Here is a 144,179-nt window from a genome sequence, read left to right as displayed (position 1 = left end):
CTATTCATTCTACTGACAGTCATCGTATAGCATCTTCATGGAATTGAATCGTCAAACTATAAATAGCTTCAGATGGCTGTTAACAACAAATAATAATTTTAAGTGTAAGTATCTAATCAAGTTATTTGATCTCTAGGATCAACGAAAATATACAGTATTGGGACAAGTAACAACCAAACTTCGGAAGTTTCAGCTATCAGTGCTTTGCTTTGATGTTAGTCGTTTAAACAGGATGAATCTCACCACCATGTCCGCTGTCCAAATCCGTCACACAGCAGATACTTCTGCAGATCGTTCATGCATGAAGATGTCTATTTTAACTGATTGTATCTAGATGTTTGGACTCTATCAAACATACAGGTAAAATCTTCTTGATACAGACTTTAAAGGCAATGCTTAGAGAAATAAGTAACAATTAATTTTGAATAATCTACATCAGTAAGAAGGCGTTACAACGTTATATACGCACACCATAATATATATATATAAATGTATGGGTCAAAGAAGTAATATAAACAATATAATCCAGATAACACTGGATCCTCACATAAATGTATGGAGGATACGAATTACTTGTAATGATCATATGGGGTAATTCAAACAGTGTGCATTGTTTGAATTACTTCTTTGTCCCATATATATAAATGTAGATATATTTGCACAATGTATATGTTACGCAGACGATTAAACAAATTATCAATAAATCTAATATGAAATCTACATTTGCAATAATTATTAGAACCCACTACAAAACTAATGCATTGCAAAAACGCCTTTTACCATTTGAAATATGTGAGAGCAATATTTGTCTCAAACCTTAAACATTGAACAGAAAGAATCTTTAAAAAATTTGATATGAGAACGGAAATGAAGTTTGTAAGGCTTTTTGTTATTATTATCATTTTAAATCATGAAAAAATAAGCCTTATCAAGATAAGAATGTAGATGACATTATTTTAGACAACTTATCAAAGACCAAGTTATGAAATATCAGCATTAGGAAGGAAAAGAAAAGAAAAGGGGGGGGGGGGGGGGGGGGGGGGGTGCAAAACATCCAGCACATATGTCGAGTTTCCATTCTTGTTTCAGTTTCTTATAGCTTTTGAAATGTTAATACTAAATTACAAAATGTTAACAGCTACATACATTTCCTTATATCATAGTCGTCATGTTACACCAACTGGTCGTGTGGTTGTTTTAATACTTCATTATAAAATAAAATGAATCAATAATATACAAAAAAAATATGTACAAGTATTACAGTAGACGTGAAAATAATTTAGAATATATCATCATATTCTCACAATATTTGGTTTCTTTGCTAAATTATTCAAGTTTATAAGATACCTCATGGCGTTTTCAGTTTATATTAAAATAAACTTTGGGTATAAATTAAAAAAGGGTATAGCAGAAAGGAAAAATATATTACCAGGGATAGAGGAGTCGCAGCAGTCTCAAGCAGTTTAAGAAATGCGTTAAAATTAGATATTCAATATACCATTCAAAATGCATGTTCCGTATAATTCTGACATTTTCTCATTCATGATACTTTTCGTATTCCTCTAAATAAAATAAACCACCAACCTTTACTTTGTAATCCTGATACAGACAGTGATTTGAACAACTGTGATGGGAGGATCCCAACCTGTTATCACGTCCTCCCACTAGGTCACCAGCTTCCGGACTTGGTCCTCGTGTATATACTCTCTGATGAGTAATATAAAGATAGAATGTCTTAGTTGTGTGATGTTTGATTTATTTGATGGAAATCTGTATATTTTACATTAAGGTGTAAGGTAGCTCAAACGTCAACAGCGGTAACGTGTATTAATAGAGAATTATTGACATCGGCCACGTATCTTAAAACAGATTTTTTTTTTTTTTTAGAGAAACAGAAAATATATGTTTTATTTTATAAAGGATATTAATGAGATTGCCATATCTAAACGAAGGAGAATGGTTAGTTCATATTTATCAATTATAAACTGATGAAGAAGCTAGCATTTAACACGTGACCTTTGGGAACATCTTGGTCATTCACTGTGCTATTGACCTTATGACCTCAGTTATTAAGGGTAGATGAAACTTGAGTCACAAGACTTTTCTTCCAAGTGGTCGACATTTTTAATATAAATACAACCTGCCGACGTTGAACATACAAATATGTACATACAAAATGTATAATCATATCTCTATATGTTAATGCAGATAATGAACTTTTTTTTATTTCACACGGACTGAAATTCATTACAAAATATTGATCGTCCGATGTGTGATGATGTGTGATTTGATCACGATGTCTGCGATTCGAACGATATTTGTAGGATGTTTTGATGCTGTCTTTGATCCCGTAACTGTATCACCACAAGCGGTCATACAAGAATACTTTGTCATCAATTCAGGATTTTGTCAAATCAACAATTTCTTTTTATTTAACTAGACCAAAATCAAACAGATCATTTCATGCATTTTTGCCAGCGAAATATAAAAAATTATCAAACTGATTTGAAAGGACTAAATTGCTAAATTTCGCTGAAATAATATATAAAAAAGGGTATACGATTTAAAATGATGTAAAAAGTTATGCACTTTATGTTAATTAAAAAATTCCAAAGTGTCAATAACAATATGTTTAAAAATATTTTTAAAAAAGGTTAACGTCCTAGCAACAATATTTCATAAACTTATAAACTTGTATTTTTACTGCAGCAATGAGCAGTGAAACTATAGGATTTCGCTGTCAAAATATCAGTTTTTCGTTTATTACCAATCAGAGCGAACCTTTGTTTTCACCATATTGAAAAATGATGGGTTTTTTTTGCTGTATTTCTGCAGTTTAGACTAGTTTTTGACAAAAGATTTGACGTTAGCTTTTTATGTACAGATTCTCCGATAATTGCAAAAAACGTAAAACGTCACAAAGAGATGATGTCATGAATTATGTTACTGATAACCACACTTTTTGACATAAAAATGAAGATTGAATGGTTTCCTTTTGAATATAACGTTCATTTCACTCGTATAACAGAAAATTTTGATATTTTTTCTGGTGCTTCGGACTAGTGAAAATATCGATATTCTGACATACTTGTGAAATATATGTTATATTCAATGGAAAACCATTCATTTCCTGTATGTATTTTGCACGACTTTTTATATAGTATCGTGAATGTTCGTGTTTGAACCTTATTTTCAATTATGATTAAATGTTCTTGTCATATCAACTTTGAAATAACAAACCAAACGTGTTCATGAAGTAAAACATTTAATTCTCGTTTTCTTATATATCATGTTATACTTGTAAAACTAACATACATAGAACTAGCAAAGATTATATTCATTATTTTCAGCAACACAATGTACATGTAGATTTCAATCAATATATAACCATTAGTAATACTCCAATAAAATTAAAAAAGAATTTAATGATACTAACATATATTTATGTAATAATCAGAATAATTGTGAAACTCACTAATGTAAATGAAAAATATATATACATGATATGTTTTCGATAGCTATTTAATTACTCAAGTTCTTTTCATTAAGTTTCCATCTTACGAAACCGCACAGGGAAGAGATCCAATCACACATCGAACAATTGTGCGCACGATGTGCGACGATATATGCACGCTGTTTCTGTTGCGTTGGCGATCCCACAAATGTCTCATCACAAGTGATGATGCAAAATTTCTTTGATTTTCTATATATAAGCATATAAGCACATATGTGTTTGTTAACTATCTAATTACTTTAGTTCTTCTCTATTAAGGTGTGTAGTTCAGTATTTTCTGAATCCGTCAATCGTCCTCTTCTCGGGCTAAAAGAACAATCAGAATAACAGCAAAGGCTGCCATCGACACTATTTGTATTCCTAGCATGACTTTCGCAAACGGTCCTCTCTCCTGAAATATAGACCATATGTAGTTTGAATAGTGCAGCGATGTAGCAAATCTACAAACCCACAAGATTGAATTAAGTATAAAAAAAGTTAAGATATATCGGTCTTGATGAAATCAAGATGCTACTTAGATTTTTTCATTTATTTTGTCATTGTCTTATTGCAAGTGAAATAAAAAAAAATGACATAATCAGAAAAAATGTACAGCCATCTCAATCAATTATTATGGATCTACTACATCAAATTCTAAATTTGTATTGAACGGTGCTAGTATCTTGTGTGTTGTTTGTACAGTCGTGGTATCATGCATTAAAACATATGATTTTTGTCCGATATCAATGGAAATAAAATTCTATATAAAAGACTGCGGGTGCAGAGGGTTCGGACTGACCTGATTGTCGGTTGATGGAGATGTGTCGGGTAACGTGTCATCTCCCTGACGTTTGAGCTCCAAGTCAAATGTTTGACCTGAATTATAACATTATACCATGACATTGACTCTTTCTAACATAGATATATCAAATTGTTATAGTTGACTTTTTAATACTTTACTCTCCATTGGATAATATATCAGACGACCTGTACAGCTGTATGCCATTTCCTAATTGTCAACATTATGTTAACGTTTACCTTCTCCTTAATTCTAACGTCTTAATTATCAACATAATATTAACTTCTACCCTATCTGTTATTCCTATTTCAATAATTTGACTTATGTTTTTTTATGAATTCTAAAGCTATAAAACCATAACAGTCACCTGACTTTTTCTTCTTGATGAGTAGATATATTTCCAGGACCAAATCAAGGAAGACAAACACACATGGGTAAGATATTGCTATATATTTAGCACTTGGTGGCACATTAGACTTGTCCAAGTACATAGCAAACACAATAGTCACGGCTGAAAGATAAACAATACGTTTCGTTTTTTAATCTTCACGCATGGAAACACAGAAAATTATCACTGTATTTACTCATTAATGTTCTGGTAATATCAATTCATCCATGAAATGAATAAAGTCATACATTCTATACACACTGTATTTGACTCTAATTTGACTTCAATCACTATTATTCATATCAATGTCATAAAGTAGAAACAAACTGGAAAACAATATACAATTTAGAAATATTAGATAGAAAAAATTATATATTATTCCACTTGTGTGAATGTTTTATTTTTGTTTTTCATTTGTACGAGTGGGGAAATTATATAAGGCAAAATCGTTACTGATAATTAGATAGTTCCTTATAGTTTAATGATAGGACAAACGAACCTGCTATTACATGTGCGCTAGTTCCAAAAAACCAATGATAAAAATTAAAGATAGGTCGCCGCTTGTGGCCCGGTGCACATCTGAACAGAGTTATAAATGGCTGCAAAAGAAACAATATAATCTAATTATATAACCAACGCTCGTTTGCCTAAGCAGTGGAATCACTTATCGATTTTATAAAGAAGTACCTTAGTTTTGCTTAAAGCGATAATAACTGTATAATCTATACTCATCATACACTGAATTCTTCTTATTAATTGTGAAATTAGTTTAAGACACGTGATGCACGAGCCTATGCCGTAAAACTATTCTATAAATATATGGTTTTTAGTAAAACAATATTTATAAGGGTTGATTTTTGTAAAGAATGCTACATTGAGAATGCCGAATGTGGTTTCGTGGGTAGAAGAGAAAATGAGTCCGCGCACCATTCTGTGGTAATATATGCATTCGTGTAGGAACTACTGAACTGTAATGTTATTATTTTGAATTGATTTATGTATTTACAAAACACGATTGTAGATACTGAATTTTCGTTATGAAAAAGAAATTATGACATATTCTTAGAAATGTTAACGCCTGATAAAATGTTACAATACTTAATATTAGTTATAATCGTTATAAACATATATAGGTAACTGTTGATGTTAAATTGCTGGTGATTTATACGTTTAGAAATTTTGCCTGATAGATGATTGAAGCAACTGGGCAGAGGAATTGGATGTGTGGATAAAATAGAAGTTTTATCTTCAAGTTTTGTCAATGTATGGTATACTTACATTTATAACTGTTAGTGCCATGACAACTATACCAAAAAAAGGGTGATATGTGGCAAATTTGTGGCTGTCATCAGAAATTCCCACCTGTCAGGTAAAACATCAAGCTGTAGAGTCCCTAAGGACGAAAATGCTGTACCGTGTAGTCTTATCTATCATTCGGTATATGTTGTGCTCAATTCTAATTCATGTCTAAATGTATCATTTATGTCTATGTATTTAATAAATTCCTGCTATCTCAGAGCCAATCATTTATACAAAGTGTCCGGTACAAATATACCCATTCCCTCTTAACACTTGGAATATACCTCGGTAAAATCAAAATGATCTATTGCAGAGGAGATTTGAGAGATGACTACCTCATAACGCCGTGTCAAACGTACAAATATACAATAAATAAACACCATTTAACAAGACACTTCGAATATGCCTTGGAAGAAAACAACATGACATATTGTAGAGGAGATAAAAACATCAATTAATACGATTTTGCTTTATTGAAAGTTAAGCTCTTTTGCAACTTTCAGTAATGATCATATTTCAATTCGATTGATTACACGTATTCTGAAACCACTAAGCCAACCGTGACAGAGACATAAAGGAGGTAACGTTGTAAATATTAAAAAACTATTTTCGCAGGGTTGCTTTTACATCAGACTTTACATATATACATATATTGATACATGTTATTTTACTTATTATTAGTAACTTGCTCATTTATCTAATGAAAATCAATTTCACTTTACATGGTAATTGAAACTTCCATTCACACATACACGAAAGTAGGATCATTGTTTTGTTGTTGTTGTTGTTGTTGTTGTTGTTTAAACTTTTACCTAATTCCTAGAATAACATTATTCTTTTTACAATAGAATTGTCAGAAAATGAAGAATTTGCTTTCTGATCGGTCATTAATAGTAATATTTTAGAAGATTACTTACGTCGTCGGAAAATCCACCCACTTCAATAAATATTATAACAAATGATGCAGCGGTGAGAACAAATACAGTCACCATGCAAGTTCTGTGAATCTACAAAAAAATACAAATTGTAATGACAGAGACCCCCATATCTATATTCATGACAAACAACAGGCAGGTACCGTAAACACTTTATTCAATAATCTTTGTTATTAAAATAATTAAATGTGTGTGACTTATTAAATAATGATTCTTATATTTAAAAAAAACCCAATGATCTCAATTTAAAGCCGTTATGTAGTTTAACATTGCCTACCTGGAACCAGACTTTCTGTCCTAGAATTGTAGAATTTGGCCACATCGGCTTGAGGTATCGAGCGACGAAGATGCCGATACTTGAAAACAAAACCCATGCCACCACCATAAGAGAACCTGTAACAAGCATTTTTTCGCAAATAGCAACACCAAGTAAATCTTCATCAAAGTAGCGGCACTATAATGCAAGGATGAAACCCAAAGAAAAGAAATATAAAAAAAAAAAAAAAATGAAATTTCAAATCCACTTCACCTCTGGCTTACTTCCGCTTCACATTTGGTAAGACCTTTCTTGAAATTGACAGATAAAATATAATGAGGGTCATATATAGATTTAAAACACTTACCCTTCCTGGGGTCTGTGCTATCTTTTTGGTTTTGCTAATAAGGTCGAATTTGTTTGATTTCTAATATGTAACACAGATCGGGCTGTAATTATTGGTACCATTATCAATTTTGACAATCAATCTCATAGCGTGTCAGAAAGTAAGTCAAAGACATTGCCGACATTAGCATTAACAATTGCCAGACGGTAAGTGTTTTGATGCACTAAGTGAAAATTGTACTACACACCATATATATCTGAGAGATAAGTATAGACGGTTGACCAGGAAGGATTATCTAGAAACATGACACGAAACAAGAGATATTGAGCATACCGTGAACCTTGACAAGGATATATGAGAGCTTTGCTGCATTCTGTAGATCAGTAGATAGGAAATCAACGGTCCCCTCGCTCACAATCGGTGTCTGTGTGTGCTTTCGTAAATTACCTAAAACAAGATATTAATACAAAAATACATAATATTCGTTAAAGTCTTGTTCTAAACAAGTGACACATATACACATATATAAGGATGAACTAATATGGGGCAAAGGAGTTATTTCAACAGTGTGGAAAATGATTTTTTTCGAAGCAATCCGCACTTTTATCAAGACGCAATGAATAATAATAAAATCACATAATACATAAACAGTACTAGACATACAATAAGATATAGTAAGAGTAATATATATAGCAGCAAAAAACCGGCTAGCGTTGGCCGAAGGCTGATGCTAGTGTGACATGTACATAACTATGTTCTGTGATGGAACGCTAGTTGGGATTTCAAGCAGTTCGTTTCCTGTAGGCATACGTTTGCAAGGATCCAGTGTCATTTGGGAAATTACCGTTAATATAACAGAGTATGCCAAATTATAAATATCAAACTACATAATATAGAGCTCTGTATTTTTCCTACAGTAATGCTGTCCGTTATGTGCTTTTGGTTTGGTAGTATTTGTCTATTGTCTATGCTTTGGATTTTTTTCTCAAATACGTGTATGTTATCATTTCTCTTATTTAACAGGTCAATGTACAAAAAAGAAATGTGGTTACTTATGAAACTTGACATACCAGGCACTACTGGTCCGCGAGCGAAGAAGAGATGCCAGTTTTCTCGGATGTCGAAGAAAGAGGGCTCTCCAGTTATATTAGTCTTTCGTGTAAACTTGCAGTTTAGAACGGAGTTCACCACACTTCCGGACGCGGAGGTTAGTCCAAGGTTATCCTACAATTTTAAACAGTCCAACTTTCGTATCAAATAGAATACACTTTATTGTTTGGGGTATATAAACATACCGAGGACAGAATCCACGGAAATACAAATTTAAAATGCGAAATACTCAATAATCAATTGTTTAAAACTTTAATAAGGTTATATTTTTGAAATACGTGATCAATTGAGATTTTAATGATAATTCATCATAATGATGTTTGTTAAGATTAATGCTATGGCGTGGAAGTTTAACTTGAATTATTCGTAGCGTGCAAATACAATTGACTGAAATGTTTCCATAATAGCAACTAAAATATCACTTGATAGATTAAAAATGCGTATTGTATACACACTGGAGTGAGTGATCCATAACTTGTCCCCGTGTTGTATCCTGTTTGGACCGATACAACACCGGAAGTGACGCAGGCGACGACGCTGTCTGATCCCTGGGAAAATATTGTATCATTTATTCGAGCATGCCAACTCATTCAATTTACTACAAATAATGTTATCAAAGATAACATATAAAGCTTCATGTCATATATAAATGAAAGGTGTAACTTCTCCTGCAGAGAGCAAGTATGACAGATCGAAAACTAGAATAGTCTGCAGCATATTTCATACGATATCAAAAGTTACATACTTTATGCTGCTCCCAACCTCCCAAAGTTTGAGCCTCTGAATTTATATTTAAGACATTCCGGCGTTCTCTTCGTTGAATGTAACTTTTGGTCTCATAAAGAAGCTATCATCGCTATTTTTCACGTGTTAGTGTTAATTCAAAAATTGTTCTATACAGAATGTCATTTTATATCTGAGAAGCAATATCTAGGATGTCGGTGATGTTATATCTTGTTGTTAAGATCCCAATTCAATGAAGTTTACTTGAATATCTTAAATTTTGGATACCATGGATTTGTCGTCTGAAAATCCAATGGCAACCCAGCTGTCCGATCCTGCAGGGACATCGGCCGATATCTCGAAATCGATATTCTGGTCGTCAACATTCATCCATGTGACCAGAACAGAACAACTGGGGCCCTGGCAGTCTGAGAAGCAGCCCTTAGTCACCCCACAAGCAGGATCTAATGTAACGGACCCTCCCGGCTGTTGGTGGACAAACAACCAGAAAAAGTTATCAAATAGACTCAAACTGCACGATGCAATCTCATTACGTCTACAAAAAACAGGCGTTTTTCAAAACGTATTTGATATATATTATTACTTGTACGTGTATTTACCTTCTGAACGGAAACGCTTTAAAGTGCTAAAAATGATATCTTTCAGTAAAAATGTTTATTTTCATATCAATAAAAATATTCATCAAACATACTTCTACAAATATCAACAAAATAAAAATGTATACACCGGAATGAAATAAGAATCATTTGTCAACAAAGAATTAGTATGTGAAAACTTGGTAATTGTGATCTATTGATTAACTAGTTTGTATATCAATTGATAAATGATGGCATCATCGTAACACAAGAAAGCTTACCTGTACAGTTGTGGGTGAATTGGTAGTCCCTTCAGAAGGCTGTGTTACATTGAGTAAGTCAAACGTGTTTGAAGTTACAAATCGGCTACTGTGGTATTGCGGATTGCCTGAGGATTGTAAAAATTGCGAGTTATATACAGAAGTGCCAAGCTTGAAAGAAACTGTAATATGACATTCTAGAAAACGTCAGTGATGCCAAGGGCCTGAAATACTGATACAAAGATGTAACAGAGCGCATGATAAATTAAATTCAAATCACTGCCTCCGCTAGGGATCGAACCCGGGATCTCTGGCTTACTAGTCTTACGCTCAACCGATCGAGCTAAAGAGAAGATCTCTCTAGCCGAGCGGTATATTGCGGCTAGTATTTACCAAGGTTACATATTCCCCCTAGAGGAAAGAACTCGTTCTCGAGTTTCCAGGGGTAACAGCGATGCTTGTGGGGCAAGGCTGAGTAATTTTCGCGGGTCCCTACATGGGCGCCAATGTAACAGAGCGCCTGATAAATTAAATTTAAATCACTTCCTCCGCTAGGGATCGAACCCGGGATCTCTGGCTTACTAGTCTTATGCTCAACCGATCGAGCTAAAGAGAAGATCTCTCTAGCCGAGCGGTATATTGCGGCTAGTATTTACCAGGGTTACATAGAAAACGACGGATGATACTCAAACTTAGTCGAAAGAAATGTCAAAGTCTGGATCGGGACGTTTACCAGCACCGCAACTCAACAAGTTTCTTTCTTTCTTTCGAACGTTTAGTACATGTGTATTCTGAACAGTTTCACTATCAAAGGGAATTAAAACGTTGTACTCAGGTTACGGCAAACCTTGGGCACTTAAAGTCAACTAGCAGTGTCTGCCACTTGCAAAAAAAGGATTGTTCAAAAGACAGACAAGATATTTACAACTTTCAGATAAAATACAGCCAAAATTATTTAAACTGCATCATTACAGATGTTCCGTCCCTCTATGACTGGTCAGTGATGCTTGTGACTTTATCATTTTATGCAAACTTTTGATGTCACTGTCATTTAGCGAAAGTGACCAGTATGCTGATAAGCAGACAAGTCCAAATCACACTACGGGGGCGATATCTCAGTACTGAATTTAGTTTCCGACTTTGAGGATTAAAAGGCATAAATATAAATGTTTAATAATACTTTAATGATACTTGTTTCATGTCAACCTTAAATGGCTTCATCAAGCTTATTTCGTACAGTTTAAACTGATTTGAACATTAAAATTCCAAAAAAGAAATGAAACACATGCCGGTTAAGATTTTTTGTATTTGCAGACACAATATTTGAGTAATGGACTATTTTAGTCCTGTTAAATGTCATTTTATTCGTTATTTATTTTTGTAAATACGCACCACTAGCGATATCACCTTGTCCATGCATGAGATGCAAAGGTTGGTCAAGGTCAAATATTTGAGCCTCAGTTTGGGTTGCGTTTTTTATCCTGTCGAATGAGCAGACAACCAGAGTTCCATTGCGACTAACAGCCGTGTTCTGTAGACCATAATTACTCTGTAAAAAAGTTGTAAACTAGTCACTATATAAAACAGCGTTGGAAGGTCATGATACTACAGGTTAGTGGTGAGCATGGGCTAAATTTATGGTGGACATCATTATCACATCGATAAGTATTCTATTTTGTTTGTGTGATATGTCGCCTTATCTATGCAACAAGCTTCATCAATAATGATTGGGTTTTTTTTTTCTTTTGACAAAAAACTTTACTCATTAAATATCCTATCTGACATATTTTGTCCTCGCGCAGCAGGGCTTTCACTCTTCATGCATAGCTTTCACTCTTCATACATAGCTTTCGCTCTCCACACATAGCTTTCACTCTTCATACATATTTTAAAGTAGCAATCCACATTCCGGGCAATGATAAAACTTTATCTTTTTGCAGTAGCATTATAAATGAACATTTTGAAAAAGAAGCCACAGGTTCCAGATGATAATACGTCAGCATATTGACCGTAATGCATCTTATCTTCGTTTGTTATTAGCACCTACAGTGTTATATATAGCGATCTGAAAATCGTATTGCAATATATTATCACAGAAAAGTATTGCAATATATTGGCTATCGCAATACAGTTGCCCTTACCTAAATCTTAGCGTGTGAAAATTTTGCGCTTGTGACGGATACTACAATGTTTGTTTGTTTTGTTTAACGATCTATTAACAGCCAGGAACATTTAAGGACGTGCCTGGTTTTGGAGGTGTAGGAAAGTCGGAGTACCCGGAGAAAAACCTTACGACCTACGGTAAGTACCAGGCGACTGCCCTACTTGGATTTCAAACTCACCACCCAGGTGGAGAGATAGTGATAAAGTGTCCGGATACCTTAACCACTTGGCCACCGCGACCCCCTACAATGTTAAACACCATAGTCATAGCCCCTCCCCTCCCCCTTCCCCTCCAAAGTTTGAGATAGGATAGAACTTATCTTTGCATGAATGTAGATTTATTTTTATATTAGTTCGTACCGATAAGGATGCGTAACTGAAGCCCATCGCATTTGTATGTCCCATCTCTATCGATGTGGCACCACCTTCCAGTCTGCACATCACAACACTGGAATCTGGCTGGAAGAAATTACACGACAACTGAACGTCATGTATTTGATAATATCTAAAATATTGTCTATAATACACAGATGATCAGATATAAAAAAAACTTCAGAGGAACATGTTAACGCATACAGATAATAGAATAGAAAGGCAGAACAATCATAACTGCATTTATTATGTAAAAAGTTTATGGTATTGACATTTCAGTCAATGTAAAAAAAACCAACACTATGTCCTTCTTACCATAGATACATCCTTTGAGAAGGCTAAAGCAACCCATGTGTTGTCACCAGCAGATATCTCAAATGTCATCACAAAGCGGAGGTAATCCCCAGCGTCCTCCCAGCTGACGAAGAAATCCGAGCATCCGTTGACGGGACATGACTCCGGGTAACATCCTTTAGTTGCCCCGCATCCTGAGTCGGGAAGAATGACTCCATCAGTCACCTGTTATGAAATAAATAATATGGAATAATAAGAACAATATCCTTCAAAAATCATCAATTTGGTTACGTTACGGGGTTAATGCAGTCTTTTCTTTATTTGACATTTGTTTTAGCCTTTTTATATCTTCCCTTCTAAAGTTGCCCACCATATGTGGCACCTAACGTCCTTAGAATGACGATATGGTTGCATTATATAATATGTTAAAGATACTTTCTATTAACTCGTTTCTTTTGCACAATATTAGTTTATCGCTATTTCAATTTGTTTTTGATTTTGATCTAGAAGCGATAAGATGCATATATAGAAAACAAAATCAATAATGTATGAAGCATGGACTGTAAGCAGAAAAACTAAAGTACCCTTTCTTAGTATCTGACAAAGTCAAGGTATCCGCTACACTCAATTAGATGAGTAAGGAAAAATAGTTTTGGAACAGATCGGCACATTTTACTATATGCGGTTAATACATAAAATAGAAACTGTATTATATTGATAACTTCAATGAAAGTAAAGGGGTACTAAAATACTTTGAAGAATGAATATATACATGATGTAAAACATATGATTCAGTATAAGTCAGAGCCCAATATCTTCCATGAGACAAATTACTTTTTTGTAATTCGTATTTTTTGTAAAAAAAAAAAAAAAATCTTTTTTTTACGTAAAGTTGACAGCCAATTTATTATATTAACAATGTATTTTCATATCGTCGCATGCAATCCAGATCAATAAAGGCAAAGTGTCTTGCCGCAGGATATAACCACGACAGCTCGGTCCGTTTCGAGGATTTCCGAGAATCACAAATCCAAACGAGTTTGGAACATCGAACCACCTCGGGTGTTCACGTGAGGTTAGACGACCGGTGCTCTAACCGACTAGGCTATTGTGGCCTCTCTATAAGAACACAGATATCATATAAGAAGACAAGGATAATTAAACAAGATGTTAAGTGATGTGATAATCATAGGCAGATGAGGAGCATCTGTCTGAATGTAGGTTGGGAACCCTTTCCCCTCCGTATTAAAAGAAAGACAGGAACTTTTTTTATTTTATTTTATTAAAATGTTCCTCTGTATAATACTGATTCTTGGATATAGAATATGTTCATGTTTACGATGCTGATTCTGAGCACAAGTTCTCAATGGTTTCGAAGACACTTGTGCATGACATAAAAAATAGAAATAAAAAATAATGATAAATAAATAAACAAATAAACAGGCGTTCTAACATAGTGTTGTCCTGAATTTTATTGATATCACGAATTTGGACACAAGAAACTGTTAATGATTATCACAAGTAATTTTGTTTGCAAAGTGAATAAAGCGATAGTGTGTAGTAATTACTAACAGTTATATACACGCATACTTCCAGGATGATCACACTCTAAGATACATTTACTCATACATATATACACGTACTTCATGGCAATTTATCTGTATACATTTCCAAAATACTTACAGGAAATATCTATACTGAGATTGTAAAGTCATGTCAAAACAAATTATAATTATCATGATTTGACCCTGAACATAGCTGTTCACTTCAAGTACATATGTATCTCATGCATCGTGTATAATGACCATCCACTTGGGCATCGGATCAACCTCCAAACAGGATACAACTTTATATATGATCGGGGCATGAGTCCGTTGTGGTTTCATTACTCATTATGAGTTAACAGTATCAACAGGAACTTATTAATTAATACTGGAGGTCATAACGGTCAATTCGTCATACCGGAAGAATCTTTCAAATGCAGTTTAAAGTGTTATTTACTTGTATGAATTTTAACACCATCATTTAAACCTATTTGATTGATTGACTAATATGTTTCTCTATGTTTTGATAGGTTAAGGAAACAAAATATCAGACAAAACAAGAGAAAAATGTACATGTCCGAATGGTTGCACAACATAGATAATGTAAAGTTAAGTATCGCCCTCTGTTGCTGGGTCTTCTTGTTACTATTGGTGATTCATAAAAGTTTTAACAATCAGGAATGCATGTCCCGCACACCAGAATTACTAAATATACACTTCTGAGCTGAAGGTCCGTTTCCTGTTGTTAAATTGTATCTTATATCCTGTTATTAAACGTCACCATTGTTCGTGTTCTTCAACTTACAAATTATTTAACGTGAATATATCTATAGCATTACATGAATTTATCTAGGTTCCCACAACACGTGTCGTCAAAAAGTCACTAGACCCTCTACAATTTCCTATAAGTATCCCACGGAATGTATTTAATAGTGTTTCAATTTCAACCAAACTATACGGGCTTTCAATATGTCAAATGGATAGGACATCAGACTTAGCCTATTTAAGACCTTTCCTAATTATTACAATAAAAATTTATATTGACATGTAATATTCTACATTCGTAACAACAATAACACGTTAAGGGAGAGAACTTCAATTTATTTAAGAATGTTAAAGAAATTCATTTTATCCATTCCCATCATACCATTGATGATATTTACTGTTGAGCTGCCACTCACAGATTATGTAAGAAACAGGTGTAAAATAATGTTAATATAAATCTTTCCTCTGTATTTTGCCTCAGTTAGAGTTGAATAGTGTTTGTTTATTTTATTAAAAATGACATTTCGGATTAGGTTAACGTATGATGACGGAAGACTTTAACACAAGCACAAATATCATATTATTTTATAAACGGTATTTTATTTGTACTGAAGTGTTAACGAAGGCATAGTTCTACAATCATAATCATGGTATATTATAAAAAAAAAAAAAAAAGGAAAGATTGGTACTGACAGACTTGAAACTTCATTCGAACCATTGCTTAGGAAATTACGTTTATTCCTAATATACAATTACTGTTCCGTTAGCCTTGTCATATTCCACAAAAAGATTAATATTGCACTGAACATATTGCCCACATTAAATAATGATTTGGTAAAAATATTATATTATTATCATCTCACACATTGTCAACGACGTTCTGATTATCTCGCTTTATTCTCCATCACAAAATTGATTTTCGACTAATTACAACCGAAAGCTATTTACAAAACCATTACCTGAAATAAAAGTGGGAACAGTGTAAATTGATGTCAGATTTATAAGATGTTTGTATATGATAATAGAAAAAAAAGGCCATACCTGTGATTGGGCAATTGTCAGGATCACAATTCGTACCGCCGTCCACATCGTCTGTGAAGTAGAAATAAGACAGAGGTTCTATAAAGCAACCCTTATATCAGTGTTCTGTACAGGTAAAACTTCAATGTCATGTTTCCGGCAGATATCTTGTGGATAAGTCAGTCCGATGTGACATTTCACATCATAATAATTTACTACAAAAAATCAATGTTTTCACAACGTACGAACAGCTGTTCGCGGATTTAAGCACCACGTATGGGTAAAAGAGTTGAAATCGTGTCTTCAGAGCTTTTTTATTTTATTTAAATGAAGTAAAAATGTAGTGTATTTGGTTACCTTTTCAGCTAGAAATCCTTCACAATTGAGTATATCTATGACCAAAACTGATGAGCTAATACTTTATACTATCATCAGTAAACAAATACGTCATCCGACCTAAAAAGTTCAATCTGGCTATGAGCAATCCCAAGTCATATACAAAAATTCCCAGAACATACCTAAGCTTTATCAAATGATGAAAATCGCCCAGTCATATAGAAATACATAATGGGTTTAAAATGCGCCCAGCGATCAATATCAAATATAAAGATACACAAGGAAATTAAAAGCTCCCTTATAAGATCTATGATCTACTGTGTACTAGGAAAAACACATAGTGTACGGGATCAACTTGTAAGCAGAAGTAATATATCGCCCACAAGATGTCCAGCTATCCCGAACATAAAACATCAAAGGGCCTTCAAATCTTGTATGAACATCTAGAAGAGCCGTAAGATCTCTTTCAGAGACCTAAAATGTACAGTGATATGAGTAAGCATGTAGTGAGTTGTCTTAGTTTTGCTTTAATAGTAAATAATTTTCTTTGTTACTAATGGACGGATGGACATACAGTAGGCACAAAATAGCAATACAGAATCTAAAAAAGGGAACAATTCCATAAAAAGTCTATCATTCTATTTTAGTCAGTATCTGTCTATTTTGTTTACAAATCTTGTATAAAAAAAATGAAAACAAAATCTCAAAACATATCCGGAAATGTTTTTTTTTACACTCTCCAATGCGTTCATTTCCTCTCTCTAGACATCTTTTTTATTTCTTTATCTTAAATAAAATTACCATGACGTCAAGTGAAATCATTATGCCGGTAAATGATATCATATGAAGTGATATGAAAAAACGCAATCAGATCAATAAATACATAGTTAGGAATGTAATAAGTTTGTACGTGAATAACAAAACAGCGAATAAGATCGATTTAATAACCTGTTCTCCATTATATTATAACACAGAATAAGTCGATATGATACTCTCTAAACCATAACATACAACAGAATCTGTCTCCAAACCATAATAACATGCCACAGAATGTGGTCATATAAGCCTATAAATCACATAACCAAAATTTGGAATGCGGTCTTATAACCTCCATAATGACATACCAAAGAAGGCGGTCTGATAGCCTCTAAACCATGATAACATATCACTGAATGCAGTATAAAAGCCTCTAAACCATGATAGCATACCACAAAATGCGGTCGAATAGCTTTTAAACCATATTATCATCATTTGCAATGCGGTCTTATAGCTGCTATGCCATAATGACATACCAAAGAAGGCGGTCTGATAGCCTCTAAACCATAATTATATAGCAAAGGATACGGTCTGATAACCTCTAAACAACAATTACATATCACATAATGCCGTCTGATAGCCTCTAAACCTTAATTGCATATCACAGAATGCGGTATGATAGCCTCTAAACAATATTACCATAATATAGAATACGGTCGATTCGACCGTGACATACACAACCACTAGAACTTTACACAGAATACTCTCGATTTGATAGTAAATTGTATTTATACCATCAGAACGTAACACAGAATACTCTCGATTTGATAGTATATATACCATCAGAACGTAACACAGAATACTCTCGATTTGATAGTATCTATACCATCAGAACTTTACATAGAATATTCCCGATTTGATAGTATCTATACCATCAGAACATAACACAGAATACTCTCGATTTGATAGTATATATACCATCAGAACGTAACACAGAATACTCTCGATTTGATAGTATATATTCTCGATTTGATAGTATATATACCATCAGAACATACCAAAAATAGGTCGGTGTATTTGGTTTCAGGTTCTGCACGGTGTATCGATTGACATGGTCAGTAATTAGAATATATATATATATAAGATATAGAGAATGCGTGTAGTCATACAGAATAGGGAGGGGAGATATATCACATACCACAGCTGGTCAACAGCCTATAAATCCATCATCAATTTATCACAATGCATCGTGTCTGTTTTATTGCCAGTAGTTAACAACAATCTTGGCTCTATCACAAATTTCATGGCTTATATTTGAATAACTTGACATGAAGATTATAAATGCAATAAACAAGGAATTATGAACTATTGACCCTACGTACACATATTACAATTCAGTTTATTACATAATGCGTTTGATCTTCCGTAACTATACGCATCAGCTATATTTTGAACTATTGCACAGCTAAATTGACTATTACACGGTCACGTGCGAAAACTATTGAACTCCTGTGACGCCTTGAAATTTGGTCACGTGCGAACTATTGATCACCTGTTGCGTTTCTGAATCTACACTTTCAAGCGTCTAAGTCACTCTGATTTCAATACTGCAAGACGACAGTCATGGCGAATTCTAGGCCATCTAAGTATGTTTTAGTGATTATGTAATAAAACAAGTATATCATCAGTGTCTGTGCAATAGTCCAGAATATTTGACCCTCGACTGGTAATCGACCGATGTATAATATGAACCACACTACTTAAAGGAGTCATATGAATACTGAAAATGAAATTCAGCCACGTCTTAAAATATCTATACAGCAATGAAATAAATGTTTTAAACAGTAATTACATCATTGAAAATATATCCCAGGAAGGAATTGTATTATATCGCATAGACATTACTCTATTTGTCTATGCTCATGTTGTATTAGTGGTTCATTTTTTATGTAAATATTTATCTTCATCATCAATATTTAGGTTCAATAAGCAGTTTGTTAAATTCGTTTTAACTATATTTATTTCTTAATCCATACACTTCTGTACAGTTACGTCAATCAGTTATCATTCCAGCTGTATATTGCAAAGTTGAGTTTTGTTATTGGATATATTTGTAAGTAAATATTACATATGGTAAGATTTTCCACAATTCTCAATGAGTAATAAACCAAGTGTTTCTATTTTCAGAAACACCCCGGCCTAGTATTGCGTGACGTCACAATGCCCCAATGTAAATTGCCGTTATCAAGATAAATGTAATGCAATTGCGACCTATTGTAAGCAAATTGCATATCCAATATGAAAATTAATGAGCATAGCCCCGATTAATATTTTTTTCCACTAGGTAGGTATGACACCATACTGACCTAGCCAAATGTTCCTATTTGACAAATACGGGAGGGGATTGCAGCAACATGTAACAACATAGGACATAAATCTAGTTAGTGTGCAAGTATATCGGATATCGTAATACAGAGTACAGGTAGATATGTACCAGCCGGTCAAAATAGAGAATACAAGTGATATATCCGTCCCACAGGGTCAAAATATAGAATACAAGTCATATATTCGTCCCACAGGGTCAACATAGAGAATACAAGTGATATATCCGTCCCACAGGGTCAAAATAGAGAATAAAGATGATATGTACGTCCCACAGGGTCAAAATAGAGAATGCAATCGTAATACAGATAACTGAGATGTAAATGTAACAATGGGTCAAAATAGAGAATGAAAGTACAGATCGTATAGGGAAATATCACAGCCAATAAAAACCAGCAAAGAACACCAACATCACACGAAGCCACAATAAAAATTCAAAATCGATAAAGAGGAAAAATCAATTAAAAAGATACAAATTTGCATGGAGACTCATGAAAAAGTACAACGAGAATAAGACCAGGGACTCCGACATGGTCAGCGTCTTCTTCTTCATCGACGTCAACCGACATACAAATCTAGGTCAAATCTAGGGTTAAGTCAAAATCACAAATGAGAGCTAGGGAGGTGAAAACAAACCACTAAGAATATCAACAAGTATCAAACATGTCTGACTTCATATCGCACAAGGAAATACAATACTTCAAAATGAGATCATGATGTCGGCCATTTCTCCGTCGGTATTCGACATCTGTCACGGAAATCGTAATAATAGGAACGAGCCAATGAATATCGAATCAACTTGGACATAGTAGGATGCAGTGATGTCGTTGTGGTGTTGAAGGAAAAGTTAACAAATGTGAAATTGAAATCATCAATCGTATTACACAGCTTCGCTTTAAGCTGTCGCTGTTGGTTAAAAAAAGATGGGGGTAATCGGCTGTTATTGCAGAGTCTTCTGTGTCCTTGATTTCAAGTCCTGCACGTTGTATCGATCGACATGGTCAGTAAAGAATATATATAAAGATAAGAGAATGCATGTAGTCAAATACAGAATAGGGAGGGGAGATATAGCGCATACCAAAGCTGGTAAAAATCGGGAATGCATGTTTACATGCCGTGTGGATCATGGAGCGAGTGGTGAGAGTGTCAAAATAGAGACTTCACGTAATACAGAGTTAGGGGATATCACAGCCGGTCGAAATAGATAATCTATAATTATGTCTAACTCAATGCGCCAGAATGAGGTACTTATTTACAATGTATTGTCGATAACAGACTTTAACCTCAGCGTACCAGGTAATTGTATGTGATAGGTTTTCAGATGATGCTATGTATCAGGGTGACAGTATTATAGAACACGTCCCAAGTACACATCTGCATACACAGTTATGGCAGATATCCAGGTTGGATGCAATTGGAACTGAATCGTTAATTTATTTTGTAAAACTTTGAGAAAGCAAATAAATACTATCCATGAACCTCATTTACATTTTATAATCTGCTATAGTATTTTCACATCGAAAAAATAAAATGTAAAATATATGTTTGGTTGCCTTTCATTAAGGGGACTATATGGTTAGAAAATACTAGTGATAAAAAACGTTATTTTTTCTATGAGTATGTTACAAAACTAACACTTTCTGTTAATTACAAAAATTAAAAGTCACTGCAACCATGATTTCATATTTTGTGCAGGACTACAATTCACTGAATTCTCTAGTTGGTATACTTTGCAGTTGTTAGAAAAAATGATCTTTTACTTGTGGTATGTTGTGTACTAATCCTTTGTACTTTCAAGAATGAAGATTAATATTTGTTTCTCTTTTTTGTCAGCTTAACCATGTCAGTGGAAATGTGGATGAGGATGACCTCAACTGTGATGATGAGAATTATGATCCTCAGAAAAAGACCTGAGGTGATCATATTTTGACAAAGCATCATCATCATCAACCCAAACTAAATAAGAATGTCATTATATACATACTTATCGCAAAGACTGAGACAAACGTTTTTGTCATACATTTGTTAAACATACAAGAGTAATATCAGTTAATCAATCATGGTTGCCTTGAAACTGATGGAATGTCCAAAGTCTTCAGGGAGGACCTGTCTCTAATTTTCTACATAGCACAGCTTGGGAAATTGCTGTAAAACCAGGAGAGCAACAGTATGTTTGGATATGTTAATCCTCTATCACATACTGTGCATGGTATACCATGTCTCTCAGACTACTACATGCTCTACCTTGTCCCCTTCCCCGAGCTCTGAGAAGCTGGCGGTGGTGTCTATTGTATAATATATGATAAGCGAACAATTTGGTGATGATCTGCATTAAAACCGAAGCTATTAAAATTGTCTTGGATCACTGGAAAAGAAAACTTGATACATGACAGAAAAGGCGAAAGGTACTGGACCAGCTCATTACGTTTGGCGTTCATTCTTTTTAACAGGTTCTATAAGTACCTGGGAGGTATAGAGTTAGTCTAACTCTTGTGTGAGTCACACTGTTTATTAATTGCATGTGTCTATATCAAATATATTGATGCCAGCTGAATGGAAGCCGATATCTATTTAAACAGAGAAGGTATCAATTCCTGTGCATATCGGCAAAGAATACAGTAACATTCCAGTTAAACATCTGAAAGAGACAGAGAAACAGTAAGTTGATGTTTAGATTGAAATTACCCCCTTAGGGCCCTACTAGTTTAGCGTCAGCGATAAACAAAGTTGATTATCACACGACAAAGCCACAACAAAACGAATTACTAAGTTAAGTTGTTAAACCTTATATATCATAACACTAAAGAATCATTTACTGCAAACAAAATTAACAGAAAGACGCAAAAGTAAGTGCCATGTCTTAGACGTGTGTTTATTTACACTTGCCTCGTGATCCATTTTTTCTTTGCGACAGAAGTTAATGACTTCGTCACGTGACGGACCATGTGACCTATTCGGCTTTCCTCGTAATGAATCGAGCGTGCTACTGTTTACAAATAAACAATGTTCCGACCCCGAAAATATGTAAAAAAAAAAAATCAAAGTTGACGGTGTAGGTGCGTGTATTGCTTAATTATTAATATATCTTATTATTCATAGGCCGAATTCTACAAATCCTGAGGTTGAACTCTAAGGTAATAGTCCCTTTAATGTAAACATAAAGATTTCCCGAGGGGAATGTTGTATGTCCTTGAACAAATATGATCTGAAGTGAAGGCAGACGTTTTTGATAAATGCAAGTAAGCCTAAAGATAGCAAACGTATTTCTAGAAACGTGTTACTGACTTTAAAGGATTAAATCAAAATTATGTAATAAAGGTAACATACTAGAGACACTGTCCTTTACGGCTGACTTTGTATGGTAGCTTTAATGAAATATATTTATTCCTGATGGCCAGACAAATGAGATTTAAATGATTCAATGTAGCTGCTATTGGTGAAGTGATCTGAAGAACCATGATCATCACTAAATGACGTCGTTTTGTCTGAGGTATCTACATTCAGTGTATATTTGGCGTCTCTAATCCTCGTGCTACTGAATTGAAAATAGCACAGCTGATCAATGTAACTAGCAACAATGTATGTAGTTTTGTTGTATACAAGGTGAATATCATAACGGTAGAATATTTCAATCTGTTGAAAATAAATTGATGATTTCGTGTTTGATTCCAGGAACGATATTTATGCCGGGAACTTTTGCTTGTACTAGTAACACTAGAAAACAGGTCACAGTGATAGCGCGAAATTTGACTTTGGAATGTGATAACACTGTTAAATGATGAATAAAAGAAAAACGGACATATATGTATTAAACTGCCTTGTTTGGAAAGGTATTGTTATACAATTCTCACAGGAGTACAGATAAGTGTCTTATAAAACTGTGAGAGTTATTTTTGTTGTACAATTCTCACAGGAGTACAGATAAGTGTCTTATAAAACTGTGAGAGTTTTTGTTATACAATTCTTACAGGAGTACAGATAAGTGTCTTATAAAACTGTGAGAGTTTTTGTTATACAATTCTTACAGGAGTACAGATAAGTGTCTTATAAAACTGTGAGAGTTATTTTTGTTATACAATTCTCACAGGAGTACAGATAAGTGTCTTATAAAACTGTGAGAGTTTTTGTTATACAATTCTCACAGGAGTACAGATAAGTGTCTTATAAAACTGTGAGAGTTTTTGTTATACAATTCTTACAGGAGTACAGATAAGTGTCTTATAAAACTGTGAGAGTTTTTGTTATACAATTCTTACAGGAGTACAGATAAGTGTCTTATAAAACTGTGAGAGTTATTTTTGTTATACAATTCTCACAGGAGTACAGATAAGTGTCTTATAAAACTGTGAGAGTTTTTGTTATACAATTCTTACAGGAGTACAGATAAGTGTCTTATAAAACTGTGAGAGTTATTTTTGTTATACAATTCTCACAGGAGTACAGATAAGTGTCTTATAAAACTGTGAGAGTTATTTTTGTTATACAATTCTCACAGGAGTACAGATAAGTGTCTTATACAACTGTGAGAGTTATTTTTGTTGTACAATTCTCACAGGAGTACAGATAAGTGTCTTATAAAACTGTGAGAGTTTTTGTTATACAATTCTTACAGGAGTACAGATAAGTGTCTTATAAAACTGTGAGAGTTATTTTTGTTGTACAATTCTCACAGGAGTACAGATAAGTGTCTTATACAACTGTGAGAGTTATTTTTGTTGTACAATTCTCACAGGAGTACAGATAAGTGTCTTATAAAACTGTGAGAGTTATTTTTGTTGTACAATTCTCACAGGAGTACAGATAAGTGTCTTATACAACTGTGAGAGTTATTTTTGTTATACAATTCTCACAGGAGTACAGATAAGTGTCTTATAAAACTGTGAGAGTTATTTTTGTTATACAATTCTCACAGGAGTACAGATAAGTGTCTTATAAAACTGTGAGAGTTATTTTTGTTATACAATTCTTACAGGAGTACAGATAAGTGTCTTATAAAACTGTGAGAGTTATTTTTGTTGTACAATTCTCACAGGAGTACAGATAAGTGTCTTATACAACTGTGAGAGTTATTTTTGTTGTACAATTCTCACAGGAGTACAGATAAGTGTCTTATAAAACTGTGAGAGTTATTTTTGTTGTACAATTCTCACAGGAGTACAGATAAGTGTCTTATAAAACTGTGAGAGTTATTTTTGTTGTACAATTCTCACAGGAGTACAGATAAGTGTCTTATAAAACTGTGAGAGTTATTTTTGTTGTACAATTCTCACAGGAGTACAGATAAGTGTCTTATAAAACTGTGAGAGTTATTTTTGTTATACAATTCTCACAGGAGTACAGATAAGTGTCTTATACAACTGTGAGAGTTATTTTTGTTGTACAATTCTCACAGGAGTACAGATAAGTGTCTTATAAAACTGTGAGAGTTATTTTTGTTGTACAATTCTCACAGGAGTACAGATAAGTGTCTTATAAAACTGTGAGAGTTATTTGACATAACGTTCCACGAAGGCAGGTTATTACTTAATTAACCTTCTGGCAAATAATGCTTTTAAAACTACAGAAAAGAGATTAATAGGATAACAAAAAACAAAACGTGCAGGCAGGACTAAACTGTTAATGGCAGTTAATACATGTATGTAAACAAGTTGATACCCTAAAAAGATACACATTTACCAGATACTGAGTTTGGAGACATCGTTATATTGTACGCAGAGACCATACTTTTGATTTGAGAGGCGTGTTATGCGTAATGTCAATTTAATACAGTTTAATTAATAATATATAATTAAACAAACTTATTTTGGATTTTCGATCAATAGATTTGAGTAAAGGGCGAGTGTAAAGAGTGAAATAATGACCCGGATATCAAAGGTTAATTTAATGGCTGTTCAGTTATCTCTCAATTATAGATGGTCTTGCCATTAGTCGGTGCAGGGGGATATAAATTTTATAGCTGTCAGGGCACCGGTCTCGGTGGCCGTCTGTATATGTCAGATAAGGTTAACTGATGACCCCTCCGGGGTAAGGGAGGCACAACTTAGCCTCATGCCTATTGCATCTGATAATTGTTTAATTAATCCCGTAGCACTTGACACGCACTTTTGATGTAAAGGTATATCGGGAGTATCCTGCATGAAGCTGATCAGTTCTCAGTAGACCCCGTAGCACTTGACACGTTCATGAGCAGCACTCTTATAACAACCGGTTTTTAGTATTAATTGTTAAACTGTGTCATACTGGAAATATTGTTAAACTGTGTTATTTTAGAGACAGTGTAAAACTGTGTTATATTGGACATATTGTTAAACTGTGTTATATTGGAAATATTGTGTTAATTCGGGATATCTTCCGTCAGCGTGGTATTGGAACATTGTATCAGTGCTAAGTACGGCTAGTGGGAACATTGTATTACTAAATTGAACAAATTATGCCAGTGTATAACAAATCGTCAGCCAAGAAGAGGCCTGCAGGGACTCCCTCTAGAGCGTTGGGTCGGAGAAAGAGAAGGAGGCCAGCACGTCTCCAGACGGAAGGAAACACAGAGCCGGAGCCGGAACCTCAGCAGGAGACAGGGCTGGAGCCGGACCCAGAGTCGGACAATGTCCCGGGGGAACAGGCACGAGCGCCCGTTGAGACTGGTAGGCCACCAATTGATTTAAATCCGGTGAATATTAGGCGGCAAAATGACTTGTCTAACGTTTGGAGGGTGGCTTTGGGTGAAAATAATGTTGGTAAGGTATACCTACATGTAGCAGGCCTATTTTACCACTACGTGGAGGGTTGACAGGTAGTTTATGTCAGGGGGGTTTTTCACCTTTTGATTCTTCGCTACCGGATTTAATCAACTGTGTTGATGACAACGTAGCGGCTCATGTACCATTACAATTACGTCAGAAAATATGGGCAAATCAATACGTTAATTTAGCGTTGTTGCTAAAAGGTAGCGCGGAACTCCATGATTTTTATGCGGGGAGTAATCTATGTATTAATGAACAGGGCGTTCTGGAATCAAGGCCTAGAGTTCTCAAGGATAGGATCCCGAGCATAGAGAAATGGTCAGATGCCTTCCTGATTTACATGCACATTTATGTGCGGAAATTTACTGAAAAAACTCTAGAACTTATCCAATACATGATAATTATTAGGGACGCAGCCAGTAGGTGCCAGGGGGTGGGTTGGAGGATCTATGACGAGCAATTTAGGCTACGTCAGGCGATCTGCCCTCAATCATGGGCTAAACTGAATTCAGACCTGTGGTTAAGGTTGATGTCAGTACCACGTAATATGGGTGGTTCGAATGCTAACACATACGCAAGTAGCGCTGCTGGTTCAAATTATCAGAATATCAGAACAGGTGTGTGCAACGCATACAATGACGTAGGGAAATGTAAATACAATCCATGCCGTTTTAAGCATGTTTGTAGGAAATGTAATGGTGGACACTCACAAATGAATTGTAATTCCTTTCGTGCCAAACAGGAATCACAACAGTTGGGTACCCAAAGAAATAACAGAAAGGGGAAAACACAGCTTGGGGGCCACGCCAATACAAGCTGATGTGTTAGAAGCTTTACTTAGGGATAATTCGAACAGAGTTTTAGCGTCAGAGTTAGTAAACGGTTTCAAACATGGCTTCCCACTACATTATACCGGCCCTCGAGAAACAACACATGCAAATAATTTAAAGTATATTCGCGAAAATAATCATGCTGCTAGGGAGAAAAGTAGGAAAGAGATCGAGTTAGGAAGAATAGAAGGTCCATTTAAAGTACAACCTTTGCCTAATTTGAGAATTTCACCATTGGGCTTAGTTCCTAAGAAAACCACCGGGCAATTTAGGCTAATTCATCACTTGTCGTACCCTCAAAATGCTTCTGTTAATGACTTCATTGATCCAAAATTATGCTCAGTGTCGTACACAAAATTTGATGAAGCAGTTAGAATGGTCCAAAGGCTTGGAAGGGGGGCGTTATTAGCTAAGGCAGATATCAAAGCTGCATTTAGGATAATCCCAGTGTGGCCTGGTGACTTTGATCTGTTAGGCTTTAAGCTTGACAGTATGTATTTTTTTTGACAAATGTTTACCAATGGGTTGTTCTATCTCCTGTTCTATTTTTGAGAAGTTTTCCACAGTCATAGAGGAAAACGTACGTGCGTAAGCGATTGGACAAGGGGGAGTTACTGCATTATTTAGATGATTTTTTATTTGGAGGTGTAAACAACACGAACCATTGTTTCCTTGCTTTAAAAGAATTTGAGATTTTATGTAGTGAGTTGGGCGTTACTATAGCGCCGGAAAAAACGGAAGGGCCTTGTACTGTTCTATGTTTTCTTGGATTAGAGAACGATACAATAAATATGTGTATCCGGGTTCCCATGGCAAAGGTGCAAGATATAATCCAGAAAATTAACACTTCGCTCAATAAAGGTCGCACGACATTAAAACAAATGCAGTCCCTGTTAGGAGCTTTAAATTTTGCTTGTAGAGCTATCCCACCAGCGAGAACTTTTTGTAGGCGCCTTATTAACGCTACCATGGGGACAACCAAACCTTATCATCATATAAGGATCACACATGCACTACGACAAGATCTAAAACTATTAGTATAAAAAAAAAAAAAAAAACATCATTCTTTTAATGGCGTGTCTGTGTTTTGTGATCAATTTGGATCACCAATTCAGATTTACAGTTATTTACTGATAGCTCGACCAGGAAGGGTATTGGATTGGGTGCATATTTTGAAGGACGGTGGGCATTTGGCACATGGCCCGAATCCTGGTTTCAAGCAGGCTACACTGATGACATAACGGTATTGGAGTTTTTCCCAATTCTAGTTGCAGTGTACATTTGGGGGGATAGACTTAAGAACAAGAAAGTACTATTCCGGTGCGACAATCAATCTGTTGTTGCAATTCTCAATTCCATGACAACCAAATCCGTTACTGTCCTGATATTGCTTAAATATATATATTTAGAGCAGTGTTTTACTTAGCATTTTTTGGTCTATTCCGGGTTGGGGAGCTTGTGTATACATCTGCGAAATTGGCACATAGACCTTTGTTAAGGTCTGATATTCAAATAAATAAAGATCTTACAGAGATGGTCATTATATTAAGGCAATCAAAGACAGACCAGCTTGCTAAAGAATTTACTGTCGTAATCCCATGTATCCCTGAAAATGTCGTCTGCCCTATTAAAAACTTGCATGCCTTCCTTCAAGTACGAACTTGCTGCTCGGGATATCTATTTTTACATTTAAACGGTACACCTCTAAATGGATATCAGTTTGGTGAGGTGCTGAAAAAATGCATTGTTTCGTTAGGCCTTCATTTAGAATTGGCGGGGCAACAACGCTAGCAATGAAAGGCGTGCCTTACGATAAAATCAGACAACAGACAACTAGGCCGGTGGCAGTCATCGGCCTACAAAACCTACATCCGCTTTTGATTGATATATGAATACATGTTAGAGAGATGCCCCCCCCCCCCCCCCCCCCCCCCCCCCCCCCCCCCCCTTTGCATATAAGGCTAGTAATCGGCCGGCGCAAGTTCTTTCAGTGTGTCCTAGGCTCGGTTATAACCGGAACAAGGACGTTAAGCCCCATCAATCAATCAATCAATCAGTTCTTTCAGACGTATGGATAGTTGGTTCATCGATAATATACTGGGCACAACGGATGTCTGTGAAGCTGCTGGACAGCCATTTGAAGCTAAGACACAGAGGCGTTTTGGTGTGATGGTCGGGGCACAGGGGAATGTCTTGGTTTCAGCTATTTGATGTTATTACGGACCAGCTGTCACTAAGGCCTCCACCAGATTTTCTAATACTTCATACTGGAGGTAATGACCTGGTGTCCGTCCCCACTGGCGACCTGTGTGCCCGTATTAGGCACGATGTCGAACTTATACACGAAATGTTGCCTGGGTGCACTATTATATGGTCTGATATTTTACCAAGGATTACCTATCGGGGTTGTGACAAAGTACAATCTATTGAAAGGAAAAGAAAGAGAATAAATAGGTCTGGCAGACTAGCAGAGTTAGATGTTGGGGGGGTAGGGTGATTAAGCACCCAGATATAAGTCACACGTGTAAAGGACTGTTTAGGCATGACACGGTTCATTCCTAAACACGTTGCAGGAAGCAATAGAATGTTTTGTAACATTAACTGATCATTGTGTTTATAATCAATGATACTGTATACAACCTCATGTGTTTTTGTATGGATTACGGAACTGTATAGACAGTTCCGAGTGGCAGGATATGGCGGGCAGGCATATAATTATAATTTTTTGTGTCATATTATTTAATTCTGGTGGTATTAATTATACTAGACTGTGCTCTGTTCGGCCAATAGTCTTGCTATGGTTTACCCTGGGGGACTAAATCTTGCTACGGAGGTATCCTAGGAGTTTCTGGCAGGACAGTGCTAAGTCTAAATATAATAATCCTGATCTTGTAATGCTTGCCACGTGATATCCTGGGAGCTAAAGGCAGGATTATGGTTTTCTCCAGGATGGAGATGTTGGTTCCTCTTGCGAGAGGTGGTTTCGGTTTTTTACAAGTGCAGGCAAAATCTGCTAGGTCAGAGGGCAAGGGGCTTTATGTCCGGGTACCTGCGGGTAGACATTTAGCATGGGTCCTTGCCTTTGCATGCACTTGTAATAATAAGTTTTGGCTGCGGCCATTGTCATACTAAATTCATAAATTGATAAGCCTGCTCGCCATATTCTGAGGTTGTATACGTTTTATATTAAATGAGACTGTGGTCATTTAAATCCAAATTCATTGTTTGTTTTTTGTTATAAAGAAGAAAAGTATACTAAAATAACTGTATTTTAATATTAACATTATATATAGCGATTTGACTTTCGTATTTATCAAACAGTTATATAAAAGAAGATCCTCAATTTTCAAATGATTAATTGAACTTGCACCTAATGTAGTGTAGATATATAGATATCTAACAATGTCTTCTGAAATACCAACTTATTTCACGAGTGGTGCTAATTAGCCACACGAGTGAAATATATATTCGGTATTACAATTTTATAACAAAATATACTGGGTTAGCCTTGAATTTTCCGAACTGTCGTTTGTTAGCAGTGTTTTGATTGGTCAAATCAGAAAAAGTGATATTTCAAAAGAGCAGAAACATGCTATTTTTCACTAGTAATTTGTACAAGGAATAATTTTCGATATTTCAAGGGTAAAAATGTTATAAACATTTAATCTTACAACCAAGTAACGCAATTGACAACTTTAGTTGGCTGTTTTATGTTTAATGTTAAAAGTTCAACACCGTGTGTTATACTGTATGTTCATTTGTATGTGTTAACCGGTTTATCTGTGTTAAGCGGTATACAAGAAATTTTAATTATCAAAGTCATTATATTACCTGCACAAACATATATTACGTATGTAATTTTCCCATCCATCTGTCGTTTTACAACAATGTTTTAATACGTACATATAAAAAAACACACAAGCTTAATAAGAAATTTCAGTAAATAAAGAACAATAACCAATTTTGTTTCGTGTTTAGGATACATCATACGATAAGAGCATTGGTGAACATAAATATATATCAATTATTACACGTGTTACATAACTCGGCCTGAGACTTGACATAACATATAAAGTTCAACGAGGAAATACATTGTTATACCTTCTTGAGTAAAGTAGTATAATTTAAATGTGTAAACGGCGAAACATCAAAATATAATCACATCAAGAATGAGGTTATCTTATGACGTCATCTTGTAAATCAATTTGACAGAAGATGGAAATATAATTGTCTAAAAAACCTCGCGAACATGAGCGATAATTTGGAACAAAGGAAATTGTTATATTTACCTTATTTTTGTAGTTTTATATCCTCCCCGCATACATACAACACCTACAGTCTACCAGTCTATAAATATGTATCAGATAATCAACCAGTCTATCCATTTAATCGGGACATTTCTCATAACAGGGCTGTACCCAGCTCAGTAACCAAGGTATGTACAGTGTTTACCTGGTAATGTTTGTCTCCGTTCAGCTTCGTCATTTCCATTTCAGCTATTCTTATATCTAACACATTACGGCCCCAATACAAGTTAAATTTATTGTTATCATGATTTAGGGTTAGCTGATGATAAGACAATAGCTCCATAAGTTAAAGGGAGTCGTACATTTTGTCGATCTTCAATATTATCTCCGAGATATATGGCAGACCTACTTTTACCAGTTTAGGGTGTAAATAAACCAGGAGTAGGGGCCCACGATTATTTATTATTTATTCATGTGTCAACATTTCCATGCTCCATAATACTATATATAACACATGTGGATCATGTTATTTCTGTATTGTATATTTCATATACAACTGCACGCAAGCATTATGACAGGGGGCATGTGTGATGAGTGTGTACATGAAATGTGTTTATGTTGATGTATATAACTGAATGTGTGAAGGTGTCAGACGCGTGTTTATGCGCTAATGTTTGTTGGCCGTTGTTGTTATTACACATATGTCTCATGTCAGAAACACACTTAATTATATAAGACTTATTGTTTATTTCTTCTATATTTTTCTCCTTTCTATTGATATTATGAAAATTGTTCCTCTTCCAGATTGTTCCGTAAAATTAGGACTTGGAATATGGATATGTATTTTTGAGATCACATCATACTTATTGACGTAACAAAAACAATTAGTTTGTGTCCTCTGTGCTAAACACGATCGATACTGTAAATGTATTGTATTATATTATCAATCTTTCTTCCCAGTAAAGTAAATGTGCTGTCTGCTTTCCTATTGCTGATACAGCATTTGTACACATTATGTTACACAACACATGAAAATCTCCGTTTCGCGTGCTATGGGTAATTATACTTACCGTTAATGCTTTTTAAATAATATGTAATATCAAAAAAGTACGAATGTGTGCAAATGTAACTCCCTCTCTACTTTATCACATGAGTGAGTTTGGAGAATAAATGGTTTTTGAACAACGAGTGAATATGAAGTAATAAAAATGAACCAGTGAATGAAGTGAAAGAGACCTACAGTTAGAGGCTTCAAGGTGTTAGAGGGGTGAACCAATGATCCCAACCCAGGCATCTCTCAAATTTGCTGGGACAAAAAAAATATTCAGTTTGAAAACCAAAAAAAACACCAAACAAACAAACAAAAACAAAAAACAACTAAACACGTGTGATTGAAATATCATTTCCTTAGGATAATCGCTTGGTCTCAAAAGCAGGAATATACTCACTAAATGAATACTATTTCAATTGAAACAAACACTTTTTGACAATTTGTTTGGGATTTTGAAAAATAAATACTAATTAAAATGTCATTTTCTTTAAACATAATCACAACACCATGAATGTACTCACTACACTTTTGTTATTAAACAGTTTAGTCTGGATATCCCTGAATCATATGTAGAATCTTTCGTAAAAATTGGGGGATATACATATTAAGTGTTGTGTGACTTAATTGTCAACTCGTGGTAATGATGATAAAAACACACGTTTATAGACAAATAAATAAAGCTGTAATCCTGATATTCGATCAAATAGCATTAACAACTTACACTAGAAGAATAATACCAGGTGTTTCGGAGAAGTGAGTGTCCTCTGCTTCCATCATGAACGCCATGAAATGATTTTTACTATCAAAGGAGATGAGCCTTCATCCTACTGAGAGATGCCAATGTATTGTGATGCAGTTTGTACGTGTATTTGAATAAAATGTTGTTTAAAATAAATTAACCAACATCTCATGAAATCGAAATGTAAGGGTTGTATTCGTCAGAGTTTTAGATATATCACGATTTTGGGGGGAAATCTTTGAACTCCAAATGAACTTTAAAACGCAAACACAGACGAGGAAGCAAGAATGTATCTTTCTAGAGTTGCAAAATATCATTGATAAGAATTTTAAATAGTCATGCTTATCATGTCATGTATCAGATGTCCTTGCCGTTTATGTTGAAATTAAAGGCATAGGATACATGAAAGGACGACATTACTCTGTATACCTGTAAGTTAAAGTGGATGATTTGGAAAGTTTCTTGCTGTCTGTCCTTCGATTGATTGTATATAGCGCATTGCTATTTGCTACGTCACAAAATATTGATAAACCAAGCATATTAACAATAAGCTTCATGGTATAATAACTAACGAAACAAGATCATATCAATTGTTTACATCTGCACACTGGGAAATGGTGCGAGGACGAGTGTACATATTCTTACTTTGAATACCTGATAACACATTGCTCGTCGTACAGGACGAGAATGGGGAAATGATGGCAAACACGCTTTTCATGTGACATATTCTCACGATTCCCAGGACAGGATCCCGCTACTAGTTGCTAAATATTACGGGGCTAGTATTTCATGGTTCTCACAGTCGCAACTAATAAATGATCTACAGAACCTTTATATACATCACCGGGTGATACCGGAAGTTACGAAACCGACAGGGAGTATATACAAATCCGACGGGGAGTATCTACACGAAGGGCGTAAGGACATGGCTGGGGTATGTTTTATAGTGATACGTGGCATTTTAACATACTATCGGAAATATGATGATACGCACGGAGTTCTACGCTATTTCCTTTATACATATTAGTAATTCGTTAATCTCATAAACTTGCCGTGTTTGATTGATGCTCAATATTATCCGGCTGCCCTACTGTCAAACGACGAATTTGCTATTATTTTTGTCAAAAATATCCAATAATGGCGATCAAAACACGAGTTTTGGCATTAAACATTGACTACAATTAACTATTAGTAATCAACAATTCGTTTGGATTACAGCTATAAAGTACCTTAATTGGCAAATTATAATGGCGCCCAAAATTCCGACGGGGAAAATCTCTCTCCAATATCTGAATCCGACGGGGAATATCAGTACACAAAGTCGCGACTGCGTGATTCTTAAGCATTGAGCTTCTTTCATTTGGAAGTTATTGGCTGATTAATGTCAACTGGACAAATGCAAATTTAATGAAGCGCGCTAGCGCTTCATGTTGTATTTCCCTTTGTCCAGTTGGCATTCATCAGCCCATAAGTTCCAAAATGAAAGCAGTTCAATGTTTATACTTACATTTGACAACGATTTTTAAAGATTACATCCAGGAATTTTGCTCCTACGATGAATTAACAAATTGTTATTGTCAAAGATGGAACCACCTTTTCAGTAGCCATCTTTCGTTATCGCCGACGTGACAATTATTACGTCACTTTAGTAATGACGTTATGGACTCGTAACCTTCAAATGAGCGCCATGGAGTCCAGATTTGGTGGCAGGGCAAAAGTGGGATGTTGGTTACAACACTACGAAAGACAGTACAGTTTCTAAAAAAGGTTTGAAGACAATCATCAATATTGATAATTCATTTTGGTGCTAATGACCTGGAGAAAAATACCCCTTGACTGACCTCTGTGAGGGCACTTGTTAAGATATCATGGCTATACATGAATCTGCCACAAACATTGATAGTATGGTCACAACTTTTGCCTAGGTAGGTGTGGAGATATAGTGACAATGACAGGTATATTCAATTATCATTGGTTCATCTGAATAGTCTTGTAGCTAATTGTGTTATAGGTATAGGAGTGTTATTCAAGTATCCAGACTTGACGGTGGTTTCATCAGAATTGTTTGAAGATGACAGTGTTCATTTTACAAGATTAGGAAATGATAAATTCTTAAACACTCTCTAAGGTGGAATAGAGACATTTATTCAGGTAGAAAACAAATGTGAAAATGTATGTTTCGTGATATGCATTATCAAGATAGGTTATGATCTGGGCCACAGTTGTCCTTTTTCCTGTAGCGACTTCTGGCCTCCCCAGTTGTTGGTGGCGGTGGACAGTGGATATTTTCTTTATATATCCGTGGATATTTTGATATCCATGTCCACATGGCGGATGTCGCTACATCTCAGGAAATCAGTACTATCATTGATGGAGTTTCCATGACTGATGATTGGAAACAATTATTTGATTGAAGTTTCCTTGATTGATGATAGGAAACTAACATTGCATTGAACTTATTGAGATCAGAGGATGTCTGTTCCCAGGATTTCTCTTGATTGCATTGAACTGTTTTCCTTGATTGATGATAGGAAACATTGCATTGAATTTATTGAGATCAGAGGATGTATGTTCCCAGGATCTCTCTTGATTGCATTGAACTGTTGTCAAACTTGTTGACTCAACATCAGAGGATGTCTGTTCCCAGGATCCTCTTGATGCCTTTATATTGTATTTTGTGGTACGCTAATTGCGGTGTACACTTGCACTATTGTTTATTAAACTGTGGCCAAGATCATCCAATTAGGCCTTTGTTGAATTATTTCTTTTAATATTGTTAATGTCATCGATATATGTTAATTATATGTTTTAGTAATATATAATGAATTATAGAGAAACTGGTGCCATAATTATCCAAAGGAACCCGTCATTATAAGATATGCCGAAATATAAATTTGCATCATAGAAGATAAAGATTAAGCAAATGATGTAATAATGATAAATAACAAGTAAAAAAAAAGGTTCTATCAAAAACAGTGTAGAATTTAAAGGGGGAATGGTGCTAATGGGCAGCATCTCAGTCATAAGCATGGCATTTTTTTCATATCAGGAAATTTCAAATAGTAGTCCAACGGCCATTGGCTTCGTAAGACTATCGCTAGAAGTGCATATCATTCCATTAAAAAATTGACTCAAAAGAAAGTCGAAAACCCAAACAAACTAAACATTTATTTGTCTATATTTGGAAAAAATGTAACAAGTGCAATAAATTGAATAGCAGATTATTTGAAAAATGTCCAATTACAATGTAATACTACATCTGATTATCACATCAAATACATATAAATATTAGTATATATTATTCAACCAATAAAGTAGTTATGCGTTTTTTGGAAAAATAACCATGTAGACGTTTTAATACATGACACGGTCTCTGCTAAGGGATCTATACCTACATTTATATATACATTTTTGCATGTATATTCTGTGTGACAGTCTCCCATTATTCCTGTGTTAAACCAGATGGTATTGATCACCGTATAAATGCAGCCCAGATCACATGACGTCACTTCCGTCAGCGTAAAAAAAATGTTTGGTAATGCGTTGCAGGGGAATCATACCTAGCAAGGATTTCGACTTAGAACAATCGCGTAAATATGACGTCATTTTGGTGCTTTGTTGATCATAGTCACGCCAAGGCTTTGTATTACACATCAATTTGAATGCAAACCAAGCACTACAATGAAATCGATTTCACATGTGTCATTATTTCAATTGAACAAACAGGGGAATAACTGTACTTAAACCCAAGATTTAGCATAGAGAAAGTGAAGTTTGACGTATCTCAATGTAAATATAACAATTAAACGCTTGTTAGATTTTTTTTATTGTCAATATCAATGCAATCTGGGTGGCAGATAAATATTCATGACGCCCTAACGTGCGTCATTCTATTTATCTGTCACCCAGATTGCATTGATCTTGCCAATAAACACAATCTACCAAGCGTTTAAATGTTAAATAAAAGCGAAGAAAATGTGAAAGATGCCAGAAATATATTTTCAACAGAAATTGGAAACTTATTTTGACATTGATGAACATGATACACATGAAATACCTACCATGGAGTTTTCATGACACTCTTTCGTTACATTAGCTCACCTAATATTCATAAACTCCGCATTCATAACAATTTTCTTGTGTATAAGGCCGCTGGCGGTGAACAAGCCAATTTGAGTTGTCTTGTTCATATGGCATAGTTCGCGGTACAAGTTACTTTAGGTAGGTTTTATTGAACTTTCGCTATATATCTTTGGAGAGCTGCTGCCCAGGATACAGTTTATTAACTGATTTGTCTAATTTACAATATTTTGGACATTTTATTAATTGTGAACATTGTTCTGCTGATCTGTTTATATTGAATGCAGTTGCAGCTGCATATTGATTTGTTAAATATTGATATCAATTATTTGGCATCTTGATTAACAGGGAGCTGGCACCCAGAATCTGTTAAATATTGATGATTTGTAAACTATTGATTAACGGGGAGTTGTCACCCATGAACCGTTGACTGATTTGATTACTTGATTTTTCATTGAATTTGCTTTATAGTTAACGGGGAGCTGTACACCCAGAAACCGTTAATTATCATTGTTTGTATTATTGATTTGTGGCATGTCATTTATACCCATGCTGGGACGACTGCCAATTCTAGTAAAGTTGTGACTAATAAATCCAATCAAACCTATTTATGATGTCTTTGTTTTGTATTCATATTTTATAAACTTATTGAACCAATCACTATAATCAACTTAATTAAACTGGATTAAATGCAAGTACGTCACATAGAAGTAAAGTAGTTGACCATTACTACCCTTTAAAGCAACTAAAGGAGATTTTACCAGCAGGTCACTAAATATAATACCAACGGTTCATAAACATACTAATTTGACGATCTTTTAAAATTAATGAGACTATCAATGACGAAACAGCTGCATGGTTCAGTTTCAATCAATACTCGGCATAGTATTCTATCTATTTCTTGATTCATATCGCCATTAACTTGTGTGTACTCATTTCTGTAAATATTTCCGATATAAATGTTATTTTTGGAAGTCGATCGAACGGTTGATACTTTTTCCATCATGGCGGTGATTATTTGTTCCCACTGTACGGTGGTCACACACAGTTTGCTACACAAAGTAGTTAGGTTACACTGACGCACATTTGCCGAACGTATCTTCAACGACACTGTGAGTTGTCTTTTGAGCTGAGATTTCTTCCATTGAGCTTGTGTTTATAATCATTTTAGTGAGGAATGTAGCCATCTTGTCTCCAACTGTCACTGTTCCAGTGACATTGAACAGTTCTTACGGTAACACAGAATAAAGTCTGTTATAGAATGCGCCAGAAACAGTGGCATCAGTATACTACTGGAAGAGGATATCCCACATCATCCCTTCGTCTGATTTCAATTGCACCTCCGATATCTAAACAGGAAACATGTGCTGTTCTGTAAAACGCTCTGGGCAATACTGACATTTCAGTAATTGCAACAACATATCTTTCAGTGTATGGTTGTCGGATGAAAATTCGCACAATCAATGAATATATATAGTCTGAATGCATTCATCCTGTGTAATGTATCCAGTGTGTTTCCGCAACGAAGGAGCAACTCGGTCACACCGTCAGAAAGTTTTCTTTCATCTGTATGCCCTACTTGCATAGCTGTCACGTCCTTTGTCAAGAATTAACACCACTGGCTCAAACGCATGATAGGAAGACATTGAATGAATTCGACAGTTTGAACCATCCTTGTGATTTTTTGACAAAATGCAATATCCTCTAGACTTTCCTGCAAATGAATTGATACGCTTTAGTTTAAAACTTACATTCACGTAAATAATATATGTAACATTCATTCAATTGAAACTTTTCGGAATCATTTATCGATTTGATTTTAGTAAAAATTTTCCAATTTGATTATAAACTTTGGAAATCAAAATCTCAAACCTAACTGTGTGTTAGCGACAACAAGAGGCCCAGAAGGTATGGCTCGCTCACATGAATATAAGAATGATCATATCAATACATTCTCATGCAAGTTGTATTTTGATTACAAATAGTTTCCTATCTACCTGAGATCCTATCTGGGATACGCCTCTTAGTATTACGTATATTACGTACAAGTCAAAAAGACCGGAGACTAATGAGTTAAAATAATCATTAATCTGTGTTTTGTTGTAATAATAACTTACCTGTGATTCGTCTATACAATAATTTACCTGTTTTAATCTGTGTTTTAATGTAATGATAATTTACCCGTGCTTTTATCGAAAGGCTTCATGGCTTCCCAAATATTAGCAAGTGGAACCCAGTGTGGAGGGTACTTGAACCGGGCCGTATCCATCACCAACACCAGGTCTCTGTCAGGATGATAACCTCCAACGGGAGAAAAGTGACCGTCCCCGGTTTGACCAAGGGTCTTTCTGCTATAGGATAAGGCGATGAATCGGTCATCTTGTCTACTTAGCCTGATCACGTGATCTCGAAATGTTTCCAGTGATGCGGAATCGTCGATCCTTGTTGATTCTGCTTCAAGGGAATTACAAGCAGCCAGACAAACGAACTGATCATAGGTTATTCCTTTTTCTTTCATCTCCTGTAAAGATACACAGCATTCTAGCATGTCCTCATGGTACCATCGCCAGGGCGCCTTCCATATTTTCCCCGGATCTATCTCGAGAGCGTTCAGAATCATGACAAGAGTCGTGAGTCCACAAAAAGCTGGTTCTGTCTGAGTGCTAAACTGTGCCGCCATTTTGAAATAGCAACACATGTGACCCGTCACGAGAGCCTCCTTGAAGATCTCTTTACCTTCTGTGGACGAAAAGGAAATACAACCATCTGGCAGGACTCTCCGATAAAACTCGGGTTTAGGCTTTGGAGTCTTTTGATGTCATTTTTAGGAACCTGTTTGAAGTGTTTCCCTATCAGACGGAGAGAGAAAATGAGAGATTTAAACGAAACTGTTACCAATCGAAATATCAAATATATAAAAATCTCGTCTTCTCAGTTCAAATGACTGTAGAGTGAATGGGAATGCATTTCGTATGCATTGTCTAGTGTTCACAAGACTAATGTGTACTCTATAGAAATTTTTCGCAACAGGTGTGTATAGCGATGTAGGAATAGACTGAGATGCTATTTCAATCAGAATACGGAATGTAGGCATGTCCTGATATAGTATCTATGGTTGAAACATCAAATTGCGCAATGCAATAATTTATACAGGAATTAACAAATAATATGTTGTTATAAAAGTAAAACCTTTTAACGTTGTTGGTTTTCAATTTTTGTGGAGAATGTATCCTTTTTTCGTACATCTATTATTCAATTTGCAATGAAAATGCAATTTTGCGAAAAAAAAAGAAAAAAAAAAAGGTAAAAAAAAAAATTAGTTAATTAATTGGAAAAAAAAAACAAAAAACAAACAAAAAACAAAAAAAACCAAGAGACCCACGGGCCTGAACGGTCATCTGAGTTTTTATATAGTTTGGTATACATTTGACCCCTGTGACCTTGAATGAAGATCAACCTCATCCATTTGAACAAACTAGGTATCCTTCAACCAGCATGTTACAGACATAATATTGGGTGTCTGGGTCTTTTGGTTATCAAGAAGAAGTCCTTAAAAGATTTTAGCATATTTGACCATTGTGACCTTTAATGAAGGTCAAGGTCATCCATTTGAACAAACTTTGTCTCCCTCATCCCAGCATACTACAGACCCAGTATCAGGTCTCTGGGCCTGTTGGTAATTGAAAAGAAGTTGAAAATGTAAATTGTTTACGACGTACGACGCCGGACAAATGGCGGTCGCAATAGGTCAACTTTGACTTCAAGAGAGGTAACATGCAGCATTGGTAAATTCTCTAAAACGTTAAGGTGTGACAGGGCCATAAGGAAAGTGGAATATTAAATGGCTTTTGGCTGTATGGAAATTACTACGTGAAATGTTGTTGTTTATTTGAATGATTCTATGTAGCGTAAGTGTAGCATCTGACTGTTTTAATGTACCGTTTGCCCTCGAGTACCTTAATATTTCCGATGATCCCAGCTGTGTGTCTGATGTGACTCGGGTAAAAATGCAAGTTATTGTCACAAAAGCGAGGGTGTGTACGTAACGAAAATCATTGTCACACAGCAAAAGAATGTGATGCATTGATATGTAAGGGTTCTAAACCGAGGTACGTTACTGAAGTGTGTGTGTATTAATATTTTACAAAGATTAACTGAAATTTAATATAAATCGAAGACCCCTTAGACATTAAAATTCAAAGACAGAAAGATAAATTCAAACTGTGGGACAATGGTAATAGCGTAGAGTATATCTATATAACTTTTAGTGTTACATAAAACCATGCCAGCTTGTATTCTTGTTTTTTATCGATCATAATTCCCCATTTTCGGCTGATGTAACTTTTTAAGGAACTATTCCTAAATTCTAAATAAAGACGAACGTAATGCTGTTGTTAAATTGTCAGCCAACAAACTCATATCTAAACACAAAACAACTAAAACTGTTTTGTAATCTCATGGTTATTTTATATAAAAAAAATATATCCCACGTTCGTACAGTTGTATGTGGTCAACTGATCTTAGAATATTTCGCCGAAGTAACCAATAACCAATAAAGAGCATTATTAAGGATTACATTCGACACAGCAGATTAATCAGTCGAAATACTGTGCGTACGCAGCTGTAGCAATATAGCATATATATATATATTATTATTATTATTATATAGATTATATATATATAAAGTAAGTATATTTGAAATAGCTTCCTTGTCTGGCCGTTTTGTTGTTGTTTTGTTTTTGTTTTTGTTTTTGTTTTTTCTCCATAAATAAATGATAACTTAGCTTGCCATATTAGTTTTCATCAATTTGTATCAACTTTTTAATTTTGTTGAACATCCTATATAAATAAAAAAAGACCTGTCAAGCCTAAAGAGATTTTGTAAGAATGAATTTACAGCACACTATACGCATGCTAGCATCAACGTTCTATCAAAGATATATATGCAAATGGAAGTCATTTAGCCGGGTGTCCTCACACCCCTGACGGATTTCAGAGTCCAAAATGTTTGTCTGTTTCACAATGACCACAGTCATTCATCGACCCCTGTTATCTCCCTATCTGTCTGGTGTCCGGACCAGAGGAAACTTATACCCTTATTTTAGATTCGATTCCATATGCTCAAAAAGTTATAATTTAGAAATTACATGCGTTAGTAATTAATCAGTCAATTAATTTAACAATCAATCAATCCATAGATTTATCAGTGAATAGGGAATAGGTACCTAAACATAAGAAGACACGCCGAACAATGAAAAAAGTTGAGTGTTGTGAATAAAGGATAATTATCTTGGTACAGCGTTTGGGGAAAGGGGTGATAATTAGAATTTATTGTCATTACACTCAATAAATTCCGTTATCTCAGTAGCCAGGCTAATAGGGTTGTGGGACCTTGCATGGGATACCCTAAGAGTTGTTCCCCTTTGCCTAGTTCAGCCTCTTTTCGAATAAGCTGCAAGGTAATGGATGGTTAATTTAGAGTGTTAATCAATTTGAAAATAATTGGTGAAATATGTTTGGATTTCAAAAAATGACACTGCTTTCATGTTGATCAGATGTTTATCTAATGTGATGCTTTGATTTTGTAGTCCTAAATTCGTTTTTTATCGTTCGATTGGAGATGATTATGTATTGACACGTCCAGCATCGGTACCAGGCCATTATGGCAGACGGGGAAGCTGGCTTACTATAATTGGTTTTGTCAAGTTAGACGCGACTTAGTTATTATTGGTTATCATAATTTCCAGTTTTTTAACAAAAACAGTATCATGTTTATATACCAGTTAATTCAGTTATGCTGTCTTCGCTTGGTTTGTGTGCGTGTTTGAGGGAGGGGGGGGGGGGGGGGGGGGGTCCCACGTGGTATTAATCACTCGAAACTTTTCTAAGAAACAAATTATACTTATTCGCTAAGGCTGGATCGCTTTACATTAGTTATTTATTAAGAATATTCATATGTATTTACAATTCAAATTGTGTTGGAAGAAGTTTGTTTTAAAACAAGGAATTAATGCATTTAAGTGTTCCGAGTTCCAGCGAATTACGTCCAAGGAAATGGGGAAGTCAAAGGAAACGACGCCGGGAAGGGCGAGGGCGAGGCCCTACAGAAAGAGTGCTAACCCGAGATATCGCCAGGAGGAGTCTCGGACGAATGATCAAGCAGGTGTCAATCAGGCATCGGGGCCGGAAGTCGAAGTTGAACCAGGGCCGGAAGTCGAACCAGCTCTAGGCGAGTCCAGCATGGAGGACTCTAGGATTGTAGGACGAGGTATGGAGCCGGAGACCAGTAATGATGTTTTAGAGGAATATGTAGTGTGCCCAGAATCAGTCTCGTTGGTAGGGGATAATTTAGGGGCCAACATCAGTCAAGCCAATAGAATTAAGATTCTAAATGGGGAATATGTAGATTTGAGTATTTTTCATGAGAAGCCCCAGGACCCAGATAGGGTAGAGAGGCGCCTCTCATTGGTAGATGGCAATTTAGTAGCCCTGCCCAAGTCCGCAAAATCGAAAATTACGGATATTGGGAAGTGGACAGATGCCTTTTTGGCTTTCTCAGCTGTCTTTCTCACAGCTCATCCCGCCGACACACAGGGTATGCTAAAGTATATGTCTAATGTCAGATTGGGGGCCAATAGGTACCCAGGTTTGGGGTTCAAACAATATGATGAGCAATTTAGGCTGAAAAAGGCAAGAAATTTACAGCTGCCCTGGGGATTGATTGACTCAGAATTATGGTTGTTGTGCATGAGTGGTCCCCAAAACACACAGCTACAAAATTCCCATAGTACACTCTTTAGCACTAAACAACACAAATGTTATCCCTTGTCTGCGCATGTCGGGTGACCCTTAAATACATGTACGCCATAGGAAAATATACGCCATAGGGGTTTTACTTGCATTTTGGGAATTACTCAACAAATAGAGATTTTGATATTTTCTTTTCTAAAACACATTTGTTATCATTATTTTCCTTAAGGAAACCATGACAATATCTCCCAAGAGGAGTAGCATAGCAAAAAACTTTTTTTTACACTTAAGTGCAAAAAACTTTTTTTTTACACTTAAGTGCAAAAAACTTTTTTTACACTTAAGTGCAAAAAAACTTTTTTTTACACTTAAGTGCAAAAAACTGTTTTTACACTTAAGTGCAAAAAACTTTTTTTTTTACACTTAAGTGCAAAAAACTTTTTTTACACTTAAGTGCAAAAAAACTTTTTTTTTACACTTAAGTGCAAAAAACTGTTTTTACACTTAAGTGCAAAAAACTTATTTTTTTACACTTAAGTGCAAAAACCTTTTTTTACACTTAAGTGCAAAAAACTATAAATTTGTCCCTAGATTATCATCCATTTACATTATCAGGCCTGGGGGGGGGGGAGGCTTTTACTTTATATTTTTTACTAAGAATTTCCTGTAATTGTAAATATGTCTAAATTAATACATAAAAGCATGTGAAGTGTCCTTATTCCTTCACTGTTTACATTATTTTGGTCATAAATGTTACAGTTAATCCCATTTATCATGCTACACTCCGGAAATGTCGATATTCGCAATGACATGTGATACTCTTTGCAAAATAGGAATATTTCTTTAAACAATACTTGGGGTGTGACATAATAATTCAACCAGCACAGTTTCAAGCTCTGGTTTTCAGCTTTGCATTCAAGTCAAATGCAGTTGCATTTATTTCCACAAAAGTAAGTAAATTCATAGATATTTGCGTGGTAAAGACAGTACTATGTAATATTACCATAATTATAACTTGTTACCAAACATATACTGGAAGACGTGGTCAAAGAAGGTCTACTGTAAAAAAACCTTCTATTATGGTTTATATTTCACATTGATCGATTGTACCATTTCAAAGCAACAAAGCTTTTTTTTTATGATTGTTTCACTTCTATATGTACGGGTTACTTCCCTCATCACTACAGCTAATTTCGATAAAATTGTTTACATTCTATCTTTATATTAATTGCCGAGCATTTGTTTCAACTGAGGACACCTGCATGAAATTCGTGTCTCGGGCGACATTTGTCGGTTATAATTTATTTATCTATTTATTTATGGGTTTTACGTCCGCTATTACGGCCTTTCAGCTGACGAGTCGCTCGGTTACAAGAATAACACGAGGTTATATAGAAGCCGCCATATTGTTTACGTATCGCTAGGGCACACTGCGACAGTATGTATGATTTGATTGGTCGATACGAAATTGATAGAACTTCGCCCATTGGTCGACCAATCATTGTACTTCATTTTGGACCAGTCGAAAAATTACTTCTTACAGGGGCAGGCATGAGCAAGTCTATGACTATGAAGTGTTTTGACTATAATTATAAAGGGTCATGTTTCAGAAACCCTTGTTCATATCAACACAGCTGTTTAAAGTGTAACGGGAGACATGCCTCCTGCATGTGCTATACAAACATGTCACAACGTACGGGTACTAATAATTTTCGTGGACAGGCCCCCAGTAGGTACAAGTACAATGCCAATAACAGACCTGTTGCCCAATACCAACCCAGTAACAATCAGAGATTCGGAGCCCCTAGGCAGAACACCAATTAAATTGAAATCACTTGAACAAAACTTAACAAAGTATCCCAACATTTTAGTTGCCCAGGAACTATTTAACGGTTTTAAAAACGGTTTCAAACTTCATTACAAAGGTCCTCGTGAGGCGGTAGTATGCAAAAACTTGGTTTCTGCGAGACAACATCCAAAAGAATTAAACGAGAAAATAGAAAAAGAGATTAAATTAGGTCGCATTGCTGGCCCATTTAATGAATTGCCTATGCCCAACTTGAGGATATCTCCTATTGGCCTTGTACCGAAATCAGATGGAGGATGGCGACTCATAACACACCTGTCACACCCCCCATCTGAAAGTGTTAATGATTATATTGACCAAGACAAGTGCTCAGTCCGTTATTCAACTTTTGATCAGGTAGTGGACATGATAAGCTTGCAGGGAAAGGGGGCTCTAATAGGGAAGATGGATATAAAATCTGCTTTTAGATTGATCCCAATACATCCAGATGACTTTGAATTGTTGGGTTTTAAAGTAGAAGACAAATTTTATTTTGATAAATGCCTCCCAATGGGCTGTTCAATCTCTTGTTCCATCTTTGAAAAATTTTCTACATTTTTGGAATGGGTTGTTAAAATGAAATCTGGGTTGGACTCGTTAGACCATTATTTAGATGACTTTGTATTTGCCGGGAAAAAAGTTGAGAACTTTGAGTGTCTGTCTGTTCGTACAAACACGGCTAGTGATTGTCAAAAACTAATGGATTGTTTCACAGGGGTGTGTGAGGAGTTGGGTGTTCCTATTGCCCCAGAAAAAACCACAGGCCCCACAACAACTCTAGTGTTTCTAGGGATTGAAATTGACACGGTTGAAATGATGGTGAGGATACCGGATGACAAGTTAAGGTTACTGAGGCACAATATAGTATTGTTGCTATCTTGTAAAAAGGTTACATTAGGACAACTCCAATCTTTAGTGGGTCTTCTTAATTTTTGTACGAAGGCAATTCCTGGGGCTAGGGCATTTAATAGACGATTCTATGATGCAATGATAGGGATAAAAAGGTCTCATCATTTTATACGGATTAATTCTGGTATGAGGGAGGATTTGAAGATTTGGTTGGAATTTTTAGAAAATTTCAATGGTACCAGGTATTTCCAGGAATTAAGCTGGGTTGACAATCAAATATTGGAGCTGTTCACTGATAGTGCAGGTGGGGTAGACAAGGGTTGTGGAGCTTATCTCAAAGGACATTGGGTATTTTTGGCTTGGCCAGATCATTGGAAAGGGAAGGACATCATGAGGGACATTTCATTTTTGGAACTTGTCCCAGTAGTGTTAGCATTATATATATGGGGGGAGCAAATCGCCAACAAACGAGTGATTTTTAGAACTGACAACATTGGGTTAGTTGCCATAATAAATAAACAAACATCAAAGTCTGGTTATATAATGTGTTTAGTAAGAAGATTAGTGATCATATGCATGAAGTTGAATATACAGTTCAAGGCAAGACATATCGCAGGTAAAATAAATGAAATTGCAGATTCTATCTCTCGTAAACAGGGGGAAAGGTTCCGATCCCTAGCAGGGGACAGCGATTTGGACCCAGCTCTCATTCCGCCCGCTTTTCAACAATTGCTATTGGAAGTGAGGTAGACAGACTAGTTGAGGCATCCTCGTCTCAAAATACACACCTGTCTTACAATAGAGGGTTAAATTCATTCAAACAATTTCGCATTAATTACAAATTGGAACAAATATGGCCGCCTCCTGTGAACCATATCACACAGTTTGTTGCACACCTGTCTCTCAGAGGGTTGAGGGAGAGCACTGTAAGGCTATACTTGGCAGGCATAGGTTTTAAATGTAAATTAGCAGGTGAAGTTGACCCAACTCAAGTTTTTGTGGTGCGAAAAATGGTTGAGGGTTTAAGACGTTTGGTAAGGTCAGCAGATAGTAGAGTGCCAATAACAAGTCTGGTGCTTCAGAAAATCATATCTGTATTGCCTACAATTTGTAAATCATCTTATGAGACAACATTGTTCATTGCTGCTTATGTAACAGCATTTTTTGGGTTTTTCAGAGTGGGGGAATTGACTGCAAAGAATGGGAAATGTCCTGGGAAATGTTTGAATGTGTCAGATGTAGCATTAAATCATAAAGAAAGAACAGTGATGATAAAAATTTTCTATTCCAAAACTGACCAAGATGGAAAAGGTTCACTTATGATACTAGATAATAATGGGATGAGTTTGTGTCCATTTACTAGCATGGAGAGGTTTCTCAGGATTCGACCCCAGGTCCCAGGCCCTCTGTTTTGTCATTTTGGGGGGGAACCACTGACGAGGTATCAATTTTCAGCTTTGTTACAAAAGGCAATAACTGTGTTAGGTTTAGAGAGTAAGGGTTACAAATCCCATTCCTTTAGAATAGGGGCGGCAACTTCAGCAAGCGTCAATGGGTTGTCCGATGAAGATATAAAAGTACTTGGTCGTTGGCGGTCAGGTATTGTTGCCAATTATATCAGAATCCCCTCGGCTCGATTACTCAATGTTTAAGGGCAGTGTCTAACACCTGCCTTAAGTTTTCTAGGTATTTGGATTGTTGGATCGTCGATCATCAAAAGAGCTTTTTGTGCGGCAAGATTGGAGGGAGGGGTCAACCTCAATTTACCTATAGAAAATGGAGTGTTCTGGCAAGGAAAAGGAGGCATGAAGTGGGCTGATTTTTTTCCAAAGATAAGCCAGATGCTACGGTACGAGGATCCTCCGAAGTTGCTAGTCATACATTGTGGGGGTAATGACATTGGTACTATCCCTGCACAGGTGCTACGAGGTAGAATGAGGAAGACTCTACGGTCAATTTCCTCGCTGCTTCCAAATACCAAAATTGTTTGGTCACAAATTTTGCCTAGGAATAGTTGGAGAGCTGACAAAACGGGAGGAGCAAATAGGGCGTTAAATAAGGCGCGAGTTAGGGTTAATGCCTCAGCGGCAAATTTTACATTGGGTCAAGGGGGATATTATGTAAGATACCCTGGTTTGGATTTTTCAAACCCTGAATATTTTGTGGGTGACAAAGTCCATCTTTCCGTCTCGGGAAACAGGTTATTTCTTAGGATTTTGGGGGAGGCGTTGAAGCAGTTTTGGGAAAACAATGTGTTTGTGTACCCCTCATAATTTTTTAATAATAAATTATCAAGCAGGTGTATGTATTGGTCATAGCAGTAGTCTTGTGTCGCTCCCCCCACTGTTGTGGCGGTGAATGTCCATTGCTTATCTAGTAAGTTGAGCAATGGCCATTCATATGGCGATGGCGCGTACACAAGATATAAACATAAACAATGAAATAAAATTGTGGTATAACAATTTGGTTATACAGTGATACAAGTGCGTTGACATTGGACATTCAAAGTTCAGAGCTACCGGTAAATATCACGGGGTTCAGAGCTTGAGAATTTTAACACTTGGAATAATATTATTTAACATTGTATGGATACTGAAGTTCAGAGCTACCGGTAAATATCACGGGGTTCAGAGCTTAATAATTTGATGAAATATTGATTGATTGATTTGTATGGATTATTGATTTGCATTGATTGATTGATTGGGACTTGCCATAGGCCTATTGAAGGGCGGCAGTCCAGTTGTATTGATTATATATTGAATTATTGATTGATTGATTGATTGGGACTTGCCATATACCTATTGAAGGGCGGCGGTCCAATTAAAAGTCAGGAAGCTGTGGCCAAAACATACGCCATTAATAAATATATTAAATGTATCGAATTTGTTACTGGTTTTACTTGATATCTGAGATAACTCAAAACTTTCGCTAGGTAGCACACTACTATTGATAAACTGTATGTATAATTCATGCAGCAAGTAACTAATGAAATTTCATAATAAAGTGAACTGAAAATGTATAAGTAAGACCGTATTCAACATTTTAAAATCTATTCAAGTACACTTCTTTGAAAAAATATAGAATTCATCAATTCATGTTAAATTAATGCTAAACATTTCAAATTCTAAACAATAAATGTACATAGATATAATAAAATGTTCACCTGTAAGATTTGAAGGAGACAGTTCGAAGTTACCTCTATTCCGACCCCGTGGAAAGTTATGATTTTTGGGAACTACAGGTAATTTCAAAGGGACTGTCCGCGAAAGGGTGAGGATTCGATTGGTTGATCGAACGCTCATAAGCGTAAGGTCTTAGTTGCTCGAATTAATTCGTAAAACCTGTCAGTAATACAGTTACGTCATACTAATGGGCTAATTGAACGTGCTAACCTTGTCCTAATTCTTTTACAATAGATATTTTAAAGCTGAAGCTAAATGGAGATGTAATATTGTTTAAGATATGTGGAATGCAAGAAAAATAGGTTGGATAATCCATGTCAGGCTGACAGTTGGGGTGGTGAAATACAAAAATACATTGATACCCAAGATACCTCGGGTGTCATTTCCTGTCAGCTTAAATACGTTTTATAAGGGAAAATAAAAAAAAAAATGCGGACATTACACTATCATAGAGCTAAATGAAAACGTTTTATAATGGAAAATGACAAAGACAGACATTATTGAAATATACCCATGGAGAGAGACCAGAATGTAAGTGGCATTAGGCTGTTTCACTATTCGTACAAATTTGAGAGCCTTCAACGGTGATACAGGTATGTTATGTGCAGGGTAAATGAGTGGTTTATTATGGTTGTGTATACAATGGAAAGTTCAGACAATTGGATATGGAAAATGGAAATAATCTTACCTGTTAAATGTTTGATGCTATAACCAGTAATCTGGACACAAACGAAGGAAAGATACAGTCAGTACACATTCACCGCCTGTTGTTGATTCTTCGTAAATTGAGGTTTTTGTTTGAAAATTTGAATTTTGACCACAGATAGTATGTCGAGAAGATAAATGCTGTGGTAAAAAGGGAGAAACTTTTTTCCCCAACGAAACAATACCACTAGTATCTGGTCAATCTAACGAAACAATACCACTAGTATCTGGTCAATCTAACGAAACAATACCACAAGTATCTGGTCAATCTAACGAAACAATACCACTAGTATCTGGTCAATCTAACGAAACAATACCACTAGTATCTGGTCAATCTAACGAAACAATACCACTAGTATCTGGTCAATCTAACGAAACAATACCACAAGTATCTGGTCAATCTAACGAAACAATACCACTAGTATCTGGTCAATCTAACGAAACAATACCACTAGTATCTGGTCAATCTAACGAAACAATACCACTAGTATCTGGTCAATCTAACGAAACAATACCACTAGTATCTGGTCAATCTAACGAAACAATACCACTAGTATCTGGTCAATCTAACGAAACAATACCACTATAGCTAGTATCTGGTCAATCTAACGAAACAATACCACTAGTATCTGGTCAATCTAACGAAACAATACCACTATAGCTAGTATCTGGTCAATCTAACGAAACAATACCACTAGTATCTGGTCAATCTAACGAAACAATACCACAAGTATCTGGTCAATCTAACGAAACAATACCACTAGTATCTGGTCAATCTAACGAAACAATACCACTAGTAGCTGGTCAATCTAACGAAACAATACCACTAGTATCGGGTCAATCTAACGAAACAATACCACTAGTATCTGGTCAATCTAACGAAACAATACCACTATAGCTAGTATCTGTTCAATCTAACGAAACAATACCACTAGTAGCTGGTCAATCTAACGAAACAATACCACTAGTATCTGGTCAATCTAACGAAACAATACCACTAGTATCTGGTCAATCTAACGAAACAATACCACAAGTATCTGGTCAATCTAACGAAACAATACCACTATAGCTAGTATCTGGTCAATCTAACGAAACAATACCACAAGTATCTGGTCAATCTAACGAAACAATACCACTAGTATCTGGTCAATCTAACGAAACAATACCACTAGTAGCTGGTCAATCTAACGAAACAATACCACTAGTATCGGGTCAATCTAACGAAACAATACCACTAGTATCTGGTCAATCTAACGAAACAATACCACTATAGCTAGTATCTGTTCAATCTAACGAAACAATACCACTAGTAGCTGGTCAATCTAACGAAACAATACCACTAGTATCTGGTCAATCTAACGAAACGATACCACTAGTATCTGGTCAATCTAACGAAACAATACCACAAGTATCTGGTCAATCTAACGAAACAATACCACTATAGCTAGTATCTGGTCAATCTAACGAAACAATACCACAAGTATCTGGTCAATCTAACGAAACAATACCACAAGTATCTGGTCAATCTAACGAAACAATACCACTAGTATCTGGTCAATCTAACGAAACAATACCACTAGTATCTGGTCAATCTAACGAAACAATACCACTAGTATCTGGTCAATCTAACGAAACAATACCACAAGTATCTGGTCAATCTAACGAAACAATACCACTATAGCTAGTATCTGGTCAATCTAACGAAACAATACCACTAGTATCTGGTCAATCTAACGAAACAATACCACTATAGCTAGTATCTGTTCAATCTAACGAAACAATACCACTAGTAGCTGGTCAATCTAACGAAACAATACCACTAGTATCTGGTCAATCTAACGAAACAATACCACTAGTATCTGGTCAATCTAACGAAACAATACCACAAGTATCTGGTCAATCTAACGAAACAATACCACTAGTATCTGGTCAATCTAACGAAACAATACCACTAGTATCTGGTCAATCTAACGAAACAATACCACTATAGCTAGTATCTGGTCAATCTAACGAAACAATACCACTATAGCTAGTATCTGGTCAATCTAACGAAACAATACCACAAGTAGCTGGTCAATCTAACGAAACAATACCACTAGTATCTGGTCAATCTAACGAAACAATACCACTATAGCTAGTATCTGGTCAATCTAACGAAACAATACCACAAGTATCTGGTCAATCTAACGAAACAATACCACTAGTATCTGGTCAATCTAACGAAACAATACCACAAGTATCTGGTCAATCTAACGAAACAATACCACTAGTATCTGGTCAATCTAACGAAACAATACCACTTGTATCTGTTCAATCTAACGAAACAATACCACTAGTATCTGGTCAATCTAACGAAACAATACCACAAGTAGCTGGTCAATCTAACGAAACAATACCACTAGTATCTGGTCAATCTAACGAAACAATACCACTAGTATCTGGTCAATCTAACGAAACAATACCACTATAGCTAGTATCTGGTCAATCTAACGAAACAATACCACAAGTATCTGGTCAATCTAACGAAGCAATACCACTAGTATCTGGTCAATCTAACGAAACAATACCACTAGTATCTGGTCAATCTAACGAAACAATACCACAAGTATCTGGTCAATCTAACGAAACAATACCACTAGTATCTGGTCAATCTAACGAAACAATACCACAAGTATCTGGTCAATCTAACGAAACAATACCACAAGTATCTGGTCAATCTAACGAAACAATACCACTAGTATCTGGTCAATCTAACGAAACAATACCACAAGTATCTGGTCAATCTAACGAAACAATACCACTATAGCTAGTATCTGGTCAATCTAACGAAACAATACCACTAGTATCTGGTCAATCTAACGAAACAATACCACTAGTATCGGGTCAATCTAACGAAACAATACCACTAGTATCTGGTCAATCTAACGAAACAATACCACTATAGCTAGTATCTGTTCAATCTAACGAAACAATACCACTAGTAGCTGGTCAATCTAACGAAACAATACCACTAGTATCTGGTCAATCTAACGAAACAATACCACTAGTATCTGGTCAATCTAACGAAACAATACCACAAGTATCTGGTCAATCTAACGAAACAATACCACTATAGCTAGTATCTGGTCAATCTAACGAAACAATACCACTAGTATCTGGTCAATCTAACGAAACAATACCACTAGTATCTCGTCAATCTAACGAAACAATACCACTATAGCTAGTATCTGGTCAATCTAACGAAACAATACCACAAGTATCTGGTCAATCTAACGAAACAATACCACTAGTATCTGGTCAATCTAACGAAACAATACCACTAGTATCTGGTCAATCTAACGAAACAATACCACAAGTATCTGGTCAATCTAACGAAACAATACCACTATAGCTAGTATCTGGTCAATCTAACGAAACAATACCACTAGTATCTGGTCAATCTAACGAAACAATACCACTAGTATCTGTTCAATCTAACGAAACAATACCACTATAGCTAGTATCTGGTCAATCTAACGAAACAATACCACAAGTATCTGGTCAATCTAACGAAACAATACCACTAGTATCTGGTCAATCTAACGAAACAATACCACTAGTAGCTGGTCAATCTAACGAAACAATACCACTAGTATCGGGTCAATCTAACGAAACAATACCACTAGTATCTGGTCAATCTAACGAAACAATACCACTATAGCTAGTATCTGTTCAATCTAACGAAACAATACCACTAGTAGCTGGTCAATCTAACGAAACAATACCACTAGTATCTGGTCAATCTAACGAAACAATACCACTAGTATCTGGTCAATCTAACGAAACAATACCACAAGTATCTGGTCAATCTAACGAAACAATACCACTATAGCTAGTATCTGGTCAATCTAACGAAACAATACCACAAGTATCTGGTCAATCTAACGAAACAATACCACTAGTATCTGGTCAATCTAACGAAACAATACCACTAGTATCTGGTCAATCTAACGAAACAATACCACTAGTATCTGGTCAATCTAACGAAACAATACCACAAGTATCTGGTCAATCTAACGAAACAATACCACTAGTATCTGGTCAATCTAACGAAACAATACCACTATAGCTAGTATCTGGTCAATCTAACGAAACAATACCACTAGTATCTGGTCAATCTAACGAAACAATACCACTATAGCTAGTATCTGTTCAATCTAACGAAACAATACCACTAGTAGCTGGTCAATCTAACGAAACAATACCACTAGTATCTGGTCAATCTAACGAAACAATACCACTAGTATCTGGTCAATCTAACGAAACAATACCACAAGTATCTGGTCAATCTAACGAAACAATACCACTAGTATCTGGTCAATCTAACGAAACAATACCACTAGTATCTGGTCAATCTAACGAAACAATACCACTATAGCTAGTATCTGTTCAATCTAACGAAACAATACCACTAGTAGCTGGTCAATCTAACGAAACAATACCACTAGTATCTGGTCAATCTAACGAAACAATACCACTAGTATCTGGTCAATCTAACGAAACAATACCACAAGTATCTGGTCAATCTAACGAAACAATACCACTATAGCTAGTATCTGGTCAATCTAACGAAACAATACCACAAGTATCTGGTCAATCTAACGAAACAATACCACTAGTATCTGGTCAATCTAACGAAACAATACCACTAGTATCTGGTCAATCTAACGAAACAATACCACTAGTATCTGGTCAATCTAACGAAACAATACCACAAGTATCTGGTCAATCTAACGAAACAATACCACTAGTATCTGGTCAATCTAACGAAACAATACCACTATAGCTAGTATCTGGTCAATCTAACGAAACAATACCACTAGTATCTGGTCAATCTAACGAAACAATACCACTATAGCTAGTATCTGTTCAATCTAACGAAACAATACCACTAGTAGCTGGTCAATCTAACGAAACAATACCACTAGTATCTGGTCAATCTAACGAAACAATACCACTAGTATCTGGTCAATCTAACGAAACAATACCACAAGTATCTGGTCAATCTAACGAAACAATACCACTAGTATCTGGTCAATCTAACGAAACAATACCACTAGTATCTGGTCAATCTAACGAAACAATACCACTATAGCTAGTATCTGGTCAATCTAACGAAACAATACCACAAGTAGCTGGTCAATCTAACGAAACAATACCACTAGTATCTGGTCAATCTAACGAAACAATACCACTATAGCTAGTATCTGGTCAATCTAACGAAACAATACCACAAGTATCTGGTCAATCTAACGAAACAATACCACTAGTATCTGGTCAATCTAACGAAACAATACCACAAGTATCTGGTCAATCTAACGAAACAATACCACTAGTATCTGGTCAATCTAACGAAACAATACCACTTGTATCTGTTCAATCTAACGAAACAATACCACTAGTATCTGGTCAATCTAACGAAACAATACCACAAGTAGCTGGTCAATCTAACGAAACAATACCACTAGTATCTGGTCAATCTAACGAAACAATACCACTAGTATCTGGTCAATCTAACGAAACAATACCACTATAGCTAGTATCTGGTCAATCTAACGAAACAATACCACAAGTATCTGGTCAATCTAACGAAACAATACCACTAGTATCTGGTCAATCTAACGAAACAATACCACTAGTATCTGGTCAATCTAACGAAACAATACCACAAGTATCTGGTCAATCTAACGAAACAATACCACTAGTATCTGGTCAATCTAACGAAACAATACCACAAGTATCTGGTCAATCTAACGAAACAATACCACAAGTATCTGGTCAATCTAACGAAACAATACCACAAGTAGCTGGTCAATCTAACGAAACAATACCACTAGTATCTGGTCAATCTAACGAAACAATACCACTAGTATCTGTTCAATCTAACGAAACAATACCACTAGTAGCTGGTCAATCTAACGAAACAATACCACTAGTATCTGGTCAATCTAACGAAACAATACCACAAGTATCTGGTCAATCTAACGAAACAATACCACTAGTATCTGGTCAATCTAACGAAACAATACCACTAGTATCTGGTCAATCTAACGAAACAATACCACTAGTATCTGGTCAATCTAACGAAACAATACCACTAGTATCTGGTCAATCTAACGAAACAATACCACTAGTATCTGGTCAATCTAACGAAACAATACCACTAGTATCTGGTCAATCTAACGAAACAATACCACTAGTATCTGGTCAATCTAACGAAACAATACCACTAGTATCTGTTCAATCTAACGAAACAATACCACTAGTATCTGGTCAATCTAACGAAACAATACCACTATAGCTAGTATCTGGTCAATCTAACGAAACAATACCACTATAGCTAGTATCTGGTCAATCTAACGAAACAATACCACAAGTAGCTGGTCAATCTAACGAAACAATACCACTAGTATCTGGTCAATCTAACGAAACAATACCACTAGTATCTGGTCAATCTAACGAAACAATACCACTAGTATCTGTTCAATCTAACGAAACAATACCACTAGTATCTGGTCAATCTAACGAAACAATACCACTAGTATCTGGTCAATCTAACGAAACAATACCACTATAGCTAGTATCTGGTCAATCTAACGAAACAATACCACAAGTATCTGGTCAATCTAACGAAACAATACCACTAGTATCTGGTCAATCTAACGAAACAATACCACTAGTATCTGGTCAATCTAACGAAACAATACCACAAGTATCTGGTCAATCTAACGAAACAATACCACTAGTATCTGGTCAATCTAACGAAACAATACCACAAGTATCTGGTCAATCTAACGAAACAATACCACAAGTATCTGGTCAATCTAACGAAACAATACCACAAGTAGCTGGTCAATCTAACGAAACAATACCACTAGTATCTGGTCAATCTAACGAAACAATACCACTAGTATCTGTTCAATCTAACGAAACAATACCACTAGTAGCTGGTCAATCTAACGAAACAATACCACTAGTATCTGGTCAATCTAACGAAACAATACCACAAGTATCTGGTCAATCTAACGAAACAATACCACTAGTATCTGGTCAATCTAACGAAACAATACCACTAGTATCTGGTCAATCTAACGAAACAATACCACTAGTATCTGGTCAATCTAACGAAACAATACCACTAGTATCTGGTCAATCTAACGAAACAATACCACTAGTATCTGGTCAATCTAACGAAACAATACCACTAGTATCTGGTCAATCTAACGAAACAATACCACTAGTATCTGTTCAATCTAACGAAACAATACCACTAGTATCTGGTCAATCTAACGAAACAATACCACTATAGCTAGTATCTGGTCAATCTAACGAAACAATACCACTATAGCTAGTATCTGGTCAATCTAACGAAACAATACCACAAGTAGCTGGTCAATCTAACGAAACAATACCACTAGTATCTGGTCAATCTAACGAAACAATACCACTAGTATCTGGTCAATCTAACGAAACAATACCACTAGTATCTGTTCAATCTAACGAAACAATACCACTAGTATCTGGTCAATCTAACGAAACAATACCACTATAGCTAGTATCTGGTCAATCTAACGAAACAATACCACAAGTATCTGTTCAATCTAACGAAACAATACCACTAGTATCTGGTCAATCTAACGAAACAATACCACTATAGCTAGTATCTGGTCAATCTAACGAAACAATACCACAAGTATCTGGTCAATCTAACGAAACAATACCACAAGCAGCTGGTCAATCTAACGAAACAATACCACTAGTATCTGGTCAATCTAACGAAACAATACCACTAGTATCTGTTCAATCTAACGAAACAATACCACTAGTATCTGGTCAATCTAACGAAACAATACCACTATAGCTAGTATCTGGTCAATCTAACGAAACAATACCACAAGTAGCTGGTCAATCTAACGAAACAATACCACAGGTATCTGTTCAATCTAACGAAACAATACCACTAGTAGCTGTTCAATCTAACGAAACAATACCACTAGTATCTGGTCAATCTAACGAAACAATACCACTATAGCTAGTATCTGGTCAATCTAACGAAACAATACCACTAGTATCTGGTCAATCTAACGAAACAATACCACTATAGCTAGTATCTGGTCAATCTAACGAAACAATACCACAAGTAGCTGGTCAATCTAACGAAACAATACCACAGGTATCTGTTCAATCTAACGAAACAATACCACTAGTATCTCGTCAATTTAACGAAACAATACCACTATAGCTAGTATCTGGTCAATCTAACGAAACAATACCACTAGTATCTGGTCAATCTAACGAAACAATACCACTAGTATCTGGTCAATCTAACGAAACAATACCACTATAGCTAGTATCTGGTCAATCTAACGAAACAATACCACAAGTAGCTGGTCAATCTAACGAAACAATACCACAGGTATCTGTTCAATCTAACGAAACAATACCACTAGTAGCTGTTCAATCTAACGAAACAATACCACTAGTATCTGGTCAATCTAACGAAACAATACCACTATAGCTAGTATCTGGTCAATCTAACGAAACAATACCACTAGTATCTGGTCAATCTAACGAAACAATACCACTAGTATCTGGTCAATCTAACGAAACAATATCACTAGTATCTGGCCAATCTAACGAAACAATACCACTAGTAGCTGGTCAATCTAACGAAACAATACCACTATAGCTAGTATCTGGTCAATCTAACGAAACAATACCACTAGTAGCTGGTCAATGTAACGAAACAATACCACTAGTATCTGGTCAATCGATATTTACAGCGGAAAGTGAACCATCTAACATTGACTATGAAAGTGAATTTGAATAGTTTCTCCTTTTTGGGTTTTCTTCAGATTGAGGAGATATTTATGATGATTTGCAAAAAGTTTTCTGAAAAACAGCTGTTAATTTTATTGAATTTCGGACTTGAAATATACAAAAATTATTTAAAATATTATAAGATTAAACAGTATATAAGAATAAGATTAAATACTAAATTAATAGTGGTGGCGGTACCGCTCAATGATTGGTACCATAAAACAAAAGTTTAATAGTTGATTAGTACAACTAAGATCGAGGTATCACTAAATAATAAGTGTACGACTAAGGTATAATTATAATTAACTGAATTATAATAATGGTTCGGCTGAACGACGAGCAGAGTGAGTAAAAGAGTTAGCATTACAACTTGGGGCTCTAGATACACAATTACCGAAGCTACGAAATATGTCAAGATATTTCAAGTTACATATATTGCGCCATACAAACATTTCGAACATATTTAAGCAATATTTATGGCAATTAAAGTCAAAAGACTCGCATTTGATTTCTAAAGTACAATGTAGTCAAAAATTAAAAATAAATAAATCAATCAATCACTATTTATTTATTTTTTAATCCCGGTAAAATGGAAGCATTCTTATAAAAAAAACAACTTGGTCAAAACCAAGGGTATCGCTATCCTCCTCAACAGCTAACCAATTGGTTGGGTTCCACACATCAAATCTGCCCAATCAAAATCAAGTGTTCCATAATCCTCATCAACAAACCACGAATAGCTAGTTTATTGGTTGGTTCCACACATCAAAACTGGCCAATCAAAATCAAAGAGTTCCACCATCCTCATCAACAAATCACGAATTGCTAGTTTATTGGTTGGTTCCACACATCAAATCTGCCCAATCAAAATCCAGTGTTCCATCATCCTCATCAACAAACCACGAATAGCTAGTTTATTGGTTGGTTCCACACATCAAAACTGGCTAATCAAAATCAAGAGTTTCACGACCTCATCAACAAATCACGAATAGCTAGTTTATTGGTTGGTTCCAGATTTCAATAGTAACCGATCCCGATGCTACATTCCATTCATAGTTTTACTCACAAGGTAAAGAACGGGAAACCTTGCAGAACAGATTCATCTGTCAGACCTTGGGGTAATTACTAGGCCAATATCAAAAACACTTATCATTAACCTATTATTGCTCTTCAATCATTTTATTTTACATCAAATCAGAACTCCGCACGTATACAAGACTGACGTGAACCCCGATTCTATCTTGCAAAAACCAGAGAATGGGCAGTATAGAATGTTATATCTGATGCGGCGTTTTTGAAATTTCAGATTTTCATATAGGGATCCACAACATAGTCAATGGTATGGTAACGCTTTTTATCACTAGAAAAACCAATGAGTTTATCAAATATTGCCTCAAAAGCATGTAGACCCCAACAAAGTAAACATTTATTTGGAAAAATAAAACAGCAAATTAAATTGTATTAGTTTATTGGGAAATACATCTGATAACACTATAATCTAACATGTGGTATTTAATTTGGATACAAGTTCATATTGTCCAACCAGTGAAATGTTCTTACCGTTTGAAGGGAAATTAACCGTACATGTGTTTAATACAAGTTACTCTCTAAGCTAAGAAAATTTCCATAAATCGACATATAAATGCGAAGAAAATGTTGTGAAAGATGCAGGAAATTTTCAACAAAATTCAGTTACTGGTTTTGACCTCTTCGCGTCATTCTTTCGAAACAGTTATTTAGCGTCAGTTTTTGCTCTCCAAATATTCATAAATCCGTATCATTGTTAGTAATTTTTACTCCGCATTCAATTTTTCGAGGAAAAACCAATTGATTAAATCAGTCTAATCAACTTACTTAAGGTATGTCACATAGAAGGAAAGTAGTAGACCACTACTACCATTTATAGTAAACAATGTAGTAAGCGACTGATATCTATCCTACATATTAAATTTAAACTCTAAACGATTAGTAGCACCGAGTCAGAACATGCGCACTTATTCGAAGGTTTTTTTCTCTCGTACATTAAAATATTTAGATTGAATTTCAAATCGCGTTTTCACCAGCCCCTTTATTCATGTATTATTCTATTAATGTCTTCATTTCCCAATATTACTTATGAGACTATATACGACGAAAAAGCGATATGGCACAATCCAATCAATACTCAGCATAGCATTGTATTTACTTCTTATTTACATTTGAATGTGTCATTCACCTGTATGTCATTCACAATTTCTGCAATGATTCCTTAGACAAACCTTCTTTATTTAAGTAGATACAGCAGCTGATATTTTACTCAGTATGGCTGTGATTACTTGTCCACGCTACATAGTGTAGTGGTCATACACGGTTTGCTGCGTGAAGTAGCTGGGTCACACTGGCGCAAGTTTGTCGAGCGCATTTTTAACAACACCAAGAGTTGTCTTTTGAGCTGCGATATTTCATCTTTGATCTCTTTAGATGTTGTACTTTCCATCCATTTGGTGACGTATGAATCCATCTTGTCTCCAACTGTCACCGTTCCTGTGACTTTGTACAGTTCGTACGGCCAACACAGAATAAAGACTGCAATAAAATGCGCCGGAAGCAAAGTGGCATCTGAGATTTTCGTACGTTTTGAAGAAGACATCCCACAGCATCCTCCGTCTGATGTCATGACTTTGTTCTCTCCCTCACTTCCTATATTTAAACAGGAACGAGAAGTTGCGCTCTTTAAAACGCTTTGGACAATGCTGTAAAGCTCTAAACATTCGATCTGTTGTAACAAAGACTTTTTCAATGCATGGTGCTCGGTTGAAAAATTCGCTAAATCCATGAATGTAGTGAGAATGCATTCATTCTGCGCAATGCATCCGGCACTGTTTAGTAACGAAGGAACAACTCGCTCATAGATGGCCATGTTGTCAGAAGGTTTAACATGATCTGTGTGAGCCGATGACATAGCTACCACATCCTTTGTCAAGCATTCTCGCCATTTGTATACGAACGTTGAGACACCGCTGGTACAGGCACATGGTAGAAAGACGTTGAAGGAATTGGACAGTTTGAATAAACGTAATGAACCATCCTTGTGGATTTTAGACACAATACAATATCCTCTCGACTTGCCTGTAAACGAATTGATACTACATATTAAACACATACATGACCTTAGAGGACGTAGTGTAGACCACTGACGACATACGTATAAACATACTGATGGTCCAGGTGATAAAATACTAACAAGGTTAACTGGGCCATAGTACACTGCACAGTACTGTATACTTATCTTCGCACATATCTATATCAATATTGTATGATAATCACATGAATCATGTATGTAACATGTATGTATTTAAAACTTTGAAAAAACATTATCAATTTTACATCAGAAAGGAATCTTCATATTTGATCATCTATTATGAGATTCAAAAGTCCAAAGCTCTGTGTGCGTTAGTAAAAACAAAAGGCCCAGAACACCTAGATCGCTCACCGGAATAGTATAGTGGTTCTGGCAATACACTTTCATTTAGGTTGTATTGCAAATAGTTTCCCAATTTGGTATATATCTCAGAGTATCACTGAAGGGAGTCAACTCTTTCCCTTAGATAATATTTAGTTTTCTGATTCCAAAGATGTTTTCTAGAAAATCTGTTGAGTAAAACAATATTTAGCTCCCGTCGCCAAAGGAGGGTCGGACCAAATTTGATCAAAATACAGTTTAATCCATAAGGAAGAAAAATAATTTCCCCTACCGTGACCATTCCCTCCGCCCCTGTGGAGCCAGAACCTATGGTAATACAACATTGAGCCTTCTTTTATCAAATAATATTTCAAACAAAAATTTATCACAAAATATTAAGCCATATGATACAGAAGGATTCGAACAGATTCCCGATAATTCCTCTTTTGTGCCAATACTTCCGCCCTAGGTGACCTAAAACAATACTAATCCGTGCTTAAGACAATAATTTACCTGTGCATCAGTCTAAACAATAATTTACCTGTGCTTGAACCTAAACAATAACTTACCTGTGCTTTTATCGAGAGGCTTCATGGCTTCCCAAATAGTAGCAAGTGGAACCCAGTGTGGAGGGTACTTGAACCGAGCCGTATCCATCACCAATACCAAGTCTCTACCCGGATGATAGCCTCCAACGGGAGAAAAGTGACCGTCCCCGGTTTGACCAAGGGTCTTTCTGCTATAGGATAAAGCGATGAATCGGTCATCTTGTCTACTTAGCCTGATCACGTGATCTCGAAATGTTTCCAGTGATGCGGAATCGTCGATCCTTGTTGATTCAGCTTCGAGGGAATTACAAGCAGCCAGGCAAACGAACTGATCATAGGTTATTCCTTTTTCTTTTATGGTTTGTAAAGATACGCAACATTCTAGCATGTCCTCATGGTACCATCGCCAGGGGCCCTTCCAGATTTTCCCCGGATCCACCTCGAGAGCGTTCAGAATCATGACAAGAGTCGTAAGTCCACAAAAAGCTGGTTCTGCCTGAGTACTAAACTGTGCCGCCATTTTGAAATAGCAACACATGTGACCCGACACGAGAGCCTCCTTGAAGATCTCTTTACCTTCTGTGGACGAAAAGGCGATACATCCATCAGGCAGAACTCTCCGATAAAACTCGGGCTTGGGCTTCTGGTCTTGTGATGTCATTTTCTATGAACTTGCTTGAAGCGTTTCCTAACAGATGGGGAGAGAAAAGGGGATATTTAAATGAAACAATAGCAACATCATAAATACGGAAATAAAGCATGTTACATGTACTTCATGACGATATTTCTTTAAATCAAATTAATGAATGATATAACTACATATTGTATTTTGAAAATGGACAATTTTGTTAGTTTAACACATTGCATAAATTTTATCCCCAACTTTCCCCAATACATCTCTTCACTGCCAAGTGCTCAAAAAACACTTCATCCATTTAGTTTTTCATTTATTTGTTGGCAAGCACATTCCCAAAAATTGGCGAACTCCGGAACTTTAAATCTAAAACAAACAGCAAGTCTACTTCATAAGTTCTGCTTACTGTAGACTGAATGGGGAAAAAATGAATATTGAATACGGTATCTAGTATCAGGTTTAAGACGAGTGTGTGTTCTATATAAAATGTTTTGCAAAAGGTGTGCAAAGAGGTGCCAATCGGACTGCGGAATTGTCTCGACTGCTGTACCCAATGATCACGAATTTATTAAATTGTAACCCCTGTTCCGATTTGTAATGAGAGATTGACATATTTTTCGCTATATCCTATATCGTTATAAAGTTTTATTATCGGGGGAGGGGGAGAGGGGGGGGGGGGGGGGGGGGGGGGCATAAATGCGTGGTTCGACGCTCCCTACCTATGTAATTTTGTTTCTCGGGAAGCTGAGAAACGGACCGGTCTGTGCTGTCAAGTGTGTGTCCTTGTCCTTGGACCTTTTGGCATCATAATGTGTATCTAACGCTAATTGTAATCCTATTCTGTTTACGTGGAGTCGCCCTTGCGATCTTCACATTCTGTGCACAAAAGCGAGGACTTATACCACTACACGTACATCAATTCCTGATTATAAAAAAATAGTCGGGATGGTATGGGAAATGAACTAAACAAATATCAGGTTAAAGTGAACTGCACGGAAAGCTTAGCTTTAAGTAAGCATAGCAGTCGGTGAGGTATGTTTTTCGAAGAGTATGCCAGGCGTTCCGGTTTTTAAACAATTTTATTCAGATATATATCTAGTTATTTAAATGAGAGATATCTGTATTCAAAATAGACATCTGTATTAATGTATAAAATAGAGATATTTGTATTAACAAATGGAAATATCTGTACTTGAAAAAGAGATATTTAGATTAGTAGGCCTACATACTGTATATATCTATTTTGAATACATAATTATAGTCTAATAATTAATCACTAAATAATTAACTGACTAAGAGATATCTGCACTAAAAATATTCAAATAAAGCTCAAATAGCTTGCCATAGAGAAGGGTATTTTAATGATTCCACTTAAGTATATGTCAAACTTGTTTAAACCAACGTAATATTCAAGGCTTATCTTTTGACAAACAGTATACGTAACAATGCGTACGAGTGTCGTAACGTTTCAAGGCCGACTGGTATCTTTGTCAAGCTCTGACTGACTGTGTGAGCGAAAATCATTTAAGTGAAAAAATGGTAACTATATATTATCGCCCGATGGGACATTTCACGCTGTCCGAATAGGCTACGGATCGGGTGTAGACATATTCCCTTGTCCCTTAATTCTTATTTTTAGACAATCCTGGCCCCAGGTGGCGATGTTTAAAGAAAAGGACATACATTCCAGGACTGAGTGAACCACTGTTTGACACACAATGGTGATCAGCTGAAATAACACAAGCACCCGTATACGTATGATGCAAAAGGCAAGGGCGACAACTTTTACTGAAAAAAAAACCGTAAATAATGCACCGTCACCGTTTACAAATTACATACGACTAACCAGTACTGAATCTAGCAGAACAACGTGCTCACTTATTTAACTTGTTTGATAAAATTAGATCAGCATTTTTGTAATATATTTCTGAGAAGAAGATTGCGTACTTACCTATTTAAACATGGAAGAATCGATACTATGTACAAATCGTTACAAGTGTGTTGTTTATCTCTTACCAGGAAGCGGGCAAAAGACGAACATTAGGCTATATAAACGCTGAAACAAATCTCGGTTTGCATGGTATTCCCGGAATTGTCTTTTTTTTTTTATAATGGCCAACGGAAGTATTGGCGATTGTTCTGTATGAAGTCAGCAAAGTATTGATTTTAATAACTTTTACTGAATAACTACAATAAGGTTGCCATTTCTGAATATCGTAATTACTATTTTTCATTAATTTGGATGAATTTCGAAAGACTTAAATTCAAGTGAGATATTATTTTTGATATTATTTGTTGTTGTTGTTGTTGTTATTGTTTTAACTGATATTGCGTGATTTCAGTGGGTTTAAAGGAAGTGTGGTTGCGCACAGCTTTCCTGCTTGAACATTTGAAAGGTTTCATGAATACTGCACCCGTTTAGAAATATGCATTGAAAATTGCCCCCTAACAACTCAATTACTAACACGACTAGCAAATGTCTGATATGGATGTATACGCAACGTGATGAGATAATTGTAGGTATCATCGATATACCTATAACCACAGATTAGCTATCTTTATCATTACATCCAAATAACATTATCAACATACAATCCGCTTTTGTGTTGGCGATTGTTTCGACTTATAGTATGATCAAATCACGCATAAAAGATAAATTAGAACTCTTGTGAAACACTACATTGATAATATTAAATCTCAGTGATGTCACATACAGCCTTTAACAAAAATATAACACATGAATTTATACCCTGAATAAGAAATATTGTACATTAAATTAACTTCACAGTAAGGTAATATACACCCTTAACACAAACAGATAGGTAGGATGATACATCAATTAACACAAACCGATAGGTAACATACACCCTTAAAACAAACCAATAGGTAACACACCCTCAACACAAACCTATAGGTAACACACACCCTCAACACAAACCGATAGGTAGCATACACCCTTAACACAAACCAACAGGTAACATACACCCTTAGCACAAAATATAACACGAGGTTATTTCACATTAAGGTAACACACACTCTTAAACCAAAACATCGTCGCACCCCACGTCTATTTTCGAAAATCTCATGAATTTCTTACTACAATAATGTATTACGAAATTTCCCCTGGGTGCGAGGTTGAAACCAAATGTAAAACATGAGATTATTTCACATGGTAAAGTGAAATGTATTAAGGCAAAAGTAACATTTTTGGAAAACCAAAAGCAATAGTGATTGCTTTTAGAATGTATCTACTTTGGCTTTCCAAAATTCTAGTCTGTTTAAGCTTAGAGCTTGTTGACAGCAGCACTTCTATCAAAACGATTATTCCAGTGGTCAGATCTTAGCAAACTCAGGACACTCGTGATCAGCTATGTGTAAAAGCTGTGGTCAGCAATGATAACCTTACTTAATCCCATCACCCATTTCTCTCTATCCTAACTCTGGGTAAAGTCTGCAAAATCCCACATTTTCTTTGTCGTGAAACATTCATCTCCAACCAAACTTGTAGTGTGAGGAGTCTGAGGACCACCCTGAATTTAAAAAAAAATGTTTTGTGGACCCTACACATTGTACAGGTAATTCTATTGCATATCACCCTCCTAGTGTCAGTATGGAACCCCCTTCACTTGGTTTCCCTCGACTGGCCTATTTAAATTGTGCCTTGTGAGGTGTTTTCAGGGTAGTGCAAGCGAAAAACGTTTTTCTCTGCGTGACTATACCAACCTATTCTTCTGATTCCATATTTCATCGATCTTTGCTTTGCTACTGACAAATCAGTCGCTATACTGGAGGAGTCTCCGGAGTGATTTACTGCCAATGCTTTCAATATTGCAGAGAGATGTAGAAAATGGCTATACACAAAGCCCTTTTCCCTGGAGAAGAAATGACCCAGTCTGCTCACAGCAGATCAGCGATGGTGCCTATGTCTTTAAATGATTACGCCTGGTTGTTTTCTTCAATTGTCATTTCTTAGTTTGAGCATTGCCTTTTAGTATCATATGTTGATCTGTGTAGCCGGATGGCGTCTGATACGAATTCTCATACAGCTCTTCAAAATATTCTGCGCATCTAGCTTTTAATTTACCATTTCGTGAAGGTCGAAGCTTTCTTGTCTTTAGCTGGATGGATTTGCCGAACAACTTACCCCTTATGCCATACATCTAATCTTTATGTCCCTTTACTGTTAGCTGCTCGTTCTGCCTCGTCTGTCGATGCCAAATTAGTTTTCTATATTTCTTTGTTAGATTGTGCGTAATCTTCCTGTGATTACTTTTACTTGTTTTCTGAACTTTGATAATTTGTTTTTTGTTAGCTTTCTGCAAAAAAAAAAAAAAAAAAATACATATCTTTCGTTGGTTCAATTGTAGCCGACTACTTTTTCTCATGATGCATCAGTAGTACTGGAAGATCAACAAGAGTTGTTGCTCTTTGATCTGCTAGGTTGTTCTGCGTCGATATTTATTATTACAATTTGCTGTGAAAATGTGTGAGTATTGATGATACAAAATGTAGTTCCTTTTCATGAATACATATTGGAAAAGCACATGAATGGCAAGTTTAATGTATTCCTTAAATGGAAATAGGACTTGATAACGAAATGTTTTAAAAGTGGTATATTAAATTGACAACCAGTATTCTGTTTACCCTCAACATTTTATCATATACTTACTGTAGTCCTATTAGGTATCTTGCCCTGTTGTACTTAGCATTTCTGTCCATTATATTGACTCCCCTGACCATCTGGCTGTAGTACACCCAGTTCCTACATTTAGTATTCTATACATTGTATCCCATTCATATTATAAACGTGTTTTATTTTCAGATAATGGTTAGTTTATGCTTTCTTATGTAATGGTACCAGTATTTTTTCTACATCATGTACTATGAACATATTTACGTTTACATTCGTGTACATGTTCCTTGTGTGTAATGATAATATAACCCCACATATCAATTATGACGAGTGATGCATCACATTGTTAACACCGATTACTTGTCTGGTGTTTATTTCCTCCAATATTGAATGCATGTATGTCAGTTGCTTGAGAAAAATAAAGTCTTGTTTAGAACTTCTGTGGATTTTGCAGACACACACAAAATGTCTCACTAGGACTGGCCACAAGTCATTGGACAGTTGAATGATGTAAATTATAGCAAAACCTTCATTGTCAATTTAAATATTTAGGCTGTGTAAATGGATATGATGATATATATCATAACTTATAAACAATAGAAAATGATTTGGCAGTAAGTACATCTAGAGCTGTGATAAACAGCTGATACATACTGTATTATTGTTTATAAAGTATTACTTCAACTTCCTATAAACTCATTATCAGATCTCTGCAAAAATAAAACATCCAATATTTGATTGAGGTCCATATACACACAACGAAAAGAGAATACCAACACATACTGTCATGTTTTTCAATATGTTTATTCCATATTGGTATTATCAATAGTATTAAAACATTTGGACAACTGACGCTTTGCAGAATAGTCAAGTACCTACTGGATGTAATGGTACATCTTGTCCTTCACAAACATCCACGGGACTCTGATAAATCAGAAATAATCACCAATAACGGCCAGTTACCATTATACATTGTAACTATACAGAAACATGAAGGAGTAATATGTATAGGCAAAATTTTAACTTTTTGAAATTATTAACAGTATAATGCAATGTACTTTTCACCCACACACAGAAACGAAATGATTGACACAAAATCTGGATAACAGATTTCTCTCTTCTTTTTTTTTTATTAAAATAAATCTTCTGTGAGGTTATTTTAGTTTATTGATTTTTAAGGAAACAGGAGTAATATATTTGATTTTTTTCGTCTCAACACAAAGTATGTGAGTACTGAATAATAATAAAAAGGTTTAATTTATAATTTACCTCATGAGTATCTAATTAAATGATAAAAATTTTAAGAGAATATTCCATGGAAATGATAAAGGAAAAGTATTTACCATCATTTTCCAGATTAAGAAAGGTAGACAACTCTACAGAAATAAAGCACCAGCATCTTAAATATAGCTTAGGTCACAACAAAATATTATGTTCCATGAAAGACAGTGTTCTTCAACTCATGAAATTGTTGAAATTACATAACCAATTTGTGATATCACTTTCTCCTTAATTCTAACACAACACCACCAGTTACCTGTTCTCTTAAAAGCTTCAGATCATTCATAAAGATATAATAAATAATGGTGAGGATTAAAAACAAATGTTTCATATGTTAATTATAATCATTTTATCTAATTAGATTTAAACAATGATTTGAAGTGAAACATGGAGTGTGATCAATTTTAATTTCACGTAAATAATAATCAAACTTAAAGGTAGTCAATTTAAGTCACTCAAAATTAATGTTTTGAGGACAGTGAAAAATACAAAACTTTGTTTAAATTATTTGACACAAAATCTTTGAGGTAATGAAAATGTTATCAAAAGCATTTGAAAAAAACTAACAAAAAAAAACAAAAAAAACCCACCTTATTATCAATTTCTGTCTTAATTTATTTACAACTTTTGAACTTTCTTTCAAAATTGGTGCTTCAAGGTAAGAAAATTAATATATTTTTTGGGGTTTTGTATTTTATATTTTGGACAGGCAAAGCACGGACAATGGAATGAAGATTTAATTTAGCATATCACATGTGTAGCTTCATACAACAAAGCTATTTACATATCACCTATCACATTTCCAGCACACAACACTGTATTCACGTGTGTTATCAGTCCTAATTCATATTTTAAACCATAACATCATGCCCTTATAAAAAAAATTGGCAAGTGGAAAATTGAAGGGAAAAAAGCATTTGTTTGAATAACATTGATTTAATAACAACATAAAATATGCAGTGCAAAAGTGTAAAATAATTTCCTTTTTTCCTGTTAATTCACAACACTGGTTCCCACACATTAACATTTTAACAAATGTAAAAAAGATATTCACTTCATAGAACACTATTTTCTCATTGGGAAAAAAGCACTGGCATTGTAAAATGATTTTATTATATCTGAAATCATTAGAGAACACTAAAGCCACAATATTAACTTATCTTCCATGCATGTCACTGGCACATCAATTTGGGTGAATAGTTGGACTAGATGTACAATTGACCAAGTAATGTTAATGCCTTTACATGTCCAACAATAACGACAATATGTACTGCAGCGCCAATATACAAACTCATGCACTAATCTTCTCAATGTATTTAATTCATAAATGCAGTATACACATAATTTATATAAATACATTTTAATAATAAAATTAATTATAGTAACTTATGTTTATGAACATATGCATATGATGCAAGATATCTATTCCATTTTGTTCTATTCTGTAGAATGCATTTAACATCATCACATTTTTACTTCATTCAAAGCATTTACACACATCAACTACATGTACAACTATTGCTGGACAGGCTTTTCACAGTTAGTTCACTAAAGCTTTATCACAATTTTTTCATACTCGTATTTCACAGCAGATCTAATGTGGCAGCTTTGAAGTGAGAACACAGTTTCCAGAATTTTCTTCATATTCCTGCACTTTCACTAAGATAAATATTAAAATATGCCATTATATGATCATATTTTCGAATCTAGATACTAAGATGCACATGTACATGTTCTTTATTCAAACATATCAATGAATTTAAGAGTTACTTATCTTCAGCATTATTCAACTGCATGTTTTCCTTACAATTCAGAGCTTTAAACTTATAAAGTTCATCCATAACTCTCTCCTTTCCCAGAGTTGAAATGTAATTTGTATAACCTCTATTATGGGGTTCTCCCTTTGTGTTGTTAAAAGATGTTTCTCTTCATCCCCAGGTGATGCTTCCCTTGAGACATATAAAACAAGGCAAACATCGGAGGAAAGAGATTGGGTGTTCTGGCATCCCCATGATATCCTTGCAAGTAAGGATGTCTTGCTGAACTGTACTGTCCTGAACTTTTGATTGACGCATCTGATGAAATATTTATGCTCAAAAACTCTCAAATTAATATTTCAAAATTTTAAACAGAATAAGGATTATTTGACATTTTTCCTGATATCTAAGTACATATTACAAATCCTGAATCATAAATCCCTTTGGTTAATAGTAATCTTTAATGATTGAATAAATTTAGCCACACCAAAATTCCAGGACATACAGCATTGATGCCTTGTATCTAGAGTTGTTCCCCTTGAGTTGCAACTTTCATTTTTCTATTATGTAGAGAGGAGAAAGTTTCTCATATTACATGCAAAGAATTGTTAATCAATATATGAATAAAATGAAAAAGTATTCTCAACAAAATTCTGAGAACTAATATGTTTTTTTTAAATATATGACATCTTATCAGGCCAGCTGACTCTCAATGAGTAACTAAATTAGAGATAAATAACATTTTTGAGCATTAAAAATTTGTAAAAAAAAAAAAAAATTGGACATAGAATAACAAGCCCAATATTTTGATTCAAGAATAAATATAGAAAGCAATGAACTTTTTGCAATTCAAGGTTTTCACAACGCTCGCAATTGGTGTACATTTTTGGAACCCTTTATATGATGGCCCAGCATTTTATTCATTGTACTTGCTATGCTAGGCCCATCCCGAAAAAAAGGCTCTGAAATTGAATGGCTGTTTGACCTCATTGATAGATGCCAGCCCCTTGGGGACCATGGATAAAAGTTAGAATGGATTTTAAAATCATAATTTACAGTAAATTCATTTTTGTTTCTGTACTATCAGGAGAATATTCCACATTACAGGGAGTGCCACACCCCCAGCCTCACACTAGCTGTATAGTATAGGGAGAATCACCCTGAACAATTCTCCACATTTGACCTTCTTCTGACTCCGAATCTTCTTCTCCTTCACCAATTCCGAATTCTTGGAGCTGTCCACGGACATGATCATGGCTTTGCACCATTGCCACCTCAAGTTGCTGCCACATTTGATCCAACTGTGACTTAGCTTCAGGACTTCTGTCCAGATGTATAGAGTTTTCAGATTCCACACCATTGGTTTTAGCTTGGTGCATTGTCACAATGATCTGATCACTGTCACCTAAGCTTTGTGGTTCAACGGGGCTAGGTGGCGCCACCAGCCCACCAACTAGTTCATTGTTGCTGCTGTCACCGACTGGAGACGAAGATGCAGCATCATGTTGGTGTGAGGAATCGTCTGTGTCTTTGGAGACACCGTTGGTCACTACACTGTTGTAGGAGACCTCAAGACAAGAAGTCTGAAATGAGATTTGAAAAGGATATGTGTTAAAGCTGACTAAAACTGGAGGATAGTAATAATATTATCATTATATGCCTGTGAAGTTCCTTTGTAAATTGGTTAAAAATGTTTGGAAGTGTAGTCCAGACAAATTATGAAATTATATAAATAAATCATGTCAAATGCTCCTAAATACAAACCAAATCATCAGAATGCATATTTTGGTATAAAAAGGTACAATTTGTTTTAGAAACACAACAGTACTGAAAATTCAAATCACAACTTTACTACAAATATCAAAGTTTGACAAGAAAAAGAAACTCCAAGCAAAAAGTAGCATCCTAAAATCACCCTTGACTGAGAACTGAACCATCATACAAAATGTAATGATGGCAGAGACATGAAAATTCATACAAATCTAGAAAATTCTACAAATTGTAGATTTACTATATGAACTTAAATACATTCATTCTTTTTATTCTCCTGGAATGTTTTGACATATATCTATGATAGCTTGTTGGCAGCAGAAAGTCAGGTCTATCTTCAGAGAACAACAGATGTACTGATCAATGTAGCGTTTTGTATTTGTAAAGATGTGACACATCCTTGATCCAATACATAACTGCATCACACACACAAATCAATAACTGTTTGAGCCTTACCTGTGTGACAGCTAATCAATACAAGATATTACAAACTCTCACCTCATATTCAAGTCTGACTCTGTTGGTGAGGACAGTATTGATAATTAGCTTACCAAACCTGATTCTGTTGGTGAGGAAAGTATTGATAATTAGCTTACCAAACCTGATTCTATCGATATGAATACATAGGATGTCAGGAATGCCACCTCCAATGAAGTGAAACCTGGGTCACTATATGATGATTATCAACCAATATATGACCTTTCACCAGTGTCCCTACAGTCTAACATATGTGTGACCTTTCACCAGTGTCGCGACAGTCTAACCTATGACCTTTCACCAGTGTCCTGACAGTCTAACCTATGTATGACCTTCCACCAGTGTCCCGACAGTCTAACCTATGTATGACCTTCCACCAGTGTCCCGACAGTCTATTCTATGTATGACCTTCCACCAGTGTCCCGGCAGTCTAACATGCATCTTCTCACCAATAATGTTGATAGTTTAACATATGACCTTTCACCAGTGTCCCGACAGTCTAACCTATGTATGACCTTCCACCAGTGTTCCGACAGTCTAACCTATGTATGACCTTTCATCAGTGTCCCGACAGTCTAACCTATGAATGACGTACCTTTCACCAATGTCCCGACAGTCTAACCTATGTATGACCTTCCACCAGTGTCCCGACAGTCTAACCTATGTATGACCTTCCACCAGTGTCCCTACAGTCTAACCTATGACCTTCCACCAGTGTCCTGACAGTCTAACCTATGTATGACCTTCCACCAGTGTTCCGACAGTCTAACCTATGTATGACCTTCCACCAGTGTCCCTACAGTCTAACCTATGACCTTCCACCAGTGTCCTGACAGTATAACCTATGTATGACCTTTCACCAGTGTCCCGACAGTCTAACCTATGTATGACCTTCCACCAGTGTTCCGACAGTCTAACCTATGTATAACCTTTCATCAGTGTCCCGACAGTCTAACCTATGTATGACGTACCTTTCACCAGTGTCCCGACAGTCTAACCTATGTATGACGTACCTCTCACCAGTGTCCCGACAGTCTAACCTATGTATGACCTAGCTACCATCAGTGTCCCGACAGTCTAACCTATGTATGACGTACCTCTCACCAGTGTCCCGACAGTCTAACCTATGTATGACCTTCCACCAGTGTCCTGACAGTCTAACCTATGTATGACGTACCTTTCACCAGTGTCCCGACAGTCTAACCTATGTATGACCTTTCACCAGTGTCCCGACAGTCTAACCTATGTATGACCTTCCACCAGTGTTCCGACAGTCTAACCTATGTATGACCTTTCATCAGTGTCCCGACAGTCTAACCTATGTATGACGTACCTTTCACCAGTGTCCCGACAGTCTAACCTATGTATGACCTTCCACCAGTGTCCCGACAGTCTAACCTATGTATGACCTTTCACCAGTGTCCCGACAGTCTAACCTATGTATGACCTTTCACCAGTGTCCCGACAGTCTAACCTATGTATGACCTTCCACCAGTGTCCCGACAGTCTAACCTATGTATGACCTTCCACCAGTGTCCCGACAGTCTAACCTATGTATGACCTTCCATCAGTGTCCCGACAGTCTAACCTATGTATGACCTTCCACCAGTGTCCCGACAGTCTAACCTATGTATGACCTTCACCAGTGTCCCGACAGTCTAACCTATGTATGACCTTCCACCAGTGTCCCGACAGTCTAACCTATGTATGACCTTCCACCAGTGTCCCGACAGTCTAACCTATGTATGACCTTTCACCAGTGTCCCGACAGTCTAACCTATGTATGACCTTCCATCAGTGTCCCGACAGTCTAACCTATGTATGACCTTCACCAGTGTCCCGACAGTCTAACCTATGTATGACCTTCCACCAGTGTCCTGACAGTCTAACCTATGTATGACGTACCTCTCACCAGTGTCCTGACAGTCTAACCTATGTATGACCTTCCACCAGTGTCCCGACAGTCTAACCTATGTATGACCTTTCACCAGTGTCCCGACAGTCTAACCTATGTATGACCTTCCACCAGTGTCCTGACAGTCTAACCTATGTATGACCTTCCACCAGTGTCCTGACAGTCTAACCTATGTATGACGTACCTCTCACCAGTGTCCTGACAGTCTAACCTATGTATGACCTTCCACCAGTGTCCTGACAGTCTAACCTATGTATGACGTACCTCTCACCAGTGTCCCGACAGTCTAACCTATGTATGACCTTCCACCAGTGTCCCGACAGTCTAACCTATGTATGACATACCTCTCACCAGTGTCCCGACAGTCTAACCTATGTATGACGTACCTCTCACCAGTGTCCCGACAGTCTAACCTATGTATGACCTTCCATCAGTGTCCCGACAGTCTAACCTATGTATGACCTTTCACCAGTGTCCTGACAGTCTAACCTATGTATGACGTACCTCTCACCAGTGTCCCGACAGTCTAACCTATGTATGGCCTTTCACCAGTGTCCCGACAGTCTAACCTATGTATGACCTTTCACCAGTGTCCCGACAGTCTAACCTATGTATGACGTACCTCTCACCAGTGTCCCGACAGTCTAACCTATGTATGACCTTCCACCAGTGTCCTGACAGTCTAACCTATGTATGACCTTCCACCAGTGTCCTGACAGTCTAACCTATGTATGACCTTTCACCAGTGTCCCGACAGTCTAACCTATGTATGACGTACCTCTCACCAGTGTCCTGACAGTCTAACCTATGTATGACCTTCCACCAGTGTCCTGACAGTCTAACCTATGTATGACGTACCTCTCACCAGTGTCCCGACAGTCTAACCTATGTATGACCTTCCACCAGTGTCCCGACAGTCTAACCTATGTATGACGTACCTCTCACCAGTGTCCCGACAGTCTAACCTATGTATGACCTTCCATCAGTGTCCCGACAGTCTAACCTATGTATGACCTTCCACCAGTGTACTGACAGTCTAACCTATGTATGACCTTTCACCGGTGTCCCGACAGTCTAACCTATGTATGACCTTTCACCAGTGTCCCGACAGTCTAACCTATGTATGACCTAGCTTCCATCAGTGTCCCGACAGTCTAACCTATGTATGACGTACCTTCCACCAGTGTCCCGACAGTCTAACCTATGTATGACCTTTCACCAGTGTCCCGACAGTCTAACCTATGTATGACCTTCCACCAGTGTCCTGACAGTCTAACCTATGTATGACGTACCTCTCACCAGTGTCCCGACAGTCTAACCTATGTATGACCTTCCACCAGTGTCCCGACAGTCTAACCTATGTATGACGTACCTCTCACCAGTGTCCCGACAGTCTAACCTATGTATGACCTTCCACCAGTGTCCTGACCAGTCTAACCTATGTATGACTACCTCTCACCAGGTCCGACAGTCTAACCTATGTATGACCTTCCACCAGTGTCCTGACAGTCTAACCTATGTATGACCTTTCACCGGTGTCCCGACAGTCTAACCTATGTATGACGTACCTTTCACCAGTGTCCCGACAGTCTAACCTTTGTATGATGTACCTTTCACCAGTGTCCCGACAGTCTAACCTATGTATGACGTACCTTTCATCGGTGTCCCGACAGTCTAACCTATGTATAACGTACCTTTCACCAGTGTCCCGACAGTCTAACCTATGTATGACCTTCCACCAGTGTCCCGACAGTCTAACCTATGTATGACGTACCTCTCACCAGTGTCCCGACAGTCTAACCTATGTATGACCTTCCACCAGTGTCCTGACAGTCTAACCTATGTATGACCTTTCACCGGTGTCCCGACAGTCTAACCTATGTATGACGTACCTTTCATCGGTGTCCCGACAGTCTAACCTATGTATGACGTACCTCTCACCAGTGTCCTGACAGTCTAACCTATGTATGGCCTTTCACCAGTGTCCCGACAGTCTAACCTATGTATGACCTTCCACCAGTGTCCTGACAGTCTAACCTATGTATGACCTTTCACCAGTGTCCTGACAGTCTAACCTATGTTTGACCTTTCACCAGTGTCCAGACAGTCTAACCTATGTATGACCTTTCATCAGTGTCCTGACAGTCTAACCTATGTATGACGTACTTTCCACCAGTGTCCTAAATTACCACCTTCTCACCAATAATGCTGTATAGTTTAACATATGACCTTTTGGCATCATTACCTGTAACTTCCTGTCTCCGGGCTGCATTGTCTTCAAAGGCAATTATAGGCTTAGGATGGGAGTCAGAGCTGATATTATCCAGGCTAGTGTCAATACTGTTAGTGTTGAGGTTCAGTAAGTCATCCGTCGTCTGGTGGGCGAATAGCGACTGCTGTGCCTTCACCTCAAAGTTTTTATTGGTAACACTCAGGTCTATAAAATCTTCAAATTCACTGTTAGGCTCTGTGGATCCACTGTCTGTGGCCGTAGAAACCTGTTCCACAGATGTGGATATAGTCTGCGAATCCACCAGGCTCCCTCCTAGTGACTGGTCTGAAGATGTTCCTAGGGATGAGTCGGCAGTTCTCATACTAATACTGTTAACAGAAATAGGAGGAAATTACGTTGTGGTGGTCTTCATATTATGCAATGATTTTTTACAATTTTTACATATTTTTTTTCATTAATCCATTACAGATAATAAGTATCAATACTGTATGCGGTATTGTTAAATGCTGCTATGTCATGCACATGTGAAATAACACTGTAATGTCCTTATAATTAATAGATGTAACATGACTGTCTCTGTGATGAAAAATATAGTCTAAATAAAAACTTGCCAGCATTAGAATAAACAAGTCGAAGAGTTTAACACTTTTTTTAAGTAATGTGATGAATTAAATATTGCATCCAAAAGACCAAAGGCATTTCTTACTTTATTATCCAATATGACTGCATGTACAATCAAGTTAAATTCTTTACATACATAATCAATGACTGCATAAACAGAAATGGATATTTGGACCACTGATTCAGTCAAATATACCAAATAATTTTCAAACAAAAATTTACTAGGATATATGACACATGAACAGCAAATGGAGTAAAATGAAGGAGGACTTTGGAAAATATATGCTGGATTTCAAGACGAGAAACTAACTGAATTAAGTCAAATAAGTATATATGTGCTGAAATTAGTTTAGTAAAATCAATGCATCTAGATCTAGTCTACCACATAGCTTCAGCTTGTAAAATTTCAACTATATGTTCAATAATGCAGGTTATATATAACATGTTTTACTTGAACAGTACATGTTACTTGTTAAAATTGTACACTATAGCAAACTCTGCAAACCAGACCTTTACAAATAACATTCATTACATGAAGATTATATCTAGGTAATGGAAAAACATTATTATTCCAGGTAATCACAGTTTAGAGAGGTTGCTGTGTCAGTGTACATAACAGTTTGTTCCTCATATTATACGACAACCTGCAAGCAGCCTCAATTGCAAATGTAAAACACATTCAAAAGATTATCGGACTATTCTTGCTTTATTTCTCACACTGCTTAAATTTCCTGCTTTTCCAACACAACATTTTCCTGACATAGTGATAAATTAAATCTGGTATGAGTCATTTACAGCGGTATTTTCAGGTAGATTAGCAAAAACCACCTGTATGCTAACGCTGCATGTACAAGATATACACAATGTCAAATGAAATATGCAACAGCTAACTGAATTAATGGAAGCCTAAAAAGAGCACAGAATGATGTGTTAAAATGCAACCAACAAAATGGCTTCCATATTCTGTTAATATGACACAAGATTTACAACAGCCTACAAGCGATGGCCTTTAAACTATTGAATTAAATCTACATCCTGGCAAGGATCGACACATTCCACGAACAATGCCTGTCACTTATACATACGTAACAACCAACATATCTTAAACTACAGCTAAAACAGAATAATGAATGACCTGATCAACTTGAAATCAATACTAGATGCAAATATTCAGCACATGCAGAAAATAAACACAACATTACCTGAACACAACTCCATATTGGAAGGTGTGACCCCTGTGTCTAAACAGCACTTCCTCTGTGTGTTACCTGTGTACAACTAAGGGACCATCTCAAAACCAATCCTCAACCATATTTCTTACTAGTAAATTCAAATGCTTGAGTGATGTTTTTTATTCAGTTCATGAATATGTTTACCTGGAAACTAGAGTTCATGGCAGGAATATAGATGGGAGGTTAACGTTTAACTATTTATTGTGACCTAAACCTTTAAAAGCTTTTGAGATGCCTGCGGGACACGTGACCTGTTTATCCATCTACCTGTTGGAATGTACACACACATATATATCGAGTCAACGTATACTGGTACAGCTCATTTACATACAATTAAACCTTTATGGCTGTAGGTTTGTCAGTGAAATAATGCCATATATATACACCTTATCTCGATAAGTAGGTCTAAATACAGCCCAGATAAAGCCAGCTCAAATGACAATGAAATCACCCTTCACTCCCTATTGTTGTTACCTTATTTACACTACATCTAATATAAACTATCCTACATTTAGGTTTTTTCAACAATGATATCAGATCATAGTTATTTTCAACACTTATATTAATAAAGTAGAATGTCTGTACACTACCCTACAAGGCGTCTTTTAGCACTCTGGGACAGAATCATGAAAAACTTTCAATACAATTCCTAGAATGCAATAGATAAATATCTCAGCAACTTCGACTTGCACTAGAATTCAAACTTTAGTACCAACTTGGCCACAGGACCAGACTTGGACCCCTGCCTCACTTTTTGACTTAGGTCGAGTGTTCGCTCCTGTGAGGAAAGCTTTGTCCCCTGGCTGAGACATACCAGCTCGAGTCTGTAAAAATGGTAACTTATGTTTATATTGCTCATATTGCTCAGCATTTTGGGAGGGGAAAACTGGTTCACCTGCATGTTGTCAGTATAATGTGATTGGGTGGGGTGTCCTGCTGGCAGTATACTTCAGTCAGGTAGCACTATCAAGTCGGTAGCAGTTCTGTGCTATAACAGGGAGGCAAACATGAACATACTGCAGCCTCCCAAAACACATGTACATGGGAAGCTGTCTTTAAAGGAAAATAACTGTTGATAGGATGCTAAACAATACAAAACCAAGACAGACTTGGACAGTTTGTATAAGATGATCAAGGTTAATTCAGTGTATGCTTTTAAAAGATGATAGCTTTAATTTAATATTATATATTTATATACATAGAAAATAAGAGAAGCATATATGCACTTTTTCAGTATCTATAGCTACATGTATCAAGAAGCCATCTTTAGTTTCAAACTTCATTCTTTAGACTTGCTAGCTATTTGTTTTATCTTGTTTTTATTTTTGAATTCAAATCATGTGATAATGATTGAACTGTACCCACCCAATGGTAAGAGATAAAGAAGTCCTATCAACTCCCATGGTAGATACATGTATAATCATCTTTATCTCTCACTCAGTAAACTTCATCTCTTGTATCTGTTATTTGTATTTATAACAGTCTAGATATAGCAGTTTATCTTGGGAGTTTATTCTAGTTATCAGCCAAATAAAAACACTATTTTGTATATGTGTGTTATCTGGATCTACTTCCTTTCAGCAACATGTTTTCTTTACAATATATGGAAGTGTGGAAAGTAATCTGCATTCAAGAAAATGGACACCTTTTATTCTATAAAATACAGTATACCTTTTTTTGTTGATTCTTTCATTGAGCTTTAATACCTTTTTTTATAACATAGTTAGCCTGTTACCCAGTGAATTCGCCCATGTAATTTTTTTTGTACATGTCATTAGTTTTACCTTGGAGTGCTTTTCATTGGCTGCGTCATGAGTCAGAAATAGATTGTGACATCATAATATCGACAATGATGTTACATCATGAACTGAATCTTCCGGTACATTTTGCCCTCTGCATTTTGATGGGTTCGAAATGTAAGTTTTCTTACTTATATGACAAAATTATCTGAAATTTGTTGTATAAAGTTTTATGAAATTTTGAGTTCATGCAAGTTCTAATTTTTTCTTGACAAGTCTTCTTGCAAAAATGAAAACTTCCTACACTGAAAATTGTATCACAAAATCTCATATGAAACAAAAACTCATTTACATGTACGATATGTATCTCAAATCTGTATACTTCATATTCTAAACACAACTTTACAACTGAATTGAAAGTCTCATATTTTATTGCAATATAATATATACATGAAGGTACCAAAATCATCCTATCATTTTTCTGTCTACAAATACATCTCTATAAACCCTAAGCTATTATGGGTAAAACTAGACAAACATGTCATGCTGGAGTAGTTTAATTAAGTATCATGATGAGATGCACCAACAGATAGGACGTGTACTAGCTTGACCTCTGCTGCACCCTATGACCTGTCTAAATTGATTATTATGATTGACAGCAGAATGTATATGTGAGACTTGCCTAGAAGCTGTGGACTTGTCAGTCCTGTGTGCTAGGTCATGGTCACTCCTCTAGTTACATGCCATTCAGTTGATGGGCATGGTACAGATATGATGGGCATGGTACAGATATACGTATACAAATATATGTACCAGTAAACTACATATCCTCAGACACTCAAGGTACTGCATCAGATACATACATTTATACTCCCTAAATATAACATAAAATCAAGTGAAAAGCTGAAAGATTTTTTTACAAATAAATTATGTTTAATTTGATGAAAACTTTTACATTTTAGCCTATGACCCTTATGAGTTGAGATAGAAAAGACCTCATTGGAACCTCATACTAAAATTAAGGAAGTTCTTCAATCAAAACAAAAACAAAATTCTTAGTTCAAATAATTTTCAAAGGAACCTTGAACATTTTGCACTATATGAGCTCATCATTTGTACTGTCATTTTTTATTGTTTTGTTAATATGAATCAGTGAATTACCTAGATTAATTTTTTTCTGTCCTAACATATTTTCTTCCCTCATATTCTTTTACTCAAGTTACTAAAGTGTATATAATTCATTCACATATCTACATCTAACCTACAGTTGACTTTGCCTTAGGCTAAGACTATGACAAGTCCCAATTATAAAGTCTGACATATTGCAAATTAATGTAAGTCAAGAATGGAAGACGATTCAAGTTCCTTGAGAAAAGGTTACATATGACTGAAACATGTGACATTGCAAAGTAAATATATTTAAGCATGAAAGAAAATCAGACTGAATTTGTAAGTTTCAAAGAGAGCAAATTTCCGTTTTGCTTTTGTGGTACATGTGTGTGTATATAAAAGTTTTTGTTTTGTGGTATAAAATTTTAGTTTCCTTATTAATTTTTTTTGTGGTATTAAGTTTTGTTACATTACAGTATTGATAGTATGTGTTGATAGTTGTCAAACTCTTACAGCCTCATTAACATTGCTTCTTTTTACATTGACAGTATACATATATTTATCTACATTTTCAGAAAAAAAGTACTGGGTGTATAGATAGCAACATAAATTCTATCCATGGCTAGTGAGGACAGAAGTTACAACAACAGGACTACAAAAGAGGTTCACAAATCACTATACAAAAACATGTTCATATGATACACTAAAATATTCCCCCAGCTGTGCCCAACAGATTAGCTCTACTGACTTTAAATTTACAATGCATAATCATTGTCAAGTTAGTCGACAGACAACTTTCACTGAAACTAGTCATATATACAAATATTAGTTATGCTAGCTCAAATTTTAATTTAACTATCACAGAAAATCTTTTTTTTTCATTGCTATACAAATGTACACATTATTTATGCTTCACTTGTACATGTTCCTCTAATGATGGCAAAGTACATTACTGTCATTATGACCGTATTGACAATCTTGTATGCTTGTTCCAGAATTTTTTTAACAGTTAAGAAGAAAAGGAAATATTTTTTCTCCATATTTCACAACCTTTTCTTTAATTCATCTACAACTTTATGTTAAAGAGATAGATACATTACTTGCCAAGAAGCTAACTTGACACTTAAAATACTTGCCTGGAAGCTGTATGTTCAATTAACTTTTATGAGTATGTTTACTTTACTTTCAGAAGTAGTTTTGAAATCACACGTCTCACATTTTTTAAAACGCAGACTCTTCATGTTTACTTTATGTCATTTTTATGAATATAAATTTAAACTCCACTAGTGCTATGAACTTAAAAGCCACCACTCATACCCTAAATCAATATTAAAAGATCCCAATTCGTGACATGTTGGAAAATATTGCTGGTGAAAATATTTATTTATTGCAAGAACTGAATGAAAACTTATTGCAAAAGTGTCACAGATAAAAATACTAGTTTGTAGATATACATGGTACATGTGCACCTCGTAAATACAGAAATTGTCCTACTTTAGTATTTTATAAATGTACTGATAGTCCGAACTCTATATTAAACCTAAAGTTTAACTGTGGTACAAGTAACTTCTTATAAGGATAAAACTATTTATTTAATGACTATGACAGTAGAAAAAGAACAAACGACCAAAGATGCAGAAAAAAGAACCAAAACACATATATATCTATCATTAACTCAATGATTTTATTGACATATCAACTGAGTTACCTCCCTTATCAGTAAGCACTCTGACCATGCATGCTATTGATTTAATATGAAATATATGTGTTTATATTTAAAGACCTCAATAACAATATGCATGCATAAAGCTGCAGTGTAAAATATCCACAGAATCACTTTGGCTCCAATTAATCTCCAAACCAACCAACAGTTATTCCAAAGATCTGTCCATATTTGTGTCCTCATACACAGATTTTCAAATATCACAGTTTAATACCATCAACATCACAAAACTCCAAGCACCATATATTGTCATCATATTTCTTACAACTTGCACAACACATATAAACTTTTCTTTTCCTCACATATACATCCATGAAATGTGTTTCTCTGAATTTGTAAACACGGACAATAATCTATTATCGCTGAAACAGGCAAAGATTTTTATCCCTCGAAACAAATGCATCACAACTTTGGCCGAACTGTAATTATGTTTAATATGCTTCTAATAATGAAGCAATACAAATGAGTCTATATTCCAACTTCAGGACCTTATAAAGCATAGAGCTCATTTGGAATTTATTAGAACATTAATCCGCAAGTGTGATGTGTATCCAGGCTGTTTTTCTAAAGCATTGTAGAAAGATCCCGTAGAAAGAAGTTCCATTTATAATATGAATGTTAACCAAAGTCAAATAGCAGTTCTCCATGATTTATAGGTTCCTGAAGGGATGAAAGAGAATGTTGAATGTGAACATGAATTGTTTTTCAGCAAGAATGCTGGCGTGGACACTACACTAAAAGAGCTGGGCCCCTAGTAGCTGGCACTGTGCGGCAGTAGGAGATGAGGTGAGTACCACTCTGGGCGGCAGTACTACGTGAACACAAACACAACACACCAGTGAGAGGAGAAGACTTACCTAGAGTCTACTAGTTCCTGTGGGTACTGCTCCATCTCTCCATTCTGAGATACACCATTCAGTGACGACGAAGACACTTCAGTTTTAATTATCACAGAGTTTGAACCTAACTTTTGTTCTGCTATTGATACATCCTTGGTAGTACTTGTGTCACTATCTACACTTCCGTCCGACTTGGAATTTCTTGATTCACTTCGATCACTCTCATTGTCTGCTATCACCAAAGAGTCTATTTGTCCCTTTTCCCCTGTCACTCTCTCACTACTGCTCTCATCCATTTGTTCCACTGGCTCCTCTTGCTTGTTCCCATTGGTTGTTATATCATTAGTCTTGTCCTCCGTCTTATCCATGCCAAGCCTCTTTTTACCCATCAGATTTTGCAGCAAGGGTGACTTAAATTTGGGAGTCTCGCTGCCACCATTCTGAGATTTATTTTCCACAAGTTTCTGTAAAAGAGGTGACTTGAATTTTGGCATGTCAGTGGCAGGTTGTAGCAATGTCTTGGCCTTGTCGTCAGACTTATCATCTAGTCCATTGGCCTCATCAGCACTGTCTTCTCCACCCTCATTGGATTGAAGACTGTTCTTGCTTGGGGAGTTTGATAGAGATTGATATGGAGAATCTCCCTGAAAGGTGAACAACAAGGGGATAGTAAACTCTACACATGATTAACTGTCGACAGACAGGAGTGATAAATATACCAAATACAACAAAGTAAATTCAACTTTTATACTAATTACCATATCAAACAAATTGTCTTTGCATGATAGTGAGAGAAGCATGTATTTCTGTATAAAAAATTATTAGAGAATAAAAATATATTCTATTTTATCATCAAATCATACCATGTATATTAAAGAAATATATATACTGTATTGTGATTTGTAAAACATAAAATATTCTTGTGTAAGTACAGAGGCAAATTATATTCAAATCTGGTAAAATACCAACACCAAGTTTCTAGGATATATCTACCTTGTCAGAACCAATCAAGATCATGGAGCTAGACATAGACCCAGTCATGGAGCCGATCTGTGATCCGGACATTGAGCTGTTGGTACCAATCATGGAGGAAGTCATGGATCCGGTCATTGGGGAGTCTGACTTTACTCTCTTCATGATCATCTCCAGTCGCTAAAGTGCATGAAGACAGGTATTATATGCCTCAAAAAGGTAATACTTTCCAAACTGCATAACATTATTTCATAGCTTTGTAATCTCTTCAACTCTTTAGCCATTACTGTTTACAAATTATGGTTATCATCATATACCTTGAAATAGACATGTGTACAATTTTATTTTTTACAATATGAGAAAAGAAGAAGGGAAAAATCCCTTGGAGACAGACAAATCAACAGACTATATGTTTTTTGCTACTGAGACAATTGTGTGATGCTGTATAATAATGATGTTATGATTGTTATCACAAAGGTTTGCTTTATTTTTGTTTAGTGTCCTATTAACAACCAGGGTCATTTAAGGACGTGCCAGGTTTTGGAGGTGGAGGAAAGCCGGAGCACCCGGAGCACCCGGAGAAAAACCACTGGCCTACGGTCAGTACCAGGCAACTGCCCCATGTGGGTTTTGAACTCGCGACCCATAAGTGGAGGGCTAGTGATAAAGGTGGGGACACCTTAACCACTCGGCCACTGCGGCCCCCTATCACACAGGTGTCTTATGCTCTTTACGACATGGCTGTATAACATGGTAGAACAGAACATTTATGTGATAAATGTTTTTACATGGAAGAACATTCAAAATATCTTTCTCACCACACAGTCATAAGAATCAAAAGTACCTTCTTTCTTTCTAGTCTCTCCTCTTCATCCTTTTTGGCCTTTTCTTGTTTTTCTTTTTCCAATCTTTCTGCATCCTCTTTGGCTTTTCTGTCAGCCTCTTCTTTCTGAAAACAAAATAACAATGTTCAAATTTTCATATGTTCAAAATTAAAAACTCTTCATTACTCTGTAATATGCTCCCTGAAACAACATTACATTCATACTGTTGATCTATTTGTGGTCTGCTCTGTTCCCTTTAAAACAGGAAAGATACCAGACATAAATGGAAATTATTCAATGAAGTTTTGGTAAATGAGATGTTAAGATGCTAAGTCAAAAGATTTCTTAATTTTTTTCATTACATGTGAGTTCATTTTATTTTATTTTTTTTAAATACCTGAAGAACAATATCCCAGAAAGCAACTAAATATGGTTTACAATTCACAGGTAGAAAGAGGTATCAATTTCCTGTTACATACCAAAGCTATTGTTACTACAAGTAAGGTGAAAATGAACCTTATATATTGTCTTCCATGACAACTTTTCTCATATTCTTTACTTCCTATATATCTTGCATTTATTTCCTGAATCATATCTTTACCTGCCGTTAGATCACGTTTATATGTATTCTAAAACAAAATATCTTTAATGACTAGAACCTGGTGGTTAATGACCGAGGATACCATACATTGTGTCACATACCTGTTTCCTTTCCTGTTCAAGGCGATCAGCCTCCTCCTTCTTTCGGAGCTCCTCTGCCTCGATGGCCTTCCTCAGTCTCTCCTCCTCATTCTTCCTAGCTTCTTGAGCCAATCTGCTGGCTTCCTCCTCCATACGAAGCTGTTCCTCCTCCTCCTGACGTTGACGTTCCTCCTCTGCCAGTCTGTAACATATAATAAACAGTGTGAAGGCAAACACCATACATAAAAACAATAGAATTAATTCCTAAATATTTTGTAATATCTGACCTAATCAATCTCCTGCTAAAATGATAATTGATATAACAACTATGCATAATAAATTCTTCTAGATTATCATTAAGTTCTATAAAAGTCCACACCCTCATTACTAAAACAAACTAGGGACCAAGAGAAACCTGCAGTTGTAATTTGAGAAAGATCCTTCTTGTCTTTTCAAGAAATAGCCATTAAAAAGATGGCTTATGGACAACATGGAGTGGTCTGATGATGATGGGCTAAAAAGAACAGCAGCATACCCTGAAGAAAGGTTTTTAAGGTGCCTACTCACAACCACCCACCCACTACAGGTGACCGACATGTTTCAGCCTAAATCAGCCTGTCATTCGGTTACATGATGAAGTTAGAATTAACAATAGAGGTCATTATCTTTTGTTCAAGACATTCACAGAACATCTAGACAGGCTACAGCTCCTTCATATTGTAGTGCTCCTTGTATAGATGGATCAATACAAAATCAATGTTCAGCTTCTGTAAGTGTGTAAAAGTGTCCGAGTTAATTTTGTTCCTTTCCTTCATTCTACTACCAGCTAATCTTCGTTATTTTTTTTAATTACCTGATCTCCTCCAACCTTTGTCTCTCTAACTCTGCTTCCTTCTCTGCTTTCTCTCTAGCTTGTCTTCGTTTTTCTGCCAATTTGGCCTTGTATTCATCCATTTCTATTTCCTTCTTTGACTTGGGGGCAGAGGCGGGAGTGGCCGGGGTAGAAGGTGCGCTTGGTTTACTCTGTGCTGGAGTTGCTGGGGTTTTATCTTCATTGGCTCTACAATCTTCACAACCTTTTCAGGAGTTTTCTTTTGAATTGGAGCAGATTTCTCCTCATCCTCTGACTTGGACGAGGCTGGGGACACAGACCGTGGTGTTGTAACCTTAGCAGGCTCTCCTTCCCCTGGCTGGGCGGGGCTCTCCACTTTCCTATCCTCAATAGTCTTTGGGGAGGATCTGGGACTGTCTAGAGCCTCATTACTGCTCTCCTTACTTGTGGATTTCCTTTTCAAAGGTTCTTTATTTTCTTTGTCCTTTTGTTTAGGTGTTTTTGTCTGCAAATTAATATCAAAATTTTAATCATAAATCTGCATGAAAGCAAAAACTTTTAAATTCATCTGTTTGAAACAAGATGACAACCACAAAATAAAAATGTATTTAAAAATATATCAGGCATGTAACTGGATTATCCCATTATTTCTGATATGTATCACGTCTTATCCCCCATTTTCTGCAGTAAAGCACTTGTAATCTAATAAAACTTTGTTGAATGGCCCATGAAAATCAATACACTGCTCGTGCAGCATGCAATAAGGAAGTTTAAAATCTGTCGGGTTGAAAATGTGGAATTATCAATCTGCAGATGTTGATTTTTACATTGATTGATTTTCACTCTGGAGCTTCCTATAATAAACACAATGACAACGACCTGAATGAATCAGTTATAGTTTTTGGTTAATATACTGTTCTGAATGACTATAGTTTTTGGTTAATATACTGTTCTGAAAGATGGAGACATTTCTCTGCTGAACTAGGCTATCAGTGACCACTTAAAGAGCAGATCAGCGACAACCACTTAGGTGATACGCCATTACAACATAAGTAGTACAGCTAAAAAAGAAATAGTCACCATCGACAGTATGTATAACTCTGGTTAGATAAATAGGACCTATGTTAGAGATATTAGTCAGTTTTTACTCCACCCTCTGCTAGATTAGTTCCAAGGGCCTCACTGTGGTATAAATAGTCATTGTTTCTTATCAAAAGAATCTCTAAGATTTCTAGTGTTTAATGTCTATCTGAAACTAACAATACCTAAAACATCTGGATGTTTATCTTTGTGTACCAATAATGCATCATCTTCACTGTCACAGATTTCAGTACATGTACATATGTCATAGTAGCAGATTGACGTTTTTATTATTTTGTAACATCCGTGACATACCGCAGTATTAAATCACCTGATAAAAAGTTTGTTCTATAAATATACACAAGAATGAATACTAACACGCATCTATGCGTTACTAGTGGACTGTAACAAGACTAGGGAAGCAGTTTTTGTATTCTGCCTGGTGGTATTGTCATGAAGCAAATCTTAAAATATCTGTGTATAAACATATCATAATGTTGTAGTAGGATGATTGCTAATAAATATCCATTCAGTTTTTATTTTTAAGCTGACATTAATGTCATAATGGCAAAGGAAGCTTGTTCATGTTAATATTGCTTTAATTATACACATGTAAGTTAACATAAATTCATCTGATATTAATGAAATGCAAAAATGTAAATAATTCTTACTTATATGACAGTAAAGATTATGTTTTTTCTTAATTGTCCAGGCAAACCGTCACCGGTTAGTAACAGCAATAACTTGATTTGTATAACAAATATTATTAAAATACTGTAAGCATACAATGTACTGTATCCTAACATTTTTTTCCAAACATATCTGTACCTTACTAATTATATAACAGATGAAACTTATAGTTATTCACTCGCAAACACAGTAAAGAGAAAAAATTTGTGAATTATACAAACCTAATGGTTCACATGAAATAATTTTTTTCTTTTTTTTTCATGCAAAACATTTTTGAAAACTACATAAGTGTACGGTGAGGTGGCTAGAGTAACAGCATTCAGGAAAGTCGCAGACTAAATATGTACAGTTAAAAAAATACAACAGTGACATTATCCAGACTAATCTCTGCTAACCACACAGCATATCCACAACTTGTAGATCTAACTAGGGAATCTACAATTTACAGCATATCCACAACTTGTAGATCTAACAAGGGAATCTACAAACTCCTTAAAACAACCTTAATCTACTTCAATAGTTTGTAGATGATCAACTTCATTGCGTTTTATTATCCATAACAGTTGTAAGCTAATTAGTAACAGTTACTAACTAGGGTACAGGGTTTCAGATCTACTTTTAAATCCAAGGGTTATCAGGTTTTACCTTTCCTCAGGCAACATATTTACATGTAGCAACAACCATACATTTTACCTTTTTTTTTTTAAAGAAGCATAAAACCTGATGGCTGTTCATTTATGAATTCAACGACTAATTATAGGCCAAAGCCATGTACAGTGAAACCTAACCTTTACCGACAATGTATAGGACAGAGTCAATGTGTATGTGTGTCGGTAAAGTCAGTGTAGGCGATGTCAATAGAACATGTCTTAGCTCTTCTGGATACGGTAAAGTGATACAGGATGTTGTTGAAGTCAGTAAAGTCAGGTGTCACAGTACAAACCTTTTTTAATATTATTGTTATAACCTGTATCTAGTCTTGGTCTTCAGTATTCTATTTTATTGAAGATATTCATGGAAAGATCAGAATTTATTTGATACCAAAAAAAACCTCAGCTCCTCATTTTATTAAACACTGGAAGCATTGCCGAAAATCAGATAGACACAACATTAAATTGGAAAGTTGAACTGTCATCTATCAATAAACCTAGTGTTTCAATTTTTATAGTTTTTACTCAGATCAGGTTTGTGATAAAGAGATTTGTCACACAACAAAACAAACATACACTAGGAGAGATCAGACAGCTGCTCCAAAAAATTTCAAAAATAATTCTACTAAAAGTTTCCTTGATAAAGTCTTTGTGTTTGCAACAATGTACAACTCAGGAATGACATGCTGAAATCAAATAATTCATCAAAAACAAAATGGATTTGTTAGTATGTCAGTAAAAGGCATACAAATGATACAATAAATAAAATCATAATAAGAGTACATAATGTTAAAGTGTACATCCATCATTAAACCTTAAACAACAGGAATGGTTTACAAATTGAAATTTTTGTCCAACATCGCACAAAGTAATTTTCTCAAACATTTTCTTACATTGGAAAAATGTAACATTAAAAAACAGCTATATTACTAAGACAAATATTTCAGTTTGAAACCCCCTGATAAGGGTTTGTTTTGGTGGTAAATACATGCACTTAACTAACCTTCCTAGGAGAAGAATGGGGAGCTACAATTGTAACAGATTTCTTTGTTCCCTGCAAAAGGGCAGCAAACACAGTCTAAGTTATCAAGCCATGTTGGATGCATAATCATATGCATATCTCATATTTATCATTATGCATTGATTAAAAAAATCTTATACAACCATGAAAGCACTTTTCTTATGAAGAAAGGAACTATATTTTTAAATGAATATGTTGATCATTTGTTATTACGTTCTGTCTATATTTCTTGCTACAATCCATGTTTTTTCCTCATTAGACAAAGGAAATCAATATCTTGTGATGAAACATGTTACTGATAACCAGAATGATATATTTACAGCAAAGCAAACTTCTGTTTCTCTAGAACACACAACATAAGCTGGAAAATATACAATGATAGCAGGATCTTCAAACAAAATGGTCATTTCTTACAGGCATAATGACCTCATCAAGATGACAGGTCAAGCATGCCTCAAGTATCCTAATTCAGAGATTAAATGACTGGTGCAATATTTACCTTGGTAGGTGTGGCAGCCCGTTCTCTTGTAGGCGTCGCCCGGTCCTTCACAGTTTCCGTCTTGACTGGTGTCTCATTCTTGTACATGGCAATCCTGGGCGTTGACAGGCGGTCAATCGTCTGCTGACTGACCCGAGCTGATGACCGTTCTGTTGATCTCTCAGGTGTCTTCTCATGGTCACTTTCCTGACTGTCCTTTGATTCTTTTTTCTTGTCTGCCAATTTCTGAAGCTCTGCCTTCCTTTTTTCTGTGAGTTTTTTTATATCAACACTGCTTCCTCTCTTGTCCTGTAAAATATATCCCTAATATTCTTATTCAATTGAAACAAGTTTTGAAACAAAGAGTTTACTATGATGGCTTTAAGGCTGAAAAGAAATCAAGGTGAAGAAATCTTATTCTAGAGATATCTTGTATATCATGTGCCACTGACTAAGTATTGCTAGAGATTTAATTATAAATTATCATAGCAATACATGTACTAACATATGCTGATATGCATAATATATTTCTCCTCATAATGCTTATTTTTGCAGGATAAACACTTGAAAGCATACCACACAGGTAAAGAACATGGCATCATAGAATCCACTCTACATATAAAAGACAGAGAATTTAACTGACAGACATTTATTTACTGCAAATTGATTTCAGTGCTATATTCATGTCCTGAACTAGTGAGCTTCCATGGGGTATATTCAGGACTTGAATGGAATGGTATAGGTGCAGTGTAGAATGGAGCAACAACAAAATGATTCTAGATAATCTAATTACCACCTTCCCAGCTATAGGTCATATTATAAAAGATGTAAATTGGTCATTGGGCTCAAATTTAAATTCCTGATCTTATCTCCTTGCAATCACCTTCTTGTTTACCTCTGCAAAACGTCTCCCTTTGTCAATGAAATGAAATACCAGCAGAGCTAATTGTAGTATCATGTTACAGGTAATTCATACTGGTAGAAGACATGAACCTCTCCAAACTGTGAATTCCTAACTTTGTACACAACCCTGGACACACCTAATACACAAACCTGTCAGATTTAGAAGTAATAGTGTTATGCTGATTACCATACTTAGCCTGTAAGGGGGTCTAGTCTTCAGATGTATATAAAATGGACACTGGGTTTATTCTCAAATTCAAACCTGCATTTAAGAAATCTCTAGAACCGTATCTTTCTGTGGATAAATAATGAAGCTGACTTAAATCTATGGAACATGGGGTTATCCTTCGTACATAATGGCAATGAATAACTAGTGTTTTTCTGTACAAACATAATTTCACCTTTTTCTCCTGTAGGTTTTGTTCGTCTTTCTCTCGTTTGGGAGTTGATCTTGAAGGTGTCTTCTGGCGATCTGGGAAGAGAAATATATGAAAGTAGACAGTTGCATTGGGCTGACAAGTATTGCCTTTAAAATATTGATGAGCACCGGTCTGGAAGACCGAGGAGTTCTGAAGGAGACAATTTCACATAGATTTTCCACAATTATATTCGGATTGAAATAAGTCAATATGCCCAAGCTTTATCAATATTGATTTAGTAGTCCCTTATGGTAAAGATTTGACTCTAGATCAAAAACCAGATACCAGCATGGACCTTGCATCATCTACTTGTCTTCCACGTAATCAGATTTAACTAAGGCGATAAATATTCAATTCTACCAAGCCTAAGTTCTATTTTCATTCCAAGAATTTCATCAAGTCCAGTAGATATCAACATTATTGCTATCAATCAGTTGAACTGGAGACAACTAAATTTAGAGATGGAGTCAAGTCCTCACCTCATCTAATGAACAGTGACAGATGGCGAAATGAACATGTATTGTTGATCATGACAACTCTATAATAAAGGATTATCTGCCATTGTTTTAGGATCTAGTAAAGTGGTATATCAGATCAAGGTCGAGCAAAAAATCATTCACACCGAGGTTGTTACTTCTGGTAAAGAGCTTATACATTTTTGAGGTTTTCCATGAGGTCATGAGCTGTACATTTTGAAATCGTTACCTCTAGGAAACAGCTGTAGACTTGGAATTTTTGATCAGGGTCAAGGTCATAATGCTCACCTCATTTCGTTTTCATTAAACAGACAAAAATACTCATAATACAATTGATCTAAAACGACCTGTTTATCTCAAATTTTGCTTACAGTCCACACTATGACATAACAAGCAGCCATTATCTGACCTCTGACAAATGTGAAGTGTTCACTCTAAGTGAGCACTAATGTATTTACCTCTGGCTAGTCTGTCTGTGCTCTTGCTTCGTGAGGCTCCCTTAGGACTTTCTACAGAGATGAAGCTTGGTACAGATCCTGCTATACTGGCTGGTCGAGGTTTCCTTGGGGTTGTCTTTGGGTCCCTCAGTCGGACATTCTCCCTGGTGCTTAGGTTCATAGTGCTCTTAGGACGGGTAGGGGGAGTGCCGCTTGGTGCTAGAAAAGAGCGACTTCTCTTCGTGGGACCTGCCTCAGGTATTGAGTTTAACACTGCCATGGGGACATGGTCAGGTCATTTTGTGTTCGTGAATCAAAGTGCCGCCAAAAACCAAACCAAATGTAGTGCCATCCAGTTTGTTGAGTGGCCAGATGGGCAAAATTTGGAACGGATGGGTCGATATGGATGAATGGATTGGTAAATGAATGGGATGGGAGGAGAGAAAAAAAAGGAAAAAAAGAAAAGAAAAACACAACATCAATCCAAGGTTCACAAACAACATGAGCAAAAAATGGTTATAATGAGTAATAATTGGCATGTGTTGATATAGTAAGGTTGTAAGCAGTGTCCTTCACCTCTGGGTGTTAAACTGCTGACCAAGGTTCACCTCCTCACATAGGTAGTATATTAGCAGTCAGTAATAGTTAATATATCTAGCAAGAATGGATACACATAGAAATCCCTAATATGTATTGGCACAAGATTCACAAGTTATTAAACTGTAATACACTGAAAACAACTGTACATTATATGTCTTTACAAACTATATACCTGGTAATATACGATCCTGGTCATAAAAGATGCAGAATGGTCTGTATCAATGAATATGCTGTCATTTAATGAGTTACTAGATAATAAATGTCAGTTATTTCAGTTTATAATCTATTTTCAGAAAAAGTTTATATTGATTTTTAGAGAAAATTTGTCTCAAAAAAGAATCTTGTGACATACACATTGCATTCCTCTTATTAATGATTTGCTGTGTGATTATGAAACATGTATGCTCTTGAATACTGATATTTTAAACTTCTTTCAAGCAAGAAGAGAAACCAAATCATTCAAGCATTCAAAGAAACCAATTAAATTGTCAAAAATTAATCCCAAATCAAGGTTTATGGAAATGTTTGTATTCTGAGAATTTATCAATGTTATATCACAGTGACATGAGACACCGACAAGTTAATTTGAAAAACAATGATCCAGACTGTTTACACAATGGAGGTATCCACTCAATGATTTATATACTGCAGATCTTCCCGTAATATCGATCCTGTTTTACCTGCACCGGATGGCCTTATAAAGAGTTTCCATAATACACACAGCAAAACACTCAGTCTGCAAGAATTATACTGTATTTAACATAATAAACACTCCAATTACCTATCTCCCTCATGTAAAGCTGTCTGGCATCCAATCATTTTTATCATTTACAGCTTGCAGTGCTAATATACACAAAGATTGCTCCAGGTATGGTTTAGATATGAATGAAAAGTTATTTTTTTTTAATTTGAACACAAATTCTTAACAGAACTGTTTCACCTAAAATATATTGAATGATATCTCACAATTCTTAAAATACATTTAAATACTTGGGAGAGAGTATTAAATTAAATACAGTATATCAGACATCTATAAATGTACATGTAATTTTAAGTGCATTTTTTGCAATGTACATCTAAAATTAGGAACAAAATGCAGCAAGGATGCCATATATGTCTATACAATGTACCCTGTACACCTACATCAATCAGTTGTATTAGTAATCTAATGGTATGTACATGCAAATTTTGTCATATTACTATCAATTAGATTGAATAATATAAAGAAACATGTCCATGCCCTGTGACTAAAACCTTAAAAAATTGAAGTTTTAATTTAACTTCTTATCTAAACTTAATCAAAATTTATATTTCAGTGAAGTTTTAATTTATCTTCTTATCTAAACTTAATCAAAATTTATATTTCAGCACTTAGTACTTTAACTCAATCTTTGGAATTTTTATTTTTTTAGATGTTATAACTCGGTTTCAAAGCTAAAATATTGCACAATTACACACCTATGTGTCATTTAAGAGTATCAAAATTGTGTCCTAGCTGTTCCTCAAATGCTTTTCCGTTTCAGATATGATTTGTATCACAACAAAATCTGAATGTATTGAATACAACATTCTTTTTATTTCTATCAAATCATGCTGTTAATGTCAAAGTTGAATCCATAAAGATGAAAGGACATGTGCATATCTTTTTCATCAGCATGACTATCATCGTTTTATTATATTTTGGCCATCGATTGACTGATAAAAACACCCAATGGGAGCACAAACTGTATCATAGACCTAATCAATTCTCCAGCTGACCGTGTGAAAAAGTATGACGTTGACCTGATAATAACACATTAACTTAGCTTGTTATCAATTATTGATGAGGAACTTCAGGTTATGATATATCTTTGCTATAACTCACTTTTAAAATAACTGAATTATGTATTAGAAGAGTTTTATGTGTTGTGGTGTTAACAGCGATGTGATCTGGGGACGTGAAATTTAGTACAATGACAACAACACCACAGTGTGATATTAAAGTGAAACAAAACAGCACAATACAAATCTACTGATAAAATCAAAGGATAAAAACAAAAGTGTAAAAACTTAGTAAAAGTACAGATTAATTAACTGAAATGTTACAAAAACAGCCTTAGTTATCAAACTGAACAAAAGGAATAGACTTCAAAATAACTCCCATTCATCTACTCATCAGATTTTTGTGTTAAAAGACTTAACCTTTAAATAAGATTTTAACAAGTAGATACAGTTTATGCCAAATAAACTATAAAACTGCATCATAAAATTGTTCGAATTACTTCAGGGCTCTTCAAGTTTCCTTAAAATTCTCCTATTTTTTTAATCTGAGATGTACAGTGTATCACATTCAGCAATTGACAATTAAACAAATGTCAAATGCTATCTAAATCAGCCTTTAATACTTCAGTCATGCAACTTGCACAAGTTAGATCATGCAAATTAGTAATATAATATTACTGTTAAACATAACATTGAATAATTGTTTGCATGACAAAATACATGTCAACATTACCAAGAATCAATTATATCTACATAAATCATAACATTTATAAAATTAATTTATAGAAACATACAACTTATCACTTTTCACTTTACATGCATCATATCTTTAATATTACATACAACAAACAAACACAAGACAATCAACACAGCCGAGTCTAAATAACCCATTTCAAATTTTAACTCCTTCCCCCCCAAATCCATTTATGTACTTCTTCAAAATTTGGGATAATAACTGTGTTTTTAGCATGCCATCTAAATATACAAGAAAATGACAAGATAAAACAGATAAACCTTTCTTAGTGAGGACAGAGTGACAACTATCACCTATACATTAATGGAATTCACAGGCTTCCTCGAAAATGTGATTCAAACTCAGATAAAGCCTTGGAGCAAAGTCAAGTATAGGCATCTTAATATGGTATTAAATTTGATGGAGAATGATGCTTCATCTCCAGTAAATCATTAATATTCTTAAATGACTAGAAGAAAATCTATAAATAAGACATCTCAACATGGTGTTAACTTCAGGACAAAATATCTTCGAAAAATTGTAAAAGATTAACAAGTTATCTTATTTGTCCCACATTCAGAAGCAAACAAATGCTTAGAATGTCATGTAGCTTGGAGCAATTTACTCCATGAGAGAAAAGCTGCATAGTTTCTCTCTCTGTGTTTGGTTTCAGAAAAGTGGGAAATGATTAGAAGATTGTATCTGTGGATCAACCAAAACAATAAGAGTTTGAAAGGGCACATTTCCTACTCTTTTAAAAAGCCGTTTTTTTATAAAATGTTTTTTTGTGTGTCAAAATCAGCTGCTTCATTAAGTGCAAATGTTACAGAATGTACTTTAGCTTACACCAGAAGTTGACACAAATCTATCATTCTGATATCTCTTTTAACTATATTGACAAATACTTTCACTTAAAACTGAAAAAGAAAGGTACTTGATGATGCATACACTAGCCTTTTTATGTGGTTGTTTTCTGTTGTGATTAAATAACTTGGATGTCATCAACAGTTAAGTTTGTGTGGGCTACTCGTCAATAAATAACATCAAACCAAACATTTCTTGGTTCGTTACCTACTTGAAATAAGTTTTTTGCATGTGGTATCTGTTTGAGAGGTTCATCAAGTCTCTAAGGCTAGCGACTGATGAGGTATTGGATATAATGACTGATGTTCATAAAAGAGGAAAATCCTAAATGCCTTTCTCCCACCAAAACCCCCAAAGTGTACAATGTACATGTTGCTGACAGAAGACAATTGAAGGACCATCTCAACAGAAGACTGCCCCCCTCCCCAAAATATTATCTTGACAGAAAACTGACCCATCCCCTTCCCCCCAATATTAATTGTTGCTAACTAAAGACTAATTTAAAATCATATAGATACTTTCAATATTGAATTTTACTGAGAGGCAAATCATATTGATAGAAGATTGCCCCAATACTAAATTGTGTTCACAGAAGATAAATCCAAGAACTTAGACAGAAGTGCAACCCTAGAATACTAAATATTCTATCCACTGTTCCTTTATGTCTTTAAACTACCAGACATTAACATAAAACTAAGCCGTTATGAAAGATGCTGTTACAGGAGACAAGACAATTTTTTTCTGATTTGAATACTATTGTTGAATTTCCAACTACCCTCCCAAGAAGAACAAGGACGGCACAGGACATGGTGAGACAGCACAGTTGACATATTGTTGGCTTACCCAGGAGAGACTCAGCCGGTCTACCCCGAACACTGAGATTGCCACTCGAGGAGAAATCACGCTTAGACGAGTGAAAGAGGGCCCCTGTTGACGCAGACAGGAGTTTGGAAGGAGGACTAGATCCTGGATAGCCTAAGGAGTTAAGAAACAGGCAATGCAGCAGGCAAAACACGCAAAATTAAACAAAATGCATCTAATGCAACAAAATACACAATCATCAATACTACTTAAATGCAATGGGAATCATTATGTCATTTCTAATTCATATGCAACAAAATTATCTCAATTCCGATTTATATTCAGCTCCAGGCGTAAAAGATACATGTTAACGCATATAATGCAATTGCATTTCACACAGATTAATTTTCTGTCTACAACACATTAGATAATAAACAACTTGCATTCTATTCCATATTGCTTATTCTTATTAAGATATGAATTCAAATTATATCTTGTTTAAACATGTCTGTAAAGCACGTCACGTAATCAGACTTCAATAACTTCAAATTACAATACTGTGGCTCTGATCAATGATGATGAAGCAGTTAGCAATGTGAGGTAAACTTAAAATTTATTTTGCAATATAGATATGCTTATACTTCTGCTGTCATGCATTCATGCCACTGCAAAATGACTTTTAAATGTTTTCTTTATATGCAGTAACCAAAACAAATATTGTATTACTTTCTTGTTTTTCTTCTAGTATGCATATATAATTATATATATATAATATATCTCTGTATATGAAGTCATAATTTATTTTCCAAATACATGTTTGTGTTAGAGAGACTGAAACACAACACCTGTATAGAAGATTTCAGATATATATTTTTTGTGAAGATATTTTCTAAAATCTAAAAGTGCTTTTTTTCATTAGATGAGCTATAAAAGAAAATGTAAAATATACTTTGCAAAAATTGCTAAAGTTCAGAGATTAAACATTAGGTAACCTTCAACGTTGTTATTACTATGCAGCTAATCAGTTAATGCCAAGCACTGTAGTCATGTTCCTGTAATGCTGAAGCATGTTTACTCGGTAACCCGACAAAAACCAGGAGACAAGTTCACAGTGACCTGCCCTTTAATAATATAGTAGTGACAACAATTTCGCAATAAACACTTGTCAGTGTTAATGTCAAAAAACAGTGACATTATCAAATAGGACATCATCTTTTTAATCTATACAAAGCTTCTCCTTTTTTATAAACCACATATTACAGATCTTAATACCTATTATTGCTGAGAAGCTTTTTTTTTTTTTTTGTGTGTGTATGAAAATTACCTCCCATGAAAAATTTGAGCTTGAATGTGCAACTAAGCATATTTTGCAGTTTGATATTTAGTTCTATTTCCAACAGTCATTATAACACACATTGTAAGCAGCCTATTCCTGGTGGTGTACAATGCTCGTCTCAATAGTACTGCACACCAGAGACATGAATCGATGATAAACTTGGTTCCATGAAGTTATATGCCTTCATCAAATGATATTTGGCCTCAAATTAAATAAATCTCCTATTTCCTAATATCAAATGTTTACCAATTTCATTTTTAAAAGTTAATATTCAAATTCAATTTTGAAAACTCTTATTAATAATTTCATCGATTCATCAAGAAAAAGGCTATGCATTTGTGTCAAGACAAAGTCATTACATGGTGAATTAGATTTACTTTTAAAATTTGTTATCAAAGACAATTCGAATTTAATAACACAGTAATTTTTTTTTTAATTATTTTCCCATACAAATTAAGGATAAATGTAAATTTGACTTTGGAATTTATCTGCATTTGGCAAAGCAGCTGGTTTTACTAAATTAATATTACATAATTTTGAATGACAGTATCCAGTAAATGATATTAGTGTACACTGCAAACAATCTAAACTATGACTACCAACCACCAAAAGCAGAAATTTGGAATTGCAAGTTAGTAAAAAACTAAAATTAATATGGAGGTTAAATGAATATATAGGATACATAGTAAAGTAAAGGCATACTGAAAGAACATCTAAAAAATAAACCAGAGAGTTAGCAAGAGCGGGAAATACAACATGTCAAATAAACTGAACATTGCATGCCAAAAACTGAAGCTCTCTCCCCATCCTCAAAATTCAGGAAATATTGGCAAGAATTCTGACAGCAAGGCTTTGATTCTAAAGTCAGGGTAGCACCTTCTTCTAAATAATAAAGTGTTTCATTACAGAGAAGAATTTGAAATTTCTGAATAATGAATTGTTATATCTTTCTGTGATATATATTGAAGCTTTAGACCTGAGGTATAATGGGTTTCATTCAGAATCATGTAAAAAGAACAGTTTATATTTTCAAAAACATTTTTTTTTCATTCATAATAACATCAGAAGGAAAGAATATTAAGAGTCACTGAACAAATGTCAATTAAATTATATTTTAAATTTGATGTGAACAAAATAATAACTTTCCAAAATAAGTTACAAACATTATGAATAATTTCTTATAATAAATCGACGGTATTTTTGAAAATAGGAATACAAAAAATCGCAATGAATTACTCTCATGAAATATTTCTAAAAAGTTTACAAAAAAATAAATTCCCTAATTTTTTGTTGTAAATTTGACAAATGACATGTTGCAGTGTTAATGAAAAGAAGAGCACATACCAGTGAGGCGATTAATATCAATACAGCAGTGCCGCCTGACCGTGCTGCAGGCGGACACGGCCCGACGCTGGGGTCGCCACGAGTCCGAGTCAGACCCGTTAGGAGAGCGACGTATAAGCGCACTATGAGACGATGATCGTCGTCGATCTACTGGCTGACACACTTCTCTAGGTGTACGGCTGCCAAACCCGTACACCAAGACTCGCCCACCTTTTCTACCACTCGCCTTCCACTGCTCGTAACGGGTAATGCGTTCCTGTGACTTTTGAATAATGGACTCTTTTCTGGCCTGAAACATATGAGATTGTCAGTTTTTACAATCAGTTTAGCAGTTTATAACACATTAAAAGGAAACAAAACTACAAAAAATTGAGCAAACTAAAGCGAAGACTTTACTACATTTCCCATTCAATCACTGGAAATTCTAAAAACTTACGATATATACATCATGGAGTTGGAAATTCAGTATAAAGTGTTATGAAACCAATGAACAGTGGCACAAAGAGTTTTCACATCAATAAGGATTGTGTGTCACAGAGTTGTTTACCTGCTATAAATTTATATACAAACCAAATTTGTACTGTTACTCTGCTTGAAATAAACAAAGCTTCCATATGATGTACTTTGTATACCACAAACTTTGATCAGTTTTACTTACTATATAGCATTATGAGGAATGGTATGCTATTTTTACTTGCTATATAGCATTATGAGGAATGGTATGCTATTTTTACTTGCTATATAGCATTACGAGGAATAGTATGCTATTTTTACTTGCTATATAGCATTACGAGGAATAGTATGCTATTTTTACTTGCTATATAGCATTACGAGGACCAGTATGCTATTTTTACTTGCTATATAGCATTACGAGGAACAGTATGCTATTTTTACTTGCTATATAGCATTACGAGGAATAGTATGCTATTTTTACTTGCTATATAGCATTACGAGGAATAGTATGCTATTTTTACTTGCTATACAGCATTACGAGGAATAGCATGCCAAGCCCTTAGCTTTGCCTTCATGATTAATTTTGTCCTCAATATAGAGTGTGAAAAGAGCGAGAGTCACAATTTGGTGAGCATTTCCTGATGTTAAATAATTCCCTATTGCAAATTGGTGTATTCAGTGAATACTGGAATATAATTTATAAAATTACCCAATAAACACTGATTATATTCTGCAAATATTTAATTTTACAAAATACTAAATGATCTATTTCATGCACTGCAACAGAAATGACTTTGTTTGTAAGTTAGCTATTGTTACCACAACTACTCTCATTTAGTTTAACTCTGCCTTTTTCTTATCTTTATAAACATTTCATGAAAAGTAAATTAAGCTCTCCAAACACCCGACAACCTTCTGCAGCACCAGTCTGATGTATGTGCAAGGTTTGCATTTAACATCAGTCAAATGACGTCAATAAAAAAATCAATAAAACTTTGCTAAATTGAGTTGGTGTTGTAAGCTTGATTTCAGCAGTATTCAAAGCGTCAAAAGGAATTATTTCACTGTAAGTGTGCAGAAACCAACAGATCTATATGGAAATTTTTAAACATAAATTATTCCCCAGGAGAACCAGCATTTTGTATTATGTTTTATTCAAATTTCCCAGTTAGTAATTTAAGTAGTATTTCACATTAAATAAATTTAATGCATTACTGTAGTGTAACTGATGTCTAATACTGCAGTAGATTTCAACGCTGTTATAAGATAAGCCACAAATTTTCATTAGCATGTTCAAAAGTTTGACATTTTTGACAAATTTCTACTGCATTAACACTCATATTACCCATATATTACAGCTATCTAAATTCCTGTTCTATTACAATGAATCTGCAAAGCAACCCATGAGTAATCATTTTAACAAGATAAATCCAAAGAATTTTTAATCCAAGATGTTCCTCAATACAATAGCAGCCATCCCTTCTGATCGAAATAACATTATATACCATCCCCTTATAATTAAGATACAGAGGAGTAGGACGTAATATTCCACATCTACCTTTCATTTTGTTGACTCACCCCATCAATCCAACACCAATGACATAATCCCTTAAAAGATCAATACTTCCACAAATATCTAACCTCTTCCTCCGATATATCTGCAAACGATATCTGTCGGACCATCTGAATTTCAGCCATGTCTGTGCACTTCCCTACTGAGAATGTATATAGTTGTGCTCCCAGCAAGACCAATACCAAATCTGAACAGTACTGGAATTTCTCCACAAACTGTTGCTGGAACAACCCTCTCAGCAAAAGACAATGGAATTTCTCACCAACCCTTCATTACACATTCACCATGACAAACAAAATGAGTCACTCCCTTTCCAACTCCATGCAATAGCATGCAACATAGAACTGGGAGACCTTACCGATATTGGAGCTAACGCCTCTACAGAGCGTGCATGCAGATCAATTCACCTTAGTAATTACTGTTAATTGAACATTTTCCAAACAGATAGAATTTGGAAGTAGGTGCAAAGGAAAGACGTCAGATATAGATTTGCTTGTGTATTACTTTTTTGTTCTAATCATACAAGAACACCAGCCAGCAGATGTAATTCCGGTAGATGACTTACTCTCCGGCTGTAATAACACTGCTGGATGATTAGCACACTTAATCAATAAATGTAGGCCATTGAATAATCAATTTTAGGTCATCCATGCATACAGAGCTGATCTGATTTTGTGCCTCCTTTTTTTTTGCAACACACTTGTTTTTTATACATTGCATTGTTATATTGACACAGTTTTTTGCCATGTTTGAATAGAACACTCCCCCGATACGTCTACTCCATGGTTGTACTGATAGCCTACTACTGACTCGTCACTAGTCAGCTTACTAAACTACTTTGTACAACCGCTATTGAATACCTGTACATGTGTATAAATCAGTTCCTTTTCCTCATCAAGTGTAGAATAAACCATGACTAACAAATCAATGAAAACCTCATTCTGTAAACTGTTTATATATCTGTCTGCAGAGATTTGTATTTCAGTTTCCCAAGCAACTAGCAAAATACATGTACATGTATGTGATCTGACAGAGTATGTATAGAAAATCATTTCAGCAATCATCACTACTGTGTAAATGTGAAACAGTCTTTATGTTGGACAGATTGTCTATATAGAGATTGCTAACCTTTTAAAAGAAACTAGCACCTGATAAATACACAATCTGAACTGATATATATATATATATATTTATACATTGTAGAAAGGTGCTCTCTCTGAACAGGTGATTGTTAGACAGATCTCTAAGGCAGGTTTGACTGAGTAATGAATATAACTGGTCTTGGGCAGGTCTGAGCTGCCTTGAAGAATCTAATTACTTGGCCTCAAGTCCATATCTAGTAAATAAATTTAATATGATTGAATTGTAGCGATTATTCATAAGTGAAGACACAATTACTTCTGTACTGTACATATAAACCAGTATTTCCATCTATAAAGGCTGTGACCTAAGGCTTCTACAGTTCACCTACGTATAGTGTAAACTATTAGCCTCCATTCAAGGGGATCAACCTATTAGATTAATCCAATCATTCACCATTCTGATCAAATGAAAATCTCATCTTCCATCAGATTCACACAGAATGTTACTAAATATCAGACCAAGTACAACAGCCATTCAATAGTACATTAAATTTCAGCAACAAGTAATGCGAGTGATGTTGCAAGCTGTGACAAAAAGATTATAATGGCACCCTGTGGCTACCAAATAATTTCTCACTTTTTTCTCTATTGGATAAAGTCATGTTTTCCAGGTAGCAACCTGGAAGCATATGGAAAGGTGTTAATGGCACACATGTCTGCCAATGGCCCTCTATATATGTACCAGGCTTTAACAACCAAATCAATAATCTGCTGGCCTCCGACACAAACATATGTCGTTGCTGGATAAATATTTTTTCTCTGTCTAGTAGCCATCAGTCTGCCACATATACATACACATATAGATTACTTTCACATGCAAGACTTGCATTTACATACAATTCTTTTCATCATTTCCATATGCATATACATCCAAGTTACAAATCAAACTTTATTTTTCAAGTTATCTCCCCTTTCCATTGATCCACAATACCAGCTTAAAAGAGTACTGTAGAGCATAACAATATATGCCCTTCAAATGCCCTATATTGTTATATATTATCTTGTATTAAAATAAGATTTGCATCACTTTAAGAATGGCTATCTGGCATGCTATAGATATAACTTTTCACTATGAAGCCAATATCCAATTTTCTGACAGTTTGAGAAAAACAAGTACAAGTCTTACACATCATAAATTGACAGCAATAACTTTTGGAAAAGTAGTGAATCAGAATTTTTTCATAGAACTTCATCAAGACTGTAACGCATTCTAAGTTTTAAAGAAATCAGTAAAAAAAAAATAGGAAGAAATCTCCAGACAAATATCAACTACTACAATAAAACAAGGGCAATAACTTTTGCAAAAATTGTTGAATAAAAGTTCTTTTCAGGGAGGCATACAAACATATCATGATAATTTTCTTTTCAGGGAGGCATACAGACATATCATGATAATAAGGCCCTGCTAAGGTTCAAAGATATCAGCCGAAAAATTTAGGAGATCTCCGGACAAAAATTAAATACTGAAATACACAAAGGGCAATAACTTTTGCAAAAAACAGTTGAATTAGAATTCTTTTCAGGGAGACACAACTTCATACCATGATCAAATATAAAATATACCATGTTTGAAAGAGATTGGTCATTATATGGAGAAGATTGTCAGGTAGACAAAAGTTTATGCTGGGGAGGTAGACAACAGTACACTATATGTACATAATACTGTCAAATTTTGATGAGCGTATAAAAAGTTATCCCTAATAGTTTTGAACTTATAAAAATTGGTTCGCATGGCCTGAGAGTACAGGTACATATGTTATTACTACAACACAAACCTTCCAGGAATACTTGCTGGCTAGCTTGTAAATTACACTCAAGAAAGAACATTCTTATTTCAAATTGTTAGCCACCAAAGCAAACAAGACCTAGCTGTCAGATCAACAACAAATTATATCTACTCTGTTGATTTATCAGTCACTTTTATATTGATTCCTAAGCTATTAACAGAATGTGTCATCATGATGTCATCAGAAAGACTGGCAAGCTCTAATGGTACCACTCACAATACTTTTTTGAGAATTTAGATATATGCATCATTTTTGTTAAAAAAAAACCATCAATCTACTTCAATTTTTAATGCAGGAGTCGCGATCCGTTCTGTGTTTGCATGAGTGACATCATTGCTCCACACAATGTAGGATCATTCCCTGTGATGAGGCTATCAAATCATGCGTCCATCATCTTTTATGTGGTAGTAGTACAGGAGACCTGACTTGCCAAATTAATACCATTACTGTAGCACATATACCAACTGCATGGAAGGCCTATCCCTAAAAGACTTATGCCACGTGCTGGACATATATCTGATGTAGAGCAATACAAATTTGTAGTTGAGAAAAGAAAATTGATTGAAACTCTTCTTTATCATTATTACTAGTCAGTAGAACTGTAATTTAGTTCCCAAGTTTTGGTCCAGTGTTGTAAGAAAATTACCAGTACAATGTATTCATTTTTACTTTGGGGAAAATACATATCAGTACATCCCAACTTAATATATTTAAACACTTACACACACACATGTACATGTGGCCATATGTTCAAGCTCCATAATACCTCATACTGACCTCAGGTCAAATGAACAATTCATAAATATTCCTCAGAAATATTTATACTCCTAAGGTTAAATCTGTATACACTGTTTCCTTGTTTCAGTATGTTGTATGAAAATCACTACCAGGAGCCCTCTTAACCATATACATGTGCAAAAAATTAAACCATAAACATTTCCTTTACACATTTCAACAGTAATCTCCATTTGAAATATCAGGCTCACAATTATGATCTTCCTTACATATTTACAAGAAATGTATCAACAAATTACAAGTGTTTTTGCTCACTTTCAAGACTTTCTTCAAACTGCTGATCCTGTAGTAAATTCCCTTGTTTCTCACAGCTATTCTTTGTTCCTATGAGCACGAGGTTACTAAGACAAAGCCTACCAAAAACATATACCACAGGCAGTGATATAATGCAGCGTATGGCCAGATGTCTTCAGGACGATTATACTGGTATGACAATGATGGGGCTCAAATTTCCAAACCTTGTGAAACAAGAGTCAAAACAAAGACTCCTGATGGGTGATGTCTCTAGATCTCCTGATGGGTGATGTCTCTAGATATCACATACATACACAGAGCAGGAACAACTCAAATGGAAGCTTTGCATTGGTTTCTATTTTTCTGTATAGAATATTGATCAGGTATTATATTTTAAGGTTACAATTATAAGAAAATCAATGATCATTTATAAATGATGCAACTACCATTTCCTCTAACCTCTCAATTACCTATCATAGTCCATTCCATTCCATTCTCTGGTCCAGTCTAACATATATATTGGGGTCCACAGGCTATAAAGAATAACAACTACTTTCTACCTTTACTGGCATGTTGCCTCCATTATCTGTCTGGAGAGGGTTCAAACCGAAGTTAAAGCTGATTTATCTTGATATCAATAAGACTTCTCTCTGAAGTTGTTTCCTTCTTTTGTTCCAAAATAGTTTTCCATGGCAAGCTTTTGTTTTATCATGTTCCAATTCTAAAACCTTTCACCTAAACTTACCAATAACTTCAGAAATGTTGCCTAATCTATATTGATTAATCTGAATATCAATTATGCAGGGATTATATTTCTTGACAAAAGTTTAAATATTTTTCTAAAATATTTCACATGTAAAAAACATTATATCCTCATTTTATATCCTTTCAGATTTTGAGGGATCATTGCCTGCTACTCATTAAACTGATCCAACATTTGCTTTTCATAATTTTATTGACACCAAAAGAATTGGTAGAAAGCTTGCCTCACATTATATACCTCACACTAGAATTAGGGGATGTGTTCACCATCGGTACAAAGTTTGCCCCACACTGTATATCACTATACCTTACACTGTATATCACTATACCTTACACTGTATATCACTATACCTCACACTGTATATCACGTATATATCACACTAGTATTAGGGGATGTGTTCACCATCGGTACAAAGCCCGCCTCACACTGTATATCACTATACCTCACACTGTATATCACTATACCTCACACTGTATATCACTATACCTCACACTGTATATCACTATACCTCACACTGTATATCACTATATCTCACACTAGAATTAGGAGATGTGTTCACCATCGGTACAAAGCTCGCCTCACACTGTATATCACTATACCTCACACTAGTATTAGGGGGCGAGTTCACCATTGGTACAAAGCTTGCCTCACACTGTATATCACTATACCTCACACTAGTATTAGGGGATGTGTTCACCATTGGTACAAAGCTCGTCTCACACTGTATATCACTATACCTCACACTAGTATTAGGGGATGTGTTCACCATCGGTACAAAGCCCGCCTCACACTGTATATCACTATATATCACACTAGTATTAGGGGATGTGTTCACCATCGGTACAAAGCCCACCTCACACTGTATATCACTATACCTCACACTGTATATCACTATACCTCACACTGTATATCACTATACCTCACACTGTATATCACTATACCTCACACTGTATATCACTATACCTCACACTAGTATTAGGGGGCGAGGTTACCATCGGTACAAAGCTTGCCTCACACTGTATATCACTATACCTCACACTAGTATTAGGGGATGTGTTCACCATCGGTACAAAGCTTACCTCACATTGTATCTTACTATACCTCACACTAGAATTAGGGGGCGAGGTTACCATTGGTACAAAGCCCACCTCACACTGTATATCACTATACCTCACACTGTATATCACTATACCTCACACTGTATATCACTATACCTCACACTAGAATTAGAGGATGTGTTCACCATTGGTACAAAGCCCGCCTCACACTGTATATCACTATACCTCACACTGTATATCACTATACCTCACACTAGAATTAGAGGATGTGTTCACCATTGGTACAAAGCCCGCCTCACACTGTATATCACTATACCTCACACTGTATATCACTATACCTCACACTAGTATTAGGGGATGTGTTCACCATCGGTACAAAGCTCGCCTCACACTGTATATCACTATACCTCACACTGTATATCACTATACCTCACACTAGAATTAGGGGGCGAGGTTACCATTGGTACAAAGCTCGCCTCACATTGTATATCACTATACCTCACACTAGTATTAGGGGGCGAGGTTACCATCGGTACAAAGCCCGCCTCACACTGTATATCACTATACCTCACACTGTATATCACTATACCTCACACTAGTATTAGGGGATGTGTTCACCATCGGTACAAAGCCCACTTCACACTGTATATCACTACACCTCACACTAGTATTAGGGGCAAGTTCACCAACTGGAATCTACATTGCTATATACCGATACTTTAATAAAAAAATATTGCAACATTTAATGGTAAAATAGACATATTATGAATTAAGTTTCAGTTATAGTAAGCTTTGAAATTTTCATTATTATGAAACATTTAGAAACTAACGCTGACAGTGTTACCAGGGTGACAACATAAGCTGCCCCTCTCTTCAAGAGGTGACCTAATAAGTAAATATACAGTATGGTTCTCATTGGTGGAAATTTTTAAATCAAAACCATGATGTTGATTTTCCTTGAACAGAACTAATATATTTAGACACTGGGGTGTAAAAATCCACTTGCCCGACATCCCGAGCAACCAAAATATCAGATAGATACCAGTGGCAATGAGATGAACAGTTAAATATCACTACAAAGAAGGGATGACAGAACATCTTCCAGTAGTATTGTAGCTCTGATATCTGTATACAACACACAGATGCTGTACAGAAGGATTGTGAGCCTTTTGTTCCTGTGACGGATGAGTCCTTATCCACACTTCATCAACTAAGACAGGTTCTAACATTGCTGATGCACAAAAACATTGTCTGCATAGTAAAAATTCTTCTCAACATTTTCTTTACTTGTTTTGCATCGTTTGTTCAATATCTCTTTAAACTGAACGAAATCGACCAGAAACTTTTGCATTAACAAATCCAACCTATCCAATACCGTTCTAAGGCAAGAGAAGATACAGATAGCGATCAAGAACAATGGTAGATACTGCAGGATACAGAGAAGGTGGGTGTTCATTGACTGCATACCAGAGTAGTGCAGAGTGAGTGCAATATCACATGTGCTGCCAATGTACCAGACAGGCTTATTAACTTATTAGCTATTGAGAGAAGAATATGCAAACAAGATGGCAAACAGTCCAACAAAAAAAAATAATAATTCAATGTTCAAGCAATATAAAATGCATAAACACTACAAATATACCAGTCATTGATTAGCTTCATTTCCAAGTTTATTTGCTGGCACATTATTTCTGCCATTACAAGAGGCTATACCATTGCTCAACATTCTATTTGGGCCAAAGATAATGCTTTCCCTACATAATGCCCTTTTATAATTCATACCTGCTCTGTTTCATCTCTTTTTCTTCGTCTGTCCTCTACTGCCATTCGTCGTTCCTCATCACGTCGCCTTAGTTCTTCAATTTTGAGGCGACGTAAATCAAGTTGACGTTCACGTTTTTCTTGAGCCAGACGTTGCTGTTCTCTCATCTCCTCTATTTTCTTCTGTCTTTCCTCTGCCAATTTTTCCCTCTGTGCCCTTATCCGATCTTCCCTCTCTCGTTCCTTATCTCTCTTTGCAGCGTCTACACAAGGAATTGCAAATGTTAGCAAATGGAACATGTTTTGTACATAAATTTCCCAAATTCTATCTACACTACCTAAAATTTACAATGTTAATGTATCATAAGTTCCTAATCTAAGACATAACAATAATTTTTGGTAAAATGTTGAAGCATACATCCCTTAGCATGCTGTACATGCTATATATTCGGTTTGAGTCAGAGAACTAACTATATCGTCCGTAATACGGAAGACGTTTAACCTTTTTATGACTACAATGTCCCACCGTATTGATCAGTACTAATGCTGCATAGCATATATCTGTCGCATCCCGGAGCCTTAGGCAGTCTGGTATTGCCCTGCACACACAGCCCTACTGCACAGGGAATATGCATGCACTGGCTGCTATGAGACAAGAATTTGATTTAAACCTACGGTTGAATATGAAATCAAAGAAAATTATTATTGAAGGAGAAAAGTAAAAAAAATTCATACTATTGAAAATATGGATTCCATAGGGAACAAATTCTTACTCAGAGTGTTGTACAGGTTTGCAACACAATGTAATGAACAATAAGGCATTTGAACAAGATTTTTTCTTCTTTTCAAATTCAGACTCTGTTTTTAGTTCAAAACTAAGCCTTCCAATTTGCCTTTAGTTCTGATAAACTTATTGAAAATCGATTTTTAACTGAAATATTGTCTAAACTATTAATTGAATATTGTTGAAGACAATCTAATATAATAATCTTAATAGCTGCAAGTTGAAATAGGTAAAAAAGTGTTAATGATCCAGCAGATTCTCATGTCTCTTGATTATCACAATATTAACAATGAAATTAATTCAATATAAGTCAGCAAATAAAGCTACCATCTGGTATAACATGTGTGTATATATAGATTAGAATATGTTTGGATTTCTATTGATGCTTGACTATTCCAACAGTCACAGTTCATGTCTTCAAACAACTAACATACAATATTACTTTAGAAATGTGCAGATTTTCTATACAAACCGTTGTTGCTACAAAAAGCTGTTACAAAACATTTCTGCTCATGTGAGTATTAAGACCGTGTCGACAGCAGAGCACAGGAGAAGTTCTGTAAGCAGGACAGCAGCTGATACCATCAGTTTCTTTTTTTTTAATTGAAAGGAAATCTGTTTCTATTAAAATCTCAAAGAAACTTGTGTGTTCACTTTACCAGTGCATGTGCACGTGGTATAAAGCTGTGTCGCAACCAACTGCTCCATCAAAATTAACTATGCCATTGCCATATTGATCAGACACAGGAATATATAGTTCAATGATTTAAAGCCAAAGTTAACAGTTTCTTGTTCAAAATTTCAAGAAAAAATATTGACAAAAGATTAAAGATTAAAAATCAAAGATTAATTTTAATTATTTCCTTTTAGTTTTCAATATTGTAGTTGTGAACTGCAAGTGTAACATAAGATTGTTTCTATAGTAAGCCATAAATCACACTAGAAAACAACATTTAGTTTGAGCATCTAGTGAAACATCGCCTTTTAATTATTAACAAAAATATCAAATATTTAAGAGAATCTTCTCAAATATCATATAACAAAGATACCATTCCAAGAATAAGGAAACCTAGAAAAAGAGAACCAAACCCATTAAACAATATATATTTCCAGGGAGCCAAATAAACTTTTGTTAATGACAGCTCCATCGAAGAAAACAAAGCCTATTCTGTCACAGATCTTATATCTAGATACAGCAGAGTGAAATGGTATACAGACTACAAAGAGATCAAACATCCCAGTCTACTACAACAATCTAACACATTACACACCAGACATGAATGACAGATGATAGAAATCAACAGACACAGAAGTTTTCTTCTCTGAGAGGTGCATGTGTACTGATACACAAGATCAAATGTTCCAAAGACCTTAGAATGATCTGATTCAGGTGTGGCATTGAAAAATGCAAAGAATATGTGAAAGTAATAAGACACTCAAGGTTAACTACTTCAGGTCTATCGGCAAACCCTATGTAACAGTTTAACAGACAGGACAATACTGATTGCATTTCAGAACCTGCAAAGTTACATTACAGGCAGATAGAAACAAACTTAAATAATCTCTTGAGATATACATTGTAGCTTAGTAAAGATTAAATTTTTTAAGTATTTTTCATCAGCAAAATGGTTATTTAATTTTTGTATACATTGTTAACAGATCCATGTTCATCAAAAATCATGTTTTAAGAAATAAACAGAGAAAATGTTTAAGAAACCTTCCCCATTATAGCTTCTAAATGAATCATTAACACATAGGAAGTATGTTTTAGAAACCTTAAAAATTGCTATACACACCATTATATGTAACCACAAAATGTTTGTGGGAATCCAGATAACAACATCAGATTATATGTACACTTGTAAATGAGCATTTTAGTCCATTTTACTGCAAAGGGACACCAGCTGGTATTATGTACCATAACTATTGACATGCATTTTGGCTTTTGTTCTGGTAAGTTTATGTCATAATATACAGTTAGTATATCCAAATGTAAGCATCAATATATATCAGTGGAATCAACCTCAGCCATCTGTACCTACGTACAGGCTAAAGCTTTTGAACCTGGCTTCTTATTAATTAGTTATATATTCGATAATGTTTGAATATAACTGTAATTTATTCCTGCTCTTACTACACTAGCAAACAATGATATATTGTAGTAGAAGACTCCAGTTAAATATACAGCCAATTTCTCAGTAAAATTCATATGTACATAGTTTACCTCACCACGAATCTTAATAATACCACTACAGTAAATAGATTGAAACAGTACTCAGGTACATCAATCACAATTTTGGAAATCACTACAAGAATGATCCACCTGCAAGCTTAGACAAACAATACATCTGATGTATATATGGGGCCCCTTGAATGATCCACCCAAACTTGGATTTCGGTCCAGAAGGACCTTGACCTGAAAAATGATAATGACACCAGCTGGATGTTGAAGTAGAGTCAGGAACTGAACTTGTTCTTTGAAGGATTTTTTTTTGTTCATGGCCTTGATAACAAGCTTTAATCATAACCTTGATAATATGTTAGATCTAGCCTTCTTCGCAACAACCCAACAGCTCTGCAAAGCACAAGAACTCTAGCTAGGCTTCCTATTTCAAACACAATTTTTAACACCAATAAGTCCTCTTTCAAGTTTTTGTGAAAAAATTGCACAACACCACCATGACCAGGTCCAAGAAGTCATTAAGAGCCAGGAATGGCAAGGTTTGCTCATTTCCAACAGGAAAATAATGACACTGATGTCAATCATAGAAACATAATTGTGTTTTCTTCCTTAACTGCATTTATACTGGACCAGGTGAGATAAAAGCAAGGTCTAAATTAAATGATAAAATCAAGTAAACCTTCATGTTTACATTATGTGAAATGTATGCTGATTAAGACAGATGATTATACAGATGGTTATATCTTATACACATCCAAATTAAAGTAGAAAATGTTTCATTCTGAGTAACAGCTAAATGATTATAAACCCAGTGTAATAAGGATAAATTATAGAAAACTGATAAAAATAAAGTCTGACAAATAGCAAGTACATCGTTTAACAATATCAACTTCAAAGTTTACTGTCTGTCTTATATCTGCCTGGGTAACAGCCTAACAACCTAACGGTAACAGATTGCTCTAGTATATATATCAACTGTGATGTTACTCAATTTGTAATGGTACAATCTAATTTGTCTCAAGTTGTATTATGTAAGTAGCTGGTTGATGATTTTATGCAGGTTTTATTGCATATATCAATAAAGCTGCTTCTTCCTTAATGATCAAGGTGGTTTCTCCATGTTATAAAACGTTTTATTGACATCAGAAGATAATTGGAATGATGTAAAACTAACAACAACAAAACATCAACACATGTAACAATGTGTGATGCAGTAACATTTAAAAAGTATCTGTCCAATGTGCCCGTTGTTAATTATATGGTAATCTCAGCTCCCAATTAAGAGATGTCAGAAGACAACAACAAAGCTTACAATGTGGATTGAAATTCAGAAATTAGTTTTTTTAGAAGTAGGTCAAAGGTCACAGTCAATGTCAGCAGGTCCGGAAATAAAGTACCAATGGAAAGGCTTTGTCAAAAGGAACATGCATGTCAAATGAAAAAGCCCTATCTCATATGGTTAACATAATGTTGTCAAGGTTTAAGTTTTTGAAAAGTATGTCAAAGGTCACAACCAAGGTCAGCAGGGCCACAAATCAGTACCAATTAATGGAAAGGTCTTGGCACAAGGAGCATCTGTGTCAAATATAAAAGCCCTATCTCATATGGTTAACATAACATGGCTAAGTTTGATTTTTTTTTAAAGTAGGTCAAAGGTCACAACCAAGGTCAGAAGGGCCACAGATTATATGGAAAGGTCTTGGCACAAGGAGCATATGTGTCAAATATAACAGTCCTATCTCATATGGTTAACATACATGGCCAAGGTTAATTTTTTTAAGTAGGTCAAAGGTCACCAATTGAAGGTCTTGTCACAAGGAACACCTGTGTCAAATATATACCTAAGCTATATCCTCATTAGTATTGACACAACTCTGCATAATAAAACATTAATCTAGCCTTCTACAGATGACATTTTGACCCCATATATATGCATCCAGCCTTTGTCTCAATCATGCTGTTTGTCTATATGTAATTTCATAACCCAAAGTGTCATGGCCTCCATGACTTATTTGAAGGTCATTTATATCTATATGAATTACTCCATAGCAATACATCCTTGGTAACTTACTCAGCTTGGAAATTATCAGGACCTTTGGTCTTTGAATTTTTAAGATGCTATTCAAAGACAAGAGGCCCAGGGGCCTTAACGGTCATCTGACTCTAAATTAAAACCCTTATATTATTGTAGTATGCATTCTCTGTAGCAAGTATATAGTGGCACTGTTGGCCATGGTGGCCATCTTGGATTTTTGAACAACCCAATAAATAACAACACTTGGTGTGGACCATCTCAGGATCATTTCTGGTAAGTTAGAGCTGAATCCCACCAGTGGAATTTGAGAAAAAGTTTGAAATAGGTGTTGTTCAGGAAAACCATGATTGCGCAATCATGTTACAAAATGGCCGCCATTGCTGCCATGTCAAAGTTTTTACGAGGCCAAAAAAATAACAACACTTTGTTGGCCCTGCTTCCTTAACATCTTCACCAATTTCCAGCTCAATGGCACCAGTGGAACTGGAGAAGAAGTATAAAATGTGTTTTTCAAGATGGCTGTCATGGCAGCCATCTTGGATTTCTGGCCGACCCAATAAATAGCTACACTTGGTAAGGACCATCTCAGGATCATTTCTGGTAAGTTAGAGCTGAATTCCACCAGTGGAATTTGAGAAGAAGTTTGAAATAGGTGTTGTTCAGGAAAACCATGATTGCGCAATCATGTTACAAAATGGCCGCCATATTGCTGCCATGTCAAAGTTTTTACGAGGCCAAAAAAATAACACTATGTTGGCTCGCCTTCCTTGACATCCTCATCCATTTCCAGCTCAAAGGCACCAATGAACCTGGAGAAGAAGTTTAAAATGTGTTTTTCAAGATGGTGGTTATGGTGGCCATCTTGGATTTCGGACCGACCCGAAAAATAACGAAAAATAACAACACTTGGTCGGGATCATATCAGGATCATCTCAGGATCATCTCAGGCAAGTTTCAGCTCAATAGCACTGATGGAACTTGAGAAGAAGTTTAAAATGTGTTTTTCAAGATGGTGGCTATGGCGGCCATCTTGGATTTCGGACCGACCCGAAAAATAACAACACTTGGTCGGGATCATATCAGGATCATTTCAGGCAAGTTTCAGCTCAATAGCACTGGTGAAACTTGAGAAGAAGCTTTAAATGTGTTTTTCAAGATGGCGGCTATGGCGGCCATCTTGGATTTCGGACCGACCTGAAAAATAACAACACTTGGTCGGGATCATATCAGGATCATTTCAGGCAAGTTTCAGCTCAATAGCACTGGTAAAAATTGAGAAGAAGTTTAAAATGTGTTTTTCAAGATGGCGGCTATGGCGGCCATCTTGGATTTCGGACTGATCTAAAAAATAACAACACTTGGTCGGGATCATATCAGGATCATTTCAGGCAAGTTTCAGCTCAATAGCACTGGTGAAACTTGAGAAGAAGTTTTAAATGTGTTTTTCAAGATGGCGGCTATGGCGGCCATCTTGGATTTCGGAGCGACCCGAAAAATAACAACACTTGGTCGGGATCATATCAGGATCATCTCAGGCAAGTTTCAGCTCAATAGCACTGATGGAACTTGAGAAGAAGTTTAAAATGTGTTTTTCAAGATGGTGGCTATGGCGGCCATCTTGGATTTCGGACCGACCCGAAAAATAACAACACTTGGTCGGGATCATATCAGGATCACTTCAGGCCAGTTTCAGCTCAATAGCACTGGTGGAAGTTGAGAAGAAGTTTAAAATGTGTTTTTCAAGATGGCGGCTATGGCGGCCATCTTGGATTTCAGACCGACCCGAAAATTAACAACACTTTGTCGGGATCATCTCAGGATCATTTCTGGCAAGTTTCATATAAATCCCACTGGTGGAACTTGAGAAGAAGATTGAAATGTGAAAAGTTTACGGACGGCGGACGGCGCACGGCGCACGACGCACGGCGGACGGCGGACGACGACGGACGAAGCACGATGGCTATAGGTCATCCTGACCCTTCGGGTCAGATGACCTAAAAATATAGTTAACATGGATCCCTAATGAAAAGACATATCATACACCATTTGGTACGTTCGCAGGCACTTCGATTCAAAAACAGATTAACCAAAACATCATTTAAGATTACTTAAATACAGTACAAAAGATCTGTTAAAATTCTGAACAATATACATTTTCTAAAACCTTGTTTATAACTCAGGCCAAGATCTTGTAGTTGTAAAAAGACTAGTGATGTAATATGTCCTCTACTGGACCTAATGTGTGTGAACACTGAACAGTTCTAAGATTGTATACTATAACCATGTACAGAGTCTAATAAACAATGTCCTCACTGACAGACTTGCACCTAACTCTCCTCACATAACCTTCCACTTACCAGACCATAACTTAATAATCCAGTTACAGCACTCTGTCTATGTGAAATAGATGAGACTTCTGGCTGCCGAGTTTACCAGGAAGTAATCCAGAAAACTTGATGGACAGAAAGTCCAATTTAATGGACCGAAAGGTGACACAGAATCCATGAACTTGGCCAACAGTAAAATAGTCACAATACAAGTATGTTTGTATCATATACAATAATTATCCAAAACTTGATACATTGTAGTCCTCCAATTATAATGAAATGAAACTGAAGGCGAGACTTCCAAATGACAAACTTGATATGTATGATAGAAACAAACAATTTTCTCTCAAGCTGCTGTGATATCAGTAGATGCATTAATCTTCCCAACATCGTTATTTTGTCCGTTTTTTATAAATACGATCTGAAGAAATATCATTTCTGTAATCTCATGTGTTTCATTGTAAGATCTCAGTCATCTTCTATCAAGTATCTGCGTGTTTAAGTTACAACATGTGACACCTATATATATGACCTTGTCTAACCTCACATATAACCTGTGACTTTATTTCCAATGTGTCAAATAATCCTGCTGCACATGAAATATCTCAAGATCGATACCTCGACAGTTACTGCAGGAAGAACAAAAATTACCATATAAAATGTTAACTTTGCTTTTCATAGCTAATCAATAAATGACTCATATCTGATATAAAACTCTTCTTCAAAAACACTTAAAACTACAAATCAAACATCTTTCATTAAATATAATCGTGTACACGTACTGAAATATTTGACTGTAGTGTATGCATGTAGTCTATAGATATGTTGCAATGAAACTTTATTTGTAGCCTAGTAGCTAGCTTGCAATGAAAACTTGATTATAGTGCATTGAAATAAATAATCTATTTACATAACAGTCCTTGCATATTTAATACTATGACAAAAATATCCTGCTCAACTGTTTTTCTGAAAAGCATCCTCCAGTTTATATAACTTTTGAATAAATTTGATTCTTTTTATTTCTTATAAAATGTTTCTGAAATCGCTTGGCATTTTATGCATCAAATATCAATATATGCAAAATGATGTAAAATAATACAACAATAGAATACACACTATTGATATTTTAAACACTAATATTAGACAACAGCAGTTAAATGTGACGTTTTGTAAATCTATAGAACTATACCTTATAATTAGTTTTAATTGAATAAGTCAGCAAGACTTGCTTAAATTGGTTATATTAAATCTCTATATGTCAGCATCTTGACCTAACATTGTCATAGGGGATTGTCTTTGTCTCACAGTAGCAATTGAAACAATTAAAAAAAAAAAAACAGATACTGACATTGAAAAATTAATTCCTAAAAGATAATATTTAAAAAACAACATCAATCAAAATTAAAAGCACAAATTTCGCAAGAAACCTTCAGTTGTTACCAATAACTGGTCTGCTGCAGTCTTTACCAGGTGAAATATTCATGATCATCCCTAATTATATATATAAAACAGTACTAATATCTACGTTTACCAGTCATTTTCAACTGACAGTCAACGTCTTAAGCTATTGGCAAAGACTGCAGTTTTTGCCAGATGATGATGCAAAATAACTATATTCTAAAATATTACATATAAATCCTTTCATCCTGTACAACTTTAATTGACCCTTCATCACTACTTTTAAAATCTGAGCTTCAAACTTTTCTTTTAATTTTTTTTGCTGCAATCTTTTCCAAAACATATATGTAGGACCTTTTGATCAGAAAACCCCTGCCCTTCCTCTCAAGATTGTTGATTCAAATTCAGTTTAGAAAAGGGTCATGTGTTGAAGGATGAAAGGATGGACATTTATATCTGAACATGCATTATAGCATCAATAACATTAACACAAGCATGCAGCAGGCAGCAACTGAACATCAATACACAAAGCGGTAAGAACACTAAAAGCCCTAGCTATCTTGTACTGCGGTAGGGGTTACCGACACTAAGACACTGATCTTCTCCAGCTTCAGTCCTTATTCTAAATACCATAAACACACAAGTCTTTTTTAACATTTTGTAGTGTTTACATAGAAAGTTATCTTAACATTTTATCTGTGACCCTAACAACCCTACTTTTCACCATGTGTTTCAAAACCACTATGTCAATTAAGATTCAATTGTATTCAGTACCTAACATCGCTATTGAATTGCTGATGATTGAACCATCAGAATTTACCCTGAAGACCAGCAGAAATTGGTACAAATTTGGTATACGTTGGAGGTCTTCGAGATGAGATGGTTGTTAAACGATGAAATAAAAAACAATATACATATGTGGAACGACCAATGGTTTACATTACCATACACGTTACTAAACATAAAATACCCCGCTAACATGAATCAATCAATATTTCCTGGAAGGCAAATGATGATGCACGATAAGGAAAAAAACAAGAGCAGATCAATGTCCTTTTGTCGATAATATGTTAATTAAACCAACCAACCAACATAAAAAATAAGGAAACCACCACAAGTACTTTAATCAGAGAATAAAGTATAATATAATTGATCCTGATATAGATTATATTGGTGATTACTTGCCGACAACCATCTTTCCGTTAACAATCACGTATGTTCTTCCATAGGATATAAACTGCTGGCCTGGAGAAAAACACAGCATTTCAATTCAGCATCAGAGTTCCTGTTAGTTACCTTGGAGTTTCTCAAATATTTCTTTGTCCTATATCTATATACTGCAGGGCTGCCAAGAAAATTTGGGCTTACATATATACAAAGGTGTATATATGTTACTAAAGTACAGCCAATAGAAAACACGCAATAATAGATTAATACATCTATTGATAAAAAAATAAATTATCCAAATAAAATCACAGATGTTTAATATTAGTAGGAGTATGAATTCATAAACTAGAAATCAAAACAAACTATTGCAATCAAATTAGTTTCAAATATTAGTCATTCACCTTTATTTAGTTGTCAGAGATTAAGATATACCAGAAAATCCAAAATTAGCTGAAATAACAGACATTTTTTTTCATTTTTGATTTTAACTTTAATTTAAGTTGAAACTTAAAAGCTTCTGTCATGGCATCAATGTTGGCAACTATCAACTTACATGTAATTACATTAAATTATTCATCTGTCTTAATAATATCCTTATGACAACTGGCAGTTCACACATTGTTATCTATAGAAAATACTATAAAATTATAGAGAAGTATTTCACCTAATAACTTATTGTTATCATACATTTCAATTGAGCTAGGGTTGCAATAATCCTAAAAGCCAATTGCAATAGCATATATATAGCCAAATCTAGCATAGAGTCTCTTTTACCTTTGTTTTGAAAATTTTTTCAAAACTTAAATAAGCTGATCTGGAAAATATGTTTTTTTTAAACGAATGCCTATATGTATCCCTTCAGGTTTCAGGTTCCCCCCCCCCCCCCCCCCCCCCCGGCCCGAATTTCACAATCATCGGCAGCCCTGCCTCTGCATCACATGTCAAAAATTCTTTACTTTGACCACCAGTACATTATAATCCTTCTCAGGAGGGAGAACCCACAAGCAAGTGAAACCATAGGGAATTCAAACTAAAAAGGTGTGTATATCATAGGGGAGAAATAGCTTTGAACATATATATAATGTATATATATACAGAAACAATTTTTTTAATATCTTTTTTTTATAAATGAATAAAAGTAATATAAATAAAAGAAAATAGATAGAAAATCACGATGAAAGCTAAACAAATAAATATGTATAAATACTATGTTTTGATTACTCTTCAAAAATGCAACATATATATTCCCAACATTCTTTTACAATGCTTGCCATGTTGAACAAAACCAAAATGTGAGTTTTCCAACAATGCCAGTATAAGTACACAAAACAATTTCTACAGTGCAATTATAAATTTACAATACTAGAAATCTGACTGGTTGATGATTTATGAGAAACTATTCCTAAATTGAAATGTAGGTACTTGAATATTTTCACATATATATAAATGAATTCTATAAACATAAATTCTTTTTATATGGACAGTGATTTTCAAGGCTTTACAAATTGCAAACACACAACAAACTTTTTTTCTTTTTTTTTTAACCTTTTACCCATTTTTCTAAAGAAAGTACTCACCTGATTTTTCAGTGCTTGGACTCTTTTTGCCAGAGCTAGTTGACCCCTGTACACTACTGGTGGTAGACATACTCATGACACTATCCGTCATTTTTCCACTGTCCATTGAACCATCATCCAGAGGCACTGACATAAGAAATGACTTTGTTTTCGTCTCTGGCAGATTGGTATCAGATACATCCATATCCACAACCTGATTTGCAATTGCAGAATCACCATCACCTTTATCTGTCTGCTGATTATCTCCCTTCTCACAGAGCTCTTCTGTACTCAAGTCCATTGTGGTAATTCCAGACATGTTAAAATCCATGTTTTGCACAAGTTTTGGGGAAATATTCATATCCAGACTCGGTTTTGCATCATACTGACCACCAAATTCAACAGGAGCTTCCGGTTCTTCATATTTAATGTCTGAAATTACAAATAAAATAATTATATTTTGTAAATGAATATCAATTCAAATATAAAATTCATTTGACATAAAAGAAATTTTATTGATTTCATTCTTTGCCCTCAGGTATGTAGTACATGTAAACTGTATAGTCATCTAGATATATTGGCAAGATTAGCAGTGAGTCTACAGATGGTACACATATAGTACTATACAAAGGACATCAAGGTCAACTGTTGAATATATTGGCTTCCTGTCCAGACTACACACTACAAATTAAAGTACAGGGTGTATACAATAGTAGGGAGTTTACTTTATGCAGAACAATAAAATGACAACTATAAAATTTGTCCATATTTTTACTGAGTTGCAAGTAAGCTAATAACCAGGCACTGGTTTATATTAATTGCTGGATAAATATGGTAAAAATTTTTGATTTGCATGATATTGATCTCAAGTTTATATCAGGGAGGTGTACAAAAACAGACAAGGGACACATGAGAGGCATTGTGACTACGATTTCAAATATTTAACATAAATGTTTACATCTGAATCCTTATTATGTTGTGTTAATTACATAAATTAAGTTCTTGTTTTCATTAAGTTAATATAATTATCTAAATTTATTTTCAAATACTTTGCTTTCTAAGAGAGCAACAAATCATTTGATTATTCTCCAGAAATGAATTACATATGTGGAAGCTATCCCCAGAGTGAGAGATGGAATCCTCTCCTCCATCACAGACATCATGAATACTCCAGGTGTGAAGTCTAACCTCTGTGATGGCCACATCACTTCACTAATGAGTCTGTATAACCTATCTGTCCTGGTGTGTCTAATTATACAGCTGGGCTTTCACCCACAAACTATTTCATGGCATTTAATTACTTGCAGTTACACACATAGAACTAGAACAGTCAAAACCAGTTGCAGGGTATGATTAGGTCAGAGAAATTCATCTGCCAAAAACACTACAAGCCAACTTCACATTCTGTATCATGATAAGTATGCTGAAGCTCTATAAATATGTTTTAGTTCTCTGTGGTCTAGATCTTGTTTAACTGACAAAAGAGTTCTGTTATTTACATGAAAGCGTAAACATACATAATAAATATTGTACAAGTGCTTATTAATTCAATATATAAATGTCTCCTTTGAGAGAAATAACCAGTATTTGGAATCAAATCCTTATATATATGATTCATTAATATAGGGATTCTGACCCACTTGGCCACTTGATTATAGGAATTTTATCACTTTCTTGTTAAATGGTACTGTACTTGAAAGCCAATGTTAAGCCTAAAGAATGAAGACTAATATAAAGAGTTTTCAGTACAAAGTTTGAGCTCTTAACTTCATCCAAATAAACCAATGTCACACAAATGTGCTACTGTATGGTTATCATTCAAGGGCTATTGTAATACTATCATTATATAACTTAGGTGATAATCGATATGATCAGGTTGTTCTGAAGCCAAGCCGTCCCTGCAATCTTACAGCTGCTACAGTAGCATACTCTGATTACATATAGCTTCTTTATAACTTCATCTCATATTGGTTGACTTCACAATAACTCAACCTTACATGCATTTAGAGTCTGATCAGTAACATAACAAATCTTCATCCTGCTCTTCTCACATCAACTATATATGCTGGGTTTAGTGCTCCGTGAACAACCAGCGTCACTTTGAGGCAGGTCTCCTTGTAGTAGTTGGTGACTACCTAACTTAACAACATATGAGAGGCCTGCCGCTTTTGGTTTGTTTTTCTTTTAACGTCCTATTAACAGCCAGGGTCATTTAAGGACGTGCCAGGTTTCGGTGGTGGAGGAAAGCCGGAGTACCCGGAGAAAAACCACCGGCCTATGGTCAGTACCTGGTAACTGCCCCACGTAGGTTTTGAACTTGCAACCCAGACGTGGAGGGCTAGCGTTAAAGTGTCGGGACACCTTAACCACTCGGCCTGCCGCATGCCATCCAGAGCAATTAGGGTAAAGTGTCTTGCCCAAGGACACTACCACAACAGTACAGCCCAGTCTTTTTCTCAGCTTCCCAAGAAACACAAACTGCCACAGTAAGGGAGAAATTAGATTTGAAACAACAAGTTGGCATATTCATATCCTTACAAGTGCAAATTAACTTGATTCAAAAGGATTGCTCACTGATCATGACATATTCCAAAAAGCTTCACAAATAGTCCAAGGCATACAAAAAGGACAGTTCGGTAATGTGGAGATGACCCTGTCCTTCCATAGGAAAGAAATAAGGTAAAGTGAAAGGAAGCCCTCTGTCCTGATATCCTGGGTAAAAATTGGTAAGGCAACTTCCCAGTATGAATCAAGCTCAGCCACCAACATGTGTGCAGTATAGGCATGCAGAATATGTATAATGGTCATGTGACCACTATTACCAGCTGTACATATACTTCACATTATAGAATGCATAGGAAACTAAATAGTGCATGGGGAAAAATGTGATGATGTAGGCTAGAAGGGGATGTCTCAAAAACTCAATGCTGAAAGAATTGGGTCCCAAAATTCAATATTTCAAAACAAAAACAATTAAATTGAGGTGCAAGTAAAATTTCCACTGCTTAACCAAAACATTGGCAATTACCAAGCCAAATACATCTGAAAGTTGCATTTATATGAATATTAACCAAAGTTCATGTATTTGGTTTCCAAAAAGAATATGCTATCATGTACTACAGAAAACAAATTGCTTGACAATAAAACTTACATGTCTTGGACTGAATCTGTTTTTTGAGTTTCCTGAATTTCTTTTTCCTTTTCAGGTACAGAATGATATTACAACAAATACTCATTGCAACAGAGTACAAAACACACAAGTATGAATCCTCTGCAAACCAAGTATACATCTAGTAAGAGTACTATAGTCCAAACAAGTACTTATAGTACTAATAGTACCAATACAAATAAACCAGGCTTTATACCAACTCAAAACTCAAGGTGTTAGAAATTCTGATAGAACATTGGGATTATCACTATCTGACAGACCAGTGATTACATCCTTAATTATCACATTCTAATACATTACCACACCAGTCTGCACACCTTTCTGTAATAAATACAGGATATGGTGTAATTAATGGTAATTAAAACTGACCATTTAATAATCAGATAATTAAGAGTGATAGAGTACCTAGAGGGCACATTATCATGAGATAGGTATGGGCCAGCTCATACTTTCAGTGTACAGACTGCCCCCAGACACTGTAATTACCTACCTAAACACAACCCACAGGTTCCACACCATTGTGTATAGTCCCAACATTAACCAATGAAAATTGACCCCTAGTCTGCCACATCAGAAATTCTAAACAGGAAACCAGGCACAGATTCAGTAGATTATACATCTTTCAGTTCAACATTTCATTATACATGTACTTTATTATGACTCACGGACATCAATGTTGAACCACCCTTCATTCTAAATTTAGAAACAGCAATAACGGTATGTAAGATATATCTCTCCATAGTACATATTTTGAGATTATTTCATATTACATGAAAAGCCCTTAGAGACCTGAAATGGAAAGTTTTGATGTCTTTGCTACATGCTCTACTATGGGAAACTATGACATACTGGTCGTAATTTAACTGCAGATTTTGACAAAATGTGAAAGCATCAAAGCGTTAATGAGGTAATGAGGAGTGGTTATTTCACAGATGACTCAATGCGTAACCTACCACATCATATACAAGTTCTGTCTAGCCTAGAAGTTGGGTGTGTTTGCGAATATATCAAATTAGATAATTTTAATGGATGGTAAAATAACTCATAAATGATAGAGAAATTATGTGAGATTTTTTTCTAATTAGAAAGCATTAGCACTAATGGAGTCCAGATTTGTTTATCTTAATTATCATCTGAATCTTGCTTTCAGAATTACACATCAGCAACCAACTGATAGGATATACTCATAGCAAAACTTGTTAAAACCCAATAATATCCTGTTCAACTTTGAATTCTTTTGCTTGTGAGGAACAAATTGCATCATACTTCATTTAACTATTATATAGTATTTACCAATGTTACAATATTTCCAATTTGGCCGATTCCTAATCAAATGTGGTAAAATTGTATTTATTTGTAAACAAGATCGAAATTATGCTTTTTAGGAAAACTGTCCAAGAAAAATGTAAACAAACAGATCTTGGAACTATATAGCGGCATTCCAGACATGCCAAATGTTCCAACATATGCGATAAACTCAATACCACCAACAAATAACCTTACAGCACACATAAGCTTTCCCTCTGTTCAAGGTGTCTGCCGAATGCTTATACACTGTATCTATAAAAACGTCTATATAGTTGTTTTATCTATGTGCGCAGTTGTCTGGGATGGAGTTGGCTGTGAATGTGTATATACATTTTACATGTACACGGATCTAGAAGTGGCTAGAGTGTTACCGTTGATCAATATTCCATAAGTGGTCATCAGTCTTGATGCACTTGGACTTGTATTTTTAATCCTACCTTACACGGAATAGGTATATTTTATCCGGCTGTCACGGAATAGCCATATTAATCTAAAATGTTTCGAGTAGACATATATAGGCTTTCATCCTCTGTGACAAATTTAAAAGCCTTTTAGGAAATTAACACCCTCTGGTCTTCCTGTTGTACATGACTTTGATGACATCATTATAACTTGAATATGGTATTACCTTTTGGATCTGACATTGACTAACGCTGATGTCAAAAACATTTTCTACTGAAACCTATTTGCTCACTCACTTGTTAAAACATTACTCAAATCCTTATTATAATTGAATGAAGATATCAATTATAATGGAGATAATTCCAATAATTGGATCCAGTAAGACTTAAAGGGTTGTGTTTTCTTTCAATCAAACACACAATACCAGCAAGTTTGAAATTATCCTCAGCAAAAAGCAGCGAGAACACTCTGGATAATCCATATTTCCATAAAGTAACTTTCTGTTGGTCAATAAGTATAATTTCATGTTGATTCCCAGTTGTTCATGATCACCCACAATGAATCAACTGTGGCCTGATCACACATGTACACAATGAATTAACTGTGGCCATCTGTGAATGTACGGTATGTCACACAGTTGGTTGTAACAGTGGTCATGAATATTGTCATGTGACCACATTGTTTTTTACCATCCATCAGCAGTGAGCTCAGCTTAGCTATGGAGGACACCTTTGCACTATACGCCTGTGTTCCTGCAACCAGCCAGGTTTGTACTTTACACCTGTGTTCCTGCAACCAGCCAGGTAGTGTAACTGACCAACTGCAAGCTTTAACGTTTTACACCATCCCTCTGCAATAAAACAACTCATATATCCCGCTGACAACTCCATCAGCTAGGCCATTGAACCTCTTGATGGCAACTATAATTAATAAATTCTACACCCTACCTTTATTTAACTTTCATTACAATTTTCACCTTAACACAGATGGTATCAGCCATCGGAGCCGACTGATGGCGGTAGATAACTTGAATATACCGCTAAGCTTCTCCAATAATAAAAGGGAAAACAGGAAAGCACTAATGATATGAGGTTGTCCACCCAGGTACACTTCAGATCAATAACCTGTCAGCCAGGTCTGACATCAAAGAGCCTAGGACTACATAAAACGACATGGACTGGACACAACTCTGAATTAAGGCAGATTTAAAACATGAAAGGCTACATGTTTTTTTCCAGAACAAAGAACCATCTCTTTTTAAAGCTGGAGAAAACACAGAAGAAAGTTTTATCATACTCAAATACAAATACAGTATCAATCACAACAATCACTCATATCATCACCCCCCACCCCCACCCCCACCCCCACACACACTTTCACTATTGAATGTATTATAACATAATACAGTAACATGTTACCGTTTATGTGTACACATCTGTAATCCAGCACAAGTCACTGATCAAAATCTCTTCCTCAATAATCCCTGGTATTCATAATTGAACAGGTTGTGTAAATAATTCTGGACCAGACAAGGAAGGATCTTTAACTAATACAAAACAGTCTTCCATGTTATTTCAATTTAAAGTTCGTCATTCATGCATAAAAACTGTCAAGTCAGTGTTATTTTACTCTGCTCACCCCTGCACTGACCATATTGGACCAGCTGTAGTGGAAAGTAATGTGTATCTGGGTCTTTTTATATTGACATATTGACTCTGCCAAAGTTTGACCAAATCACTTCCGCTAGGTAGGGCAATACTCTGTTGAATCAAAATGTTTACTCATAGCACCTTAAGCCAAAGTACCCTATTTCTTTTAAAGCCAAACTCTTTAGCAATGTTTCCACAAGGAATTTATTCAGTAGACTTCATGATTATTACACACAACTAACTGCATAGCTATATTATTAATGATGAAAAACCTTCACTTAATTCTTTAGGATAAATGTATAGCTTATTATTAACAATGAAAAACCTTCACTTCTTTAGGAGAAATTTTTAATTTACCTTTCATTTCCGACATATTGCCGATTTCAATGAGAAGATATGTATTCATGACCTAATTGATAAAACTCAAAAAACATGACCATCTTAAAAGATTATATATTGATGACAGATAGGTAACCATATATTACCAAAAGTATCACAAAACAGTGTCAGATTGTAAGGAGAAGCAAAGCCAGCATTAACATCTCATGTTAGCCAATGAAAAACCAAATGACTACTTGATCATCCCCTAATTACGTGTAATATAAATTCATTATTAATGTTTTTTCTAGGTGCCAATATCAAAGTAAATTCTAGATTCTTAAGAAGTAATCAGTGAACAATTATCCTGATTACTCATTATAAGCAATTCAATACAATAGAATCAGTATAAGAAGTGATTAATGATACCTTTGAAAAAGTTGGGTCCCAAGCAGTTAAAAGAAACAATTGTTATAACACTGAAATTCATTTGTGCAAAATGAAGCTACAGGGACAATTCTATAGTGACATTATAATATAATCAAGTTCGAATTTTGTATGTGTGTTCATGTCATACTATTTATATTATTATGTATGTCACAATTCTGAGAAAAAGAAACTTGCGTAGAATTTATCAATATTGCAGTAATATTCATAGTTTTTAGTAAAAGTAAGCAAGGCTATAGACCCCAGCTTTTTGGCATACTACATACCAAGTCAATCATCTTGTGATCAGGTCATCATAGCCCAACATCAATATGGTGATCAATTCAATAGAGATGTACATACCTGTCTCAACTGTCCTCCCAACCATGGTTTTCCAACACAGGGTAAATTCCAAGGTCACAATATATGAATAAATTCAACGAAAACCTTAGTAAAATACACAGAACACCACAAATAGAATTTTCGAAAACTGTCACTGCAGTGACACGAAACTTGTAGAAATACTGTGAATGTAATAGCCTAGTTCTGGAGTAGTTGAGTGTATATAATGTAAATCCAACGAAAATCGATGACAGTTTTCACAGCTCAGACTTCAAATTAAAAGTGTAAAGGAGAGGTTGAAATTCTGATGAAGCGTTGCGTTACTGATAGTTTTTCAGGTAATTGTACACCTGAACGAACTAAAAACATCCTAGAGACATTCCTTATGTAAAGTAGTCTACCCACATTGGCACTTATAACATATGTTTTCATATGTGATTATGATAATAGATCTAGTGGATCTACATTACGTAGGAAGGGAGTCCCACCTCTGGAATGTTTACAAATATTATGCTACACACAACTCCCCGACTCTCCTTACTCAAGAGAGCATGAAAACGGGTCACACTGTCTTTACAGGGATGGGCTAGTTCGTGAATACTCAAGAGCTTTAGGACGAGATCATAACCCAGTCCTACACAAGATGTGTGGTTTGACAATGGGCCCGATTCTTACCTGGAGGACAAGACACCCAACCATGAACCGTGACCCCTGGGCACATTCCACATCTCGTCAGTCAGCCATACCTTGTTACACCTATAGTATACATACCTAAGAGCTAAGACACCACATACCTGGTCTACAGTGTGATGGGTAGTGTTACAACAGGTGAATTAACGAGTCAATGTTCATCCACAGGTACCACCACAGACAGTGATGGTGGTAGTAGGACATAACTAGGTTGTCAACATCTGTCTCCCATGTGATGGTTGGTGTCAATCTATACTGGTAGGTGTCAAGTCTACATGTCAGTAGCAGTGATCACCTGTGCACCTCAGCCTTAATCAATACTCATTTTTTTTTTACTTAAGGTAATGTCCATTATAAGTGTCCCACTTACAAAGTAAAATCTAGGCAACAAATTTCAAAGTGTTCACTGTATCTACCTACAGCTTTCACTATTTGACAGTTATTGAACAACATACTGGTAAAAACATGTAAAGATACAGCTTCACTCCTCCAACTCCAATTTCTACCTTCCTCATTTCTTAACGGGAAGAACACAACAATTCATTCCATTTCATGCCTTTTTTTCATTTGTTTCCATTGGTTGTTTTTTAACATTGAATTTGAGAAATAAATAACATATCTATCTTTTTGTTCCCTCAGTTAACACCATGCAACACATTTTGCAGTACATAAGACTTGCACTTGTATCCCTACCAAATTAATACAAATAAATCAAAATATTAATAATTGTCTAAATAGCTATATATTCCATCAAAATATAGGTTTCTTAACAATAAGAATAATTATGAGTGGGGGACCAAATGGAAGTATTTTCCATTTTACAAGTTTCAGCACCATCATTCTGAACAGAATTAATAACTTCTGGATTTGCTCTTAATTCAATATAGATCTCTGCTACTGTGTAAATTGTATTAGAGCTTTAATAATTATCTAGAGGTGCTACCGATGATGCAAGATATGATGTACAAGTCACAGGATCACAGACAAAGCTAGAGCTGTCACATTTACAAGGGACAGTAATCTAGCGGCACAGATTACAACTGTTATCACATAATCAATCAGACAATGACACATGTTAATATAATTACAGACTTTACTGCAATATTTCATCTATGATCAATACCATTGCGAGAGTGATAATATAATTATGATGAAATGGCACAATTTGTGTCAATTGCAAAGAACCTGTGGGACTGTCCATAGACCCACTAGTTCTATGAATACACCTATGACAGCTCTATATACGTAAAGACCCTGTATTTCTCCGACATGAACATATGTATGCCACCTTTAGCCATGTCATGACAGACTAACATTACAGGCACAACACATCAGCTAGAAAGTCTAATCAGCTTAAACAAAAAAACAAAAAAAGAATCTTTGTAAAAACCAAGAAAACTGTGTTCTTTATCATTAGTATATATATGTACCATATAAATTGCTGAAAAAATAAAATGAAAATTTAACAAAAATATTGTCTGAGTTATGCCTTATATGGAAATTTTGATGAACACCTTAGCTAACCTAACTTTGACCGTACAATCCGAGGTAATAGTTTTTGATGGACATACACCAGTAATAACAATCCTAAATCACACATGAACATCATGCCTAAATAATGTAGTCAAGAGGTCAAAAATTTAAGGTAGCCGTTTCAGGGACCAACCTGAAAGTGTTACCATGACAACAGTAATTGTTATAGGGCAAAGGGACCTACTTGAAACTGTTACCATAACAAAAAATTAAGCCAACAGGAAGGCATAGCAAAGCAATACTAACTTGTTTGATTATTGTTGTCAATGGATGGGTTCTTATAATCTAAAGAAGCAATTATGCTTATGCTGTGGTCAAGTTTGTGTTTTACACAAATTTCCAAAAGGACATTATTTCAGAATATTTTGAAGAAACCAATTTTTCATCTCATAAAAAATTACCTTGACCTTTGCACCTCAAAACATTTTTTGGTGAGGAATAAACCTTGTGTCCACTCTTGAGAGAAATCAACCCAACAGAACATTGTGTGGAAAACAAATGTCTGTTTACAACCAGAAATCTGGCTGTTCTGAGCTTCATAAAATGTATGTGACATTGACATGCAAGCAAGTTTGGTCAGTAATAACTGATGAAGTTTCAGCGAAATCTTCCCAAAAAGAATTGAGATATTGTGTTAAAATGCAAGAGGAACTAGCAGGCCATTCCAATATCCCCTTGCAATCTACTAGCAGTCATAAATTAACACTTACACCAACATTACAAGTTGGTAAGGTAAACTACATGTGACATGACAGTAATAATCATGATGCACCAGGTAGCCCCTGGTCCTGCTTGACAACTGACCTCTGCGGTGATTGACATGATTGATTTGAACACCTGATACCCCCAGCAATACCTCAGGTGTACTGATAGTCATCAATTTATCCTGACCAGTACTAAGTTAGGACAATAAAGTGGTGATTTATCTGACCTGTGGCAAACATTACACAGATTAGCAGATTCTATATAGACTTTTAAGTCAACTTTTTAAGACAAATTATGCAATCATCCAACAAAGTTAATTTCCAGATGAAAATATCTGCCTTTTTATGTCAACTGCAAATCATACCAGATTTTTATCATACAATTCATTTGACATGCTATTAAAATTCTTTTTCAGTTCTATTCTCTATGAGTTTTAAAGCTCTCTTGACACTGGTTTAGTTTTTATAATCACAATGTCGAGTGAATATCTAGAACAAATATTTACACTCACTGGACTGTGAAATAGACTGAATTCTGGAGCATTCACTGTAGTAAAAATTCATATAACTTATTTATAACTTTTTTTCTTCTTTACAGTAGCCGGTGATGCTAGCATGATAATCAGTAAGGGAGATTTTAGCATCTGCCCACTCCTGATGGCCATGGCGAGTTGTAATATCAGCCAAGCAACACCCAACAGCTCTGGCAGTAATTGGGGCTCAAGGGTACTAAGGAAATCACATTTTCTCCCTAAAAACTCTGTGAGATATACCACCACCAACATAAAATATGACCGATGAGTGATACAACCTCTTCATGGGCACTCATTCCACATCTTATCTGGACTTGGCCTCAGAAAGGTAGCTTATCTGAACACAGTTATCACAGAAAGGTAAAACAAAATGTCTTACTTTTCATGAATTTACGAAACAGAATTTGACTGTGGCATATGTCCAGATCAGGTAAAGCAGCATAACTACTCATTAACCAATATCATGTGTTACAAATGGTGTTATTGCAATGAAGACATCATGAAAAAGGGAACATGTACATTTATCTGCATTTCAGAGATATCAACAAAATTTTATGTGATTCAAATGCAACCTTGCCAAAATTGTAAAAACAAACTTCTGTTTTACTTACCCTGGAAGCTTATAATTTTGTATTGTACATTAAAATTGTTCATTTTAAGTTTCCAATACTAGTTACTTAAACTATTGTTCATTTTTTCTAATACTGTGATCACTTATCTATTAGAAAAGTCTAATAAAGCTTGTACCAAAGGATTTAATTAGAACATATACGGTATAAGTACATCTAAAAACATTGTGCACTAATGGGTTATATCCCAGACATTAATGACATCCACTTTACAACAGTATGATTCACTATAAACCGTCTTCACCTCCCACACACATTAAAACGGTAGAGCTAAATTTGTACAGTTAACAAACATTCATTTGTCAAATTTGACATGTAGTGAAAACCTTGTATTAACGAAAATACCATATCAAGGACCATAGACAAACATTAGAACTCTGTAATGCTGTTCTATTTTAAACAGTACCTGATAATGAAATTAAATGGATGCAGTCGAATTACGAAATATAACATCAATATTATCAACAGAACAATTCAGTAAAGAATGTCAGTCAAAGATTTTGCCTAACATACATCAAAATGACTTCAAATTGCATTCAGTCCTTCAAGAAATTCTCTATAATACTGTGTGCATGTACTACCTTATTTCATTATTATGTGGTATTTAAATCAATGTCATGTAAAATTCTTTACATAAAACATAATTTGCATTTATTATACAACAATGCAACTTTCATTAAGGCATGATAATCTCAGGTAAACTAAACTTAAATCTGCATTATCCATGAAGTGAATGAAGAAAACAACTGGCATGGATTTTCTGGGGCTGCATCATTGGAGAAGCACTAGCTCATTACATTTTCAATACATTAACAAAACCTACAAGACATAAATCAGTCACCCTGTAAGTGATCTTAAACTACATTAGCTACATTTACATGTGTATGTTCAATATATTCTTAATATATGTCTATCCAACATGCCGCAGGGTAATACAAGGGTAATACGAATGTTTTAATTAAGGAGACACATTTGGATGGACAAGCTGTAATTTTCCTCATGGAAAGAATTTTCCTGTCAGAATGGGGCTTTTCTATTTACAAATTCCTTTGATGGTGGATTGAATTGCTATGCTCCATCAATTTCAGTATTACTGTGAGTATACAGACTCCAGGCCATAGATCACTCGTCAACTAGGAGATGTACTTTGATGAACAAAAATCCCATCATTAACTTACTCATTCATCTTGTCACTAAATACATTGTAGTTGTACTTATAGCAGTTTTACATACATATAACCACAAAAATGTCGAACCTGTGTGTAAATTGTAAGTTTGATTCATTCCAATTTTACTGTAAATTGCACTTTCTCTTTTTTGGTCAATCTATTTAAAATTGCATCAATTCCCTTGTGGAGTTTTAGTGTTGAAAACAAAAAACATCATCATCATCATCATCATACCAGTATCATCATCATCATACCAGTTCAGCATCATAGATGATTTACTGGTATATATGTTTTTGACTGCTATACCTATCATAAATACCCATTTCCAAACATACAAACTATTTTAATGTATATATATTGTACATTTAATATATTAAACTAAAAGTATGTCATTTCCTGTGTATTTATTTGTAGACAGTACAATATTCTGAGAGTGATTCATACATTACCATTAACATAATCATATGTAGATATGTACTGGTCAATAGCCGGTATGGTATGCAGAGATCTACCTTCATCAGAATTACTACTAAGCATTAAAACTGTACCAGAAATTACATAATATTGTCCTTTTTTTTGTATTTTTTATCAATCTGGCAATTTAAAACATCTATGGTGAAAACATGAAGTTTGTACTTAAAATTCTTTCTACATTTGTTATGGATAAACAGTACTAGTAGTACTGAAAGAGGTCATGATTTAGTGACCTTTACTTGACCTTTGACTGCCAGGTTATAACTAACAGTTAACTCAATATTAGTATTCGGTGCCTTTTAGAGTAAAAGTTCATCAGGTACTGCATTATGTCATGAGATACTAAAGTGCATCACACCGTTAAGGAAGAAAACTAAATATTATATAAATGTATAAATGAATACAGGTATATTGAACAGTGTATACATACACTACAGTATATTCTCTGGATCAAGGTCAAATGTTCACATAAATACACATGTGTATACAGTATATCAACTTTGTAAGTCAATTAATGATCAATATGACCGTCATACCTGAACACAGGTGTTTTGCAGTCATCAATCACCAGCATCAAACATCCAGTAAATAATTAATTATACATAATAAACTACCTGTTCTCATCGTGCTATGATCAGGTAGACCCAAGATGAATGTGAAGGACAGCAGTTTTATATTTTTACCGTGTCTACTTCTGTCATGGTGACTGATATAATTGGTACAACTACCACAGTTCTATGGCCATAAAGTGTAATAAAAAGGTCAAATACCATAGTATGCACAAGCCATCAAGTTGGTGAATAATTGTACATTTTGTATACAACAAGTACTAGTCTTTTAAGTCTCACTGCATTCAGCATTACATATGTCTAATAGGAAAGTACCAGATCTGAACTCAAACCTGGGATCGCTAAACTCCAAATGACAACTAGCATAATTAACCGCATTCCAGTTCCACTACACTCCTCCCTCCTTCAAAAAAGTTTTTGACCCTGAAGACACACAAAAGACCCTATGCCACCTTTGTTGATTTTAGTTGGGTGCCAAATGTAATGGGTGATGAAAATGCCACAACCCGACCAGGACTTGAACCAGTAACCTCTGAATCTGGACAGACACTGTAATAATTTGAGTTATATCAGACTTTCACATCAGCCATACAGTATTAACAATGTAAACCTACACAAATCCATAATGAACTCCTCAAATATTTATGATCGAGTTACAATACCTAGTACCTACAACCTTACACATGAAAAGATGGCATTCTTTATACCAACATCGATATTAATCAATGGCTAGCAGAACTGATCTGGTTCTAAAAGATGTAAACAAATCTAGATCAATGCTGTATACATAATACATATGTATGTATATGTGATAATGAAAGTCAAAGTGCAATTTCTTCAATAATCAATTTCCAATGGATTTGATTTGGTTCTAGAAGATGTAAACATTTCTAGACCAACACTGTATTATACATAATACATAAAGCCATAATGAAAGCCAAAGTGAAATTTCTTAATGAAACTCGAGGCTAGAATGCTTGCTTACAGGATACAAGTAAGGAAATGATTTCTGAAACACCAACATACATGTACACATTCAGTGTTGTTCAGAAAGGAAAACAGATGAAATCTCAAATGTATATTGTAAATGTACTGCATGAGAAGTCAAATTACAATTGGCCAGCATTTATCCCTAGAAGGAATTTGAACTGGTCCTTTACAAATCACTCCAATATAATTTAATCAATCAAACAAGGTAATGCTAAGTAGGGAACCTTTACTTTGACATATTTTTCCTCAAACAATATATTTATAGCTCATAATTATTATGTGTTTCCTTAATGAAAAATCATGCGATTCACAACAGACCAATTTTTTCAACTTATCCTTATTGGACAGCATCAGAAGTCAATATACTGACAAATTTCACTCAAGTCAATATACTGACAAATTTCACTCAAGCAACAAAGGTCAAAACACACCATGCCTATTGTCACATAGTCGGTATCTCACATTCTATTATAAGTGAACAGACATGCAAAGAGACCACCAGGTTACCAATGCAATGATGGATAGTCACATGATGTTTTCCTTTTTTTCAGCCAGAAGTGTAGAATTTTTCCTACTTTGACATTATAAAATCCCAGAGGACGTCTTCGAAAACATGCAACTTAATGTTTAAGCTGTGACTGATGTACACTAACCATGTTCTCTGAAATAGGTTACAACCAACATGTAATATGCATGGTTTGGTATGGTATTGTCATGTAAGGATAGTGTACGTATGGATGGTGGGACTGAAAGATGCTTTTATAGTGCTATCCCACTGAAATTAATTCTAAAAAAGAAACACAATTATGGGGCGATTGGTTACTATATATAGGTAGTTGAATTGGATCTTATCGTAATACAGAACTTATAGTTGGATCTTAGTAGACAGATGCTCTATTTATTGACTTCTGGTGAAACAGCTGGTAATATTACTCACTGCAGATACTGCTAGCACATGACATTTACAAATCATTTATTTGACAGTAGTAGCATTTTACTAAGTAACATGTCAATTAGTATTTCAGCTGACTAACTAAGGTTTCTGGATATTTGTTAGTTCTGATGCCAACCAACCTTTAGCAACAGCAGAAACCTATTTGACACTGCGCAAGTTGTGCCCTGATTCAGACAGAAAGAAAGATCCTGTATATCAGTATCTATAACTTTAAACTTGATGACAAAAAAATTTGCAACAAAACACTTTCCTACATCATTCCACCCCTTCAATCACAGGTGCCTGACTCGTTTTATAAAATAATAACACATACAGTAGAGAACATATAAATGAGACATGTGTTATTATTTTATAAAACGAGTCAGGCACCTGTGCTTCAATCATCTATTTTCAGCCTATCCTCTAACAGTAGCATACCATAGCTTAACAACCTGTCAATGGACCTTTTAAATAAACATATTTAACATGAACTGTCTGAAAACGGCTGTTGGGTCCATCATCTTTTCGATCAACGTGTTGTTACCCATTTCTCAAGAGAATGCATGTTGCTGGAACTTTTTTTTAAAAACTCTGAAACGTGTTTGTATGACACGATCAATACTTTATGGACAGAATGACACCGTATATCATATATGGTTAATGAAATAAATAGTTAGATCTGCATGACCAAACCATGAAACTGGTGTATAAGACTTTTTCATACAACTGTCAGATGATATGCTACGTAACAGTAGTTAAATATGATAAACAGTGGTTCTCTATATAATATCGAACCATCTCGTGACCATGACCGGTCGACAACTCGACACACATGTAAACACAAAAACATATCTTTGACAAGGAATTGGAAGTATGAGATTGCCCTAGATACCAATCGATTATTCCGTTTAAAAACAAAAATTAAAGGTCTCGTGCTAAATCTATATAGGGCCATCGAGGTCATACCAGATAAAATTTCACATTGCTGGGATCCAACAGACGATGCAAACGGGCTGTGTATTGCGTTAAAAAGCGAAAGAAAACATCATAAATGTCTACATATAACATAATTATGAACACAAATGACTACACTGGTTTTTATATAATATATAAACGGCGTGGTTATAAGTCTAAGAGGTCACAAATGACCGGTATTTACTATTTTACCTTGCTGGTGATCAGTATCCGAGTGAATGAGCTCCGCCATTACTCGCTCAATGACGTCACTAGACTTGCGCACGGTAACTCATCCGTTGGTAGACGTGTATACCATGTACACGAGAACTCTTGACTCCCTCTCCAGTTCAAAAACCGGGTTAGCCCAGCTTTCACTTTAAAAAATAAAACTCAACATTAATATCCAGTAGCACGCCGTTTACATAACGATCCAAATATATATAGATATGTAATTGATATGAATTCTGCTCTACATTAAACATTAATACTAAATATATATATACTGCAGGACACCTGTCGTAGCAAAGACATGAAAGCATTTCCCCCGTTTTCCACGCACATCAGCCTAGTTGACCACTCCAGGTGTATATTATAGGGATCTATATTGAAAGTATACAGAAACTTCTATACTAGTCTCCGATGTACGACAGCCATTGTTACGTTCTGCGTCTCAGAAGTATCTAGAAACAAATCTGAGAAAAAGAAGAAAAAAAAACATTTTTTAGTGATGTTTCTAAATCACCGTTCAATATTAAACCAGAGTACTGATTAAACCTTACCTTTTAGACATAGTGCACACACACTATACGCTATATTATATCTGGAGAGTTAGATATACCATATATAATATATATATTTGCAAATATAAAATCAATTGGAATATTGTGTCTCTGGAATATTGTAGCAAAATTCGCTTAGATATTTGAATTTCGTTGACAATTATCTATTGTTAATTTCATACAAATCAATCGAGTATGTCTGAATTATAGATACATGCCACTGCAGTCAATAAAATGTTACAATGATTAGATTTATCAGAGACATACAGTGTATTATAAACCTGTATACGCTCAAACACATATCAATTTCAAAACGTATACATGTATACATGCACATACGTCCTTTTCTAGACGTTTTAAGCCTATAACATAAATCCTCACGAAGACTGCTTTGTATTGCAAATCATTATAAGAAAATCAGCTGTTTTACATGACTTTGCGCACTAGTTCAAATGACACTGTCAAGTTGCGCACACCTGTTAGAGTGGACGCGCGACATCGCACGTCCTCACTCTGCGTTCCCATGACATTTTATAAAGATATAATTCAATATGAACGTGTATGTTAAATTACAATTTTTTGACAGCATATTATACTACACATATTGATGTGGGAGGGAAAGGCTAGATTAGGCCATTCCTGTCCCAAAATGTTGATAGGAACAGCGATTTATTATTTATTTTTTTAAGTTAACATATTTTTTTACGTGACGGGAGTCGCGTAGTCGTTACGTACCAATAAGTACGACAGAGTTATCACCCTTTGGTAGTGTTAGTAGTTAAAATGTAGCACAATGTTCTTTTCTGCAAAGTTGCTAGCGGCTTGGTTTCTCTTATCTATTTATTTATTTATTGAGGAGAGGGGTGGGGTGTTTGTCAACATCATACAGACGGAAATACCAGTGATCAGAAATGCAGTTGCTTAATGCATCAGTTCCCATTGAACATTTAGTTTCTACTTGACATTTTATTATTGTTAGTATAGTAGTAGTAGCGGCGGCGGCAGCAGCAGCAGCACAAGATTGAGTATTTCGATTATTCCAGCTCGATTAACCTTACTTTAGTATATATCACTCTCATCATTATGGATACGTATATGTAGTCTATATACTTTAATCAAGTTATGAATAGAACATACCATTATCATTTGCACTGACAGAGTTCTACGTACAGAACTTTATAATTTTGCCATATTACAATGTGCGTTATCCCTCGGTCATTATTTTGTCTTAAGTTTTAGTCTAGTATGATCCCTTCCGTGTAGGTCATGATCAACCCCTACCACATCACCGGATGTTCTTTAAAATGGAACCCTTTAATATTTTTTTTTATTATTATTAAAGGATCCACCAAATATATTTTTCGTTTTTCATCGGTGTTCCCAGTGACTTGTGTTCCTTATCTGTTCTGCCCCTTTCTATCTTTATTCCGGTCTTCGTTAAAATACAATATAAGTTAAAATAATCCGTTGCGTGATGATTTTTGTATATATTCCCTTGTTACGGAAAGGACGTAAGTCTGCAATAAAATTGCTTTAAAAAATAATATTTTTTATATATTTCTTTGTATATAAAATAATGCACGATATATGGTGAAAACATATGGAACGCCAAATTAACATATATTCAATTAATTGAACCTATCTTCAATTATTTGAAGATAGGTTAGATTCAATTGAAGATAGGTCCAATTATTTGTACCTATCTTTAATCATTTAAAGATAGGTACAATTGAATTGAACCTATCTTTAATTAAATTGAACCTATCTCTAATTGAATTGAACCTAGACTATCTCTAATTTAATTGAACCTATCTCTAATTTTATTGAACCTATCCCTAATTGAATTAAACCTATCTTCAAATACAACATATCCTTAATTAAATTAAACATATTTTCAATTCAATTGGACAAATCTTTAAATCAATTGCACCTATCTTTAATTCAATTGAATCTATCTTTAATTCGTCCCTTTTCCCTATTTGTTTCTAATTGAAGAATAGGTTCAATTCAATTAGAGATAGGTTCAATTAAATTAGAGATAGGTTCAAATCAATTGAAGATAGGTTCAATTAGTCTTATCAGAGACCTATATACTAATTAATATGGATCTCTGGTCTTATTTAAACCTATCTCTAATTGAATTGAACCTATCTTTAATTGAATTGAACCTATCTCTAATTGAATTGAACCTATCTCTAATTGAATTAAAGCTATCTTTAATTGAATTGAACCTATCTTTAATTTTTTGAAGATAGGTTCAATCAATTGAATATATGTTAATTTGGCGTTCCATAAAAACATGGCAAGTACAAACATTGGTAAGTTTTGGTACAAAATGGCGATTGACTGCACAATGTTTCAAAGCGTTAATATACCAGAGACATGTAGATAGATCTATATATGTCTCTGGTTATACAGAGATCCAATGGTTATGTTACGTAACTTCTAACTCGTACCAGAGACCTATATACTAAATATTAGTATATAGGTCTCTGCTCGTACTTATTATGAGATTTCAAGCAAAGTGGATTTTTATTGCCGTTGCGTGATTCATTGCCGGTTCCTTGGAGAACACAGAGTTGTTTCCCTTTGCAAATTAATATCGTCCAATCAAAACGCACTTTTGACTATGCTGCCAATATTTGGAAAGGGACTCACGAAAGAAACAGGTGAATGTCTAATCTAACTTCTTTCAGTAATATTTGAACTACTAAACATCTCAATGAGACCAAAGTCAGCGATCACAATGTGATAACTTGTTTAGTGTGTCTTTAAACCTATTAAATGAACACGGTATGTTAGGAGCGCCAAAATGTGAACGAGAAACAGCGGTGTAGGGGGGGGGGTGTTGCAATATATTGCACGATTTATTTATTATATATTGATAACTTATGGTAACCTCACGATGTAAATAGTGTTGTGATTATGCCTTTTGTGATGATTGGTAGTTCTTTTTCCTGTTAACATCTGATATTGATATTGTATAGTAAATTACTAATCGCTACAAACAAACCATTT

General features: G+C 35.4%; 5 protein-coding genes across 7 annotated transcripts in view; 1 reads left to right on the top strand and 4 right to left on the bottom strand.

Moving 5' to 3' along the window:
- Nucleotides 1–3,732: 3,732 nt before the first annotated feature.
- Nucleotides 3,733–31,842, bottom strand: LOC117327504 (putative ferric-chelate reductase 1). The gene is made up of 17 exons (XM_033884531.1): nt 31,697–31,842; nt 16,385–16,435; nt 13,056–13,259; nt 12,729–12,827; nt 11,598–11,754; nt 10,227–10,333; nt 9,638–9,835; nt 9,082–9,174; nt 8,587–8,740; nt 7,850–7,963; nt 7,192–7,307; nt 6,897–6,986; nt 5,959–6,042; nt 5,180–5,279; nt 4,660–4,803; nt 4,293–4,369; nt 3,733–3,905 (listed from the first exon to the last, which is right to left on the bottom strand). The coding sequence occupies exons 2-17, from the start codon at nt 16,430–16,432 to the stop codon at nt 3,801–3,803; spliced, it is 1,890 nt and encodes a 629-aa protein (XP_033740422.1). The 5' UTR covers nt 16,433–16,435; nt 31,697–31,842; the 3' UTR covers nt 3,733–3,800.
- Nucleotides 31,843–38,002: 6,160 nt separating this feature from the next.
- Nucleotides 38,003–40,618, bottom strand: LOC117328362 (glutathione gamma-glutamylcysteinyltransferase 3-like). The gene is made up of 3 exons (XM_033885888.1): nt 40,532–40,618; nt 39,706–40,333; nt 38,003–39,238 (listed from the first exon to the last, which is right to left on the bottom strand). The coding sequence occupies exons 1-3, from the start codon at nt 40,616–40,618 to the stop codon at nt 39,087–39,089; spliced, it is 867 nt and encodes a 288-aa protein (XP_033741779.1). The 3' UTR covers nt 38,003–39,086.
- A 19,649-nt stretch (nt 40,619–60,267) lies between these two features.
- Nucleotides 60,268–66,383, bottom strand: LOC117327503 (glutathione gamma-glutamylcysteinyltransferase 2-like). The gene is made up of 3 exons (XM_033884530.1): nt 66,291–66,383; nt 63,727–64,393; nt 60,268–62,823 (listed from the first exon to the last, which is right to left on the bottom strand). The coding sequence occupies exons 2-3, from the start codon at nt 64,364–64,366 to the stop codon at nt 62,027–62,029; spliced, it is 1,437 nt and encodes a 478-aa protein (XP_033740421.1). The 5' UTR covers nt 64,367–64,393; nt 66,291–66,383; the 3' UTR covers nt 60,268–62,026.
- A 3,372-nt stretch (nt 66,384–69,755) lies between these two features.
- On the bottom strand, nt 69,756–130,487 carry LOC117328361 (MAP7 domain-containing protein 1-like). Its single transcript, XM_033885887.1, is given in 20 exon segments — nt 69,756–73,593; nt 78,418–78,773; nt 85,688–86,313; nt 86,663–86,821; nt 87,486–87,590; nt 88,168–88,348; nt 89,000–89,139; nt 89,142–89,483; nt 92,402–92,452; nt 92,919–93,206; nt 94,202–94,272; nt 95,154–95,405; nt 99,934–100,065; nt 102,572–102,860; nt 112,159–112,400; nt 122,049–122,108; nt 123,608–124,018; nt 126,738–126,857; nt 129,155–129,217; nt 130,472–130,487. Coding segments are annotated over 20 exon segments (3,918 nt in total). The 3' UTR covers nt 69,756–73,579.
- Nucleotides 130,488–143,755: 13,268 nt separating this feature from the next.
- LOC117327499 (katanin p60 ATPase-containing subunit A-like 1) overlaps nt 143,756–144,179 on the top strand; it is an 11,446-nt gene continuing 11,022 nt past the window's right edge. For all 3 annotated transcript variants that reach the window (XR_004532658.1, XM_033884524.1, XM_033884522.1), the window contains exon 1: nt 143,756–143,830. The gene's annotated coding sequence lies outside the window, so the exon portion shown is untranslated. The remainder of the gene's footprint in view (nt 143,831–144,179) is intronic.

Source organism: Pecten maximus, chromosome 5, assembly GCF_902652985.1.
Source record: "Pecten maximus chromosome 5, xPecMax1.1, whole genome shotgun sequence".
Classification (NCBI taxonomy): domain Eukaryota; kingdom Metazoa; phylum Mollusca; class Bivalvia; order Pectinida; family Pectinidae; genus Pecten; species Pecten maximus.
This window is presented reverse-complemented; position numbering and strand designations above follow the sequence as displayed.

Bases quoted from the DNA above. Each gene is read 5' to 3' on its own strand.
- LOC117327504 (XM_033884531.1), bottom strand. From the start codon at position 16,432: ATGTGGACGGCGGTACGAATTGTGATCCTGACAATTGCCCAATCACAG. The intron at 6,987-7,191 runs GTAGGCAATGTT...ATTTTTTTGTAG, and splicing joins GACAGAAAGTCTGGTTCCAG to ATTCACAGAACTTGCATGGT. The intron at 4,370-4,659 runs GTGACTGTTATG...GTTATAATTCAG, and splicing joins CATCAAGAAGAAAAAGTCAG to GTCAAACATTTGACTTGGAG.
- LOC117328362 (XM_033885888.1), bottom strand. From the start codon at position 40,618: ATGCCTACATTCCGTATTCTGATTGAAATAGCATCTCAGTCTATTCCT. The intron at 40,334-40,531 runs GTACACATTAGT...TGACATCAAAAG, and splicing joins TTGCGAAAAATTTCTATAGA to ACTCCAAAGCCTAAACCCGA. The intron at 39,239-39,705 runs GTAAATTATCAT...ATTCATTTGCAG, and splicing joins GCCTTTCGATAAAAGCACGG to GAAAGTCTAGAGGATATTGC.
- LOC117327503 (XM_033884530.1), bottom strand. From the start codon at position 64,366: ATGACATCACAAGACCAGAAGCCCAAGCCCGAGTTTTATCGGAGAGTT. The intron at 62,824-63,726 runs GTAAGTTATTGT...ATTCGTTTACAG, and splicing joins GCCTCTCGATAAAAGCACAG to GCAAGTCGAGAGGATATTGT.